Source organism: Heterocephalus glaber, unplaced genomic scaffold (genome assembly GCF_053883595.1).
Source record: "Heterocephalus glaber isolate CG9 unplaced genomic scaffold, H.glaber_assembly_v1.0 deba00001472, whole genome shotgun sequence".
Classification (NCBI taxonomy): Eukaryota; Metazoa; Chordata; class Mammalia; order Rodentia; family Bathyergidae; genus Heterocephalus; species Heterocephalus glaber.
The window spans coordinates 9,201,758-9,345,936 of NW_028258315.1; the positions used below are offsets into that span (position 1 = coordinate 9,201,758).

General features: G+C 36.5%; 1 protein-coding gene and 1 pseudogene across 1 annotated transcript; one reads left to right on the forward strand and one right to left on the reverse strand.

Annotated features, from left to right (window-relative positions):
• The first annotated feature begins 11,653 nt into the window (after window positions 1–11,653).
• LOC147826179 (uncharacterized) lies at window positions 11,654–98,276 on the forward strand. Its single transcript, XM_087181754.1, has 3 exons — window positions 11,654–12,061; window positions 88,134–88,422; window positions 93,015–98,276. The coding sequence occupies exons 1-3, from the start codon at window positions 12,038–12,040 to the stop codon at window positions 93,026–93,028; spliced, it is 327 nt and encodes a 108-aa protein (XP_087037880.1). The 5' UTR covers window positions 11,654–12,037; the 3' UTR covers window positions 93,029–98,276.
• Window positions 98,277–109,677: 11,401 nt separating this feature from the next.
• Window positions 109,678–109,789, reverse strand: LOC147826180 (U2 spliceosomal RNA; annotated as a pseudogene).
• Between the last annotated feature and the right edge of the window lie 34,390 nt (window positions 109,790–144,179).

Consider the following 144,179-nt stretch of genomic DNA (forward strand, 5'->3'; position numbering starts at 1 on the left):
TAGTTAGCATAGGCTCTGCCTGAGAGGTAGACAAATAACAGTCAAAATGAATGAGAAGAAATGACTTCCTGTCTATAGGGGCCTTCTGTCCTGTAGGTGGAGGAAAATCCTGAATCATGTTTTATGGGAAAATAATGCAAAGAGAGATGATTCTTCTTTCTTGTCAGGAGTCACCTTTGGGTTTCACAATAGGAGGACTGATGGGAAGGGTGTGTACGTCACATCAAGTAGGTAGAGGCTAAAGATGCTGCTAAATATTCTACAAAGTACAGGGTAGCTCCTCGACCTACTACCAGGTCTGGAGCACCAGTAATGGCAACATTGAAAACCCTGTTGCAAAGATGCAAATGATAAAATGAGCACTGATATTAATGACTGAGAGACTTGGGACAGGATGTGGTGCCAAAACAAGTTGGGGTAGTCGGTTCCTAGAAAACTGGGGAGAAAAGGAATACTAGAGTCCTCCCATGTGGTTTCCATAGGTGCAAGGGGATTAAACCTTAAGAAACTGCCAGGATTCATCTTCACTTATTACCTGTGACAAATGGCCAGAAATTATTAAAAAATGTCCTGATGGAATTAAGCTGTATGATAAAAAGGCACCCAGTTGCTCAAATTAAATCTAGCAATTGCCCATGAACCAAATACTACTAAATGGCCATGGTGGCTACTAGATAAGTGTTCATTTAATGAACAAAAGAATAATTGTTTTTTAATTAAATGAATAAACAAATGAGCTATTTCTGGATGTCCACACTTGGAGAGGTTTACTGACTCTTCCCCAGTCACTAAGCCCAGCAGGAGTTGTTTAATGACTTGCTCCTTCAGGATTTCAAGGGGCAGATGCAGGCCTCAGAGCTCTTCAAATGCACAAAATCAGCCAGCTCACCTGTATGATCCTCCCTGTGCAATACACAATTAATGCATAAAGTTTACATCTTGAATATTTCATTATTTGTGATCAGTGGCACGTCCAAAATTATTTGCTAACAAAAAACAATTTGAATTTTGTCTTCTTCGTATATTATTTCCAAAGACTGAGAAGCAAGAAAGATTCAGAAACATAAAATAGGTCAAGTCATATGAAAATTACCAATATTCAAACTTTTGACTTGTAAGAATGACAATGTCATATGGTTCAACCCAAATACAAGAGTTTTAAAATAAATAAAGTTAAACATTTTTAATGCTCTGTGTAAATCATATAGAAGAATTTCTCTATCTGGCTACCATTATAAATCAGTTTACTTCAGTTGATGTACAAGGATATATTCTCCTATTTAGCTTTCAAGAGATATAAGAAATGGCTTTCATAGGGATAAAAGCAATCTGGGGAAGGGACCGAAATTCCAGTCCAAAGAGAAACATATTACCATGGATAAAAACAGATTGTGGGTAGGTAAAACCAAGTCTGAACCAGCCCAAAGATCCAAGAAGGTTTTGTTCTTGTGGTGAGGTGAGAAGATTTGGACATAAATAACAATAACTGCTGGAAGCAGTGGTGTATGCCTATAATCCCAGCCAGAAGTTAATTTTTACTTGGAGAAATCCCCTGAAAAAAATATAAATAGATGCTTGATCCTATTTCATGACAAGTAATTTTGAGTTCTCAGGGTATGGATGGAGACACCCAGTAGGTCACATCACAATGGACAAGAATACACTTTGTAAGGAATGCTTAGAAACTGTAAGTAAAAAGTACGAACATTTCTTAAGACTCTTTTTGTTGAGTTTTAGTGTTAATTCTCATTTCTGCTTCTCCTCTGTTATGATTTGAATCGATGAATGTGCACCAAAAGGCTCAGGCATTCAGACACGGGGCTTTAAGAAGATGATTAGATTTTGGGACCACTAACCTTAACAATAACCTTGTCCACTGACATGTTCACAATTGAATGTGCTGTTAGGAAGTAGGGCCACATTGGAAGAAGTAGGTTCATGAGGTGTACTCTTGTCCTTGGCCTTTCTTCTCTCTTTGGCTCTCTTTTTAGTCCCTCTGCTTCCTGGCTACCATGAGGTGAGCAGCTTTCCTCTGAAGTGGTATTTCTGCCTTGGAGTCAACTGAGCATGGACTGAAGCCTTTGAAACTGTGAGCCCAAATAAATCTTTTCACCTTTAAGTTGTATTTGCCAGGTGTTTTGTCTCAGCAATGGAAAGGTGACTAATACATCTTCCTATTTCCCAGACCATTTATCTTCCTCATTCACCTTATTCCTTTAACCTTGGAATTTCTCAGGACACTGTTCTGGTCATTTACTCTTCTGACAACATCTTTTTCTGGGACCAGCTCATGCCAAAAGCGTGGATTTCAGTTCTCAATATACTGTATACTGATGACTCTTTACTCTTCCAATTAGTTTCTTAAACTCCAACCATGAAAAACCAACCTAACTACATGGACATGTTTCAGATGCCTCTATTAACAACTTAGTATTATTATCCCTAGGTCTCTTACTAACTACCCTTTTTATCATTGGTTAATTATATGGCCATTTTGTCTATACTGGCTCCTAAATTCTTCAAGTTTTTTCTTGTTTTGTACATGACCATGATCTTTTGCAGCTATGTGATGTTGTGTTAGTTAATCAACTTCACTAAAACTTTAAAGAATGTCACCTTTAGTTTTTTGTCTTGATGCTAAGTCTGCACATTGCAGCTAAATCTATGCATTTGTAATACAAATCTCATTGTGATATTTCTCTCCCAAAAAATATTCATTGAACCCCCATTCATATATGAGAAAATTCAGTTATTAAGTATTGCTTTTTTTCATTTACCACCTCATATTTTATAATAATTTCCTATTTACATGTGTTGCCATATGTCTTTCCTCATACTGCTTATTAATAATAGCTTGTCACTGGCTTTCAGTAATAATTTCATGTTTAGTCTTCTGATCAACTCTACCTCATTCTCCAATGAGACATCCTTTCCTCCATGTAGAATCCATGGAAACCCTTGTGTAGGTCAAATTCCTTCTTTTCCTATTCACTTACGGCATTCTGAACTGTAATTAATTTGATGGTATTATATTTTCAAATATGCTGTTTCATCTCATTAAATTTTCTTACTATCAACAAAGGAGATATGTCAAAGGGATTCTGAGTCCAGTCTCAACTCAAATATGGAAAATTTGCTTTCACCTGCTTTAAAAATGATTTAGTAGTATTTCATTTAAGGAAATTTACCTATAGCAACATCAGTAAGAACAACAAAAATCATAGAAAACTATTGTCATCTGATGTTGAAATTATTTGCCAGTAACACTTATAAAGTCATTAATGATATGCACCAAAAACTATACATAGAAACAAAATGTCTGTGTTAAACTGAGAAGATCCTACCCATAATAAGCACTGAACAAATGGAAGACTATGATAACAATCATGTTTCCATGGTAAACAGTCAAGACTCAGTGTTTTTATATTTGGCAAATTTTGGCTAAATGAAATTTGCGTATGTATGTGTGTGTATAAATACCAAAAGTTAATATACTTAACCTTCTGTAAATGTATATATGCACATATATTAATACAGATAGGTACATTTATAATCTGCCTATTAAAAAACCTTCTCTATCTGAAGTTGTAAAAAGCCCAGTTGCTAAATCTTCCTATCCTACCTCCCCTAATTGCATTTAGTTAAGGTATTTAGGGTGCATTTACAAAGCCGTCTTCTGGAAAGCGGTTTGCAAATGTTGTTGCACATGAGAATTCAATGTAATTATCTATTGTCACCCATGTAGACATAGAGGATTATAAAAAGTTCTTTTTAGTCATGAAACCCATGTGGATCTCATACCACATGGGTATCCATCTGCAAATCAACCACAGACAAGGGAGAGGAGATTTATTGATTGTACAACCTGAGCAGCTCTAACTATGCAAGAGTCACCATTAAAAGTGAAGATGACGGCTTGAAGGAAACCTGCGACCGTAGTTCAAACAATCTGAGTAGATTTCATAAAGGGAATCTGAGACTATAGATGGCTAATACATGGCTAAATAAGAGATTGCTCAAACTGGGCAATTTATAAGTTAAATCATAAATATACAAAGTCCAGTTGCTCATGTGTTTAGATACATGATTATCTAAACAAGAGATACCGGACAAGAATTTCTGTGATATCAGAACTCATCATCCTAAAATAGAATTGAGGGAAAAATTAAATGGATTTTTAAAAATCAGTTAACATAATGTATTACTTATTAAATTCTTCCATGGAGCAAATAGAAGACTAATTTCTCTGGAGCCATTCATGCCCCCAAAAGTTATAATTAAAGACACAAATTGAATGATTTTAATAACGATGAACATTCACCTTTTTAGTGCTTAGGTATGGTAATATGATAGTCACAGAAGGACTCCGTCTTCCATTTTCATTTAACTTTCCCTTCTGGGACTTATAAGGGCACGTTTCCTCATTTATTTATTTATGTACATGAAAATATCAGGAACTGAGTGGGTGTTTTTTAAAGACAGAATTAGTCTCAACTACTCCAAAAAGCACTGTGGGACTTTGAGGCTGCAGAAGGGTGTCTGAATTTCCCAGGGTGCACAACTACGAATGTTTACTTCTTTGTATCATCCAGTCTTACAGGGTCCTGCCAGGAACAAGTGTTTGCACACACATTGGCCCACTGCCTCTGTTGTTTTCTTTCTTACAGAACACAATTAGTGATCACCGACGCCTTTGCAGAAAAGCATTCATAAAGGAAAAGTGACATCAAAAATATCCTTAAAGATAGAGGAAAAATGCAGTATTAAAGCTTGCATGAAAAAAGAAACCTCTACAAGCCAGTTGGTTTGAATATTTGTGGTTTTGTGTCATTTAGGAAAATCCTATTATGGTTTTAGCCACAGACACATCCCTGGTGTGCAAGACAGAGGCAGTTCATAAAACATGCAGCATTTTCTGCCAGAAAATAGGGCAACCTATTGCTTTCTGTACATGGCTGTTACACCCCGGTTCCCATCAATAGAACATAATCTCATTGCAACCGGCAATACTTGGGATCAGTGAGATACCAGTTTTCTAGCTATGTGTCGGCTGCTCTTACCAAAAAGACAAAAGTGTTTTGTGCTTTGGCAGTGACTGGTGTCTTCAGAATATGTCTATGAAGCAAGGTATCAAAACAAAGAACTATAGTAGTTAAAAGCGGTACTCAAAAAAGCCCATCTCCTTTTTCCCACTTTCTCCTCAATCTCTTTCTCTTTCTTGCATGAACTGTCCATTCTACAAATGCCATTACAAAATGATTTGAGTCACAGTGTCAGCTATGTAATTAATCCCCCCATCACCGGATGCCAAATTAGATGCCTGTTTCCAAAATGCCTTCTCACTGCTAGAGAAGGGGGATGCATGGGTATTTGACACTTGATCACTACAGTTCCCCCGAAGAGAAGGCCAGATGCCAAATTCCAAAGGCCTGTGTGCAGCCCATGCTAGGTTGGCCACACACCCAATCTGGCCAGTCTTTAGCCGTGTAAAATAAAATAAATTTTGCAGTGCTGTTATCACAATGATTAAAATATAATAAGCTAATGAGATTACAATAGCTGATTGTGAACAAGACCAATTGTGTTAATTGGAAGCTCCTGAATAGCAATTTTAGCTGCTGCTGAGTTTTGAAATATAATCAGTTTTACTAATTTTATCCGATTTCTTAATGAAGCTTGCCCTGAGCAATTGTTCTATGTGTTCTTTAGCAAACAGTGTGTGTCATAACTGCTGACATTAATCTTGATTACTTTAGTTAAAATAAATAGTTATACTTGGGTGGCTTTCAGAAAATACATCATAGGAGATGTAATGCTGGAAAGCAAAGAGGTTTTGGTTTTTAATCTTTATTTGGCTACATTTTATTTGCTACTTTGAACCATGAAGAATCTCTTTCGGTGTTACCAGATATCTCCCAGGGTCTTTATAATTAAACAGAGTTACTATTTGTTGTTTTGTTATCTTCTTCCATCAGTGAGGAATAAAGGTAAGATTTACACTGAAGAGAAGGTAGCGAATATCAAAAGTATCCTGTACACAGGATCAAGAGTCAAAAAATAAAAATAAAAGTTGTTGAAGTTCTCAGACAAAGTTCCTACCTGCAAGCCTCTGTGTTATAAACCAACAACATCAAATCCAACCACCAACATTCATGACCGAGATGGCAAGAGAGCGAGCACTTAAGTTATTTGTTTTCACAGTAGATTAATATACATTGGATGGCTCCTCCAAGCTTTTTAAATGTGCTGGAAGGCTGCCATCCCATACAGGCAGTTATAAAAGACTGGAAATGCCAAAGGAAACTAAAGTTTGAAGAAACCAAAAATGCCATTTACATTAGCTAAAGAAACATCTTTCATGCTGTTGATTTTTTAAATTTGCAATCTTTCAACATCTGCAATTAGGTCTGTATATTTAGATTATTTAGTGTTTCTGAGAAAAGATTAAATGGGTTTTTACAGCAAGAATGGAGGGGATAAGATAAAAGCTCCTGAAATTTCATAAAATATGTAAAATGAGATAATATATATTAAAAAATCAAGAAAACATTTCTAAAATCTTGTAGTTCCACAAGCAAAGATGTTTTATACCCCACTCATTCTCACGTACACCTAACATCTTTTTTATTGAGTTCTAACATTGCATGCTAATAGATGCAGAACTGGTACAAATCTTAAGTGTGCAAAGCAATGTACTTCTAAGTACGTGTACAACCATTACTCCCAAGATTAAGATCAAGAGCTAGAGCATTTCTAGTACCCTAGCTCGCATTTTACAATTATGTGATGTATGTTGGTGTTTATTTTCATCTACATATCTATGTTTATGAATTAGTGAATGACTCCATTTCTTGTTTCCTTTGCTAGATTTGATATTGAAAGCTTATAAGTCATGTGCATTAGGGGTTTCCAAGCTTTCATTTTCCTACTCTCTGGAAAAGCACATACGTTTTTTATAATGTTTCTGGAAATTTTGATAAGGAGGCTCCTTGAAAAGCACCCGGTCATATTTCATATTCATATAGGTAATTTTTTCATGTTCAAATGATCTCAGATTTGACTAGTTTTGCTACAGTCAGACTCCCCCCACCCCCCCCCGAAATTCATGTGTTGGAAACTTAGTTCCCCAGTGCCACAGAGCTGGAAGGTGAGCCCTTGTGGTAGCTGTTTAGATCATGAGTTTTCTGCTCTTCTGAATGGATTGATCCAGTTATAAAGGGGCTTAAAAAGGGAGTTTGAACCTTTTTGTCCTTCTGTGCCTTCTGCCATGTGAGAACACAGGATTTCTCCCCTCCACATGAACTAGTGTTCAAAGCACTATTTATAGGGGAGTTTTAAAAATTATCATTCTTAAGGAAATCACCAAGAAATGGAATATAGTAAAATTTCACATAAATACTGGGCAGAAATTCAAACCTAATTCCCCATTCCTTTGAAATAGTCTTGTCTATCTTCCCATACCTTCCACCTCCACAGCCCCTAGGAATGCGCTGTCCTTGTACTCTAGGGACAACCCCGTCAGCTCTCTACTGCCCCACAGGGCTCAGCTGTCAGAGTAAGAATGGGTTAAGAACTCCAACCAGTCCTTCCTTCCTTTACCAATTTGCATGTTTTAAGATCATTGAGTCTGTATTTAGATTGATTCAAAAATAAGGCTATATAGGTAAATGATCTGAATCTTGTTCTCCAAAGAATGTATCAAATCGCAAATATAATTTTGAATTTGTTTTCCTTCCCACAAAAGCCCAGATGGAGTGTAATGAAAACTCACAAATTTCTTTAGCAGTTTTCAAGTACAAATAATACATTATTGCATGTTTGATTTCTTTTGGTGGGAAAACGGCATTACTAGCTCATTCCAATGAGACGGTATCATGTTTCACATGCCAAAATCCATTTTGAAACTCAGCTATCAGTTTAGTAGTCTGGGAGGAAACATATTCCAAGGCCTCTGTGTGAAAAGAATGGCACCAAAAGTAAAAAGTTCTAGGTTTAAACCCACCCCTAAATTGTGTGATTCAAGGCAAGTCATCAAACTCTGAGACTCAAATTTCTCAATGAGAAAGCAAGATTTATATCATCTATTGTTTGGTTTAATATGAATAATATAGAATTCTTGTCAAAACAATGTTGTAACTAGCATGAGAATTTCCCTAAGAAACATTTATAGAATATCCACTTGTATATATTAGGTTTTACCTATCTCATTTTTAGAAAATGTCCACTTTCTGGCAGGTGCTGGCATAATCTATGCTCAATGACTCAGAATTGTGGATCAGCTGCCATGCAGAGAAGCAGGCTACACCTAAGCTTCCCCTCCACCGAGGAGGAAGAAGGGTGCGTGTGGGCAACGTTTTAGTGATGATTGGAAGGGAGGCTGATACCTAGGTACCGTAAGTCAGAGGACATCTAAAGAAGCTGACCTCACAAAAATACAGGATAGAACCGTGGTTATTAGGAGCTGGGAAATACAGGGAGGGAGAGAGAAGGAGGAGAGAAAGGTGATGGGTTACAGAAATGGAACCTGATGGCAGGAATAGCTCCTAATGTTCTGCAGCTCAATAGGCTAACTATAGAGGTTTCTGAATGTTCCTAAACAAAGGAGCAGTACATGTTAGAAGTACTAGATAGATATGCCATTTCCCCAATTTGATCACTATACAATGTATACAGGTATTGAAACATAACATTGGGCCCCATAAATATGTACAACTATTGTGTGTTGATTAAAAATTTAAAATATATTGGAAAGGAAGAAGAAAGACAGACAAAACAAAGACCAAAAAAGCAGTTAGAATGAAACTTACTCTTGTTTTGAGCTTTGTGTGATGTTTTCCAAATGCTTTCAGTTTTTTGTTTTTTGTTTTTTGTTTTTTTTTTGCATTTTACCAAATTCTCATTGTTTAAAAAACAAGTAATTCAGAGAAGTAGAGAGTAACATGATATAATTCTCTGACTTCTTCTGTCTACCGAGACCCTAAGCGCCCATTCTTAAGAGTTTGATGTGTAGTCTTTTTTAATGAAACACACACATACACACACATGCAAACACAGAAAAAGAAAGTTTAATTTTCATGTGACTTATCACACTCAACATTTTGTGACTCGACCACTTGTACTTAATATAAACATTCTTCAATATCATTGTAATTAGAACTTTATCACTTGAAATATATTTTCATAATACTCTATCAAATCTATAAACCAAGGTTTGTTAAACCACTGCATTAATGATGATCACCTGCTTATCAAATATGCTCTGTGGCCCATTCCCTTCCTATAATGTGCAAGTATCTGCAGGAGGGTACAGATTCCCAAGTAAGGTGGACTTAGCTGGATAAACTATTGTTCTTTTACATATCCTGAAAAATTCCCAAATTATTCTTTGAAAAACTATTGAGCTTATTTGCATTCTTCTTCAGAACTGTATATACTACAATGTAACTTAAATATATTGCAGTCTACATGAAAATAAAAATGAGCCAGTTGGGTCTCAGAGCCCTGACACATTGGAATTATTTATGAAGGTTATATAAATATACAGTTTATTTAATTCCTAAACATTTTGTGTTACTATTGAACATTAAGTGATATTATTATTAATATTAGAATTTTTAAAAAATGATTTGGTATTATACATTTATAATATATATAGCCACATTGGTGAAATTTCTTAATCATTCTCAATAATATATTTTTCTTTCTCTTTCTCTTTGATTGCTCATTGGCAAAGCTCTCTAGTACAAAATAATAATACAAAGCATTAATAAAATAAAAGATATAAATATTACTTCATCCCATTAATAAATATTAAGAAAACAGCAAGATTTTAATATTTTCTATTAAGCTTTTAATATATTGAATAACTTTAATAAAAATCTCTTAATATGAATTACTTTTTAGTCCTTGACTCAATAACTTTTCTTTACAGTATTTAATGATTCTAAGCACCACTGGCTAATGTGTGTTTATGCTTTAGTAATGAGTTTTGTTCCCACATGTGTAAATTATATGAAACTAGAGTTATTTTTTGGTGCTATTTGATACCTAGTTTTTGTGTTAAGAATGTGGTAGCCTTACAGCATAAACTGAAGAGCTTTTCATACTTTTCCAAGTTCTCAAATAGTTTACATAGGAATTCTCTTCTTTGAAAGCTTGGTAGATCCTTGTGTCAAAATGATAAATGAATTTAAACTCTAATCAAATTATAATTTCTGCTAGAAGAAAAGAAAAATCATAATTTAAAAAGCTCCTCTTCCTATCTCTTTTTCTTGCTCACATACCATACACATTTATTCATTGCATATGAGGTGCTGCACATTATTTAAGATATGTTATACAAACTGGAACAAGACAAAATCCCCATCACCAATAAATTAAATAGAAGAAGACATGCAAATTAAAAAACACAAAAAATAATAACAGTTATGATGATATTCAAAGTCTATAAATTCTGGGAGTTGTTCATCAAAGAGGAGGCAGAGACATTAGGACCCAAAGGGAAGAGGACTCTTGGAAAAAGATCCCCACTTTCGTGGAACATGCAGGATGTGTTTCAGAGAATGGAAACACTGTGTGCAGTAAAAAGGTGGTACAATACATTTAATTACTGTAGGATTTCTTCTGAGTTTAGGGAAAAAAATCATTAGCAAACATCGTGTATCTTTCTCTCCGGTTCGGAGCAGTGAAAGAGAACAGTTTTATGATATTGGTTTCTGTTCTGAGAACATGCTGAGTTGCTTGGCTGGGCAATGCACATCTTTCAAACTTTGCTAATTCTTCAGTTCCAAATATTTAAAGTATCTGTAACCTAGTTGCTGCTCTTGTTTTGGTAAATTATGTAATAAGCATCGCTCACTTGCCAATACCAAGCAGCTTCATAGTCTCTTAACGTGTGTAATTCTATCAATCTAATGTGAAAGCTAGACTTTCATTTATAATACTATGTGAAAAACACTAGAGTCTATTATAATTCTTTCTCAAATATGTTTCCTCTGTAAATTGGAAGAGGAAAATGAAAATTCAATTTTCTTTTAATTAAGGAAAAAACTTAACATTATAGAAAAAAGACATTTTCTGTTACTCACCAAGGAAATCAATGCTTTGAAAAACATCAAAACCCTTATTGATTAATTAAAATTATTATTGTTATTACAGGTAAGCATGTGTTGTTCCATTGCATTTTTTGAGATCTCTTCACATATGTATCATTTTGATGATAGCTGTGTATAAACTATTTTTATTTATATATGGTAAAATGTTCTAGTTGTGAGCTACAAAATATCACATAAAGTGTGTTTCTACAGTTAGATACAAAGTTTGTATTTCTTATTGATCACAATAGAGGAGTTGCTATATTTACCTGTTGGTACTTTTCATGTTTTATAGAAAGGCGTGCATTTCTGGGTTCAGCCTACCAAAATATGCTCTGACTATGTGCATGCATACATACACATTAGGTTTGAATGTATAGCTATATTTGTATTTATATACAAATGCCAAAATAATTTTCCAAATGAGTGCAACTACATTTTGATAACTGGAGATTGATACTGTACTTAGAACAAAGAATCTAAATTTGGTTCAAGGTTGAGTTCCTTTAGTAGATGAGAGCAAGCCAAAAAGTGACGCACTATTACTGTGGTCTGCGGCAGCCATGCATGACAGAGAGGGGCAATGCCCCAAGGAGGGAGAGCTTCACACCATGCACTGAGACATCTGGACCCGCGTTATGGTTTAGATCTAGTGTCCTGTAAAAGGTTCGTGTATTCAGAGGTGGGCTTTTGGAAGGTAATCGGATCATGCCAGTGCTTTTATTCATCTGGAGTTCAGAACTAAATGTACTATGAGGAGGTGGGACCTGGTTGGAAGAGGCAGGTCGCTGGGGGCAGAATGTCTCCCTTCCCATCCCTCCTGGTTCCTGGCTACTACGATGAAGTATCTGTTCCTCCACCGTGCCCTCTTGCCATCCTGTTTCTGCCGAGGAGCTGGCCAACCATAGATTGAAACCTCAACTTATCAAGGAAAGAAAAAATAGATGCTGAAGTTGCTAAGAACAAAGGTAAGAATAAATCTTCTTTCCCAGAAATTATGACTAAGAAAAAAAGAAATATATGCTATTTTTGCTATGGCACCTCCAACTCCCAAAGTTATGGTCACTGTGTATGAGAAATGCTTAGGTAAGATAGGAAAGGCATTAAATTATAGGATTTGGTGCTATCCATAATTTCAGGCATCCATTGGTAATCTTGGAACATATTATTTGTGGATAAAGAGGTGCTACTGTAGATACTGAGAAAAGGCTAGCTGAGTACATTTCTCTAACGCGCCTCTTCAACATCACTTTATCTAAACTTTCTCATTCAAAATCCAAGAAAAATAATTATTTTTACAATAGTAAGGAAGCTTATGCATCACTGGACTTAGCTCTGCTTCAGATCTCAAGTCAACATCTTACTAGTCTAATAATTGCAGGTAAGCTACTCATTGGAAACAGAAAAATAATGTGAGTCTGGGATAAAACTATTAATACAAAGGATATGATATAGTGTGCTGCATATAATGAGCATTCAGTAAATGTTAGGTATTATTTATTTTAAACATCAAAAACAACCTTTCTCTCTGCATGGTATTGTTTCTTTTTAAAGATTAAAATATCTCTTATTTTCTCCCTTGTTATTGCCAAATGGAGAGAATGTAAATATATGAGATTGCTGGGGAGACTTGGCAGTCTTTTCATATTTACTTGGCCTGTTAAATGCAAATCCAATTTGAGTACATCTCATGAAGAATATGATTTGTTACCTGAATAAGTCTGTGCCAATGGATCAGATCTACTTAAAGTGTTTCTCTTACAGCTGTGTGTATGACTGGTGATTTACTCAATGTACTTTGCTTGGGATCCTATTTTTATCTGTTAGTTTGCTTGGCATTTATGTTGTGACTGTGGTGGTTAAAGTTTTTCTTATTATATGTGTACCTGTGTGGATCATATTGTGACCCTTGGATCTATACACCCCTGTGTACCAAACCCAAGAATTCATTGAGGTGTTAGACTGTAGATAGCCTAAGAAAAGACAACAAAATAAGATAACATAAATATAATCTATAATTCAGTGATAAAGAACTACAAAAGGGACAATAAGTATATGCATTAAAATACTTCAAATTAGAGAAGGCGAATTGGCTCTATATTGGTGATATACAGAAAGAAAATGGATTTATAGTACGGCATAAAAGCAGTAAGCTGAATTCCCTGGTAGACTGACTTATTGAAATATTTTTGTGAATGAAACTGATGTAAGAAAAATTACACAGTAAGTAAGTAGCAGAGTTAAGATTTAAATCCAGTTCACTGAAAAGTCCCTGAATATATTCATGTCACATGATTCCATTTTATAAAAATGATAGAATGTCTTTACCACTTGAAAATCTTGGAAAAAATGGAACAAACACATCTTTCATAAAGCTTATCTTTGCAAGATAAGTGAATGTGGAAAATTTTGTTTATATTAATTATAGTGACAGATGTTGATATTAAAATATGTCAAATTTATTTAAACCATCCTAGTAACAGTATAGCAGCCTACTTTGAACACTTCATTGTCAAAAATCTAATGTATTTTATGTACAGTCCTTTCTGACAAAAAGGGAAATCACTCAGTATTCCCTGTTCAAGAACCTTAAATTGCTCATTACTTACTGAAAAATGAATAATGAATATTGATTTAATAATCTAGTCATTGGACAACTTTACAATCATCCATTCAGTCAATAAATATTCACCAAGTGCTACATATTAATATAATTAAAGAGCAAATTAGAGATTTTTTTTTAAAGTAAAAAATCCATGACTTCCAGGAAATTACTTTTCTAACTACCTCTTTCCTTCAGGGATCACCAAGTCCTAGGGAACAATGGTTTGGGTGTTTATCCATAGCTTCTAATATGGTGCTGCTTGCAGAATGCACCTTCAGTATTTTTAATAAACAAATTAAATAGATTTTATATAAGTATAAAATCTTGTCACTAGGAAGAACCTAAAAGTCCTAGTGCTAGTATATGCTCTGCTATAAAATATCTTTGGGAATTACAATGAAAGATTTCTCTTCTCTTGCAGAGTCAGAATATACTTTAGTATATCAAAAATTCTTGTAATTTCTACCATCAAGAACTTCCTAGCATTCATGAACTATTTACCACAGAACTATTCAGAAGGAGGATACCATTTGATAGCACCTTTTAATTCATTGGTATATATTTTAATAAATGTTGATATTAACATTTTGTACTTAATTCTAAAACGAATACTTCCTGCTTAATAGTCAAAAATTTAAAAATAACATCTTAGGGAATTTTGTAGTATACTTGAAATTTGTGTAAGAATGGAAAAATGTAATTTGATGACTTTATGGTGGAAAAGTGGACTGGAGACCATTCTTTCAGTTCCTGGTACTGATACTGTACTTGACAGAAGAGCTGGGAGGAGGTAGTCAGGACATGATCTCACAGCTCCCAATGTTTTTCAGTTGTTCTTTGTTTCCACTGCTTGATTAGCTACTTTTTGAATTCCCTTTTATGTATGAAAGAGTCCGTCTTCTCTTTATGGAACCATGTTATGTGGTATTTCAACACCTCCCCAATGTAACCTTTAACTTAGGATGGATCAAGTGTTTGTAAAGTGAAGGAGATTTAATATGTCTCAGATTACAAACACAGGACTATAGTGTGACACAGTCCAGTATATAGAAACTTTATGTCATATTTAGGAATGGAGAGCAAAGCTTTTATAAAATCTATTATCAATTATCTACAATTTCCTCAAAGCAGATATCTGAGCTAGGCTTGCCAAAGTATTTTTCTAGCCAAATGTTTATCAATATACACTGCACTGTTCAAAGATGGCGTCCCTAAATAGCCCATTTCCTTCTCGCATTCCATTTGGTACACCAGATGTTTTGGCTTTTATTTGTTGAAGAGTGTGTGGAGTTCCCATATGTCCTTTTAAAAAATTGTGGCTTTTAAAAATAAAGCTTTCTTTCTAAATGGAAGCGAGCCATAGGTAAAGTCTGACATGTGTTATTACCCAGAATGTCTGCTGCTGTGGATACATTTCTAGGATTTATTTGTAAAACACTTAATTGAAGACACTGTTCTTGATTTTCCCATTAATTTTAAAGGAAGGGTGGGTTACAATATTTCCTTAATTTTGCAGAGAAAAAAATGGAGTTCCTGTGGAAATTACAAAACTTGACTTTTGTCAATCAAGTAGTCAGGGACAAAGCTAAGTTTAGAATCCCAACACTCTTTTGTCTTCTAATACATCCATTTTGATCCACTGTGAGCAGTAGAGGTCCCAATTCACTTTACTTCTAATTTCCTATTTTCAAACCCCATTGCATCTGAATTTACAGTGACCTTAACCATGCTTACTTCACTGAATGAAATAATCTCTTTTCTTTCAACTAAATAACTTTTTTGTAAAAGGAATTTTTTTGTGTTTTGTTTCTTTTAATGGGTCTTCTCTTCAAACTTGCATTTTATTTCTCTAGGAGTAAGAAGGATCTCAGGAAATGAGGTTCACTCTAGCTCCTTATACAGTAGTTGTGTTGATCAGCTTTTCAGTTGCTGGACAAAACGCCTGATGTACAGATTTTAAGAAAAGAAAGATTTATTTTGGCTCACAAATTCAGTAGTTTTGGTATGTGCTTGGCTGGCTCCAAGGCAAACATGGAAGAACCGCGTGGAGGAGGAAAGCTGATCAACTTTTGGCATGTGGGAAGCATCAAGCAGTTGGACAGTTTGACAGGAAGGGGCCAGGTATCAGATATGGTGCCCAGAGTGATGCACCATGATCTGCTTCCTCCAAGTGGTTGTCACTCCTCATAACCCATTCAGCTATGAACTTGTCAATGGAATAAGCCATTGACCAGGATAGTGTCCTCACAATCCAGTCTCTTCCCCAGAGGTCTCTTAATCCAGGCATGCTGACGTTCAAGATGAGCTGTGTGACACAGTAATTCCTTGAAGAATATGTTCCAAGGCCAAGACTCCCAGGGGATGCCTAAAATAATGCATGTATGTAGCGGAAAGATATCTTTCCGCTACATACATACCTATTATGAAGTTTAATTTAGAAATCAGACACAATAAGAGACTAAGAACAATAACAAGAATATAGAATAAATATAAGAATAATAAAATTACTATTATCACTAATGTTGCATTTTGAACCACTTATTATTAAGTGAAATAAAAGCTTCTTTACACAATCATTCAGATACCCTGACAGTCAGTTTGATAACTGATACTGCTAGTAAGTGAAAAATGTTAAGGTAGCATTTATAGCATGAATACACTGACAAAGGGATTATTTTTGTTCCCAACAGATTGGAATGGAAGAGTACAAGATGTCAGCACACTACTAAAAATGTTGCTCAATTTCAAACATTTGAATCATTTACTTCTGGAACTTGCCTTTGAATATTTTTGGTATATAATAATTGACAGCAGATAACTGAAAACTACATAAAATGAAACTATAGATGAGAGGGGCAACTATAATTTCCTCACCAGGAAAAACATGGAAGAACAAAAAAATAACCATTTCTAATCATGAAAACCTTGATAAGAAGCACTCCAATTTTAAGTCCAGGAGTAAAACCTGTGCACACATAGGAATGATGGTACCTAGTGTGAAAGTTTTATGAGTTCGTGTTGTCTGCTTTAAACACTAAAAACAGTTTTCCAGACTTTGTATCATTGTGGACTGAGTTCCTACTATGCATATGTGCAATTCCCTTTAAAATTTTTAGTTAATAAGACCTCCAATCTCACATGGTTCCATTAAAGGACTCGATATCACTGCCACTGGTACCAAAAAAACTTAACAAATTTAAAGAAAAGAACTTTGCATTTCATGTAAACTTCCATGGTATTTCATTTCTTTCTTATCTAAGATTTTTGTCTTAAATTAGAGTTATTAACTTACACATCTCCTCTTCTGACACTAATTTCCTTGGAATCAAATGTAAGTATTATCATCTCTTGACATTCATTAAGTATCTAACACTATGTTTTTTATGTAGTTACAGTTTGTTATTTAATTGTTTAAAAAGGATGGCCACTGATACCACCTGATCATTTTGTTAAAGTTAATACTGAATATACTAACTAAGACAATTAAACAAGGAAATTAAACACAAGAAGATAGAAGCAAAACTATCATCATTATTTTTCGGATAATTTTATCTACTCAGAACACCCAATAGAGGCACCCAAAATAACTGAAAAAAATAAAATCAAAACAGAAACTTGAGACCATACTTTTAAGAGAACTAAATCAGACACACGTTTAAATATCATATTGTTTCTCTTGTGTAAGAAACTGAAAGTGCAAATAAGGATCAAAATGGATGATCAATATTGGAAAACAGGAAGAAAATGTTCAAATGGGAAGGGGAAAAAGGGAGGGAGAAGGGTGAAGGGAAGGAAAGGAAAAGAAAAGAAAGAAGAGAAGGAAAAAATGGAAACAAAGCTTTTGTAAATAAGGAGGGGAAGAGGGGTTGAAACAAGGGGAGGGAATGGGGAAAACATTTCAGTACAATTAATGAAAGGTTAACTTAAAAAATCAATAGCCTTCCTATAAAAAATCACTGTGGAGGAGAAGTTCATAATAGCAGCAAAACATAAAATCCCTTGAGAAAAATTTAACAAAAATTTACAACGTCTATGTGAAGAAATTTTATCATTCACTTTAAAACATTTAAAAATTTTGAATAAGTAGAACTATTTCCTTTAAGAAAATAAAACTAGCCTATAACATAAATAATACTCCCTAACATAACATAAATGTAATTTAAAAGTCATTGTTTATTTGTGGTAGTGGGGATTGAACCAGGGCCTTTGCACTGAGCTATATCCCCAGCCCTTTTTAATTTTTTTTTTTTATTGTGAGGCAAGGTTTCACTGAGTCCCTAAATTGCTCAGTCTGAGCTGGAACCTGTGATCTTACTGCCTCAGCCTTCCTAAGTGCTGGAGTTACAGGCATGCACCACCATGTCAGGCTTGCATTTTAATCCTGTAGTGTTGGGTGAGAGGCTCCCAAGGTCCCTACATGAGAAACTTAGAAGGAGACCATGCCTCCGTTACATGACTCTCGGCAACAGGAAAGGAGACTTACCCACTTGGAGAATTCCCTGTCCTTTTCTTGCTATTGGAAACCCAGCAGTTGTCTTCAGAGACACATTCACTCACTCTGGCAGTGCTGACTAGAGAGTCAGCTCCTTCATCTACTTCCGGGGAACATACAGGCTCTGCAGGGGATGCAGAGGAACACACTCTTAGGGGTGCCTGGCTGAGTGATGCTAATAAAAATGTATGTTCTCCTAGCTTTTATAACTCAAGGACTTTCATTGAAATAACCAACCAACCAACCACTTCTTATTAATGAGAAAAATAACTACCCCTTCTTGGACTTAGAATAAATGTCCACTTCTGTGACATGTACATTCTTCTGCTACTCAGGATTTGTGCATCAGTGTAAATGTATGGAGAAGGTGAGCGGATTATATGAACATGGGATGTGTGTGTATTATAATACGGTGTTGTAATCATATCTGTGCTACTAACTCACTAATTTTTGTTATCATAACTCCTTCCACTGATTTCAAACTCAGAGAGAAAAAGAGGCATTTCCCTGCCTTTAAATTTTCCCTGTGACATTCTTCAACTATAATTATGTCATGTTACACTCTGCCATATCACTTTGTGCTGTATGATACCAATCGGGGACTTGGCTGAGGAGTTGAATTATTTCCCTTGTTCAATTAGTTTGAAATTTCTAATCCAAGATTAGTTAATTAATCTTTTCAGACTTTCATTCTAATCACAAGTCTACTGTAGAAATCAAGATATCATATAATCATGAGCAGGCCTCTAATACAGTTAATTCCTTATCCATAAATGGATCTTCAGCAAGCCCAAGTTTTTCAGTGTTTTTTTTTGTTTAGTTTTGCCATTCTAAATTAATTATAATCGATAGTATTTCAATTACTAAATTCATTTTGTTTTGAAACAAAAAAGTTGCCTTCACTCTTAGGTTGATTTTTAATTCATCCTTTAATATTTTTATTATCACTGGCTTTTGAAAGAATTTCAGCTCATAATGACAAAGATGAGCTACACTATGAAACATGCTGAAAAATAGTACAAGGACTTTGAATGTGCCTAAGTAATTCAAACAATATTATGTATTAATTTGAATCTATTTTAATCATCTTTTCATCAAAAGTAACTTTTTTACTATACTTTTGCATGTTAATAACAACTTTAAGTTTCCGTAAATAATTAGTTGTAGGATTTCTAATTACCTTGAATTTCATTTAGCCTTTGAAATGTATCCTTAAATATTAGTTTGTTCTATTTGACCCCCATATGGTTGAAACTTCTTCCGTAAATATTCCTTTGAATTAAACTGAACAAAATAGGAACACATTTCTCCCACTGAGTCATTATTTTTAAAGCCTTGCATTGGGTGCATCTTGCTTCCTCTCTGGTGAAGTCAAAGTGTTACAGTTAACAAAGTGTTGCAGTTACCAATAGTCCAGGTTATTGTGTATAACAAGGAAAGAACTGCCAAGCATGCACCTCCTAGTGAATAGTAGTAGTTGCATTTTTTTTTTGCTTAAATTCTTTTATTGGTACATTTTAGGTATACAATACGTTTACATTTATCATTGGGTACTTGTACCAGTACATGATGTATCTTGGTTCTTATTTTTTCCTCATTACCTGTGAGCCCTTCACCCCTCCACCCTTCCCTGTTTACACACTTCATTTCCTTTTTTTTTTCTCATAATTTTTCCTTTCCATTCTTCCCTTTCCCCATCTCCTCCCACCACCCTTACCCCTTTGGACCTTTTCCTATTTCAAAGTATCAATTATTAGTTACTAATCCTTTTAATCCTTTTTTACACTCTCAGTTTCTCACACTAGAGAAACTATTAGGTATTTACACATGTGTGCCTTATTTATGTCACTTAAGAGTGTGGCCTCAATATGCATCCATTTAGCTATAAATGACTCTAGTTTCTCATTCTTCATGGCTGAGTAGTACTCCATTTTATTAAAAAAAAACACATCTTCTTTATCCAGTTTCCAGTTGATGGGCTGTTGGGCTGTTTCCAATCTTTAGCTATTACAAACTGTGCTGCTATAGACATGGGTACACATATATCTCTGTGGTATGATTCTTTTAATTCTTTTGGGAAAATACCCAGCAGGGGAATAGCTGGGTCAAATGGGACCTCCAGCCCTAGTTCTTTGAGGTTTCTCCATACTGACTTCTACAGTGGTTACACAAGTCTGCACTCCCCCCAACAATGGAGAAGGGTTCCTTCTCTCAACAACCACACCAGCATTTGTTGTTGGCTGATTTCTTGATAGCAGCCATTCTTTCTGGGGTGAGGTGGAATCTCAGTGTTGTTTTCATCTGCATCTCTCGAATGACCAGTGATGTTGAGCATTTTTTCATATGTTTATTTGCAGCTTTTACTTCTTTGTCTGAGAAATGTCTGTTCATTTCAGATGCCCATTTTTGAACTGGGTCTTTGAATTTGGGGGGGTCTGATTTTTTTTCAGTTCTTTATAGATTCGAGATAGTAGCCCTTTGTTTGAGTTACAGCTGCTAAAAATTTTTTCCACATTGTAGATTGTCTGTTAGCTCTGTTGATGGTTTCTCTTGCAGTGCAGAAGTTTTTTAATAAGATGAAATCCCAGTTGTTGATTCTTTCTGCTAGTTCCCGTGCTACTGAGGTTTTGTTCATAAAGTCTTTTCCTATGCCAATATCTTCAGGAGTTCTACCTAACTTATCTTCCAGAAAGTTTAGTGTTTCTGTCTTAATTTAGATCTTTAATCCACTTCTATCTTAGTTTAGTGCATGGTGATAGATATGGGTCTAGTTTTAATCTCTGACAGGTTGAAATCCAGTTTTTCCAACACCATTTATTAAATAGGCTATCTTGCCTCCAATGAGGGTGGTTGGCTCCTTTGTCAAAGATGAGTTGGCTAAGTGTGTCTGGAGTTGTTTCTGCATCTTCTAATCTAGTCCACTGATCCTTGGGTCTGTTTCTTTGCCAGTACCATGCTGTCTTTATCACAGTAGCTCTGTAGTATAGCTTCAAGTTGGGTATTGTGATACCCCCAGCCATGTCTCTGTTGCCCAGAATTGCTTTTGCTATTCTAGGTCTCTTCTGGTTCCAAATGAATTTTTGGATTGTTTTCTCTAGCTCTGTGAAGTATATTTTTGGAATTTCAATCGCCATTGCATTAAATCTATATAGCAGTTTTGGAAGTATGGCCATTTTCACTATATTGAGTCTTGCTATCCAGGAACAAGGGATGTCTTTCCATTTTCTTATATCCTCCTCAATCTCCTTTTTCAGGGTGCTGTAGTTCTCAATGTAGAGGTCTTTTGCTTCCTTTGTTAGACTGATTCCTAGATATTTCATGTTTTTGGATGCTTTTGTAAAAGGAATTGTTTCCCTAATTTCTCTCTCAGTGAGTCTGCTATTTGTGTACAAGAAGGCTATTGTTTTTTGAGTGTTGACCTTATATCCAGCTACTCTACTGAATCTGTCAATTAAGTCTAGAAGTCTTTTGGTAGAGTTTTTTGGGTCTTCTATGTAAATTATCATATCATCAGTGAATAATGACAGTTTAACTTCTTCCTTTCCTATCTTTATTCCTTTTATTTCTTTCTCTTTTCTAATTGCTGTGGCTAATGTTCCAGAACTATATTGAACAGGAGTGGTGATAGTGGGCATCCTTGTCTTATTCCTGATTTTAGCGTGAAAGTTTTCAGTTTTTGACCATTTAGTGTGATGTTGGCTGTTGGTTTCTCATAGATAGCCTTAATCAGGTTGAGATAAAGACCTTCTATTCCAATTTTCTGTAGGATTTTTATCATGAATGGGTGTTGGGTTTTGTCGAATGCCATTTCTGCATCAATTGAGATGATCATATGGTTTTTGTCCTTGACTCTGTTAATATAGTGTATTATATTTATTGATTTACGAATGTTGAACCATCCTTGCATCCCTGGGATAAATCCAACTTGGTCAGGGTGTATGATCTTCTTGATGACCCTCTTTATTCTGTTTGGCAGTATCTTGTTGACGATTTTTGCATCTATGTTCATTAAGGAGATTGGCCTGTAGTTCTCTTTTGGGGTTGGGTCTTTCCCTGGTTTTGGAATCAAAGTCACACTTGCTTCCAGGAATGAGTTTGGAAGCCTTGCTTCCCTTTCAGTTTCCTTGATGACTTTAAAGAGTAATGGCATTAGTTCTTCTTTAAATGTTTTGTAGAATTCAGCAGTGAAGCCATCAGGACCTGGGCTTTTCTTTGTTGGTAAATATTTTATTACATTTTCAATTTCACTCATTGTAATTGGAGTGTTTAGAATTTCTATATCTTCTTCATTTAACTTTGGCAATTCGTATGTATCTAGGAATCTGTCCATTTCTTCTGTGTTTTCCATTTTATTAGAGTACAGATTCTTGAAGTAGGTATTGATGATACTCTGGATTTCTGCTGGTTCTTTTGTGACTTCCCCTTTTTCATTCTTAATTGCATGGATTTGAGTCTTTTCTTTCCTTTTTTTGATAAGGCTGGCTAAAGGTTTATCAATTTTATTTATTCCTACAAAAACCAACTCTTTGATTCATTAATTTTTTGTATCGTTCTCTTAGTCTCCATTGCATTGATTTCTGCTCTGATCTTTATAATTTCCTCTCTTGTGTGGGCTTTGCGTTTGTTATTCTCTTCTTTTTCTAGGAGTCTGAGGTTCTGCCTTAGGTTATTTATCTGAGTTCTCTCTGTTTTCCTAATATGGGCATTCACTGCTATAAATTTCCTGCATAGAATTGCTTTCATTGTGTCCCATAGATTCCTGTATGTTTTACTTGCATTATCATTTACTTGTAGAAACTGTCTAATTTCTTCTTTAATTTCCTCTGTGACCCATTGGTTGTTCAGGAGGGTGTTATTCAATTTCCAGGTGTTTGTGGGAGTTTTGCAGTTTCTCATGTGATTGATCTCCAATTTTATTGCACTATGGTCTGATAATATACAGGGGGTAATTTCAATTCAGTAGTTGCATTTATTGAAGATCACAGGACAGTAGCAAGAAAAGGCAGAAGAACGAGGAACCCAGGAAGAGGAACTCTCAAAGACCTTCCACAAAACTCTGGCTCCCAGCTTATTAAAAGGTCAGACACCTCTAATTTCAGGTGTCTCTCACTGTGGTCAAACATCTCTGACTCAGGTGCCTACCATTTTGTCTTTCACTGGCGTTGGAACTAATGATCTGTGACCTCAGGAATCAGGACTTCTAACCTTAAACATATTTCACCAGGGTGGTGCCAAGCCCACAGATGAATGAAGGGAATGGAGCGGCTCATTCAGCTCCTGTAACTGTATCAAAAGTATGATTCACATCTATGTTGTGTGGACATCTGTGTCCATCAAGTTCTAATTCAACACACAGAGGATTTTCCTTTATTGAGTTCTCCTTTTGAGCATCTATTGTTGTGGCAAAGCAGAACAGCTCAGTGATACATCCAAGTGTTACAGCTCTGTGTTATAGCTACAGCAATTTAAAGACTCAAGAATCTAAAATTTACTCAAAGAGATTAAAAAAACAAAAGCTTTTATTAGCCGGCTGGCTCAGCGGAGTTTGCCCAATCCAAATTCTGAGCCCTGAGTTGTAGTGACTCTGTTTATGTACACTTGGGGAAAGGAAGTTGAGAGGAATCTTTTAGGGCGGAGACATAGCTAGAAGCAGGAAATTTAGGTAAAAACATCAGATACTAACATTTACATTATTTGAAAAAAAACACTTCTGATACATTGAGTAGGTAAATCCTGTAGCACAAACATCATAGAACATTTTGATACATTGGATGGGAACACCATACAGCCCAAATGGTTACACTTCTGGGACAGAGCATCTTATGGGAAAAAAAATGGGGACAGGGCAAAGGTCTGTCTAATTGTGGATTATTGCTTCATCGCTATGAGTGAGCACCTTGCTTTTATTATTATAATCCTTTCAATAGCCCTCTGACTCTACACGTGTTTTCCCATTTTATCCATGAATAAACTGAGATTCCAATAAGTGTATATATTCCCTCAACATCTCCTGGATGACACCCAATAGAGGCAGAATTTGAATCTAAATCTTTCTTGCGCTAATATCTGTGATTGTTCTTCCTAATGCACTAATCTCCAAGAATTGAAATCCCAGCTGGAGCCCATTTCTACCAGCATGTTGTTTAGGGTCCTATCTTTTGGTCTTATTTTGAGAATGGATTAATACTCAGGTTTCTTGTAGGCCCACACCTCTGAATACTCCAAACCAAATCTACCCTGTCAATCCTAACCATATAAGACCAGACCTAATGTGGTTTATCAACAGCAAAATAAAATTTTAAAGTCCCTTTGTGTCTATGTAGTGACAGTCAGATGAGCTGCACTCTGACTCCCAACCCCCCTGCATTTCACAGTTTCCAATACCTGGTCCAAATGGTGGGGCTGAAGTTTCTTCAAGGTTGCTGCCAATTAGAATTTTAGGTCATCCCAAGCTTCACACTTGGGCAAGTTCACAGACACCTTCTAGCCAGTACTCTGGCATACTGTATATTAACAAGATATCGATACAGTGCAAACACTGTTGTGGGATTCATCATTTGGTAAATCCTCCACCGTCTGCAGTTTTACAGAGCCATTTAATTAGCAATTTTACAACCTCCTCTCTTCTCATTAAATTAATTAATAATTAAGTTCAAATATAGGCATCTTTAATGTCATAATTATATTTCAGTTTTATGGTCACTGGAGTTTAGCTCATTAGGGGAGGCACTCATAAACCACATCCCTGTTTAGTGGCTGAAGCACATGGATGTCACCAGGCTGATTTCGGTTGATATTTTAATTTCTCTGTTTCTGGAAGAGCACTACTGTGTTGTAGAGAGAAATTCTAGCCTTTGTCCTCTGTGAACATAAAATAACTATCATAGCAGCAACATCAATGAATTTAATACAACACATGCATCATGTGTTTCTCAGTCCTATTGGTTTTCTATAGTCTCCCTGGAATATTTTTGTAACATTAGTCCTCAGTATGCTTTCTGATTGGGTCAAGCCCTCCCACCTTCACATTTGACATTAGGCACAAAGTAACCATGTCAAGGAATGGTGACTGATGTCATCTCATTGACTTTATGATTTACTAAGGCACTAATGGCATTTCACACAATATGGTAGGCTGTCCATTACTTTAGATGGAGTGGATTTATTTCAGTCATTATCACTGATTAAACCAGCTTAGTTGAAGAGGCAAAACAAAATTTGCCTTTGAAATTGTTCTTATTTAATTTTGTTCGGCTTCACGTAACCCAGGACAGTGCTAATTATTCCTTGATGGAGCTCATATTTCTAATGTAATTCATATGCAAATCCTAATTTAATTCATATGGGAATGTTTGTATTTCTTGTCTCATTTAAGGCAAGAACACAAACACAGAATTAGAACTGTTTGGAAATGAAAACTTTATGCTGCCTTTTTCAACCTGGCTTTGATTTGCTATGCTTTGTTGTTCCTGTAGCAGAACTTAACCACTTTTGAAGGTTAAGATGCCTGTGAGGCTGCAGTTTAGGTGATAAAAACTATCTTAACACTTTCAAAGAATTTGCAGATATTTTGAAGGTGCAAATTGGGTTCCAAATGCTAACAAAAGTTTTACCATTTAAACCTTTACTCAAGTTTACTCTAAAAAATGTTGTTAGGAATCTTAAGAATCCTAAAATCACAATCTTACTAAACTATATGATAGAAAAATATCATAATTATTTGACTATTGTTTATATCAGGTTGTCATGAAGATAAAATAAAGATAAAGCAGATCTCAAATTGATAATCTTTTTAAAAACTGCCAGTGGATTTTTATGAGTATGAGGAGTCTACAGTATTGTAAGTGACACCTTTGGAGATTCATGATCTAAGCCACGCTGTAGTTCAAAAAAAAAAAAAAAGAGAGAGCTGAGTGTGGTAGGTGAAAATCTGTAATCCCAGCACTGAGGAGGCTGAGTCTGGAGAACGGTGAGTTTGAGCCAACTGGACTACATAGCAAAATCCTGTCTCAAAAACAATTAAATTAAATTTTAAAATGCAGTAGATTGAACTCATCATTCAAGTAAAAATTATCAGCTTGCTGCAAGATCAAGATCTGATAGAGATACTAACATATTCCACGTACAGTCCAGAGTAACTACTGTACCAGAAGACCGTAAGGCAAAGAGATGTCAGGGGAAGCCACTTTTTAAGGAACCGAGTGAGAAAATGAAAGCAGCAAAGGAGTGGAAATGGCAGTGTGATTGACAGGATGGCTGGTGAGGCATGGACAGTCACTTTGTCCTCCCGGAACATTCTAAGCTCAGAGACCTACAAAGGCCCTTTGCACTTCGCAGGTCTGATCTGGCTTTTGCTCTGTGCAGCATGTGTGCACATTCCTGGCCTCTCCTCTCGGTATGTCTGAAAGATTCTCTTGTTCCCAAGCAGTATTTCTATATTGTGTTTCAGCCAGAATTTCCAGACTAAAGGATAGCTAACTAATATATCTGAGTACCAACAGGAAAAGAAATCTCAGATAAAGGAGTCAAGATGGCCAGGAAAAAGTGAAGTGGCTTCTTTCTTGTTACTCATCCACAAGATACCGCTTTGCAAGGTTTTTCACATGAGCCCAAGGAAGCCGTGATGTTTTGCTCTAAAAGGATTATAAACTGTAGAAGGCCATAGGCAATTAATGACTTGCTTCCATTTTGTTATCTGATCATATTTGCACTGCAGTCAAAAAAGGACTTTTGAAGTCATAGCATCCTCACACAGACTGACTTTGTAATATCTAGGTCATAATTATACTTGCATTAAATATGCGCATACACATACACACACATCATGCCAACATTAGAGCTGTCCGAAACTATTTTCAATAATTGATTTGCCGTTTAATTGAACAGCATGACTGACTAACATAGCTCATTACTTTACTCATTAGTTAATTATCGAAGAAAGTAGGACAAGTCAATAAAATGGAAGGCTGTAAATTCCAATACTAATTAGCACCATTTCCTTAGAGACATATTTAAGGGCAGATTGGCTACCTGAATGTCCTAGGACCTTGTAGATGAAGGAGAAGGGTAGAGGCCCATAAATCTAGATGGAAGCCAAGATACTAGACAGTAACCAGACATACAGACTTGCACTTAGCTGCTGATGACGCCACTATCTTCACTGAAACACGTAAGTGGATAGGAAATGGCTTTTAGGAGAAAAGAAGAGCCCTCATTAAATATCCTTTGAAATGACTTACAAAGCAAACTTGGATTGCTTTTTCTTTTAAAAGAATGTTTCCTCCTGTGGTGTGCACATCCAGTTTATGGACATTATCATAGTAAATGACATTTATATGTAGATGTCTTATAAGTTAATTCTCCCTTCAGTACAAGCTTATCAGAGGGAGAAGTCCTTTTCCAAGACAGCAAATACTTCTTTTTGACTCATAAGAAAAAGGTAGCCCTTTCTGCTTATTCAATCCACATTAACCTCACGTGAACAAGAGCTGTTACTGGGTATCCATCATCCAATAAGATATATGAACATGTCACACACAAGCACACGCACAAACACACACACACACATAAGTCTATGTAGATTGTTATCTAACTTTATCTAAAGACTGCTTCTTTCTTATGACAAAAAAAAAAAAACTGGACTCAACATTGCCTGTATAAAATTCCTTGAAAAAGTCTTCCATCTATTAAGAACTCCATATTCTCTCATTCACATGGTAGTGACAATAACACTTACACTGCAAGCTGTTAAGACGCTGGGAAGAAATAATATACAGTTTGTTCTTGCATAGTGTTTGCCACAGGGCCTAACGTGATTCTTCATAGCTTGTCCTGGATAAGACTCCTAGCTAGCCTACCTCTACCAGGCTACCACGTGGTGGCCCAGAAACAGAGATCTATGTGGCCACAACACAAAAGCATTCTGAACCAAGGGCTTCTGTCCATGGACATATTTTTCTACATGCCCACAATTTCTGGGCTAGGTGAGCATATTGCGAAAGTGTGCTGATGATATCCTATGACCTGTGCCCAAGGCGAGCTCACTTAGTGAGGAAGGGTTATCCACTGCCTGGCTACAGTGGATGACATCTTTGGCAGAGCACTCCTGGTAAGGGATGGTCAATTAATCTTACATTAACCTTGATCACTTTGACTTTCAGTCTTTCAAAGGTTGCTCAGGTTTTTTTTGGCATGTGCTATGCTTATATAGGAAGTAATGGAGCACATATTTGTACTTTGATTTTATGCTTAAAAGAAGCTATAAAGGAAGAATTTTCAGCATTCGTACAGTCTGTGAAATTCCCAAGTAGGGTCAAATAAATGCACTCAGAGTAGACATAACTATTAACTTTTCTTTAGAAGAAATAATTAAATTTGCAATATTTATATGTATGCATGTTGTCAATTAAAGATAGAACTATGACTGAATTTTACCTGTCCCAATTTTTATTTTTCTTTTCACAATCATACATATTCATAGAATATTATATCTATAAGGACATATAACATTGTCAAATCAACTGTCTTGGTTCAGAAAAGGAAATGAAACTGGGTGATGAAATGCCAATTTCCTTATTTCTAAAAACTGTTAAAGCTGCTTTTTAGGAAATGGGCTGTCTTAGTCACCGTTCCATCTTTAGGAAAATATACCTGATACCTACACCTTTAAGGAGGTGAGGTATGTTTTTTGGCTCACAGTTTGAGGCTTCAGTCCATGGTAGGGTGGTTCAAGGTAGAAACATTGTGGGAGAAGTGGATGGTGGATGAAAACAGCTCAATCATGGTGTCCAGAAGACAGAGAGGAGGGGAAGGACCAGAGAGGAAGGGACCAGGATCCACATGTTATCCCCAAGGAACCCCTCCGCCCTCATGACCCAGTTCCTCCCACCTCCAAATAGAGCTAGGAACAGGTCTCATCAATGAGGTTAGTATCCTCACAACCCAATCATCTCTCCAGGAATCTCTTAATCCAGGCAAGTTGACAATCAAGATTAACCACCAGACAGGTGTAGAACCCTAAAACTTGACTTAAAATGACTTTGAAAGCCTGGCAGAACCAGTAGTCTTCAACCAGTGAGTAGAACCTGAGGAACACAACAAGACCTCTTGGACAGGCTCAAAATGAAGGTCATGGTCAATAACTGCAGGAGGGACCAAAGTTATTCACATGTTCCATATGGACTTGTTTGATGAGTACAAACTAGTCCACCAAGACTTCTCATTAAAACCATTCCATGCCCTATTTCCCCCTAACTTGGGCAGCTTAAATTCTCTCACGTTGATACTAGCAGGGAAACAAATGTAAGTTTGCTTGCTGTCTCCTTTTCACTTGGCCTTCAGGAAAGCACTTTCCTTTTGCAACAACCAGTACCATAGGATTTGCTTCCTTGTGCATGGGGCAGTGAGCCCTTGATTAGTGACAGAAATGCAAACTTTAAGAGGTTTTTCAACCTGTGCAGACCCTGTGACTAGATGTTCCAGAGTTTGGTTTAGATTCTGGATCTGTTTACCTTATCTTCCCATGCATTTGTCCTAGGCCACATCCTCTTTCCCTAGGAATTCACCTTCATCTCAGTCTTCTTTCTTATTTGCTAGATCCTATGTTATTTGTGATCCCCAAGGAGCCACCCCTCCCACTTCCTCTAACTATGCCCACCTCCAAGTAGATCATTCAAACCTCTACAGGAAGCCTGGATCCAGTTATTCATAGCAATGCTGGATCCAAAAGTGAGAAGGAGAAAAGTTTTCATCATTTAAATAAAAAGCTACATGTTCCTAGGATTCACTACATGTATTTCCAACAGCTTACTTCCAGGTAAATATCAGCGTTCATCAATGAGGCTTCCTAGTTTGTGCAAGAACAGATAATGGGTGAGAACAGCTGAAGAAAACCTCCTAAGATTTATCTCTTAAGATTTATCTATTTATTAAGATTTAAGATTTATCTCTTAAGATTTATTTATAAAGCTATATGTGCTATTCTTTGAACTACCTTTACACCGGGTTTCCAACTCTATATTCAATCCAGGTACCCATCACTTCCAGTGTTCTTATCAGGTTACATTTCTCATGGCCACAAAAAGCTCCAGGTACTCACTTCCCTGAGCCAGTGTTCATCCCAGGTGCTCTATAGGAAATTCACTTGCCTTCCAGCCCCATTGCTCTAAATCCTCTTCAGCCAGATATGAAACATTTGGAACACCACACCCATGAGGAAACCATCATGGCTCTCCAGGACTCAGCAGTTAATCAACTCTTTGATTACATAAATCACTTTTAGTCGATTGATTCTTTGAGCTCATAAAGCACTTGGTTATTATTGAAATCTACATCCCAGAGCATTTTACTTGCCCTTCTCCCCTGTCCAGATCTTGGTGTTTCTACAAGTATCCTCTTCTTGTTTACCTAAATGTTTAACACAGAATCTGATGCACAACTTAATTCATGACAAGCATTATTTGAATGAATGAATGAATGAATAAAAAAGTGAAAAGATATTGAATGGATATTTTGAAAGTTTTGTTTATTAAAAACACTATTCAAAATTTTAAGACCACTGTAAGACTCTATAAAGTAAGCATAAATTTTAACATATTTAGAGAAAAATTTTTCAAGTTTTTTCCTTTATATTTGGAAACATAATTCTTTTGTATGCACCTGAAAATATTTTTGTTTATAATTTTCTATGATTTATTATTAAGAACAAATTAAAGAAACATTACTTTAAATAAATCTTGTAATAAACCTCAAGTTAAATGCAAAGGAAAAATCACATCTTATTTTTCCTTGACATATGATAGCTACGCTTGGCATTATTCTCAAGCCACAAGCAATGATTTTTTTTTAAACATGTTTTATAAGTATAGTATTAAGCCAAGCTTCTCTAAAGATTATGCAGGGAGTTTTTATCAGCACTTTTGAGAATCAAGCCTCAGGTGCTAATAAATGAAGGTTGAGATTTAAGGGGAAAATGTGGTGGGACAGTTTCATGAAAGGCTCCTGGTTAAAACAGAAAAAAACACCTCTAATGATTTTAGTGAAGGGGTTTTTAAATACTTATACACTCTTGTAAGAACATTTGAAAAATTATGTACATTCCAGAAGAAAATGATTAAATGACCTATACCAAATAAAACCAACCCAATAGATACTAATGAGCGAGTTGCAGTTCTACTACTAAATACTCCGTTTAGGATATGAATAAATGCAAGCACAGGGAATCTGGGTGTTTTAACAAGCGGCACCAGTTGAAGAAGCAACATATTCCAAAACTTAAATTCTTGCCTGATATAAATTGCTCTGCAAAGTCTTCCCAGAATTCCTAAGAGGAAAAGGAAACCAGTGAGGAAATACTCCAGAAACAGTCCCTGGCCTAGTATGTTTTGATTTACGATTTTTTGACCTTACAAAGGTGCTGCAGTAGATGCACTAAATAGAAACTATTCTGCAAATTTTGGATTTGGATCTTTTCCCAAATGAGTTATATGCAGCGCAGTCTTCTCTCTTAATGCTGGGCAGCAGCAGCAAGCGCAGCTCCCAGCCAGCCCCACGGTCACAGGGGAAGGGACCAACACTCTACAGCATACCCCGTGCGAAGAGAGGCTGTTGCATACTTTGGAAGGAGGGGTTAAATGCATTTTCAGTTGTGATATTTTCCATTTGCTATGGTTTTATTAGGAGGTAACCCCATCATAAATCAGGGAATATCTATGTATTCATTGGAGATCTTACATGGAAGGACTTATGGGATGGCACATCACACAAGAAACTTGAAACACAATGGATTACTATAATTACATGAATGTTGACTTAAATCTAAAATTAAAATTGAATGCTACTCTACTTTAAAATTTTTTTAAGGTCGATAATGCAACTATTTTTAAAGTGAAAATCAGATTAGGCAACTCATGTCATGAAACAATTATTTGCATGTTTATTTCCATTGGAGTAACTAAATGCATGCATTTAGCAGTTAAGTTATTGATTTAATAGAACAAATGAATTATCACAAGTATTTTTACAGAGTGACGTTTAAATACATATAATAAAGAAAGTCCATTCTGAGCACAGATATTTGTATAAATTTGGACCCATGAATTTTAACCTTAAGAAAATGTTTTATTTCCATAATAGCTGCTCTTATTGCAATTCTAATTCTTATTATTTTCCCTTATTCTTATAGAATATATGGAAGCCTACTCAATGAGCATAACAATTGCATTTGAAGTGTATTTTCAGAGCTTTATATGAAATAAAAAACTCTTATTAAATCTTAACCCCTGTTACCTTCCATGTTTCTCCCTATTCTTTGTCATCTGAAATAACTTCTTTCATTTTTTGGAGAAAAATTAAACAAGCATGGGTTGAGAGAGAGAAATAAGATAGGTGTATAAAGAAAATAGATACTAGCTTTGTTCTCCCACATATCATAATTCATATATTCTCCCACATATTCATAATACATCTTCACTTCGCAAAAGTGAAGATGTAGGCATGAAAACATTTATTCTGATTTTTTCCTTACTTTCACTGTGGGAAAACAAGGTAATGTGCAATTTCTTATTTTATGTATCTGAAGTGTACAATGCAATGGCATTAATTACATTCACATTGTCAAGATACCTTCATCACCGTCTATTTCTGAAACCATTTCACCATTTTTGTTTTTCTAAAACAAAAACTCTTTACCCAATACTCTGCCATTCTTCCCTTCTCCTAGCTCCTGGGAGACTTGAATCTATTTTTAGTATTTATGAATTTTCTTAGGGTGTAGCTCAACTGTAGAGCATTTTCCTAGCATACATGAGGCACTAGATTTGATTTGCAATAACTGCAAAAAAAAGTTTGCTCATTCTGGATTTTTCATGAATTATACAACATATATATGTTCTTTTGTGTCCTGCATATTTTCAAGGTTTGCTTATGTTATAGCATGGGTCAGAATTTCATTCCTTTTAAAGCCTGGATAATTTTCCATTGTATATGTCTAACACAATTTCTTGATTTATTCATCTGTTGATGGAGACCGGAATTGTTGTTACCTTTTTTCAAGTGAATAATTCTCCAATGAAGGTTGGAATCAAGCATCTCTTTGAATTTCAATGTTTTATTATGTAAGTATATTAATTAATTATATAACTAATTATATTAGTAATTATATTTATATTATAATATTAATATATGTTATTTTAAGTGGAGTTTCTGAGTTATATGATCATTGCATGTTTAGCTTTTGATGAGACCATTAAATGGTTTTCCATAGTGACTGTACTTTTTTACATGCTTACTAGCAATGACAGAGAGTTCTTATTTCCCTGCATCCTTCCTAAAATTTTTTATCTCCCCATTTTTAAAAATTCAAACTCAGATAGTACATGGATGTAGTATGAACTGTGTTATATTATGGTGTTTGGTTTTGATTTTCATTTACCTAATAACTATGATTGAAGATCTTTTTTGTACTTACTATATATTTGGTACTTTCTATATCTTTTCTATATCTTTGGAGAAATGTTTACTCAAGTCCTTTGTTAGTTTTAAAAATTGGGTTCTTCCTGTTTTCATGAAGAGCTGTAAAAGCCCTTTTAGTTTCTGGATATTTAACTCTTGCCATTTCTAAGAGTTTAATATGTGCAAATATTTTCTCCCATTTTCAGGTTGTCTATTCACTTTCTGATTTTACAGCAAAACAACATCAATTTGTTCAACTCATTAAATTCTCTTAATTTGAAAAATCATGCTTTATGTTATTACTTTACTTTTAATGAATCTCTCATTTCCATTCATTTGAGCAGGTAAATATTAATTGTGTCTGTATCAGGAAGTGAGAATACAAGGATTAAAACAGGACATAGTCCTGACCTCAAGGAGATTAAAATTTTAGAACGTCATAAATTTATAAGCAACTTGTTTAACATGAGGAATAATCAGTAACATAGATTCTGTATTGCAGCTAATATTTGCAGAAATGGACCTAAATCTGTAATTACCAAATATGGAAGCAGAGTCACAGAAAGAGCACGGGAGGGAAGTTGAAATAAATAAATACATCTCTGCCATGCAATCACTCTTTAAACATGGTCAAGTTCACCAAAACCTGAGGCACTCTACTTTCCTCAGCTGTGAAATTGGGGTGCTTATTTCTATTCTTATCTTGCATCAAATGAGATGAAAGGTGTGAACACATTTTGGGATTTTAAGGGTGCTATGCAAATGTAAGTCCTATTATTACTGTGTTCTTGTGCACCAATTACTCGGCATCATAATCGTTGGTAATAATCATTAAGAGGCATCATTAGAAATATGGGCATGTCTGTAAGATTATGTGCAGCCTTTGTGTTTGTGTACATAGTGCATCTGTATACATGGGTACATTAGTAAGTGCATTTATTTTTTTCTCAATCAAATTACGCATTTGTCTTCCAGTAAATGCTATTAAATTGCTGACTTTCTGTATCCATAGCCTTTTTCACCAGTGCAGGACTCGGGTATTTCTGTCATAGTTGGTGTAAAAGATGCAGGTTGGAACTGTTCTGGTTTGGTTTGAGTGGTTCTCATTTCGAAACTGGGCCCTCAGGCCTCAGCAGCCTTTAATCAGCTGTAACTGGAGTGAGGCTGTCAGCCCTTGCTTGTACCCTGTCAGCTTTAGTACCATTCAGAACATCCCTGATAAATGTGCAGTACAAATTTAACAGTCGACCTGTGAGAAAGAAAGACCAAAGATCTCTCAAGTGTTGGAAGAAACTTTCTTTAGCCATGTCATGAAAAATCCATGGGCTACAAATTCCAGTAGTGATAAAATAGAAATTGGTGAAATAGGAATAGACACACTGGGAAACATAGTTAATTTGGCATATCCGCCGGATTTTGATCATATACAAGCCCATAGGAAAAAAGAAAGAGAAAGGAAAATAAGGCATACATGGGAAAGTCAGAGACAAGATGGAATGTCAGAACACGATTTCTCTGATTTTCTCCTTGAGTTGCAAGAAGCTGTCTTCTTCTAATAGAAAGTGTGTGGTCTAAGTGAAGAGAATCCCTACGATAACTTGGAAATACACAGTTGTCCTTGAATTGCACATTTATTACTTACTCTCTATGTGAAATCAAGAGAAGCTCTTGGAGTGTTAAAGCCTCTCATCTGTAAAGTAAGGATGAGTGATTTTGATGTCACAGAGTTCTTGAGAAGATAAAAGCAATAATATCAAACTTTATAAACTGTAAACATCCTACAATATCTGGCAAAGTTAATGCTAAGTAATTTGCTGCTATCCTGAAAGGTAACCATAAACTGACTAAAAGGAAACTTTCATTTCCCTAAGAACACTAATACTAAAGATGGGCTTATGATGAGCTGCCTAAATAAAGTGTTCCATCTGCACTTATATTCTCTTACAATAGGCGTAGTCAAGTTCAATTAGCTTGATTCTTGTATCACAGTTATGTTCATTCTTTACTCAGTGACCTGTTGGAATGAGAGGAAGGGATATTTTAAAACTGTTTGCATGTTTATTTGTTTTGTGACACTGAAGATGAAATCTGGGACTTCTAACTGAGTTACATCCCCAGCACTTTTTATTTTTTTATTTTGACACAATCTTGCTAACCTACCCAGATGGAACTTGAACTTGCAATTCTCCTGCCTCAGCCTCCCGAGTAGCTAGAATATCAGGTATCTGCCACCATGCCTGGCGACATTTTTAAACATTTAAAGAAGATTTCCCAGAATGTATAACATGAAATATTATTCGTGTGAAAAAAATTTTCATAATAAAATAAATAAGTTTAATAAATGTGACACATTATCTCCCCAGGGGAAATTTACAATACATTTTAGAACATCAAGTGCTCCAAGGAATTCAAGGAAACCTGTTTAACATTTTAGAGTTACTCTCCAGCTTGAATTGTACATCCTAAAATCTCTGGAAATAGGGTGAGAATGTGTAATTTTAAGCTAGAAGTGGTCAAGTGAAGTAGATTTCCATTCCAATCTTGATTTTTCACTTATTAGCTCTGTGACTTTAGCAAGTTTCTAAAATGCTCTGTTTCTGATTCCTCATATTTAAATACAGGTAACAACAGTAATTTCAAAGCTCATCTATTAATAAGATAATAAATGCAAGTAATATAACCAGCAAAAGTGCTTAATATATGTAAAATATCATTATTATTGTTGCAAATCCCACATTTCATTTACCAGAGTTGTTTTGTCTAGTAATGAACACCTTTCTCTCCTTCTCTCTCTCTGTCCCTCATGCATCCAAAAGTCTATTGAATCATCTACTAAGTGTGAATAGGATTCTTCTTAAAATCCTACATATTCAGGGCTGGGGATTTAGCTCAGTGGCACCACGCCTGCCTCACAAGCACAAGGTCCTGAGTTCAATCCCTGGTACCGCAAAAAAAAAAAAAAAAATCCTACATATTCATATAAAATCTTTAGAGTCATAATCATATTAATTTTGAAATGAAATACTGAGGATGAATGAAAAGATCATAAGGAAGAAACAAGATATAATGGGTAGCCAATTAAAACTAGACATCCTGAATCGGGTGACCTGGTCATGAATCACCATTTCCATTTGCTGTGTGATCCAAGCAAGAGACTAACATACTAAATCCATTTCAGTGAAAGCAATTGTATGACAAGTAAATGGTCAAAGCATTCATTTAACATGTAATAGATTTTGACTTTGAATAATTTCTTTGTGCTGTGCAAGACACTGAAGATAGAGTGATTAAAAGAGAAAATGCATGCATGAAGGAGAGGTCAAGATGGACCAGTAAGCAAACAATTACACCAGACTCATATTAACACATATGGCACTTACAGGGTAATACAAATTATGGGAATTACCCTGAAGATCAGATGATCAAATCTCTTGGCAGAATCAGAAACAATTCCAGAGACATGATGTTGTTTAACCTTAATATTCAAAGATAAACATGGCCTCCTTGGACATTCAAGACAGTGTGAAGAGTATTCAAAGAGACAAGATCTGCAATACTGTAGAAAAAGATACAAAAGCCAAAGAAATTATGTTAAAGAATTGGATATTAATGTGTAGATCAGGAATGGAATATATGTTTCTCTTCCTTAGAGAAACAATTTGTAATGATATCAAGGGAAACTGTCTATCTATCTATCAATCATTTACCTATCTACTAATTTTATGGTTTTCTGTTCCATACCTCTTGAGGTCAGTATTTCCCTTATTCTGTTATAGAAGGGAGCATGCCTGTATTAAAATTACCATATTTATTTTTTACAGAGTCAGTTGTGGTTTTTTTTGTTTTTTGTTTTTTGGTTTTTTTGATTCTCAAATTCAGGTTTGAGAATTTAAAAAAACAGAATTTTTGGCCACCATAATTAAAAGAGGAAATAAGAAGAATAGTATTGGAGGCTGATCAGACCTCCAATCACCTGAGCAAGGGTACGGCAGCAGGATAACAAAAGGCAAGACAAGATCTTTAATGCATAAATGGGGGGCCCAGGATGGTCAGAGCTCTTATCAGGCTAAGACACTATCTCCTGGAGCTTGGCACTATTTATTGAACAGCTTCTTGCAGGGATAAAGGGCGGTGCAGGGGTCAAGGGAGTGGAGAGCACTGACTTGAGCAGGGTCCTAGTAACAAGGGAACAAGACATTCTAGCAAGAATAGCTCATTGATTAATGGGAAATTTGTTTTTTCCCAAGATTAATTTCTGCATCTATAAAAGCTTTGTGTACAAGTCATGTTGCCCTTAGCTGCACGAGTGTCTTGCCATCCAAGTTGTCGCAGCATCACAGGTCATTGAGACCTCTGCTGTAACCAGTAGCGTGGGGAGTTGTTTCTTCCCCACACACCAAGTGCTGGCTCTTCAGACAAGACATTGTGGGCTAATGGGCAGACTCAGACTTTTAATATGAGAAGACAATTTATAAATTTCCAGCTTGCTCAGGGTGGTCTCCATCAAATAGTACTTCTCATTCCTTTCACCAATGACTGGAGTAAAGAACATGGTCAATTTGGAGGATATTGGGGTTTCAGATAAAAAATTTCCCAAATTTAGGAGAGTATGTGAAAAGCTTGGGAGACCTCAGAATACAGAAATAACAAATCATCAATTCTAGGGCCAACACTTAAGGAATCTTGAAAGTCAACCCTATGTGAGTACACTTATATTGTTATATCAGTTCATTTTCCATTACTGTAACAAAATACTTGAAGCTGAGTATGCATATAGAATAGCAATTTAGCTCATAGTTTTGGATATTGAAATCCCAAGATGGTGGCCCATGAGTTCAGCCTCTGGTGAGGGCCCTCTTGGTTATATCATTCACATCATGGTGGAAGCACAAGTGAGATCACATAGTAACACAAAGGGTCAGGAAGACAGAGGAGGGACCAGTTTTGCTTTTATAATAACCTCTCGAGTTAAAGAGAACTAAGTAGGGTTCCATGAGAACTACAACTATATTATTTTCTTCAAAGCACACCCCCAATAACCTAAATACCTCCCAGTAGGCTCCATGTTTTAAAGGGCCCACCACCTGTCAATATCATCACATTGAATACCAATCTTCCCACACACAAGCCCTTGGGGAAAACCATATCCAAACCACGGTCATCACATTTGGGAGGAGGCCAGATCATTATCCATAATGATTTACATATATCTTATTGACCCTTTCTCATGATCTAGTGTTCTGAGATCCTCTGGAACTTTCTCATGCAGATTCCTTACTTAATGTTCCTGACGTCTCAGCTTCCCTACCACTTCCACCATTTCTCCATTTCCCACTAAAAGAAAAATCAAAGAAGGCAGCTCTTTTAGAAGGTTAGGTAAGCAGAAAGCTCTAGCACCAAAATTTGGGCTTGGCTAAAAAGGGATGGAACACCATCAGTACTTACCAGAATGATAAGCTGGCATGACACAGGGACACAACTTTCCACTCAGGCAGCCCAACACCTGTGCTTATCTAGCAATTCAGTGAATTCAGGAAGAGGAAGGTTAATGTATGTGTCTTTATCAGCAAATGTTGTTCTGCGGGCTTTTAATGTGCAGTTAGGATCCAAGGATTACATGTAAGTAATCTGTAGGACACTAAGGTAAGGGAGTCCAGTGAATGGTGCACCTCTGCTTTCCATGTCTTTGTGATGATTTCACAGGAAGGCAGGAGAGGAGGAAATCTTCCTCTTATTTTAGACTTGAGAACATTGAAGTTGCTTCAACTCTTGCCAAAGTTATAGAGATAGGCATAGAAAACAAGGAACTCAATCTCACAAGCTCACAACAAATTTCCTAAACCACAGTACAGTATAGTTTTTAAAAAATCATTTGCTTCTGGCAGTACTGAAATGGTGGAAGGATAATTTTTATAACCATCACATTAAACATTTAAATTTCAGTATTTTTCCAGCTGTGAAAACATCCTCAATATAATATTTGTTTCTTTCATTTACATGCCAACCTTATAAAATAGACTTTTGTTTCTTTGTTTCTTGCTTTTAAGAAAACATTTTCACTAGCATGTCCATGTTTATTATAGTTTTAAATGCCAAATTTTTGAAAGATGTTTTGCAAATATAACATCTAAGTCTCTAAAAGACATTGTTATGGCAAGGAACATTGTTGCCTTGGTACCAAAAGAAAAGGGAATTATAATTGTTTTCCTACACATATTAAAAATTTCAACTTCTTCTTGTAAGTGATGGATTAGGAATCTTGAAAACATAGGCATTGTTTTACTCAAAGATAATTGTTCGCAGATAATATATTTATGAAATTTTAACTTTGGCTGAGACATAATCCATCAGTAGCTGAATGATGTATTAATGGTATAAAATCAGTGTTGACTGATTTTATAAATAAAAATACAATTTTTATTTCTAAGGTTAACAAAAACACCCTCCATATACTACTTCCCTGTATCATCTTATTATTTTTAAATTAGAATATACCCATTCAGATGACAGTTTCTGGTGATTTTTATATAGAATATTTAATTTAGAAGGCCTCTCTCTATAGCTATGCCATAACCACTGTGGAAGAAAAATTCCGTTGGCCTTGTACTTACAATTTGGCACTTGGCTCAGTGAGAATTACTGACACTGACATACAGGGGCATCACAACTCATAACCACAGTAGTCTCGATGATCCACACGAGAAATCGCCTCCAGGACAAACCTGGATGTGAGGTGATGGATAATATTACTTTTCTTTTAAGTAACTTTTTATTGAAATAAACATATATGCGAGAGGTACATAAATCTCAAGTGCGCAGATCAGTGACAGTAAAGTAAATAAGTGCACAGTCCTGGATTTTGTCATTATCTGTAAGTCCCAATCATTCCTTTTTTCTTTGCTCTGCTTCATTATCAGGTGTTTTGTTCACCATTTCATGGTGAAGCCCGCACCTGGGTTCCACAGGGGTAGGAGAAGTTAGGTGAAGGAACGGAGGATGTGCCCCTTCCTCTTTGCTTCTCGCTCTGTTAGTGTGGACTCAGCAGTGGGCTCTTAGGTTGGCAACAGGGATTGGTGTCTGCTCTCACCTTTTCCATCTTACAGGAATTGGTCTTGTGTACCCTTACAGATGTCAACAGCTCTCAGGCTGTGACCTTCAAATGCTTGAGTTTTAGATTGCTGAGGTTACCTCCTCCTCTGATTATCCAGAATTTACCAAGTCAATCTTTCCTTTTTTTCCTTCAGCCAACCTTAGAGAAAGCTGCAGATACTTCTGTCAGTTTTTGCATGGCAGGGCCAATCTTATCTTTTCAGTTCTCTAATATTTGATTAATTATTCTTTATTGTAAATTAATCTTTGTCTATGAAAATAATTCCACTGAAACTTCCAAGACTATGTAACCTTGAATCTCTCCACAATGTTCACAAACAAACCTTTACCGGTCAGCAGGAAAAGCTAATAAAACAACCTTCCCTTCAACTTCTCTAAAAGATGCAGAATACAAAATATATTTAGTTATTGTAACTTTAAAAAATAGACCCTAATTTTAATTACAACTCCGAGATTCTACTGTAACCCTGTATGAGAGCCTGGGAAGTTAGGAGGGGGTTGGACTGGAGACACCGGAAGACTTCATGAAAGAAACAAGCTAGACAAAATGGCTTCAGATTCTTCTATATTCCCGCTCTCAAAAAAAAAGTCCATCTTGAGTATAAAATACTGAGAAAGTTGCTAAGTGAACTGTTTACAGGCATGGTACTTTAAAAAGCACACAGGGTATGAAGTGGCAGGAAGAAAGGCATTGCTTTTAAAGAAAAGAGGATAAAAAAGAGTGCAAATTGACTAGTGAAGATGAAAAAAGTGACAAATGTAGAAATCTGTAAGTCATAAAAAACAAGACAATCCCACCTCTCCCCATACCATGTCATCTTGAATGACGGCCACCAACGAAATGTCACCTTACTATACTGAACAGTGGGAGCTGTGCATATGGCTAGGCTCCTCATGAAATACAGAGACAACATTATTACAAGATTATAAGAAAAGGAAAACACGATCGAAGTATGCCAGCTGATAAAACTTACTGGGAAAAACCCCTGCAAAAATAAAAACAAGCACAAAAGACAACCACTTAGCAGAAGAAATCTTATCACAAGATTCCAAACTACATTAGCTACTCTCAAACAAATATGTGAAAATATGAAAAGACGTAAATTTTTTTAAAAGGAAAAAAATGAGAAAAGAGAATTTTACTCAATAAATGGGACAAATGCTAAAATCATGTCAAAAGTTATATAGTTCCCAAGAAAAATTACATAGAAATAAAAATTTAGTAAGAACCATAAAGAAAGAAGAAAAACAACTGGGTGAATGCAAATGAGATTATGAAAGCAGAAAAAAAAAAAAAGAGAAAAATCAGTTGAACTAGAAACCAGGCAAAGAATATATAGTAAATGTGTAACTGGGATCCCTAAAGAATAGCAGCAATGCAAAGGAACAAAAATTGTTATGTAGAATAATGATGCAAAATCATGTGATGAATAATGTAATGTATATAAAAAATCTTCTAAAACTTAAGTATTTATTGCTTGAAAGCATCTTCTAAGAATATGGTGAAGTTGAACCAGATGACTCAATAACTCAGGGAATGCTCTATTCTGAAAATGTTCTTGCTGAGTTCCTTGGATCTAGGCTTCAACTACCCAAGAGATGACTGAGAAATTTGTGGCATATCTATTTCTGGGAGCTTTCTCTAAAGGTTTACCTACAAAAATATGTATAAACTAAGCTACTTACTCCAGTATTGCTTACAAATGTAATATATTGGTAACTCTATAAATTTTCATAAGTTTAAACTTGGTTGAACTATAATACAATATATACACAAAATGGATTACCATGCCACCATGAAAGTTTTGGATTAAAAGAAGAGGAAGGCTGGAGAAGAAAAAGTAGCAGAAGAATAAGAAGCAGCTTCAAGGAGGGAGGAGGAAGAAGAGGAAGAGGAGGGAAATAAGGAGAAGGAGGAGAAAAGAGGAGAAGGAAGAAGAGGAAGAGAGGGAGAGGAGGGGAGAGGAGAAGCCAACAAACCAGGAGGATGGGGTTAAAAGGAAAGAAGAGAACAATTAAGATTGAATCTATCTCAAGATGTAGATCAGAATAGAGTGGAAGAAATGGCTGGAAGTTGGGATAGATAAATGTCCTGCTATATTTTTCTATAATTTTTGCTACACTTCTATATAGTTTTGAGCTATTTTTTCATTTTACATTTTCAAACACTAAATAAACAAGAATGGGGAAATTCAATATAGAATATAAATATAAGCAAATGAGTGCATTTTCAATGAGTGAGATAATCACACCAAAGAAGAGAGATTTTAACATTCTAATTAGATTTTGAACACAGTAGTTTGATTATGTATTCTAAATAAAGCAACAGTTAATACAAATTGATCTTTAGTTAGTCAGGGTTTTAATAAACATAGGGTTAATAATTATGAAATTTCCTTCAATGTATTCTTAGATTAAACAATTGAGTAAATATGATTAGAGTTGGAGGTATGTGTTAGTCAGCTTTTGGTCACTGTGGCAAAATTCCTGAGATAAACACCTTAAAGGATGAATGTTTGATTTTTGCTCGTGGTTTCCTTTTTTGATCATGTGGCCCCCGTAGCTTTGCATCTGTGGCAATGCAGAACATCATAGTAGAGGGTGGAATAGAACAATGCTATTCACCTGGGAAATAGAGAGAGAAAGACTCCAGGGTCTCAATGTCCCCTTCAAGGTTTTGTAACCAATAATTTAATTTCCTCCCACAAGCCCTTTCCTCCTAGGGGCTCCCAACCTCCCAGTGGTGCTTCAGCATGAGGACCCAACCTTTAGCATATAGGTCTTAGGGAAATATTGAAGGTCCAAACCATAGCAAGGTATCACTATGAACTCATGAATTTTCATCTCCCAATAGATAAATGGTTAGATCACTTTGGCAAATAGATATCACTGCAAAAAAAAAAGTTAACAAAATCATCTTCGGGGGATTTTTGTTGTTGTTGTTGTTGTTGTTGTGCATATTATTTTTTTTTTGTCTTGTTTCTGCTCAGCCTCTTAAACCTCTTTCCCTACGCAATTACAGATTAAGGACAGTTGCCCTTCTTCCCACGTGTTTTCTTTCCGGAACACCAGTGGTCTGAGGTCTTAATCACCTTGGCAGCTCCATGTTCTCAACAGTCTCCTCGGCCTGATTTCTCACCCTCTCCCTGGACCCCGCGCTGCCCAGTGGGATGTATACTGGAGTTACACATGTCACGCACAGCCTTTCTGAAGGCACTTCCCCCTTTTTCCGGTATCGTGTACCTTTAAGCCCTCCTTGCTTGGCAGCTCTCTAGTACCTTTTAAGAGATAAGTTTTATATGGCATCTACTTTCTGTAGCTTTCCTTGATTAAAGCTTTTGTCTGTTACAAACTTTTTCACTATAGTCTGTAGTGGAATCTTGAAGATAATACTTATTTCACCACCGAGTTGAGATTTAGTTATTACACTACTAGTGTGTGATAGTGATTAAGTTATATGTGTGTGCCCCTGGACTAGATCTCTCTGGGTCTGCATTCTAGGTTCGTCACTTACTATGGCCTCAGGCAAATGTTTTTATCTAAAGATTTTATTTGTACAGTGGGGATATTAAGATGGCTGTCCCATAGGATTGTTGTGATGTGTACCTACAATCATGCATGCAATAACAAATACAAACTACTTCTGTCGCTTTTAAATATAAGCAGTAAATTGTACCTGAGATTCTTGCAGTTGCTATTGTTCCACTTCTGCCCCACATTGACCCCAATTCAGATAAGTGTTCACTTGAGCTTCTAGGATTTTTGAGATGGATGGATCCATGACTGCACAAAAACATGTATAGTCTTAAAATATCCATTTGTGAAAAATTCATGTGGTTTTACTTTGAACTGAATGTTATTGGACTTTTCAAAAGTACTCATTGAATAACTGAGTTTAAAGTCATGTTTTTATGTGGCATATATTTCAAGCATTTTATAGAAATGTGGGATACATGTGGCATATTATCTTCTCAGAGAAGCTCACTAGGAGGCTGCTTATTAAAGGTCACTCATCAAACACACTGAAGGAGGAACTTTGAGGGAAAGATAGCAAAAAGAAATTTACTAGAGGACTCTGTCCCAAGTACAATTTTGATCCTCTTGTCTCAGCCTCCCTCAGTGTTGCTATTACAGATGTGCACAACTACACCCAGCTGTTTTTATTAAATTAAGAAAACAAGAAAGGGTTAAAATAGAGTTTGAAATGGCATTTAAGGAGTAGCTAAAGTGTCTAAGGCAATCACTACATTATTTCTTTTTTCTTACAGTTTATCTTGAGTGATGGAATTTACAGAAAATTGAAAGAATGTAAAATATTAAAGAATTCATTAAAAGCACAAAATTCTAACCTGGCATCTATCTTCTATGGAAAGATAGTCATTATGTAAAATGAAGGATATTTTTACTGTATCTAAGGAAAACTCAAATTCTACTGAAGGCCTTGCAAATTGTTTCCTAGGAATTTTCTAGAAAAATAACCCCTCAGAAAGAAAATTCTATTTTTATAAAGATTATTAGGATATTAGACTCAGCAAGTTGAAAATAAACTTGATGCATAACCATAGGATACTATGCAAACAACAGCATATTAGTTTTGGAATATTAAATAAAATCTGAAACATTAACTAAAATCTGTGTGACTACATGTAAAATGCTAATTTAAATTCTGAAGAGAAATTAAATATAATAAGATATCTAGTCCATAACCAGAACATATAAAATTGTGTTTAATTTGCTATGGAGTGAGAGCTTCTATCTATTTATTTAAATATTAAAATCTAACCACTAAAACAAGTCCAAGACTTGTTTAAATGAAGCTAAATAAATTATTAGGCTAAAAAGCACCTGAAGAGTCAACTATTCAGGAACTAAAATTAGGTGTAAAATTTTTAAATTTTCAATTCAATTTCTTTATTGTCCTATCTGAAGATTTTACTTGCTACAGAACTGGAAAATTATGCACTAAACTTGAATACTATCACAAAGAAAGGAAATGATATACTACGGTATTTCTATAGGTTGTTCATATTTAATACCTTTCTTATTTCAACAGTGGCACTGTTTATACAGCCCCTTGTTCTATTAGGAATGTGGCACACCAGGTCCCCTTGAGCATAGTGAAGCACTGCTCACTTTACACAAGGTCGGCTGAGCTTCTTTTTGCATCAGCCATCTGAAAAGAGGGCTACATTCAAAGCACCCAATTGTCTTCCTCTCATTCCAGAGAAAAATCCAGCTCATCAATCGAAATAGAAAGGTCTTGGTGAGTTGTGGCAGGTAAAATAAGCCAAAGATCTGAAATCATTATGCATGATTTAAAGTCTTTAAAATAATTTACCTAATGCAAATTTGTTTAGCATTGTTTACTAATAAGAAATTGAGGTAATTTAAAAGCAGAATTCCATACCTGACAAATTACTTGACTCCTAGCTATAAATAAATAAAACAAGTGTTCAGAATTGTACAGAATGAAAGCTTCCATAAGGACTGACAAATGTTTTAATAACACGTGAATTTTTATGCCATTGGTGATATAAGTGGAAATCAAAAAGTATATTAAATATGAACAACGTATAGAAATATCATAGTTTATCATTTCAATTTTTTTCATTTCTGCATATCCAAACGAACATATGAAATTTGAGATTGAAAACATCTCATTCATTATTCAAACCTTATTTAAAACAACTGCACAAACCAAGAAAGAGGAATTTTTACCTCTTTCGTACAGTGATAGAAAAAGGATAACTGGAACCATTTATCTTGTAAGTTGCTTTGCAGGAACAATGGCACTCGAAGACCAGAGCTGAGTTAAGAAGCAGCATCAACTTTTAAGGAACTCTCTGCCAGCAAAATGAGCCATTTGATAATCTATTTTCCCCTTTATTCTGAAAATGCATTCTTTTTCTGGATAGCTTCTTAACCGCAGAATTATTCAGATTTCAGACTATTTTTCCAACCAGAATTGAAAGAGAAAACGAAGATCTTTGAGTAGTTTCACATATTGAGAAAATTGGGAAGAATCTGAGATTCTAATCACAGAATGCTAACATCACAGTTGGGATTAGTTGCCTCACTAATTACCTGAAAGAGAGGCTTGAAGACAGTGCAGAAGATGATAGTCAACCTGAAATTTTTGAAAGATTAGAAGGAAGCTACAGAGGATAAAGGAGATGAGAGAGAAGAATGTAAAGGAGAATTATAGCAAAAACAGAAAACAAAAACAACAGCTGGAGCTGGGCAATGTAGAAGAGACATCATTTACAGTTCCCAGTCACGGTCATCCCCATTACCAGCCAGGCCTCTGCTTCCATTGAAATCATTGTCGTGTCAAAAGCATGCTCCACAGTGTGCTCAGGGAGGCTGGGTAAGCAGGTGGGGAGCTACAGAAATCAAAATCCTTCAAGTCCAAGGCCATGCCTTCTACCACAGGCAGAAGGACTCTGTCCAGAGAAGACAATGGTTGACATTCACAATGGCCTTGAACCACAGAACACTTAAAATTGTGATGGTTTTATTTTGATCAGAGAAAATGAGTTATTGGATAGTTTACAAATGATTTCATCACAAATACTTAAATAACGATTTTTCATGAAAAGAAATCCAGGAAAATTTCTTATTGAAAGTGGATTGACATTTACACTAAAAGGCATAATAGATAATGTGAAATAGGAAGAAAAGGGGCAAAAGGGAAGGGGAAGTGGGAAGGGTAGGGGAAAGGAAAGAAGGGAATGGAATTAATATGAGAAAATGGAAAAATGGAAACAAAGTCTTTGTAAATAGGGAGGGATGGAGGGGTTGAAGGGAGGTCAGGGCAAGGGTGAAAAATAAGAACCAAGAGAGATCATGTAAAGGTGCAAATTTCCAATGATGAATGTCATTATATTGTATACCTAAAATGTACCACTGATTAGAATGAATAATTGATAATGCAAAATAGGAAGAAAAGGTCCAAAGGGGTAGGGGTAGTGGGAGGGGCAGGGGAAAGGAAAGAAGGGAAAGGAAAAAATGCTGAGAAATGGAAAAAATGGAAATAAAGTCTTTGTAAATAGGGAAGGGTGGAGGGGGTGAAGGGAGGGCTAGGAATGGGGAATAAATAAGAAGCAAGATGCATTATGTAAAGGTACAATTCCCAATGAGAAATGTAATTGTGTTATTTACCTAAAATGTACCAATAAAAGAATTTAAGTAATAAAAAAAAGAAATAATTAAGAACTATGTAAATTAAAAAAAAAAGAAAGTGGATTGAGTCCTCACTCGAAACAGAATCTGTATTTCTTGAATCTTTGAAACCTCTTGCTCGTAGCAGCATTTTGCACATGGAAAAGGCAGAGAGCAGGGCATGAAAAGGGAATAAAAACAAAAACTTCTGGAGTTGGTGAGTTTTCAGTTAGCAACAGAAGCTACTATTTCATGTAGTTGGCAAACTTCCTTCAGCTATGACTAATTTGACATTTGTCTAAATTGTTAGAAGATTAGAAATTCTCTCCCAAAGTGGAATTTTGCTATCATCATTTGAGACATCTCAGTTTTAATTTTGGGACGACTCAGCCATAATTTTATGATTAGGGAAAAAACCATGATAGTAAATAAGAGTGATTATATCTCACAAGTAAGATTGATATAGATAAAATTCAATATATACTTTCTAAAATCTCCAGAGAGCTCTTCAAATTATTGCTATGCTTTTATATTACTTTGAAAGGGAGCTGGAAACCACTTTTTGGCTTTTATGTTATTTGGACTCACATCTTGCATAGTTGTTATAAACTTTTTTTAACAGGGGTAAATACCAACAAATAAATCTGGAAAAAAAAATTACCTCATACTTCCCATAATTAAAAACCTTGGAAGCAGACAAAACTTATATGTAAAAAAGAAATTAATGATTTCTCCTCATAATGCTATTTTATCAAAAGTTTTGCCAGTAGATTTATGATTGTTAGGGGGTTCATATCTACCTACACTTCCTACTTTTTAAAAAACACATTTCAATTTTGAACTTGCATCTTGTCAAAGTACTCTAACTTGTACTATAACTTACCCAAATACTTCATTTTTCAAACACTGTATTTATTGGAGGATTTTTGACACTGACATTTTAAACAATTTTTTTTTACTGGTAGAAATTCAGTCTTTTACTTGCCTTTGTATCATAGCTAACATTCAGAAAGACATCATTTTAAATATAAGCATAAAAAGTTTTTCACTTATATCCTGTCAGTAAGGTAGAATATGTTTCCCAGTGCACTTTACACATCCACTATCTAAATTCCAGATCAGAATTTAGGTGATACATACTTTTCTCCTTGGTACCATTCCAAGTGGTTCCTATTTCCTTGTGTTTTTTCAAAGCCCAAGCTGCTATGAGAAGTATAACTTCGGTGCAATTTCCATAAACCAATTAGCCATGGGTGTTTATTTGTTCACGAGAGGAGCAGACGTGTAGAAGCAGAGGGGAGAGAGACCCATGCAAAGAGAGATGGAGGCCAGGTTAACAGGCGGGACGATTTGTAGCATAGAATGATCCGTTCTCACCCCTAATGAGCAGAATCAGGCAGTTTTAATTCATGTTTTGTGGGCTTTTTTGCTTTTTTTGTTTTGTCTCTTCAACCACAAAAGGGAGCACAGGACCCTGTTAGGGGAGGGTGTGATTAGTCCTATGTGGTCAAAAGGAACAATAGCGACATGTTAGTTGATCAGAAAGATGTCTTCACACTGTTTCTCATAGCCAGTCCCTGGAGACATCTTTCTTTCTCTCTGTCTCTCTCTGTCTGACTCTCTCTCTTTTTTTAATTACCAAGCATGACATTCATGGTTATTTCTTCTTTCCACCCACTTGACTACAAAGGGGCGCTCGTGGGCCCCTTGTTGGTCAGGCCTGGGGGAGGAAGTGACAGAAGGCTGGCCTTATTTACCTTCTCGGCTTCCCGTGTAATCTGGTTAATCATGTGGCTAATGGGAGGACACCACGGATCCCCACACACTGCGCTCCACAATGAGCACTCATTCATATTTAATACAATAGAGTGTTTAAGTCATTCCACGCTTTGTGGAGAAGATTGGCTTTCTTTGTGCGCCTTCTCCTGAGAAGCCTTTGCCCCCTCCTCCTCTTTCAGAAGGCATATGTTCTGGCTCCTGCCTGCTGCAGCTGGCCACGGAAAGAGCAGGCTTCTTTCTCTTCCTTTCTTGTTTTTGCAGCCAATGAATTGATTACCGTGGTTTGTAGTGGGGGCTGCAGTGGTCCCCCCTGGCCTGTGGAAGCAGAGATTAGCCTTTTGCCATTCTAATATTTCACAACAAGACATCCTAAGAGGAAGCAGGGTTCGTGTTCCTTGAGTTAGCCATTGTGAGGGCAACAATCTGTTGAGGACAAAGGCAAAACAAACAAATAAATAAATAAATAAATAGAAGTAGGTGACGGGTTGACCTCACTCGCTTAATATCATCTGTGTATGAGGCTCTCTAAGCTGGGCTCTTGAGTAAAGGAATAAAAGGAGAGTTGGGTGGCGGGAAATCATCTCCCTCATACAGAATTTTAAAAACACCAATTGAAAAGAGAATCTCATCAAAACACTACCACTTGGTCCTTGGATTGGATTTTAGAGGGAAAAAATGAGGTCTCATTAGTCCTAACGGGGTAGATAATGGATACACAGGTTCTGTCACACTCCACTGGATAAACTGACATTTTTGAGAATAATAGAAATTAATGACTCTTGATTTCTGAAGTATGGATTGCAATGTAACTGTAACAAAGTAATTCTTTTAATTTTTTAAAAATTTGTTTTCCAATTAAAAACAACTGAAATACTCTGGCATCCTCTACTTTCACCCTGTTTCCGAAGGACAGCTATTATCTGGGGTGAGAAGTTGGGTCAGAACAATAAGGCATTGCCGTGTTCATATAGTAGGATAATTTTACTTTTACTTGGATAATAAAGATGGACTGTCAAATGAAAAATATGAATGCTAGCATCTTAGCTCTCAAATATTGTGAAATTACCAGTCTTAGTGTTCTAAAACCTTTCCCAAGCTGTGATGTATCTCAAATCCTTTGGCGACAGTAACCTCTTATACAGCAGAATGTTTAAGAGTAGGCTCCTGATGAAGTGTGTTTCTGTTTAGAACAACAAACAAATAGAAATGTCTGAGCTAATGAGCTTACATTTGCAGCTGCCGTGGTTTAGATTTAACCAAACAATGTATTCTGCTTAAGCGATGACATATAAAGTTATAACCACATACATATAAATAAGCTCCATTCTTAGATTAATGAAAGATGGAGAATTGTGGACTACTAGACTATATAATCAAAGGAGACGATGACATTTATTTTTTAAAACAGTAATATTTTCCTGGTCTAGGACCATGTTGATATGATGGAGCCCAAAGCAAATGATTAGGCTGGCTCCCCAGTCCCATCGCTTGCAGCCTGATGTTGTAGCACACCTCTTCCTGCCCTGGTAGCAAGGAAAGACAGCAGAAGCCATCCATGTAACTTTATATGTGCCTCAGCAATGGGCACTTAGCTCCTGCTGTATTAATTCATTTTAACTTCCTGGTGTTAGGGAAAAGTTGCTTAAAACATTAGAGAATCCACTTATGCTGGTTGTCAAAGGGATAATGTTTACAAACTAACAACAATTTAACAGTTGCTTCAGCTGAACCTACAAACCGCACAGGGTAATTGCTTGTATTTTCTCCTACTTATAGAAGTCCTGTTGCCTCTTCCAGTCAGCAGATGATGTCCAGTACGAAACCACTGCTTTTAATACTTAATCTTCATATGCAAAGCCAGACTAAGTAGCAAAAAAGAAAACTTCACATTTATTCTATACTTCCCTATAAGTTTTATTTAAGTAGTTGAAAGAAAATAAGTATCTAAAAAGCAAATGAGCGAATTTAAAATGACTTGTGCTCCAAATGTAATTAAAGATTTAAAAGAGCTTGAAGTCAAGACTCACCAAAAAGATGTTCCTATTTATGTCAAAAGAGGAAGAATATGGAAAAAGGAAGGCAATTAACAAAAAAGTCTTAAATCTTTTAAATTAAGTTTACTCCAGAATAAGGCACCCAAATGAACCCAAACCTTAATTAAAGTTTAGCCTTCCAAGCGTCTCCGGCCCCCCACGGCCTGCTGCCTCCCAGCTGAGAGGCTGCAGCCCCTTCCCATCCACTTCATTAGAGCCTTAACAATCCATTATCCATTTCCTAATCCTCCTCTGCTCCGAGGAGTCCGGTTATTAGAGTACTTGAAGGGTCGCTGTCATTGTGATGGAGGTGTGAATTGATCACTAAGATGACAACCAGTGACAAGAGCTGTTTATTAGATTGCTACTTTGCCTCTTAATTACAACTGATTAGGCTGCCTGTTGGAGGTGGAAGACAGAAGAATGAACTGCTTTTGTTCTGGTTATCTACTACATTACTTTCCTGCTTTGATTTCCTTTTCACTGTGATTTGTTTGTGTGGGGGTTTTTCTGGCCTTTATCATGAGTCCTAGACATTTCACTAATATCACGATAAATAAAGATATTTATTTTCCAAAATGAAAATCTTTGTTAAAGTTAAGTTCAAGAAAATCTATCTTTTGCTATTAAAGTTTTCACATCCTTCCAATTTACTTATTAATTTCAATTTTTATTTTTCTCAGCCTCAGTTCAGAGGGTAGGTAAGGTCTGGGAAACAGCAATTATATATTGTCTGTATTTTCATAGTTTTCTACTTAAAAAAAGGGGAAGTTTTAGCTCTCATATCTCTTTATTCTCTCAGACATATGCTAAAGATTAATAGCTGTCGATAAAATAATGAGAATTTATTATTTCAGTTATTCCTAAATTTAGCACGGGACGTATAAGTTGCTAACCTAGTCCTAAATTTCAATTTCTACTGGGAAGATTTAAAATTACTGAAAGTCTTTGTTTACAAGACAAAGTCCATCCTAATTCAATTAATTTTTTCTCTCTACTGACTGAATTCACTTTTTAAACTGTTGCTGGAACTGTAATTTTGGTAAGCCTCATATTCACGAGGTCTTTAAAGAAACTTTTTTCAGCATTCGACAACGTGAAACTTGAGTTGGTAATGGCTGGTTAGAGTAGTTATCTGATACAAAACAGAGTGGCTTTATACAGATTCTGGCTTAATAGTTAAAAGTCACTTTCTTGTTGAGAATAAAATGTCTGGATTTGTACTGAGTGAATACTAACAACTGAATTTGTTTTTAAAATTTTTATTAGTACATGTTTGCAGTACATCAGGATTAGTCATTTGAAGAAACTGGTACATGTACAAAAATCATCTCAACTTTTTTTCCCTTCTCCACACCTTCCTTTACTTTGCCAACATCAGATTCATTTACTTCTCTTATAAGATGTTATAGAGTTGATTAACATATGTACAGATTAATCAGACTAATTGGCCAAAACACATAAAAAACACATAGGACATTTATAGTAAATCAAGGTACAGTTTTAGACACATGGTCTGTGCTGGATTACAATGACTTTTTTTTTTCTCTCTGGTTTTTCCTATTATCTATCTTTTATTTTACAGTTTATTTATATATTGAGTTTTTATATGACAGAAACCATGGCACAGTTAGGCTTGTATGTCTGGTTTACTTCATTTCACAGTATGGTCTCAAGGTGCATCTTCTTTCCTACAAAAGCCTCAAGTTTATCCTTTTTATGGCAGAATAGTATTCCACTGTGTATACATACATTTTCTTTATCCTTTCATCTGTCGATGGACATATAGGCTATCTATTTGTTAAATTTAATATTTGAAATGTCTTTTAAAGCATAGTTGGCACATCCCTGGAAACAAACACTTTAGAGGACACTTTTTCATTTTAGAACCAAGCCATAGTGCTTAAGAGTTGAGATTTCCCCTCCCTTTATGCTCAACTCATGTTTGAAGATCAAATAAAAGGAGTAAAAATAAAGGCTGATGTCCTAAAAGAAGATGGAGAAAGCTACCTTCCTGACCAAGATAAGGAGGGAATTCGGCCCTGCTATCTGGGACACCCATGCGCTCTTATGATGGTAGAATATTCTTTGATTATACAACAATTACTTTGCACAAACCAAAATGATGAGCAGGAGTTGGTATGTCCAAATAACTAAAAATTAAGATTAAGATAATTTATGGTTAACTCCAATGATTTTCTATCTATCATCTATCGACAGAGTCTCACTATGTGGCTCACACTCATTTCAAAATCCTAGGCTCAAGCAGTCCTCCTGCCTCAGCCTCCCAAAGCATTGGAACTGCGATCACACACCACCACACCTAGCTCACAACAAATTGTATGGAATTACAAAGTACTAACTCTAGAACAGGCATTGTAATCAGGCTAATCCTTCAGAAGAAAATGAGACTAAAAATTAATATATACACACATACACACACACACATATATATATGTGTATATATTTTCAGTGACTGTGATCTTCAAATTGTTTTCTTTTTCTTCATTATTGTTATTGCATTCATTATCACAACATTTGAAAGTTACTGGAAAACAAAAAACCAGGTAGCAGCTTACCATTTATAATCAAAAGATTATTGGATCATAAAATTCTTGCACAATTTAGTATAATTCATAAATCTGTTCTTAAAATGTTATAGTTCCACTTAATATAATTTAACTAGTAATTATTCCGACAGTATAGAGGTACCATTAAAGTGGATTCTCATATCATAGTGTCTCACTTAAATTCAGGCATGAGCACTTACTAACTTAGGAAATAAAGTTTTGAACTGTAAAATAGAAATACTAGCAGCAACTTCCTCATGTTGCTGGTGTAAAAGTTAAAAGAACTCATATACGTGAGACACTAAATGAGAGGCAAGCTCAGAGGCACACACTCCTCATCTCACTTCTCAGGAGGCTGAGGCAGGAGGCTGCTGAGTTTGAGGCTAGCCTGGCAAGTCAGTAGACCACATCTCAAAACACAAGCAAACAAAAATACATTAAATAAGGGTCGAAAAACCCTTGAGCTAGCATCTTACTCAGTGTTGAAGAACTGAGATAGGCTCTCACACCACCATTCAACATGGTACTGGAGGTTTTATTCAAGGCAGCTAGAGAAGAAAAAAGAATGGCATCTATATCAGGAAGGAAGATTGGTCTGGTAAAACTATATTTACTTCACTTGTAATCTATATAAAAGGTTATAAGGAATCCATTTGAATATTGCTAGTACTAATAAATACGTTTGGTAATATTGCAGAAAATAATGTCAGTATCTGAAAATCAGATTCAATTTTTTTTGTACAATGGGAATGGATGATTAAGTTAAGAAGACAATTCTGTTCACAATACCCTCAAAAGAGTAAAACACTGAGTATGCAACTTAAGTGGAGAAGCACAAGACTTTTATGCCCAAACCAGCAAAGAGCAGTTGAGCGAAGCTAAAGAAAAGCTAAAGAGAAATAGAAAAACATCTGTGTGTGGGGACTGAAAGACTTCCTACCATCGGTAGTTGTTTATTTTGCAAAACAATTTAAAAAGCTGATATTAAAATTTATATGGAAACGCAAAGGACTCAGAGTAGTCAAAACAAATCTTGGAAAAGGAATGACAAAGTTGGAGAAGTTACACTTCCCATTTTCAAATCTTACTACAACAGTACCATAATACAATGTAATATTAGTATAAGGAAAAAAATACATATGGAATAGAAATGAGAGTTCAGAAATAAATCTTTACATTTATGTTCAACTGATTTTCAACATGGTTCCAAGACCATCCACAGGGGATAAATAGTACTAAGACAACTGAATATTCATATGCAAAGAAATATACTTTTTACTTTATTTCATACTATACTGAAGAATTATGTCAAAATAAATCGTAAATTTAAGATTAAACCATACAATTTCTAGAAGAAAATAGAAAATATTCATAATCTTAGGAGCAATGTTGTTACATATGACATGAAGATATGAGCAATAAAAACTTTACTTAGACTTCATTAAAATTCAAAATTTTTATGCTATAAGGGTCAAAAGTTAGGAAATTAAAATACAATGTGTAACTTGGGAGAGAATATTTGCCATGTATTTATGCAGTGAAGGAATTATACTCAAAACATACAAAAAATTCTTTGAACTAACAAGAAGACAGATAATCCAATTTTTAAAATGAAAAAAACTATTTGATAGACATTTATCCAAGGAAGATATACAAAAGGCCAGTCAATAAGCATTTGGAAAAATGCTAAGCATCATTAGTTATAGGAGAAATGCTAAATTAAAACTACAATGAGATATCACTTCACACTCACTAAGATGGCTATAATCAAAGAAGACAGTAAGAGATGTGGGAAAAGATCTAGAGAAACTTGCACATTCATACATGGCTGATAAAAATGGGCAATGGTGGAATTACTTTAGGAAATAATTTGACAATTTCCAAAAACACAATAATAGATGTATCATAGGATGCCATTCTGCTCTTAGCTATTAACCCAAGTATGATGAAAAACCTATACTTGTATCTCTTCAGAGCCTTGCACAGGAAGGTTCTATGCATCTGTGTCTATAATTACATCCAGAGTCTTATTGACTTTATCCTTCAACAACTGTCTTTAGACTGAAATCCTAAGGATTTGATCTTCTTTTTCATGTATCAACCTGTTTCTCCCAGATTCCCTCCATCAGGATGGCATACAAATCACTAGTTGACCCTCACATTCCAAATTCCACTCCTCCCTCTTTGTCTGATGTCAAGGCCTTTATGCCCCATGTAAATTACAGGAGCAGCAATTTGAACTGTCCTCCTGTCAGCACAATTAACAGATTACAGCTGCTCAAAGTGCAAACACTGAGCTTCTACTGTAGGGTCATACAGAACACATATGTAACTCCACTTTTGCCTTATTAAACTCCTTACCAATCAGATTACAAATTCCCCTTCAAGGCCTTTGAAATCTGCCAAGCTCTTTTGAATCTATTTTCTCTGATACGCCAGCACCAACCACAGCTCAGGTGGCCAGATAGCCAGTAGATGTTGATTTTTATTTCAAAGACTTGTTGGACCAAGTCTACATTCTCCGTTGTACATGTCACCAACAGGGGGGTGTATAACAGTGAAATTCGAAGATAATCCCAAAGCCTCCTGTTAATCAAGGATTGCAGTCTACCTGCCCACCAAGCCAGTATGGCTAATTTGCATATTATCCCTTATTAACTCCTGTCTACCCTCTGGTGTGCTGAAGGTGCTAATGAGCAGTGAAATGAGGTAGTCATTGGAAGTACAAGGCATTGAGAAACATGATAATTAATCTCTAAATAATGGAGATCGGAAAGGAGTTTAAATTATCATACCTTATTTTTATTGCTCCTGCCTTAATTTCCATTGAAGGCAACAAAGATTACCAATTGCATTCAACACATATTCGTTCAGTGATGAGTAATTAACACAGAGAAATAAAAGATATTGCAATCTTTTCCCCAAATGGCTAGTCAAGCTAGAAAGAATATGACACAAAAACTAATGTTTGTAATCTGAGATATAATATGGACATTTCTCAGCTCCTTACTGTTCCAATTTCTTTGCTAGAGTTTAACAAAGTGAGTTTTATGAGCATATCTCTTTTACAAGTGTTTGTAATCTGAGAGTCAATACAAACAGGTACCCAGCAATGGAGCTAGTGTAGAGGATTTCATTCACAACTTTTGCTTACAGTACAGTATTGCCAGTTTTAATAGCAGAGACTGGAAAATATCAGCAACAGTAATTGTGCCTTCAATATATTGGACAAATTTCGGGCATCTAAAAATGATAATCAGTAGTTTTCGCTAGTGTCTGCTAAGATACATAGAATTACCAAGCCCAGATATAAGCCCCTAAGTGTTGAGCAAGTTGTACAATGTATTTCTACTACAGTGAATGTACATAGTACAATTATTCTGGACATCATATGGAAGAGACTAAATGTAGAAGTCATAGCGCAATGCCAACAGTAATATCTTGGAAAGAAAGACTATGAGTTTATGTGCAAGCATTTACTGCTTGAATATACAGTTGTCCCTCAGTGTCCGTGGGAGGTTGGTTCCAGTATTTCCTCAGATTCCGAAATGTGAGGATGCTCAAATCCTTTCTAAAACATAGTGTGTATTTGCGTAGAAACTACACCCCCCTCATTTTTTAGATAATCTCTAGATTTATTATATCTAACACAGTGGAAATGCTAGGCAAATAGTTGTTATACTACATTGTTTTGGGAATGATGACAAGAAAAATAATCAACACATGTTCACTACACACAAAATTTTTGTTCCAAATATTTTTGAAACTGGGTTGGTAGAATCCTGAGATGCAGATCCTACAGATACAGAGGACTGACTGTGTTAAAAAGCCAAGATAATTGACAATGACTCTACCAAAACAGGAACATGGTGTTCATAGAAAAACAAGTAAATGGTTGTTACATGTGGATGCTTTTAAAGCTATCTTAAGACATTTTATACTATGGTAATGTTTGAACTTTAATCATTTATTAATGCATACAGCATTGGTTTAAATCAATTATTCCCTTAAATGTGCCCCCCAAAATCCTAATATTAAAAAATGTGCAACGCCAGCAGAAAAATTGAGAATTTGTGGCAAGAGACATGTATTAAAGATATATACATGAATAACTATATTAAACCATATTTTTAAATATAATAATAAATGTGCCCATTCTAAAGCTCATTTAGAAGAACCCTCTATTGACCTGGGACTTGAATTTAAGAATCAATTAGTATAGTGTCTATTTTGGTGCCCTGGATTTACAATGGTGCTTTTTTGGAATTACTGCAATGGAGTAATCTGTTGTATCTGCACCAAATCAGATCTTTACCTACATCATGAGTTTTAATGCAGCTTCAACAAGTCTATGGAGTTCATTGCCAAATTTCTGTCATTATCCAGTGCTATTTGCTATTAACGATGGAAATCCCACTGGTCTCCTACTTTGCATATTCAGGGGCATTTACCCTGCAGATTTCTGCCTCCAGGAGAATTCTTCTTTAGAATTGCTGTGGTAACACTTCTTCATTCCCGTCAGATAGCACTAACTGGGATAGCTATGTCCCTTCATTAGCATAAACTACATTAAAACCAAGAGAAAACCACTGTTACATCTCTTCCCATGAGCACATTTGAAGCAGTCTACTCCAAGACTGTTAACTTCGTACTTGATTCATGAAACATGTGTTGATTATCTCTTCCACATGACTGAGATGGTGTAATGATCAGACAAGGCTCAGAGTCCAGTACAGGGAGACTGCTGTGCTGTGCTACAGTGTGTCCAACTTCTCAGTGTTCAGATTTGAAGGACCATGAATTTCTACTTGGCTATGTGTAATTCATTCATCGTATACCTTCCTTAGCCAACCTTTCCTTACCCTATCCAAAGCTCCTTTGGTGCCAAGCAATCTAGTGTCTGCAATCGCAGTGATTCTCTGTTCTTCCCCCCAGGACTATACCAACACATTAGTGCCCACAGAGCTGAGATCCATTTGTCATACCATGGACTGAAGAAGAGCTGCCTCTCACATGTCAGATCAGATGCATATTACATACACTTCCACACTTTCACCAAGAAGAAAACTGTTCCTGTACTGAGTAGCTCAAAAAATTCCAGAGTAGGCTAAGTTCAGAATATTTATTGTACTCTTTTATTGTTTCTGCACTCAGTTTGGGCAGTTTCATATTTTTTTTCTGGGTTTCATGCAAATAATGGCATAATCATTATCCTGTAAACAATTCCTTCATATAGTATACCAGAAAAGTAAAGCTTACCTTTCCTGGAATTTAATAATTCCTGTTTAAATAACTTTTCCATATGTCCACACTCACAGAACTTTTATCTTTCTCTTTCTCTCTCTCTCTCTCTCTCTCTATATGTGTGTGTGTGTGTGTGTGTGTGTGTAATATATATGTCAAGTAAAACTTTCTGAGTAGATGCAAGCAAAGAAATAAACATTCTTTGTAAGAATCCTGCATCCAGAATGAATATCAAACCTCCCAGGTGCCCGTTTCAGTGGTACTTGTCCACTAAGTTCTAAATCTTTAGTCATGTTCCTCACTCTCTGCAGTTGCCTAATGCATCTCTTTAGCTGGGCAGAGTAGAGCTGAGATGCATATTCTGCTCTGGGAATGAATGATTCATAGTGGAGACTAAGGATTACCTCCTAGGTCTCTATGCACCTATGGTGTCATCTACTGTGAACACTGTGAACTTGAATTTGTAGAACACATAAAAGTTAGATTGTATTTGGCTCTATGAGCATATTCGTCAGATCTTTCTTTGTTTACCTGGCTTGTTGTCATCTTTTATCTGAGTGTTTATCTGAGTTGGAAATGGAAAGCTCCATTTCTCTACAGATACAAGGACTGGAGTCCTTCGTGCCCTTTGGACACCACAGAGAACTCCAGAGGACATTAAAATGTGAAAGACCAATCTTGATCACTTTATTTTGATACATGCAACAGGCATTGTGGGCCAGGGATTTAGCTCAGAGTTTCCGCTGTCTGCCTCACAAGCACAAGATCTCAAGTTGGATTCCCAGTACCAAAAGAAAGGCATTGTGGAGAGGAACAAAAAACACAGGTCTACATTTAGAAAACAGAGCATAGACAAAGAAGAAGGAGTAGCAAAAGATTTCTGCAAATGGATTCTCTCGCAGTTCTAGAAGGAAATGCTTTAGGCTGGCCATGCTCATGTAAGTTGAGATGGTTCTACAGCTCTGCTCCTGAGTGCCCGGGTCCACAGAAGATGGTGAACAACGCCTGCCCCTTGATGATTGCCTTTTGAAGCATCTTGCAAATTGAACCTGGAATCAGGATTTCTCTCTTAAAGGACAGCAGTGTTGATGTGTAAAGCTTAGAAAGTTCTGGTGAGATTGATGGTCCCTCTCAGAATTCTGACATTTGGATTAAAGCAGTACAGAAATGAATCTTGTATTTGACATTTAAAAGGGAGGCTTTTCTACTGACTGTAGTTTCCTAAATCATGCCAAAAGGAACTGCCATGAAAAAATGGCTTGAGAAATCACTTTCCATTCATTTCTGTGTTTTCCTACATTATGGCCAATGAATTGAGACTCAGAGTCATTACATACTTGGTGTAACAGCAACGTACAAACTAGCAAAGCAATTCGCTCATACTAACGATCATTCCCTTTATACAGATGTAATAGCAAACTTTGATTTGCCAACCACATCCACTGGGGTCTTTAAGAAAGCATAACATTTGAAGTGGCTTTCTTCCTTGTCACTGAATATCTGTGCTTCTTTGGCTCTTTTTGGGAAACGAGGAAAGCAGTAGATAGGTATGGGCTGCTGATACTTTAATGCTTAAGAAAGAGAGAATTTCAGTAGTCAAATGGAAGATTCCATGTCAATTAAGTCTTCAGAGTATTTCTTCTGAAATGCAGCATCTTAACAGCTTGATTTTGGTATTTACACAAGTTCACGATTAGTTAATAAAGTCCAATATGTTTATTAAACCTACAAAGAAGATTCTTTTTTGAAATTTTAGAATAGAAAATTTTAGATTTGTCTACAACTAGACAGTTGAATGTGCAGAATGTGCTTTTCAAATATCACGCATTTGAGTCTCCAAATATATTGTACAGAGAATATCTTTAAAGTGCAATCATTGATCTTGACAATGATTATCCAAGAAGATTCTTGCTGTGCTTATGCATGATTTACTTTGTATCTCTTCTTCTTTAAAGATATGGCTAAAATTAAGTCATTGGCATATAATGATGATATTCTTTACTAATATAATAATATTCTTTATACAGGACTATAAAATATATATTCTCTCTATATATATATGTTCTTAAAGAATCTAATATATATTCTTAAAGAATATATATAATATATTATATATAAAGAATCTTATATATATATATATATATCATATATGTTCTTAAAAAATCTAAATTAAATTATTACATTTTCCAAAACTAAAAAAAATTTATTTAAGGCATACTTAATATTACAACTATGTTTGAAAAGACTGATTATATGTTTAACATACCTTTTAAAGCAACAAGATTAAAATGAATAGGTAAAATGTACTCAGTGGCTTTCTTTTTCACCTGAGTTTTATGAATTTATATTTTTTTGCCATCTCCTTCACATATGCAGCAGCTACCCATTCCAGGCCATTTTCCCTGTGTCTTCACATTATACATAAAAGATCCCCAACAGAGCTGATATGGGCTGATTCTTAGGGATGAATCAGCAGTGGGGTATTTGGGAATAATGGCTAACAGAGAGGAATTCCACCTAAAAGAAAGAGAAACAACAAAATTCCAGAACTGTGGCACCATAAGGCACATCTTGGAAATTGAGAGTCGATCTTTGTCCCTGAAGGGGAAGAATGGAAGACAGTCCAGCACTTGATGCTGAGTATGCAGCCAAGATCCCGCTCATAAAGATCCGGTACATTGAGTGAGGTAAGGTTTTAGAGATGAAAAGGACATGAAAGAAACGAAAGGAACGGAAAAGGAAGGGGGGGGGGGAAAGGAAAGGAAGAGAGAAAGGAAAAGAAAGTTTCTACGTAGGAATATTAAAAGGAAAAGAAAAAATGGTTTCAGACCGAACGCCTGACAGTGTGGAGAACCGGTGGAAGAAAACGTAGATTGAATTGAGGAGGAACAACTGGAGAACTGCTGCATAAAACGGTGCCATGGTCAGGAGAAAGAGAGAACAGATCAGGGAGGTATCTCCACATGGTGACTCTACGGAAATTCCTCACAGATTTACCTGGAACCTTAGCGAAGAAGCCAGTGCCTACCAGATTTCTTCCTTGGACCCCTTCCTTGATGGACATTGATGTCTTTATGAGATGGCAGAAAATGAATTCTTGGTGGAGCCTGAGATGGAAGTTGAAGTAAGTTCGGCGTCTCCGTGTAGAAGCGAGATGTCTGAGGGAGACATCCTGGAAGGTCCTCTGGTGGGTGTGGGGCCCAGAAGAAAGATTTAGAGGCTTAGAATTGAGATTTTAAGTTAGAGAAAATTTTCATGGAAAATGTGCAGGTAAAAAGATAAGAAAGCTGAGTTCAGAACTCTAAAATACATACTTTTAAGGTATATTTTACAGTAAGGAACCCCCATATATGAATTGCTAGAAATAAAGGAACAACCAGAAAAAAATGAAAGTATATTCCAGAACTCTGTCTCTAGCTGGTCCCAAAGAGTAGTTCTGTATATTAAAGACATATTAAATAGATGCATATATAAAGTAAGTAAATAAAATAAAAAGAGAAATAGTGAATAGAATAGTAAATAGAGAAACTAAAATATTTTAAATAAACACGTCACATGAAAAGTAAGCAAAATTCACTTTGTATGCAAAACAAAGCACTTTGCAAATCATGATTGATTTCTGGCTACACAGTTTCTGTCTGCACATTCTACTGAGTTTTAGCTGTCATCCATCTAGTAAAGCCTTTGCCTATATTTCATTAAGGGCAACTTTAATATGCAAACTTGTGTTTGATTCCCCCATAATAACAGAGATGCAGCCATTCAATTATGCTTCTCCTCTCGACTGGAAAAATCTTTGGGGAATTTTTTTGAAATTTTGGAAAAGAAAGTACCAAAGCAACATTCACTTTTTTTTTTTTTAATACTAACATTCTGCTTATCTCAAATTATCATTTTCCCCCTTGCTCTCTGCTCTTGTCATTTAATTATTCAAGAGACACTATGTTCCAAAGAAAATCAAGATACCAAGATATCATGGTTACAAGTCTTCATTATACACTTCAGGAGAAGAGAGGAAAGGTTTCAACCATCAAACTGTTGTTTTCTGGAGAACTTGAGTGAGGATTTCACTTCATTTTTTTACAATCAACTTCAATAGCACTGACAACCACAACTTCAGTGAGACCAATAAATGCAAGTATAGTGAACTTCCTTATGAAAATCAGTCCCAAATTAATACCAGCTACCAGTTAACTTGAGTAAATATTGAAATAAGAAATATAAAAAGGAAGTAGCTTTTAGTCTAGTTTTTTTTGGTACTGGGGATCAAACACAGGTCCTTGAACTTGCGAGGCAGGCAGCGGAACCACTGAGCTAAATCCCCGGCCCAGCTTTTAGTCTTTTTAAACTAGGACAAACACTGGAATTAAAATATTAAGTGATAAGAAACTGTGGTACACTTAGATATAATGTAGAGATAGTAACTCTATTTGTCCTTGGAGTTCCATGAATCTAAGTAATTTATATTTAATGAATAATTTAACTATCAAAGCTGGGATATTTTGTTTATTTTCTGGTTTTTAAATAATGGACAAAAGTATAACTGTACCTTAATATATCCCCCTCATAGGCCAAAGGTATTTGTTTTGTTGACCCAAGGCAATAGCAAGGAATTTATTCACTGGTTAAAGTTCCCCGGCATCATTAATTTTCATTTTGACAGCCACCAACACATACTATTCTGGTTTGAATACTATCTACTTCCTGGAAAACTTTATTATCTCCCTTTGATAAGCTGCTAAATTTAAGAAATATGCCAACTATACCCAGCATTTCTGTATGGTAAAGAAGAAAGAATGCCCATACATTTCAGAAATACATTTTAGAAAGTTCTAATATATTTACACAGAGACCACTAGCTAAAGAAAGAAGGAGTGAAAATTGGACAGCTCTCTACAGCTCTCTGTGAAATAGGACCCAAAAGTCTGGGTTGATCTTTGGTAGAAGAGTGATCTCAGCAAATACCTTATCTGCTAAGAAAATACTGTAATTTCCTACATGTTCTCCTTTGCATGCAGCAAAAGAGGACTATTAAAAAGACATGGAAAAAATAAAGTAGTCATAACCACTTTCTTAAAAGATCTGCTGTTGTGCCTGGGATTTAGCTCAGTGGTTCCACCGCCTGGCCAGCAAGCGCAAGGACCCGAGTTCGATCCCCGGTACCAAAAAAAAAGAAAAGAAAAGAACTACAAGAGGGCACCATTTGTTGAAGAGCCTCTCATTTCTCCAGGGTATGTTATCGGCCCCATTGTCAAAAATCAAATGGCTGAAGGTTTCTGGGATTGTTTCTGCAGCCTCTGTCCTTTTCCACTGATTAACAAGTCTGGCTTTGTGCTGGTGCCATGCTAAACTGCAGAAAATTCTTAATCTTAAAATGCCTATCTGTAACTCACTTGTGCCATATTCCTCGCTATTCATTGGGGCACAGATTATGTTTTATTCATTGGTATGTGCTCAACTATGCCTCCAGTATGATGAACCACATAGTCATAGATTAAATAAACTGAAAAGCAATATATCCATTTTTTTAAGTGAAATAACAAATGCCTGTCAGGGGCTTTCTACTATCCTGCACATCAGGTTATGTTTTAACCAATACGTTTGAAAAAACTCTTTACTAGTACTGTAGTTTTCAATGAATAGCTTCCAATGCTGGTAAGTAAATTAACTATATCATAGACACACAGTTTTGTTCGGCTAAGATTTTTATCAAGTCTTCCTCAATGAATGAAGCAATACAATAATTTATATTTCAGCTTATCTTTGACCAATACCAAACAATTTACTGACCTGTTATTTTAAGTGGCATTGGTATAGTGGCATTAGATGAAAGAATGGAAACTTGATGTTCTAAGTTAATCTTAATGCATAACATCCTACCTTCAAATGTTTAGGTAGCTGGAGTCATTAAGAAAAATTTTTTTTTATTCCTTAAGTTTATTGGTACATATTAGGTATACAATATGATGACATTCATCATTGGGAATTTGTACATGATATATCTTGGTTCTTATTTTTTTTCCCATTCCCCTGCCCTCCCTTCAACCCTTCCACCCCTCCCTATTTATAAAGACTTTGTTTCCATTTTTTCCTTTTCACATACTTTTTTCCTTTCCCTTCTTTCCTTTCCCCTACCCTCCCACTTCCCCTTTGGACCTTTTCTTCCTATTTCACCTTATCTATTATACATTTTGATTCTCATTTACACTTTCAGTTTCCCACACCAGAGAAACTGTTCGGTATTTACACATGTGTGTCCTATTTATTTCACTTAAGAGTATGACCTCAATGTGCATCCATTTAGCTAACAGTTTCTCATTTTTTATGGCTGAGTAGTATTCCATTTTATTTAAAAAAAAAAAAAAGCGCATCTTCTTTATCCAGTCACCAGTTGTTGGGCATTTGGGCTATTCCCAAGATTTAGCTATTACAAACAGTGCCTCTATAAACATAGGTTCACATATACATATATCACTGTGGCAGGATTCTTTTAATTCTTTTGGGAAGATATGCAGCAGGGGAAGAACTGGGTCAACTGGGACCTCTAATCCTAATTTTTTGAGGAATCTCCACGCTGATTTCCATGGTGGTTGCACCAGTCTACACTCCCACCAACAGTGAAGAAGGATTCCTTTTCCCTACAGCCTGCCAGCATTTGTTGTTGGTTGATTTCTTGATAGCAGCCATTCTTTCTGGAGTGAGGTGGAATCTCAGTGTTGTTTTCATTTGCATCTCTCGAATGACTGGTGATGTTGAACATTTTTTCATATGTTTATTTGCTTTTTCTACTTTTTTATCTGAGAAATGTCTGTTCATTTCAGATACCCAATTTTGGATTGGGTCTTTAAATTTGGGAAGTTTGATTTTTTTTAAGTTCTTTATATATTCTAGATAGTATACCCTTGTCCAAGGAACAGCTGTTAAAGTTTTTCCCACCTTGTGGGTTGTTCTCTCTGTTGGTGGTTTCTCTTGCTGTGCAGGAAGCTTTTTAATAAGATGATATCCCAGTTGTTGATTCATTGTGCTAGTTCACATGCAACTGAGGTTTTGTTCATGAAGTCTTTTCCTATGCCAATGTCTTCAAGAGTTCTACCTAACTTCTCATCCAGCCGGTTTAGTGATTCTGTTTTAATGTTTAGATCTTTAACCCATTTCCATTTTATTTTAGTGCATAGTGAGAGATATAGATCTAATTTTAATTTTTGGCAAGTTGAAACCCAATTTTTCCAGCACTATTTATTAAAGAAGCCGTCTTTCCTCCAGTGAGGGTATTTGGCTCCTTTGTCAAAGTTGAATTTGTCTGTAGTTACTTCTGCAGCTTCTAATCTGTTCCACCTGATCCTTGAGGCTCTTTTTTTCTTTTTTTTTGCTTGTATCCTGCTGTTTTTATCATAGTACCTTTGTAGCATAGTTTCAAGTTTCACATTGTCTTTGTTGCCTAGAATGGCTTTTGCTATTCTAGGTCTCTTCTTGTTCCAAATGAATTTTTGGGTTGTTTTCTCAAGTTCTATGAAATATGCTGTTGGAATTTGAATTGGGATTGCATCTATATAGCGATTTTGGAAGTATGGCCATTTTCACTATATTGGTTCTTTCTACCCAGGAGCAAGGGATGTTTTTCCATTTTCTGAGATCCTTTTTGATCTCTTTTTTCAGAGTGCTGTTGTTTTCAGAGTAGAGATCTTTTATTCCTTTCATTAGATTGATTCCTAGGTATTTCATTTCTTTTGGATGCTATTGTGAAAGGAATTATTTCCCCTATTTCTGTCTCAGTGAATCTGTTGTTCATGTAGAGAAAAGCTATTGATTTTTGTGTGTTGATCTTGTATCCAGCTACTCTACTGAATTTGATTATTAAGTCTAGAAGACTTTTGGTGGATTTCTTGAGGTCTTCTACATAGAATATTATGCCATCTTCAAATAATGACAATTTAACTTCTTCATTTTCTATCTTTATTTCTTTCATTCCTTTCTCTTGTCTAATTGTTGTGGCTAATGTTTCCAGAACCATAAAATTATTTAAAAATGAGTTCTCATTGTCTTCATTTTTGCAGGGTATATATATTTTTATTTATTTATGAAACTCAAATTACATTATATATTATATTATATATTATAAATAATATTCGATGCATATATTATATATTACAATATATCATAATATATTATATTATATTGCCTATTTTAAATTTATTTAATCTACCATTTTTACCTATAAAAATTCTGAAGGAAAATATTGCAGGTTCATATCAAAATATATGCTGGCTTTTTCACAACAGGCTTACCATGAGAGCACAGGTGGAATGAAAACCACCACTAAAGCAAAGTCAACATAGAAAAGGAAAAGACTCACATCAGCATCCAATATCATTGCCATTGAACGTGTGGATTCAGGCAAGTCCTGTACCAGCCGTATGATCTACAAATGTGGTGGCCTTGAAAAAAGAACCTTTGAAAAATTTGAGAAGGAGGCTGCTGAGATGGGGAAGGGCTCCTTCAAGCATAAACTGAAAGCCTGAATGTGCGCACGGTATCAACATGAGCATCTCCCTTTGGAAATTGGAGACCAGCAAGTATTATGTGACCATCACTGATGCCCCAGGACACAGAGACTTTATTAAAACCATGATTACAGGCACATCTCAGACTGACTGTGCTGTCCTGATTGCCCTGCTGGTGTTGGGGAATTCAAAGCTGGCATCGCCAAGAACTGGCTGACCCATGAGTGTGCCCTTCTGGCTTACAAGTTGAGTGTGAAACAACTCATTGTTGGTGTCAACAAAATGGATTCCACTGAGCCCCCCTACAGCCAGAAGAGATATGAGGAAATTGTTAAGGAAGTCATCACCTACATTAAGAAGCTTGTCCACAACACTGACACAGTAGCTTTTGTGCCAATTTCTGGTTGGAATGGTGACAACATGCTGGAGCCCAGTGCTAACGTGCCTTGGTTTGAAGGATCGAAGGTCACTCGTAAAGATGGCAATGCCAGTGGAACCACACTGCTTGAAGCTTTGGATTGCATCCTGCCACCCACTCACCCAACTGACAAGCCTTTGTGGCTGCCCCTCCAAGATGTCTGCAAAACTGGTGGTATCGGTACCAACCTTGTGGACCAGTGGAGACTGGTGTTCTCAAACCTGGCATGGTGGTCACCTTTGCACCAGTCAATGTCACAACTGAAGTAAAGTCTTTTGAAATGCACCATGAATCTTTGAGTGGAGATCTTCCTGGGGACAATGTGGGCTTCAACATCAAGAATATGTCTGTCAAAGATGTTTGTCTTGGCTATGATGCTGCTGACAGCAAAAATGACCCACCAATGGAAGCAGCTGGTTTCACTGCTCAGGGATTATTCTAAGCCATCCAGGCCAGGTGATTGCTGGCCACACCCCTGTACTGGATTGCCACACAGCTCACATCGCTTGCAAGTTTGCTGAGCTGAAGGAAATGATTGATTGTTAGTCTGGTAAGAAGCTGGAAGATGGTCCCAAATTTTTGAAATCTGGAATCGTTGACATGGTTCTAGGCAAGCTCATGTGTATTGAAGGCTTCTGTGACTATCCTCCTCTGGGTCATTTTGCTGTTCATGATTTGAGACAGGCAGTTGCTATGGATGCTGTGGACATGGATTTGAGACAAGCAATTGCGTTGGACAAGAAGGCTGCTGGAGCTGCCAAGGATACCAAGTCTGCACAGAGGCTCAGAAGGCCAAAAGAATATTATCCCTAACACCTGTCACTTCAGACTTAACTAGTGGCAGTGGTGGAAGACCAGTCTCTGAACTATTTCTCAGAAATGGGCATTTAAGTTTAGTAGAGAAAGACTGGTTAATGATCAGAATGCATCATAAAACCTTCAGAAGGAAAAGAAAATGTTGTGTGTACCATTTTGTGTGTGTGTGTGTGTGTGTGGCAGTTTTATTAGTTTTTAAAGTCAATGCTTTCTAATGAAAATAACTTGAAAAAATATGTTATATTTTCCAATGTTATATATAACTCAGGGATCTTTGATTATGAAGCCAGCTGAAACTTCATGGGTAGGGCCATGGAGTAAAGAGAAGAAGCTAAGCCAGGATGAGACTGTAGAAACCGGCCAACCTCTAGGACCTACCACCCAGGAGCAAGCATTCCATTCAGCATATTATATCCAGCATGATATGCAAAAGAGTGAGAGAAGCGTACAATGACTACAGAAATGGATATTGCCTCCTATAATCATTCAGACCACAGCTAGTTCAATTCTACAGAATAGCCCTGCACCACTTTTAGCCAGGTTAAACACCAAAGGATGTCCAATACCATGTTTCAGTATGATTGCAAATGAGTATATGCTTGGAAATGTCAAGCATCCAGATGGACAACAATGGCTTTGCTCTGGTTGATGAATGTGCTGGAGAGCAGGGTCATCACTGATGAGTATTGTGGGAAAGGTGATATACAACTTCCAGGGGATTCAAACAGAAAGATCAGGTTCCTAACAAAGTTGGCTAAAATTCATAATAAAAATTCATATCTTTAAGGAATGAGTAAGAACCAGGAAAATTTCTCTAATTCTCTCTGTCCTTTAGATTGGGCAGAGGTCACTGTACATACACCAGATATTTATGGGAATTATAGCATGGTTTATATTCAAATTATGTTTAATAAACAACATGGCATTGTTATGAGCCAAGTGGAGTGAATACTGACTGTAGGTAGGAAAACAGTTCTGTGAGGAATTTGCTAGACCAACTGTTAACTCTCCAGTTGCTGGGTCATGGCGGAGCTCTAGAGCTCCGGTCCACAAACTGGGCTGCATACTGTATTTTGGGGTTTGCTTGTTTATTTTTTGAAGACTGATACTGGATCCCATTCATAGAGATTCTAATTGCTGCCCTGGGCACAGGAGTTTTGAAATCTCCCCAGATGATTCTAATATCCAGCTATGCTTGAAAATCACTATCCTAACATTCAGAAGACCAAGAATCAAAGAGTACCCCCTCCTCACACACATTCATTTGTGTATGAAACCTTGACTTAGTCACTAGCTTGAAAATAGAATGGTTGAATTTCAACTGTTTGGAAATTTCCAGGAAAATGGATTGTTACTGTGATTACATTTGCTTTCATTATGAGAACCTTCTCATCATTTTCCATGTTCCAAGTTTTATTCATGTCAAATATTTGTCAACTGCTTTTGTTTTTTACTGAAGTAATATACATTACTTTGTGGTCTTTATTTCCAAAAATAATGCAAAGATATTTGATTGTGGTAAAATATTGCTAATATTTATAAATCATTTTTCTTTCTTTCTTAAAGAGGTTCATCAATAGGAAAGCTTTCAACCCAGTTCTCCTCTTTAGAAAGAAATTATGCATACAAATTTCTTTTTTACAGGCCTTCTTTGCAACTGAAAATCAGAATTAAAATGTGTTTTATACTAGAGCACGTTGTGCTTCAAACTTTGTCTTGGCTAGATACAGAAATTAAAGGTATAGGCTAATTTTGAGTTGACACGAAAATTCTTTTATATGTGCATACAAATACATGCTTTTGAAACATCTTGCCAAGGGCTTTTTTGTCTTCTAGTTGTTATATAAAAACATGGTCATCCCAAAGGGGTGAAAAAAACCCAACTGTGTTCCACCTTAATCAGATTCACAATCGTGTCCTAATGTAATTCATCCTAATCCATTTCAGAGGAAGACAACCATTTATGATTCTCTGAGATGTGTGGGAATAAATGTAGCTATCCTGAAACCTCCTGAGTCTTCTATATACTATATTTAACAGTTCATAAAAAAGCTAATTACATTTCTGAAAAGAAGCCTTTATGGATGCAATGTATAGCTTAATGGAAACTCTTACCTTGTTACTCCACAGTCATATCATCCTATTTGTTTGCGCTATACAGACTATATTTTGGATTGCAGTAACATTTTTTAGAATGAAGCGTGTACACATTAATGTATTAGCTTGATAACTCATGTCAGAGTTTGAGAGTTTTATTGTTAGTTTTTTCATTGGAAAAATAGGTCAACATTTATCGTAATAATAAATTATACTGTAATAAGATAGAAAATGGTTGGTTCCAGATTCTTCTTCAATGTCTTAGAAGATAAATACATTAACTGGCACAATAAAAGAAGAATAAAAAAAAATTTTTTTAAGACTCACCATAGTTTTGTCTCAGACTACCATGAAAGTATTACAGTGAAGGTTTCCAAAGGTAATGAATCTACAAGTTTAGTTTACAATGAAATCCTTTTTCATGGATTTTTATTTTTTATTACAAGCATGTTTTTACAAAAGCAATGTTTTCTGTAAACAGAGCTGGTAATAGATGACACACTATTGAAGCAAGCCAGAATTGTAAATAATCAAAGGATTTCTATTTAGTTTTCTGCAGCAATCATGAAATCATAGTGATCTAACATCTCATCACTTATTTATTTTTTAGTGATGCATTTGTTTTCCTTTATCTCTGGTGCATTTTGATGGTCTTGTGTTACTAGAATAACTCCCCTTTGGTCTCTTGTACCGTAGGAGCTCAACCTTTTCGTTTAGTTAATGATGTGTTCTCAGCAACCAAGTAACATTCCTTATGAGTGTTTTAAGGATGATATAATTGTTCACTGTGGTCAGGGATAGTGTGATCTTTGAGGACACCTGTATATCAGTTCTTCCTTCAAAACTATGCCAAATCATGAGTTAATTTATGGACAAACATTATTATATTTGAACTAAAGCAAAGTAATATTTAAATGCAAATAGCAAAACTTCTCTATGCTATGCATGGAGATATCTTTGCCTATTTAACTACTTAAAGTGTACCCACACCTCTGGTCAACATTAAAGCTTAAATAAAAGACCCTAACTCCCTAAACACTTGGTAAATGAGCATCCTCTACCCGCCCCCCCAACACCCACAAAGAAATGCCTTAATCCTTCTAGTATTCTTCTCCATCTTCTTCCTTCCTCTCCAGAGTCCCCAGTGACTTCTTGGGAGATAATTATTCCTGTAGCTCAGGGACCTAAAATAATCACCAGAGTTGGCATGAAAGGATGCTGGAATGCAAACTGAAGTGCCAAGCAACAGAGATTCAGTACAGATAGTATGAAAAGGGAGTGCATCATAGTAATTACTCAGTTGGCCTGATTTCCATCAGCTTACAGGATGCAGCAAAGAGGCCAAAGCATAAACACCACCTCTTATTACTCAGAATGACTCATTAACATTTGGTGTTCAGGACCCAGTGGAAGTCTCTGCCCAAAGATCCGTGCTAACAAAGCTCCCAGAAAAGAAAAACAAAGCTCATAGACCTTTCAGCTCTTTCTCAGTACGTAATCAACCTCTCCCTGGGTCTGTGTTTAAAGATGGAGGTTACTATGAGAAATTATGTTTAGAGATGCTTGATCATTACCTGTCATGCAAAGTTGCAAAGTGCTGTCAGAACATGCAGCCAGCTCAGTTGATTAGAGTCTGTGGTGACTGACAGTGAGGCTGAATGGGAAACTGCCATCATAGTCTATAACCCAAATCCCTACCAGCCACCAATCAGAGAGGACAAATGCAATACCACAGAATCATCAACATAACTGGAAATACTGTTCTAGGTGAGAGCTATCACTTCAAATATGTCCCATGTATCATTGATATGCTTTGGTAAAGTGGAAAAGAGCTAATGATAAATTCTTTGGAAAATTTATACAGTTTTCCTGGGACTGTCCCTATTTGCCTTGAACAGTCCCAGCACATACATTTTCCTAGGGTAATTATTAATTTCGCTCTGAAACTAAACCACTTGGATAATAATTATATACAGAGTCCCCTCTTGCCCCATCTAGAGGGCGCATGTTCCATGATGCTCCAGTGGAGGTTGGAAGCCACAGACAGCATTGAAACCTATGCACACTATCCTTTTTCCTATACGTAAATGCCCATAGTGAAATTTAATTTATAAATGAAGCATAATAAGAGATTGACAACAGTAACTACTAATAAAACAGAACAATTAGGACAATCACCTGTAATAAAGGTTACGTTACATGTTTCCTCTCTTTTTCTCTCTCAAAATATCTTATGTATTGCCTGTACTCACCCTACTTGAGTGACTGAAGTTGGATAAAGGGAACCCCTGGACTCATCCTTACTTTAGTCTATTTGACCTGACTCAAAAGTGTCAGAAAGCAGAATTATTTTCAGGGTTCTTGATTCTCCCAGTGGGTCATATCATGCCACATAAAGTGTCTGTATTAATTGCTTTATTTAAACACAGGATTTGACATGTGCTATTGAACAATGTCCATACACAGTAATGAATGCGCTTAATTGTATAAAGGATCATTACTAAGAAAATCATGTAACTATTTAAATCTTCACTTTCCCCCTATAGTATAGGCATTTGCCATATTCTATATAAAGTTCCTGGAAAAGAATTCTTTGATGTGAAATTCAGGGTATTAAAAAAATCCTAAACCTTAAGTACTACAAAGTGTTTCGCTTGCTGTGACCCCTAACATTCACAAGGTTGAATGGAGATGACCAAAGTGAACAGATGAATTGTCCTGCCTCCCAGTTGGCAAATAATGAAGACCACTGAGTACTAAACACATCACTTATCTCTAGTGTAGGACACTCATGGCCTATAATAATTATTCTGAAATATTAGAAGCTTAAGTTCAGAAACTGAGTTGAAGTATTAATGTTATGAGTTAAAATAATTACTTCTAATTTTCTTTTCAGTATTTCTTGTGACAGGCATACTCACGCATTTTGCTTGAGCTGGTTTTCTTAGACATGGAATTTAATGACAAACTTATTCATGGTTGCCAAATGTGACCATGATATGCCATTTTCTCCCTTATTATCAATGGTGGCAGCACAGTGAATTGTCAAACAGTCTGCAGTGATTGTTTAACTGTATAAAGTGCTCATTTCAAGTTAAGTTAGGAACACATTTTTCAGGAAGCTTTAGGGGATTGAAACTGAAGCTCTACGTAATTGTTATAATCGACACTGCTGCTCCTAACAGCAGCCAATACACCATCAGAAGCCATCCTGCAAACATTTTTCTTTCCTTTCTAACAACTCAGTTTGGAAATCACAAACCTAGATTACTCTAACAACTGCCTTGGATCTAGCTCCACTGGTTTAATTATTCCTCACACAACCAAATGCATTCGTATGCTGACTTCTCTGGATTAAAGTTGTTTATTATTAATTGATATTAGCCTGATACGGAGCCATAAACCATACAATTTAATTGTGGTTGTATTTTGAAATCCACAATAGTGTTGCTAACCTGTTACCACCCTTTCCTTTCACTTAAGGCATAAAATCACCAGGGAACAACTGAAGCAGTTTGGTTTGATTTGACTTAGTACCTTAGAACCTAACCCATAAGGGAAGTGACTGAGACACAAACATTTTCTAGAATTAATTTGATTTTGAAACTTGCAGGAAGCTGTCACAGTGATTGCAAAACTGTGTTCTGTAAAAACAATATGTGTAAACTTTGATACAACTGGGCCAATTAGGTGAATTGTAAAATATGTTCAGGAATAGAAAATGTGTTAACAGTGACAATAAAATACTGGGCATGCTTATTTTCTAATACTTACCATAGTGATTGCCAGGAGTCCTGTGAAATGAACATAGAAGCTCCAAGAGTAGTGATTCATTTCAGTTGCTATATATGGATGTGGGTTAAAGCAGTTTTGCTTTATACCTTTAAGGACAAGAAAGATTGAAAACTGTCTCCAAAACACTTCTGATATACATTTGGTCAATGAAGTAAATTGTACACTCCATCAGGCATGGAAAAATTAGGCAAATTAAGAAATAACATTAACTGAAATATTCAGGTAAAGACATTGACCTCCTGATGCATAAACATAAAAGCTAAACTGAATGTTTTCAAATAATTTTATTACTTGATTATAGATCCAAAAATACATCATTTTTTATCATGCAGCCCTGAAACTTGGATTTTTTTAACACAGATGTTCCTTGATTTATGATGACTTTATGTCCTGATAAATTCATCATAAGCTGAAATATAGTATGAAAAAAATGACCTTGATCCATTTAACTTGCAGAGCATCCTATCTTCACAACAGCACACACTGTAGAATGTCAGTTGTTTCCCCTGCTGGTCACGTGGTTGACTGAGAAATGTGACTTTCACCCACTATCCAGCATGTGGAGAGAGGATTGGATGGAGGTACACTTTCCACTCAATGTGTATTGCTTTTGCATTGTTGTAAAGTCAGAAAACCTTAAGACTAACTCTTGTGAGTTGGGGACCATCTGTACTAACTCATTTTCTTTATGCATAATCCTCATTCTATCATATAACTCATGTTATACAGACCTAGATCACTTTTCTCAATCCAACAAGATACCTATTCATATCTTTCTTTCATTACATATATGACAGATGTATTCATCGAATGTTTCTCTAGCATGTGAATATATGCTATATACTAATATATACTATATGCTAGCCTCTTTCCAAGGGCCACTGCATAAGTTGCAGAAAACTGCTATGAGGGAGGAAAAAGTTCTCGAAAATAAACTTAGTGAGGCCAGGAAGGTGAATGACTTAACCAAATATTAACAATGACCTTAATAAGGATTTTGATCATTGGGAGAACAAACAAGTATTTCACCTAGCCTAGTGAAACAGGGGACATGGGAGGGGTTGGTTAGAGAGAAAGACTTGATACAGTTAGCCAAGGAAAGTAAGTGGAACAGAGAGACCCTTGAGACAGCTCCCCAATTAATTGTTCTTCTTAGATTTGGGACTCCCTCATCCCAGCACTTCCTACATTCCAGCAACAACTTAAGAAACCGTAAGGAACTGAGTCAAAAGCTAGGCTTCCAGGCTAGATCTTGTCTTGGTGAAGGTACGTATATCAGTGCACAGTGCTGATGTTGTTTATGACTGTAGTAACCAACAATACTTAAAAGTTAGAACACTTCACACAGAAACCCACAATTTTGACTTCTCTTAAAAATCTGGACATTCCAGGAATAGTAGATTTGGCTTTCCGAGCAGCAGTTAACCCCTTTGACTCAACTGGATCTCCTCAGGAAGTCACAGTGCCTATCAGTCTTCACTAATCCTCACTCTGAATCCATACATCAACTGATACTCATGTTTCACCTCACCAGCTTCTCTCATGTGTCTTGGCTTAATATCACTCCAGGTTTTAAGTAAATGAAACATCCATGTGCTTCATTGTCTTTTGAGTGTTTGGTGAAGCTGATTCTTTTCCACTGGAAGGTGTATGTGTGCAGTTATAACCCTTAGATATTTAATTCACATAACTAACATACAGAAAGTATCCTGGATTTTTTTAAGTATTTCTGTTTTTCTTGCCTACGTATTTATATGTAATTTTGTTGTTGTTCTCAATTAAACTGCACATAATGAACTTAAACAAGACACACATTCACATATACAAAATGTCATTTTTAAAGGAAAGGGATATACATGAACTATAAAGAAAATAAGATTTTTGAAAAAGAATTAAATACTCAAACTTTACATATTTACACTTTGCCAATGATCCTTTAAGCCTGTCTAGGCAAGCAAGTTCATTGAGGCATTATTACTTTTTTTAGCAGATAGCAGAAATTCTCACACTTGGATGCTAAAATGAACACTATGAAGAGCATCACAAAATGAACAATTTGGTAAAAAGCATCTGGACAACACCTGGGGGTACACACATGTACAGCTGAGAGAATAATAATACAGCTGTCATAATGAACTCATTCACCATGGTGTACACTCTTTCAGTGTCTTTTGGGGCATCCCTAAACTGAGTATCAAACATTTGAAATTAAATAAAGGATTGTCATGTGAGAGAAGAGAGGTATTTCAAGTTCGTATGTTTTCATTGTTTATTAAAAGAGAAATAAGCAAATGCAAACCAAAGAAAAAAGACAGTTGGTACTGGCTAGGATCTCTGAATTCCTGACAAAATACTGGTCACGCTTCAATTACCATGGAAGACATTTGACTCAATTCAGAGACGAAGCATTTTAAGTCACCTGGACACAGTGAATAGGCAGCAAAAACAAAAGCAAAACAAAAACACAGTGAGCTGGGTGGACTGTCCTTCCAGCAGATCCTGGTTCATAGGAGGGTGGATTCATCCATAGTTCACTGATCGGGCACAGTCAGGACAAGTGAGGAAGAGAAGACACTGTATCTGTAGTCCTTGGACTAGATACAGCTGATTGGCACCCAACACCCAATTCTACCTTCTTTCTGTGCATTATATTACAGAGATATAAAGCTAAAATCTGCATTTCTGAGACTCTTACAATTGGAGTTCTAGATGGGAATTAGATGTATCTAATCAGATGTGCATTCAGAAGATCTATGTATGTCACGGTGTGTTTACTGTTGCCATTTCAGAATACCTAAGGCTGGTATAAAGAAAAGTGATTTATTTCTCATGGTTCTAGAGACTGGGAAGTCTAATATCAAGGGTGAGTACCTTCTTGGCAGAAGGAGTAAAGAGAGAAAAATGACTCCTCAGGTCTCTCTTCCTCACCCTAAAGGTCACTCGTGCCATCGTGGGAACTTCATCCTCCAGACTTCATCCTGAATCTCACTGACCCCCAAAAGCCCCAACCCTACCTGCCATCAACATCCAAATTTGGGGATTAAGTTTCCAATACATAAAATTTGGGGGATACATTCAAATCATACCAAACTGAAAAGTAAAGATGCAAAGTAGGGAATCTTCTTGATGTTTTCTGATACAAAGAAAGGCCAGAGGGTATGACTAGAGGCATTTGCAAAGCTCAGCCTCAGCACCTCAGTTATTACCCCTTATCAGCACGGCACCTGTTTGCTCTTTGATAGTTAGCTTGAGCTGCTTTTCTATTTTCTGCTTTCCCATCCCCTCTGATGATTTCTCTAAGTCTTTTTTATTTAGAATATCTAGAGTAATCTCTATTTTCTGCCATGAACTTGGACTAATCCAGTTATATTCCAGAATCTGAAAATAACAGATAGAACTCATTGGTTTGGATAGTAGCCAAGGGAGGAGTTGGGCTGACTTTCATCATTGTCCAGGAAGATCCATGGATGAGCAGTATAAACGAAGACATCCAAACTCACACCTAAGCGTACGGAAAAAGATGACAAAATTAGGTAACACAATTGGGTGATCTTATCCCAGGAGATAACTTCCTCCCAGTCATCTATAAAGGGGCGGCAATTAATATTTTTTAAAATTATTTAAATTATAACTATTGGCAGAACATTTCTGCCCAAAATCTCTATTCAAGTATAACTCTGAATTACTCTTAATTTAATAATTCATTACTTTTGAAAACTTACCAAATAGTCTTTGAGCAAAGGATGTAGGTTGATAACCTTTCAAGTTGAGATTGAAAGGGGCAAGAGAAAGATCTGGATAGGCAATCCAACCCCCACACTTTGCCAATAGCTAGCTAAATATATCTGGACAAAATCATTAAAAATTATATGGTGTCCAACATTCCTGACACAAGAGGAAGATAGATTATGTCATTCTTAAAGAGAAAATAACAGTTGAAGTAAAATATATGCTCTAAATTTCTTTTTAAATGGAAAAATATCAATGGTAATACTGTACACATTCCTGGCAATGATGCTGAGAAACTTATGTTGTATTTGGCAGTATAAATTTGTTCAGATTTTCTGGAAATAATTTATAGTATGTGTCAGGATCCTTACAAATGCATAATTTGAACAAGTGATGCTGTAGTTTGGAATTTATGCTAAGAAAAAATTTTTTAAAACATGGGAACACCGTATGACAAAAGTGTCCATCACATTATTTTTAGCGCTAGAAAGTAGTACAGCTTAAGTATTAAAAGTGGAATATATAACTAAAGTTAAAGGAGTATTATTCAGATAATAAAATCACATTTAAGAGACTATATATATTACATATATATATCTTCACACACATATACATGTATTCTGAAATACTACATAAGGTAAATGTGAAAATATAAATATATACAATATTACAAAATATACAAAATTAAATATATACAATAACTATGTAAAAGTCCTAAAATTTTTTTTCTAGGAAAAAAGTGCTCCATAATGTTATCTTCCCATTGAGTTTAGGGATCGCAATTCCAAAGCAACACCTCGAACATTAACTGTGGCCTGCAAGGAGGACAGTAGTGGCTCAAATGATGCCTGGCCTTCTGGACTTGTGACCTTTATCACTTAATAAGGAAATGCTGGTGGGGCTCTTCTTTGTGACTACAGATGGCCGGTAGATTCCCTGACCTTCTGCAGTCTATCATGGCCACCTCCTGTGCTTTCTCTTCCATTCTGAAACTGCCACACACTTTCAGCTTAGTCATCTGCTATAGTCAGATCTTGGATGTTCCCCAAAGGCTCTTGTTTTAATGGCTTGGTCATCACCGTGGTGGTTCTTCTGGAGGTAGTGAAACCTTTAAGAGTTATAACCTAATAAGAAGTATTTCGGTCACTGAAGGTGGGCCTCAAAGGATATTGTGAGACTCAGGGCCCCTCCTTGTGCTCTTTTGCTCCCTGGACACAAAATGAGTGGCTTTTCTCCACCATGCACTCCTGCTATGATGTGCTGGCTCACAACAGGCCCAAAACAATGGTGCCAACTGATCGTGGACTGGAACTTCCAAAACTGTAAGCCCAAATAAATCTGTTTGCTAAATTCATTAACTCAGACAACTGCTGTAGTTATTGAAAGTTAAGGCAACACCTTATTTACTATAGCTCAGGGTAATCTTTAAGCCTCTGTGCAGTCATTTCTTTGCGACTTAAAGAGAGGCTCGAACATCCTTGCCAACATGTTAAATCCTATGTCACTTAAAGGCATGAAATATTAATAATCATGGTGGCTCTTTATCCAGCCTTGTATGGTGGACCTCCTGTGTCAGTACCTTCACTTATTCTCATGCATATCATTTCTGTCCCTCCAAGTTTCTATTACTGAGGAGCTGTCTTTAATTTGGTTGTTATTCATGTCTTCCTACTCAGAAACAGTACTGTCCCACTCAAGACTTTCTGAAAACTGATTCTACTTATTGTCCTGGAAATAATAAGGGGAGAAGAAGCAAATTTTGTGGAGCATTTGCTTTTTACCCTTCTGGCAAAAAAACAAAAAACAAAAAAACAAAGTTCTATCCTCTCTTATTAACTGGAATGTACTATTCATTTCTTTCATCTCACATAACCTGTTGACTTGGGGGAATACAAGATTCTCAAGTACACTAACTAAATGTGTTTTTTGTCTTAGGTCTCAAGACCCCTATATTTTCCTCTTAGACCTGACTTTAATATGGAAAACCTCCCGGAGATATAAATTGAGTATCCTTGTCAACTCTACCTTCGTAATGATCTAATCTTAGGCCTGACTTCATTATAGTCTTTCATCTAAGGGTAAAGGATGAAGGTATCTTTAATCCTGCCATGCCATCTGATTTTCCTAGAGTACTCTGAAGGACTAGTTGGATCAATCTATCATTATCTTTCATCAATATTTTATAACAAATAGTAAAACTCCACCAAGTCCATAACTCTTGCAATGATCATTTGTCACCATATTATTTAAGTGCCAGCACTTCTCTTTTAAGTCTATTTTATAGTATTCCACAACAGGTGAGACTTAATAAAGTTACTGGTGGGATCAACTACCTCACTTTTCAGGACGATAAGGCATTGGTTCCCATCCTGTCAGTATATGGTCTACCTACAAAGTGCCGACACAAGGATCTACTTCTAGGGCATTAGCTGTCTTACTGGTTTTCCTCAGTGGCAGACACCAAAGTAGGATTGCAGTCCCTGTAGTTTATTGGAGGTAGCTGAAAGCAGCACTGTGATTGTATTTGATAGGGTTCTGCAGAGGAACAGAATCAATAGAAAATGTATGTGTCATTGTGCAAGGGGATTAATTTGGTGAGCTTACGGGATCAGAGACAGAAGAGTCCACAATGGCCTTCAGTGCGCTGGACAGCTGGAAGACCCAGGAGCTCCTCAGTCCAAGAAGATGGGAATTGCAGAAGGAGAGGGATCCAGAAAATAGCTGCAGTACAAGGTCATGGGCCTGGAAGCTCCCCTAGAGAGCTGCAGTGCAAGTCTGTGCTACAAAGCTGAAAAAACTGGAGAACAATGTCTAAGAGCAATGGCAGCAGAGAACACACCCACTCATGGAAACTGGAGCTCTCCAAGAATGGGCAAATTCCTTCTTTCCCTTTTTTATTCCATCCAAAATACAAGCCTATTGGTAATGCCATCCACAACCAGTGCGCACCTTCTCTCTTCAGTCTGCTAGACTACATGCCACTCATCTACACAGACATCCAGAACTGTGACTCACTGAAATGCTCATCATTTCCTAATCCAGTCAAGTTAACATATCATGATTAGCAGTCACAGTAATGCAGTAAAGGAGAGAGGAAGGGGTTACCACTATGGAGATCTAAGCTCAGTCCCACAAACAGATCAGCATTTCTTGGGTTCATCCAATGGAAGCACAAGGAAACCTGAAAAAGCACAAGGAAGCTGGCATGCTTATCTATCATCTCTCATCTCTGATTTGTTGAGAGCCACTCCTGGGAGATTTACTGCCTGACACTCCTGGCTGCTTCCATAGCCAGAGAATGCTCTAGGGCAGAAGAATGCAGAAAATCATTGACCTAGAATAAGACTAGCCGAAAGTTCCTTTGGAGGTGAACTAAAGGGATTTGTATAGAGTTGTAATAATGTCTGCTAAAACTACGATACTTCTTCAATGAAGAAAAATAAACCCGCTCAGACTACTCATTTATGAGCAGTCTGGGATACAAAACAATATTTGACAACATAAAATTTGCTTAGCTGAGGTACTAAAGACAGGATGTAATCCTAGGAAACCCTGTACAGTCATGCTTTGGGAAACAAATTATATTACATGGTGTCTGAATTGAAGCTCTGAATCTCTCTCAGGATGTGAGAATGGACTCTTGCCTACAGACTATCAGATCTTTGAGAAATGAATGAACTGAAAAAAAGAAGAGTGGATAAGCGCTTATGCCAACACAGAATGAGTGAAAATAGAGACACTGAAGTATTTCAATATATTGTTTAAACTCCCACACTCTCTTTCATATGCACATCTCTATCAAATGCATGTGCATTTGTGCATGTGAACAGGTCAAGTATATTAAGATATTCATATATATGGTGTATACCAACATTATAATCTTATTTAGCTATGTGCAATTTTGTACTTTTACAAAAATTTCTTTTCTATGTTTATTAGACCCCAAAACCAAAGCCAAGATGTGATGATCTCTACTTTCTGTCCTCTAGATTTATGACTTATGGTAGATGGATGGATGAATAGACAGATAGATAGAATATAGGTTTTCTAGTGACATATCACTGAAATATAAAAAGACCTTATGGCAGTTCAGAAGACTCTGATCCTCAGCATATGTGTATTTTAGAGGATCACATGTCTTTAGAGAGATTTCTTTGAAGCTGAATCTTAAGCATCATTTACAATTTGGACATGCAGAGATGAGGACTTGGGAGCAAATGCAAACTAGAAAGTCTATGTGGAAGAACTAGGTTAAGCAATGAGTTCCAAGAATATGCCAACTAGAATAATATTAACAGCAAGCTTTAAATTTCAGGATTTGTCATCCTAGGAATTATTGTACAGAACTGTAGCTGAAACATGTTCCATGATCAAATGCCTACCTCTGGTGTTTCTTTGCATCTAAGACGAGATAAAAGATAATGTGTATAATCTTACATAATTACAGTAAAAGGTTAGAGCTGGTGAAATGGCCACAAGGGGTATTAAAATAACAAACTACTAAGTGATGTTTCTCGGCTGCTTCTTCCTGGTGCACCTTGTTAGCTAATGGGGTAAACGTTGTCCATTGCTGGTTGTTATTTCCTTGTTGGCTGATTTCCCTTTTGACCTTTTGGGGTTCGGGCTGTTTCCAGACCTCGTTTGCACCCCTATTCTCCTCTCTCCCGGGCTTAGCACTCAGTGTTTCCACAGCAGATTAATGACAGCTAATAATATCTGATATATCTGGACATTGCCACATAATGAGTTGCAGTCCCACTGGGTCCCAGAAGTGTCACCACTAACAAATTTGCCAGACCTGCACATAATTAGCATGTAAAGGGAGTGATCGTGCAGTAAATCTGTAGGGGAAGATGGATGGCCCAGGAGAGAAAATAGAAAGGGGGAAAAAAATCCCCCCTTATCATGCCTTACTAAATATATGTTGCTTGCAAGAATATTTTCTTGATAACAAACTGTGGACAGGTTACCTTACCAGTAACATTATTCCTTCCATGGCTGATAGGCAGAATTTCATTATGTCACTGCTAATGTTTCAATATTTCTGCAAAATGTCACCATATGTAAATTAGGAGAGGTTAGGGTTTCCCTTGCAGTTTTCTTTAAAGATGCACGACCCTCTTTTCACAGTGGCCTGGCACTCACTTCTCCACTTGAATTTAGTGAAGAAACCCACAGCAACTTTGGCCTGTCCTTGCCACAGCTAAATGAAATAGCTTCCACAATCACAGACATTGTCCTGAAAACTACAAATGAGACTCATAATGAGAGGTGAATATTCAAAGAAAGAAGAGATCCAGAAATCACAGTGTGCCTAGTATAATTACCAATAGGAAGGCATATTTCTCACATGACACTGAGCATTTAAACCTACACGGTAATTTTAGGATTTGTCTCACACAATCAGAACAAAAATGGAAATGTTTCTGATTACATTCAGTCAGGCATGAGAGCTTTGCCCTTGATCCTTCAATCCCAGCACACAAGTCTGCACTGGAGGAAAGCGTGCTACATGAAAGGGAAGCAAAACCTACAGTGATGAAAACAAGTTTCTTACCAAGGGAGACACTGCTCAAATTTGGGTCAACTCCTTTCCTGCAAGAATGTTGTTATGAGCTGGAGGGCCAAGGGGGTGCTATGAAGTTTTAACAACTAAGCCAAAGAAGAACTTCCATGCACTGGGCCTGGGTAAAACATCCCCATGGAGGGGTGTCTTCCTCTTTCATCTCTGACATGGGCTGGGTGGTCACTATCAGTGCCCTAATTTACAAGGCACAGTAGCCAAAGTGGTGAGAGCCATTGGTCAAAGCCTCATTCTGGGAAGGGAGTCCCAGGTGCTCGGGACAATGTAGTAGGCGGCCAGATTAGCAATCTGATAATTACCCTACAACATGATCAGTAAGGACCCTGGAGGCAGAAACTCTTCTCTACCTCTCAATCCAGTCTGCTCAGGCCTCTGCCTCTCAGTGTCACTGAGCTCCGACCTTGTTGGCCTCCAAAGAATTTTTAGGCCCCTTCAACCTTGATGCCTTTTATCATCAATAGGCAATTCCATTTGCACACTTGACTTCAATTTTCCTTATACCTGCTATCCCCAAGTAATACATCCAATTCAGATCCTCTTCCTGAACCCAAGGTCCATTTCACCAATGGTCCACTGGACATTTACTCCTCCATGGCCCACAGGTTCTCAGTCTTAATATGTCTAAAATCAAATTTCTGGGTTGTCCCATACAGCTTCAACCCCAAATCTATCCTCCCATATTGGAAAATGTGAAGACATCAGAACTCACCCAATGTCCAAGCCATTCTAGAAACTGTCCTACCCTAACCTCCTCTTCAGTCAGTGATGTAATTTTCATAAATGCAAATTTTACTTCTCTCCTGCATTGCGGAACACATGCTTGTTCTCCAGACCCAAGACTCAACTTTTGCCTACTTCTTCTGTCACCAGTCTGAACTTACAGATAAAAAATGCAACCATTTTTTGTTGTTTGCTATATGCCCTTCAATGGCTCCTCATTGCCAAAATAATCAAGCCCAAATTCCCAAACGTTTTTAAATAGCAGACACAATACTCCTTTGTGTGGCTTCTGTCTTCCTACCTGGATTTATCCTCTTATCATTAATAATTTTGTTTTATTGTTAGATATGCACAATCTCAAACCCTACCTCAGTTCTATTGCATCTGAATCTACATTGTAAGATCCCTAGGTGATTTGAATCCACAGTTAAAGTCTGATAAGAATTGCTCTTGAACACAATTCTCAAACTTGTCTACTCATTGGAGTCACTTGGAAAGTTTTTAAAAATTATGATGCATAGATCCTTTTCACAGATTATAATTTAAAGATTTCCTAGATACAGTACCAAATATATTATTCTTAAGCAAAAGAAAATAATTGATAAGTTATACTTCATTAAAATGTAAAATTTTAGCTCTTTGTAAGACACTATTAAGAGAATGCAGTCAGATTGGGAAAAAAATCTGTAGATTATATATCTGCCACAGAATTTGAATCTAGGCTACATTAAGAAGGCTTGAAACTTAAAGAAAGAAGAAGGCAAGGGAATTCTTAAAAATGGGCAAAACAAAATTGAGCAGATGTTTCACTGGAGCCAATAACCACGTAAGAGAACCACCAATATCATTAATCATTCGAGAAATGCAAATTCAAACCATGGCTTGAACAGTACTGTTATGGTATTATTATGCCACTATTAGAATAGTTGAAAATAAGAAAGACAGGCTTTGCCAATTATTGACATGGATGCAGAAAAACTGAAACTCTCATCTCTTACTGGTGGGAATGTCAAACGATATTACTGTAGTGGTTTAGCAGTTTCTTAAAACATTAAGCATATAACTAAAAAGAGACTCCATCACTGCATTTCTAAATATTTCCTAAAGGAAAGGAACCACATACAAAGACCTTATATGAATGGTCGTACTAGCATTATTTTTATTAGCTAAACCCTGGAAAATGTCAGATGAAAGAATAAATAGGTTATGGTATATAGAGACTATTATGCTATGCAAAAATTGACTATTAGTACACAGATCTCAAAATAATTATTCTCAATGAAATAAACCAAACAAAGAAGAATATACCACGTGAAATCACTTATGTAAAACTATAGCAAATGAAAATGTCTTGTGCAATGGGGGAAGGGGGCTGTGAAGGGAGCACTCAGGGAAGGGTGCAATGAAAATATAGAGTGAAAAGCACATTCATTGATTGTGAGGCTAGTTGCCCATTGTACGCATAGGTCACATGTATTATACTGTACACTTGAAATATGTGAAATTATTTTATGTCAATCATTTGTCCATAAGGCGGCTAACAAAGATCTCAATTTTTTTTAAACTAGACCAATCAACTCAGCTTTTTCCCACTGGACTGTATCTCCTTCAACATCCACCATATCCTCCAACATTTCTTTCTAGGAAACTCTCATGCCTAAAAAGAATAAATTAGCAGTGACTTTCTAAGTAAGGCCTTCTTTGGTGCTTCATTAGTTGCTTGGATGGTTCTGTTCTTTATGTTTTCCCCTATTTATAACAGTTATGCCACTTCAGGACCATGTTTGTGCCTCTGTCCCCAATAGTACTGGATGAGCTTTGCACGGAAAGGACTTGGCATGATCGATGTGAGAGTTAATATTTTTCAGGTGCTTAAAAATTGTCTTTACAGAAAACATGTTGATTGCTCAGTGATGTGTTCAAATAAATATGCTGTTTAAAATAATTCAAAAGACAAAAGACTTCTGGAGAACATACAGATTAAAGATGGTTTATTTTCTTAAAGTGTCAAGCCAATAGATATATGAACAATTTAGTAAATGAATCAACTGTAAGGTAAAAGCACCCTTCTGTGTCTCTAAATTCATGATAATAGACAAATGTTCATGATATCCTTTCTGGTGTGAAACAGAAGCATGGATAGGAATGCAATGAACTATATAAATTCTCAGATCTTGAAATTATTTGTAAATTGATACCTATTTTATATTGTGATTTTTAAAATAATATACACTATTTATTGAATGCTTGTTTTGTCAAATGTTGTAATAACAACTTCATATTTTCCAGCTCACTTTTTCCGCACACAATCCTACCAGGAGGTTTCTACCATTACTCTTGTTTCTTATGAGGCACATGTTCAATTGCAGATTAAATATGAGTCAGTTCATTTGAGCTTAATCTTTTTCCAGTATTCCCCGTCCAGCCAGATATCCCAGTTAGAAACTGAGAGTTGAACTTGACATCCCATCTCCACATCCCGCACACCAAGTTAACCCATGGTAGATGCCTCTCGCTCTTACTTCCTACATCCAATATCTCTCCAAAGCACCCATTGTTCCTCATGCTGCCACATCCCTCATCCTGTTCCAAGTGCCACTGCGTGTCACCTGGGTAGCCCATCCCTAAGTGTCACCACCGTCCAGTCAGTTTTCACAGTAGTCATTTTCCTCTCAGTCTCAAACGTGGCAGACAATGGCCCATGTCTAACAAGTGATGAAATGTTGGGACTTGGTCCAGCAGCTTGCACCAAGGTCATTATCTTCACAGTGCTCCTGAGTGTGGCCTCAACAGTGCCACATTTCATAGGTGAGACTGAGGCCAAAAATGAAAACATAAAAGTGATCAGTGCCACTTCTCTTCACTTATGCTATGACATATACCTGAGATCATGAAATTATAAAGGACAAAAGATTTATCTTGGCTCTTGGTTTTAGTTCCTGTCCATGCTCAGGAGGACCCGCTACAATCAGCCCTCTAGTGAGTGTGTCCGATGGCAATGGCTGGGAATACACGACAGAGCAACACCTCTCCCCTCATGCCTACAACGTGAAACAGAAGAAAGAGAGGAGGAGAACCGCACCCGAGTACCCCTCAAAGGGCACGCGCTCTGTGACCTAAAGTCCTCCCAGCATCTCCCTTCAGTGCCTCGCCGGGGCCCAAGCCTTCGCCTCACACGGGGGCCCTTGGAGGACATTCAGGATCCAAACCAGAGGCAGATGATGAGTAAGTGTTCCTCATGCGAGGGTACTTGTGGTTACTATTTATTGAACGGACAGAATACACTCTACCTTATTTGAATTAACTCAGTAATCTTCTCAACAGCCAAGTCATCCAAGACGGGTCTAAATCTTATTTTATAGGTCAGGCCATGGTAGCTGATTTGCTAAAAGACTTGTAGCTACTGAATAAAGGAAATGAAACAGGACCCAGTAATGCCACTCACTCTAGAGTCTGCGTCCTACACCGCGGTGCCAGCAGTTCTCGCCTCTCTCCACTCACCACTCGTTTACTAACGGATATTTATAGTCTCTCCTTTGCCGTCGTAAAAAGAAATTTACAGATAACAAAAATGTACTCTAAGAATTAGTATAAAACTTTAAATTTAATGCAAAAAAATAAAAGGAAATATTCTATCATAAAATCTTGTGTCGTTTGTTATATAAATGTTCAGGCACGGTAATTCGTAACAAAGAAGTCCGAGGTTTGCAGATGAAAAACTTGAAGGTAACAGCTTTCCCTGTGGATCGCTAGTGGCTGAATGACGTTTCACAGCAGTTGGTTGGTAATAGGTTGTTTTCTACAATGGCAAACAAATCTTGGTAATTCTCCAATGAAACACCATGACCTCTTTTCGTAATGTGTTTGGCAACTGTATTCCTAGAAAATTCAATGTACATTAAAATGCAGGAAAAGCAACAATAGCAATAACAACAACTTTTTGTTCATGTTACCCAAGTTAAGATCTAGGCTCAGATAAACAGATTTTCATGCATAGAAGACAAACAGAAGTCCTTCTGGGGGCAAGACTAAGCCACACAATGCAGTGATAACTGAATCTTCTGCCCTCTGCCCACTGAACCAGCCACTCAATCCTTGTGACCAAAAACAATTCTCCTCACAAATAGCCCACATGTCCCCAGGAGCAGTGCCATCTCAAAGTGACTCTCATGTAAGCTTACAGAGCATTTGTCCCCTTGATAAACGTGAACCAAATTTCTTACTTCGAATTCAGAATTGCAGGCTCATTGATCATACAAATACAGCATTGTATCACTTAAAACAATGGACATCTGTGGTACAAATGGAGCTCAGGAGAGATTTAAGTTTAAGTAGGAACTGATAAACACAAAGAAAACTTGCCTCTTCTTTATTCAGTGGCCACCATTGTATTTGGGGTCTAAGAAGCTTTTCTGGAAAAAGAGTTGATAAGATCTAATCATAGACAGAAATATACAATGAATAAATATGGATGGGTTACCAGGAACTTTTTTGTTTTATGTTGCCAATTAAATATAATTTTTGAACAAATATATAACTTTGAAAGTTTTGTTATTTGAGGATGCTCTGCCATGCTTCAGTGGACCAATATTCTTTGGTTCAATCCATAGAAAATTTCATTTAGCAAAATCATTTTTGAGGTCTCTTCATGTTTCTAGCGTGAAAAGACACACATTCATTGCTCTGAGCAGTAATGTCCACTGTTTCTGCTTCCCATTTATGAACACATGTAAGCTTACATATTTTACGTGTACATAACTAAAGGCCTTTCTAAATAATTATGCTGTCAGTGTACAGGGAGGAATGTCAAGGACTAGTAAGAGTCAAGAACTTTATAGGATTAGTTCATTTAATTCCTATGTAGGTTAATATGAGTAAATTCACCCTGAACATAAAGAAATGGATACGCAGAAAAAGTAGGTATTTTCTCTGAAGGCCATTAGCCAGGAGGGAGCAGGCAAACCACAGTTCCACCCCAGTTACGGCTGACTTTAGATCTATGCACTTTCTTTTTGTAATATATTTTTGTTTTTAAATGGCATATAGTAATTGTACATATTTATGGGCTAGAGTGTGAGATTTCAATACATGCATACGAAGTACAGTATCACCTGTGGTAATTGGTATATTTGTCATATCAAGCATCTTTGTTTCTTTGAGTTGGGAACATTAAAATTTCTCTCCACTAGTTATTTTGAAATATTCAATGAATTTTTGTCCACCATAGTTATCCTATGGTGCTATAGAATATTAGAAATTATTCCTCCTATATAACAGCTTCCCTCTGCCCATTAAACATCCTTCTTCCCACTAACACATACCCTTAGCTAGCTTTGATAACCACCATTGTAGTGTCTACTTCTGTAAGATCATATTTTTAGCTTCCACATATATAAGAGAAGATGCTGTATTTGTCTTTCTCTGTCTAACTTACTTCATTTCACATAATGTATTCCAGTTATACCCATATTGCTACCAATGACTGAATTTCATCTTCTTAATGGCTGACTAATACTCCATTGTGCTATTTATATACCATTTATCAGTTGATCAACTACTAGTTCAATTCCACATCTTGGCTTTTGTGAACAGTGCTGCAACACGCACATTCAGATATCTGTTCAACACTGATTTTAATTTCTTTGGCTATACACTAATAGTGGGATTGCTGGGTCGCATTATAGCTCTATTTCTCCTTTTTGAAGTTCTTCCATAGTGTTTTCCATGTTGGTTATGCATTCCCGACACTGGTATCTGAGAGTTCTTTTTCCACATCCTTGACAGCGTGTATTATTTTTATCCTTTTCATAATCATCTTTCTAACTGAGATGATATGCTCTCTCATTGTAGTTTTGATTTATGGTTTCTTGATGAGGAGTGATATTGAGCATGTTTTCATATGCTTGTTATCTGTTTATATATCCTCTTTCGAGAATCGTTTATTCCAGACATTTGCCCTTTATGTTACACACTTTTGTTGTTGCTGTCATTGTTGTTGAGTCATTTGAGATGAACACTTTACAGATTTTTTCTCTATTTATCAAGTTGCCTCCTCACTATATTGGCTACTTCCGTTGCTTCACAGAGGCTTTCTAGTTTGATGTAATCCCATTTGTCAATGTTTGCTTTGACTGTTTGGGGGTCAGAATCCACAGACTGTGCCCTTTCTACTCAATTGTTTTTGCAAATCAATTCAAAAATGATCAGTTGAACTTGGTATATTAAATTCTCTCATCAAAAGTTAATTAAAAGTAATAGAACCCTTACAATGCACCTCAACTGTCATAAAAATAAATATGCTTTGACCATGTCAACTAACTACCTCCAACTGCTTGCTAGACACCTCTGAAGAATCAGGATGCTGGATGGAAAGTAGTTTTCAAAACAATATTCCAGAACTCAGAAAAGAATCTTAGATGAATGATCTTATCTTTGGAACCAAAAAATGTGATCTATCTGATCTACTTTTTAGAACTTTGGAAAACCTATGGTTACAAAGACTTTACAAATACCAAAGAAAACCCACTTAATAGAAATGAGGCAGATGTTAGGATTCCAAATTATATGTACCTAAGTAGAAAAAAATACATGTGCATAGAAAAGAGAAGGGGGCAAAGAAAACCTACAGGGCTAGGGCTTATATTTCAACAGCAACAAGGAAAGTATGCTTTTTGAACATCTACTCTGTTTTCTTTTCTTCACCCTTTTAACACTTAAACTGACTTACATCTCAGATCAATGCTCAGAAGCGGGTGTTGTTTTGTTCATTTTGCTGATCAGGAACACAGACTTAAAGAGGCTAGAAATGTGTCCAGTGTTACACAAGGTAACACCATTAGGGCACAAATCCAATTCTGCTATCCTGAAGTCTATGCTCAAAATGAGTTGTGGGTAATTGTCTCTTTCTTCAAAACTATCCAATATTTAGAGGGAGTTGTATTTCTAATAAAAAATGACTGATTATTTTATAGCAAAGAAACCCTCTGCACCCCACAACTGACTGATGATAGTCAATTACTTCAGTTCTCTAGGAAATGTGAAAGAGATGAGTAGATCCTTATTCAGTGAATGTGTTACATGGAGAAATTTGAGACTCATTAATTCTTGATAAAAAAGTACAATTGAAATAGAAGTTTATAGGTTAGCTAAGAAGAAAACCAAATTTGTTTTTCAAACACTGATTGATAAGTGCAGGGTGCTTAGGCCAGTGTCTGGCTTATCATAAGTACTCATAAGTGTGAGCTGCAACTGCTATTATAAATACCTAATAGGAGCTCAGTCTGCAGTCTTTGTTTTGGAAGATGATTTTCCTGTAGTAGAACAGTTGTTGTCTATTTTCTCCAATTTGAAGAAATGCTCTGTGTCCTAAATAAAACAATGATCCTTTAACAAATCCTAAACAGTCACACATTGGGCTCGAGAGACAAACTCATGAGGAAATCATACGTCAAAAGTTTAATTTGCATGCTACAGACAAAATGACTGGCCCATTGACAGGAGATTTCACAGAATTCTGGCAAGTAGCAAATTCTTTGCAAAGAATTTCAGGATAGCCAGGCCATCACATGACCCTTAAAATATAAATACACACAAAGTGGGTCTTTCTTCTGGTAAAAGTCACACATAAGAAATAGACATACGATAATATGCTTGGAATGTGACCTTACTGTAAAAATGCCTCTTTTTTATCTCCAGTTTGTAACTTTTGGAAACATAAGGCATCATCTCCCAACAGGAAACCACTGGGGATGATGAGAAGCACAAAATATGTTCAAACAAATTACGCTTGTTTAATGCTCTGACTCTTCCCTTTCTAGGTTTCTCCTCTTGAACTACATGTTCGTTGTTTATGACTGCTGCACAGGAGAAAAACAAGGCCTCGTGTGCACCAGAGAGATCCATCATGTGATTACCTGGAGGAAATTAAAGTGATACACAATGTAATAAGGCAAATGGAATGTTGAGTAATTATGCAGGAAATCTGATTGGCCGAAGGACAGGGCAGTAATTCCTCAGACATTCCATTCTCAGAGATCTTGTGCTACCCACAGAGATGTGAAAAAATCCCCTTGCCTATTGAACCCCATGGGAAGTCAGTGCAAATCAGTGTACTTCCTCTTGTTCTTGTTCTGCATAAAGGAACCTGAAGGGCACAAAACATGTGTCACAAAAGCACCATGGAGGGCATCATTATTACCACTAATAAGAATAACTTCGAGCTTTGCATCCATAAACAAATCATGAGAAACATATACATTTTTTTCTCTGCTTTTTAAATCAATAGCAAGTATCAGGGCATTTTCCTGGGATTAATTACTAGCTGAGGTTTTTGCCACTTCGATCTGAAAAAAGTTCAGCACTCATTACTCCCTTCAAACTCCTCCGCTCAGCACCATCACATAGACTGACTGTTCCATGGATATCACTCTTCCTCAGACTCATAGGAGGTGAGACAAAGACAGGAGTCTTCAAGAAATTAGGAAACAAAACAAAAAATTAAACAAAAGAGGCAAGAATGTCCTTTCTTGGAGTAGAATTTGTGAAGTGGTTTTTTTTTAAGAAACTCCCATTGCTTTTGAGTAGCTACAATTCTAGCACTTTTGAAGAGTAGATTTCCAGCTACCAAATAGCCTGGGAATCCTTTGCTTTAGGAGTTGGTTGGTTTATCCCAGAAGACAGAAAGCAAACAGCATCATGTGGGTCCTCCCCAAATGTACAGCCACTCCCAGGTACCAACCCTCACCTGGAGTGGACGAATGTGTGTGTGATTTTACTCACCAAAATACAAGTGTGATGAAAGAATAGTGGTAACTGCAGGTATTAGCTAAATGTGAATTTTAATGAGAACATTCAATAGTCAAGTACAGGGCTGCGCATACCTGTGTGTATTCTCACAGTGGCAGACATGTGTATGGGAATAGGTACTCATAAAAATGTGCATGTGGTGGAGCAACAGTGATACTTTCATGTGAAAGACAAATATAACTTTTAATAACGATATTCAATAGTGGCTATATACCACATTAGACATGAGAAGTAAATTAAAAGCTGTTGTTATGATTATTGTGTGTGTTATTTTACTTCTGGTTAGATATATCTGCAAGCAAAATCACTGAGATGACTTTAGTAACTATGTGCATTCATTAAAAATTAGTGAATTTGTATTTATATTATTTTCTGTTACACTAATAGGATGAATAATTGTATGGTTGGGAATATTTAATGATAAGATGAGGAGGAGAGATATAAAAACTATAATCTGTGACTCCTCATCTCCAATCCCAGTAACCTTTCTCTGATGAGGCTTTTTCCTTTCAGACTAAAGTGTTCAGACACAAGTTCGTACAGGAGGCCAAACACTGATGAAAATGGGGTTTTTTTAAAAAAAGGTGAAATGATAGACTGATTATTTTTCATATTTACCAGAAATGACAATTTTGAAAAGAGTCCACTGGTTACTTTCTCCATTGTTCAGGGTAAAACTGCTCAAGACAAGAAAATTAAAAATTTTCTCATTACCTCAAGGATAAGGTGGCAAAGAAGAAAGCATATTTTCATTTCTCTTTGTGGTACTGAAAATTGAAAAAATTGAACCCAGGAACGCATTACCACTGAGCTATATCCTCAGTTGACTGATTGATTTATGTAATTTTGAGACAGAGCCTCACTAAATTGTCCAGGTGGGCCTGAACCTTATGATCCTCCTGGCTCAGCTTCCCTAAGCACTGTGATTACCAGTGTGTATCACCATGCCTAACTAGAAAGTCCGTTTTCTATGACAGCAAGGGACCTAGCCCATATACCAATTTTCTACCTGTAAAATCTTTCTTGATTTTAGTTATTTGCTCTAAAATTCATGAATAATTAAAATAAATTAAAAAGTAGCTAATAGTAACGGTTCGGATTTGTGTACAATTTTGGTTTTCAAACATTCCACTTGTAATCTCAAACATTCTCATCCCCATTTTTCTGGTGAGATAGCTAAAGCTAGGAACAATCAACCCCCACCCCCCAAATCTAATATAGTGAAAGATGAAGGACTAGGTATAGAGTACAGATCAGCCGAGACCTTTCCTGAATCTCCTTGGTATGTCAAGTTCCCTCCTTTTATCACCTTTGGGAAGACAGCAGCACAGGACCCAGCCTGGCACAAATTCTCCTCAAAACCTAAGTTCCATGATGGAAGCAGAAAATATGGGAAAAGCTTACAAAAGTTTAAGCAAGGAAAAAACCGTTCAACATTCTGTTCTGTTTCCAAAGAAAATTGGAAACAGATGATTGGGAGGATTATGCAAAAAACAAACAAACAAACCAAAAAACTTGTAATGGAGCTACAAATTGAAAAAACTTAATAATTGCTCTTAAACAACTATGGCTAAGGGAACCTGAATAAGTTCTTCCTCTTCTCCCTTTATTTCCTTCTTTTATTCATCAAACAATCTCTATTCATCTGGCCGCTAGGACAGAGAGATTCATATATTATTCCATGATTTCCTCCCTTTCAATTCCTCTTCTTCTCAGTTGGCTGCCATATATCTTAGTCTATTTAGGCTGCTATAACAAAATACCATAGATGGAGTAGCTTATAAGGAACAGAAATTGATTGCTTACTGTTCTAGAAGGGGGAACATCCAGGATCAAGGTCCCTCTAAATTTGGTATCTGGTGAGGGCTTATTTCCTGGATCCTAGATGGTTCCCGTTTGCTGTACCTTTATCTGATGGGAAAGGTAGGGAAGTGAACTGAATTCTCTTTTATAAGGGAACTCAACTGGTTCATGAGGTCTCCATCTTTATGATTTAGTTACCTCTCAGTGATCCCAGTGTCTAATACCATTACAGTAGGAAGTAGGTATCAACCCAAAAATTGGGGATGTAAGGTAGCACAAACAGTCCAACTATAGCACCATCATATGATTCTCTTTTTGGAGACCCACTGGCATCTCCAAGACTGATCCCTCAGTATCTCTCATCTGAACAGATACAGCAGCCTTCCTGATTCCTCGAGTCACCAGTCACCTTCTGAAAATATGGGTCAACTATACCTACACCTTGTTGGTTCCCCGTCACCTAGGACAGTGAGATACAGGCTTGTGAGGGCCTCAGAATCAACAAGAGAGCTTGATAACACAGACCACTTGGCCTGACCCTCAGAGTTTCTGATTTAATAGTCTGAGAGGACACCTAAAAACTTGCATATCTAGCACTTTTCTAAGTGACACCAATGAAACTGGGCCAGAGACCACACCTGGAGAACCATTCAGCAGGAAAAATGTACCCTCATCACTACTCATATTTTACATTTCAAGCTTTACTCATCACCAAGTCAATTCATAATCAAAATAAACGAGGCTGCTAGGATACTTTCCATTTGTGTGATAGGTTATGCAACTTAATACCACAATTCCTCCTGCTTAGCTAGGTCCAAGGTCAAACACCGGCATCTCAGCCCTGCCTCTAGACCCAGGAGCAGTGTGATTTTGAGTAGCTTACTCAACATTTTGCATCTGGGCTTTCTCCACCGTACAAAACAGTAAAAAGTACGTAAAAAGAAAAGGAGCATTTAGCATCCCATAAGCATTCAATTAATGTTAGTTACTGCTATTATTTATATTTGAGTTCTCTTTTGGATGCTAAGCCTTAGGCCATTCTCTTTCTGCTATTTTAATTTTAATGCTTACTATAAGTCTGTAATGTAATTATACTGGCTAGAGTTTGATAGGGAGATGCTTATAGAAATTGAACCTGTATCTGATTTACCTGACTCTAAAGATGTGTCTTTCTCCTTAATCACATTGACCCTCTCATGTCATTGATCATGTCATTGATCACGTCTTCATTTCTCCTAATCCTAGATCAGCTTAATTAAGTGGAACATCTCAAATTGGGCTTTCCCAGAATAGTCTTCGCTGCTCTTCCACTATGGTCCTGCCTTCTTTCTGCCTTTGTCTCCTCTCCAGCTACAAAAGTATCAAAGAAGCTTTCTGACTGCCACAATTTTTGGAAGCCTTTTGCCACTCACAGTGACTAAATCAGCGATCTGCTTACTACCAATTGTTAAATGGTCAATAAATTTGAAAGCTAAATACTCACAAAAAGAAATGAAAATCGAGCTTTGGATGGAATGTTCATTCACCATTTTGATTCTGATAACCAGAAATGAAATTTACATTGTAATGAAAAAATGGTTGAATTGTGCTAAACAATTTAACTTAAACACATTTAGTGGAATTCAGTCAATTCTATTCCTGCCATTGTGGCAGTGATAGTTTAAATCCCACCTTCTCGATTTAAGTGGGTGAATAGCTGAAGTGAAATAAAAATGAGATTAATCCCAGCAACAGTAATGTCTATGTCTATTCTTGACCTCTAAGATTAATGTTTATGTAAAAGTAAGATTTATTGCCCATAATTTTTTGGATCTGTTGCGAGTATCTCTTAGACTGCTTGCTATCACAGGGATTACCTCTGTCCTCTGTCCTACTTCGCATGAAGAACTTCTGAACTAACAATTTCTATTGCTTTTTTAAGTAGCAGTAGACGTATAATTATTTCATGTTTGCTGCTTTAAGATATATTACTTTATCACCAAACTGATTTCTTTTAATTTTGAAATTATTTTCTCTAAAGAATCCTTTAAGAGTTCACTTCTCTGGTAAAACCTTGAGTTTGTTGTCATTTTCATTTGCTTTTTAAAAATCCATCTACGATTTTCTCTTTTGAGTTTTTGAGGAAAGCTAAATATATTACTAGGGGATTTATTTCTGGTTCTTAAGATGTACAATATAAATGCAATTAGGATTTGACTTTCAAGTTTTTACTCACTTCTCAATGATTCAATTCTGCATTGACATTTCCTATGCCCTTAGTAGGAAGGAGCTCATAGGACGAAGTCAATGAAGAACACATAGAACTTTTCCATCCTCAAAAGAATAATATATAGTATCTTATATCCCAATTAGTTGGAACAAATATGCTACAATTTGTAATTATTATAGTATTACCATTATTTTTAATGAATCCATTCTTGAATTAAGGTTCTCTTTGGTTTATTCACAGTATTGTAAAGACTGTTATAAAAAATGAGCAAGGCTTTCAGCCATTTATAATAAAAGCTGAATGACTAAACAGATCTACATTTTTTTATTTGCATTAATGAGTTCATCCGCAAATATATATGCAATAATATATAAAATTAAGTTATAAATGTAGGGATATGCTCCAAGTCACCATGAAAATCTGCATGCAAATGCATAATAATCACAAATCTACAATATTACAATATTAAAAAATACCCACAATTAAATTATCATGTGGAAATAATCATAATGTTATTGGAAACTCAATTATTGTGGCAACCCTTGTCAGGGAATTAGCAGAGTATGGCAAAGGCAAGTCAGACCTGAATTCATCAAATATATATTATCACAATATTACATGTTCACTTCGATTCTATGCAAAGACAAACATCCTCTCTCACTAGTATCTGCTCAATGCATTTGTATTATTCATGAACAACTCTGTGATCTATTATACATACAAAACTGATTGTACGCTTCTTGCCACAGGCAATGAGGCAGGGACACAGAATTAATTTTATTATATACACATGCTTGATAATTGTGAAGGATTCAGTCAAATACCAAACTCTGCTCCTGTGCTCCATTATTCTATTTTCAAATAAATAAATAAATAAATAAATAGGTCTAAGGTCAGCAGCAATTTCTCTTTGTGACAGTGAACTCTATCTTTTAGAAGAGAAAGTTCTTGGGTATTAATGAGTCCTGAATTGTAAGAATAGTTCATGCACTGCTCTTTACCAAAGCAAATAAGTAAGTTTCTTTTCTTGATAACTTAGGAACATTAGTCCAAGAAGCATCACTATTAGGAGTATTTGGGGATTTCTGGGTACAATTGCCCTGTGTCTGGCCAGATCCCCTACAGAGATGACTGGACACAATTTTCTGATACCCTGGGGTAAGCACGATTTAAGGGTGACACCACCTTGCAATATTAGGGCTGGATGGTTTCATCACTGGTGCTAATTATAAACATTTCTGTTTCCTTTCCTAAATTATAAATTACTTGAAGGCATATATGAGTTCTGTGTCTCATCTTTCTGTCCCCGGTGCCTTACAGAATATTTTGTACATAGAAGAAAATAAATTCTTAGTTCATAAATTTAAGATATTAGTCCTGCACCGCTGTCTATCATAGTCATATTTTTCAGATTATTCTCTACAAGCCCTGTCCAGCAGAAATGTAAGCAAGCTACACATGCAATTCTCAATTTTCTGGTGCTCTAGCTCAAAAGATGAAGTAGGTAAAATTAATTTTAATAATATTTTATTTAACCCAATCTATCTGAATGATTATACTTTCAACATATTCAATAGGAAAAATTATGAATGAGATAATTTAGTGTCAATTTAGCCTCTAAACTTTGATATGCATTCTTAATTAGAGCTGGCCGCATTTAATTGCTCAGTGTCCTCATGCGGCTAGTGACTACCACGTGGGACTGTGCAGGCCCTTCCACTGGTAAAGGCGCCGAAGCTAGTTGGTTAAAGCCAGCTAATCAGAGGAGCTCATTAGCATGCACTTTTACTTGTCAATTGATTTTCTAGATGTCATTGTTATGGTTTAGATATAAAATGACCCCCCCAAATTTCATGTGTTTGGAGAATGATCGGATCTTGGGGATGGCTATACTCATCAGTCCCTGAATGTGCTCTTAGGAGATGGGGTGTTGTTGGAAGCAGTTCACTTGGGGCACAGCCTGGGAGGGTGTATTCTGGTCCCTGACTCCTCCCTTCTCTCTCTGATTCCTGACTACCAGGATGAACACTGTTCTCCACCAGGCCTTTCCAGATCTGGTGGGCAGGCAGATCTGGACTGAACCTGTGGAAATTGTGAGCCTAAATAACCCTCTCATCCTTTAGGTTTTGGGGGTTCAATATTTTGTACCAGCAATGCAAAAGTGGCTTATACAGCCATGTTGGTAAAGCCTCAGATTCAGAGTATTTTTCCTTTTTTTAAAGCAAATACTACAGAGAAATTTTTAAAAGTTAGGAAGAGACACAGTTTTATTTTTTCATAGGAGCTCCTAGAAGTTGCAGAAGAAGATGCCAATCTTATAGTATTCCCTATGTACATTAATTAGCAGAAACTGTCTATGGGAAAAAATGTAACATAAGAGAAACTAAACAAAATTGGAGTCAGACAGTCTATGTCTAAAACACATCTCTGTCTATTGGGTCATCTACTGCATATTTCTAACCCAGAGGTTCTAATCTATAAAAGGAGGCAATGTTATCTACCACTTTGTCATGCTCTAAGAACTAAATGAAACACACTGTGCTTAGTACAATGCCTGGTTCATATTAGGCACTCAATAAATATTAGTTATTATTATTTTTAATCATTGTTTTTATAATTAATGAAAGAACCCTAAAATTTTACCTAATTGTTTTAATGCAGGTCTTTTAAAAATCGAGAATTTGAAAACCAGTCCTTCTGGATCTGGAAAGATGAATCCTGGGAAATTGATAATTTTTGGATTTCCATTTCATTAGTATATGTGTGCAGCACATAATGATTATTTTTATTGTGGATAATTGATACATGGCCAAAACATATTATTTCTTTTTTCTTTTCTTTTCTTTTTTTTCGGTACCAGGGATCGAACTTGGGTCCTTGCACTTGCGCATCAGGTTGCGAAAGCACTGCGCTAAATCCCCAGCCCTGTATTATTTCTTTTTATGCCCACTTCTCTTCTCTTTCTTCCCCTTCCCTCCATGTCGTGGTCCCTTTCCCACTTACGAAAGATCTATCTCCCTATTACCTATTATGCTCTTTCTGCATACTTTGTTCTTTATATAAGATAAACCTTGCAATATTCAAGCTTGTGTGTCTGATTTATGTCACTTAACATTATGGTTTCAAGATCCATCCATTTTCCTACAAATGCCTCAATTCTATCTTTCTTTATGGCAGAGTAGTACTCCATAGCACATTAATACCACATTTTCTTTATCCATACATCTATTGATAGACGTATAGGTGGCTTCCAAGATTTAACTATTATAAATTTTGCTGCTGTTTTATGCTGTCTTTAACTCTTGGGAAAATATCTAGAAGGAGAATAGCTGAGTAGAATGGATTTCTAATTTTTGTTTTTTGAGAACTTTCCACACTGATTTCCTTGGAGATGGTATAAGTTAGTATTCCCATCAACAATGTAAAAGTGTTCCCTTTTTCCCCCACAACCTCACCTGCATTTGCTACTATTTGATTTCTTAATACATTTTATATAAATATTCCCAAACCTTGATATATAGACACTCACACTCACTTAAAATGTTTTCTGATGATGTTTTTCTTTCTCTGCATACAAGCCGGACAATATCTTTTGTTGTTAATGTTGCTGTTCTAGGGATTGAACTCAGGGCCTTTATACTGAGCTATATAGGCAGTCTTTTCATTTTTTATTTTGAGGCAAGTTCTCACTAAGCTGCCCAAATGGGACTCAAACTTCTGATCTTTCTGCCTCTGACTCCCAGAGTGCTGGGATTAAAGGCATGCACAGCTAAGCCTGGCACGTCTTTGTAAAGGGATCTGTTTCAGGACCTGCATTAGTCATAACTATCATCTGATTGAAGCTAATGTCTTCCTTTGACGTGCTTTGGTAATCCAGAGAAGGTTTGCACAAAAATTTAGAAAATTTCCATTTAAAATGCATATGCCCTGTTTCCTTTTAGCTACTGTATAATCTGAGCATTTTGTCTGTTCAGTATAGAAGCAGAGTTACACCCCAATATTCTGATGTAGCAACAAGGAGTATGCTTTCTGTCTCTCCACCTAGTGCCACACCTAGAGAACAGACAGGGATTGACAGAATTAAGAAATCTTGCTCTCAAAAGGAGATGACTGTGAGGATTTCTTGGAAAGGTTACTAGAGAATTTCAAATGTCAAAAAACTTATGCAAAAATCTCTTTAAAATACTGTTTGTTCAAATCAGACACCTTTATAATTTTTTTCATTTTCTTCTGAGTAAAACCTTCAGAGAGTCAGGGCAACCCTCTGCCTTACGCATTTGACTTCATATTACCCTAAAAAACATGCATTTGACAAATAAATGTTCAGGAGTGTGGCTCGGGGAGTGCATAGTGGAATGTTAAAATCTGTTTGATGTCCAAATTTCACCTGTGCAGAGTCAAAGCTGTTTTTCCCTGAGCTTCTTACATAGGCATGTGTTTCACCAGTTCCATTACGGTTTGTCATTGAGCATTTAGAGCCAACTGCTCATCATCTCTGCTCATATAACACATCTTGTTCCAGCAAGCAGCAACGCGATGGTGCCAAAGATGGGCCCCAGAGGAGGCCCTAGCCGTTCTTCCCCAGGATTGATTAGCTCCGCAGCTTTCTGACATGTACTTTGCTGCCTTTTTAAGTTTCCACAAATTTCAAATGGCAAGATCCTGTAAATTTATTATTTTCAGTTTTTCTTACCTTTTGTTTTTATCGATCAGTGGGATTTAGTAGCTTCCACAGTTTTCCAGTTGATTATTTCAAATTATTCCTTCTCTCTATCTCTCTCTAACCCTTCATGTTCTATGAGCCCCCAGATACTAAGATGTCCATGGAATGGACACTTCTCAGACTGCCTGGCACAGGTTCCTGTCAGATAGGGGCCACGGCCAATGGTGTCTTTATACCTGTTGATGACATCTCTAAACACGGGGCCTAGATTGAGGCTACATTTCAATAATGGGCCACCAATCGCAGAGGAAAGTTGGTGGGCTTGTTTGGACATTTCCTGGTTTTATTACAAGAAATCATTCTTTGATGCTTGCTTTCTCTCTTCCCTTTTGTTTCAGTCCTTCTCAATAATCTCTCTCATACACTGTGTGGGCTGAGTAGGCCTTTTCCAAAATGCTTGGGACCAGAAGTGTTTTGAATTTGGGATATTTTTTTCAGATTTTGGAATATTTGCATATTAATAAGATCTTGTGAAAGGGACTCAAGTCCATCATAAAGCTCCATAGATGTTTTATATATATATATATATATATATATATATATATATATATAGTAGGTTACTTTATACAGGGTTTTTAATAATTTTGTGCATAAAAAGATTTCATGATGTGGAGTTTCCACTTATAGTGTCATGTTGATAATTAAAAGTTTCAGATTTGGAAGCATTTTTGAGTTCATATTTTTTGATTAAGGGTATTTTCACATATACGAAACAATTTATATATATAGTCTTATACGTATCTCATGTATATATAATATACATATAATTTTAAAAAGGCTAACAGTCTTTTACCATATAACTAGTGGTAATAACCATTTCTTAATACATTTGTATTGTTGTGGGATTTTCACTTCTGTACTTTAAGTCTAATCCAACAATTTTCAGAAGAAATCAATTGTGCCTCACAAATATGATATACCTGTGTAATGATGAAATTTTCTCATAGCTATACTATAAAATGTTTTTAAAAGACAGAGGTGAAATTCATTTTTATGTAACCAAATATATCTAAAATATTTAAATTATTGCAAGATCTAACCAACAAGAAAAACGATTGATATATTTTACACTAAATTTTGCTTAAGTCTTTGTAATGCTGTGTGTGCTTTCCACGTCCAGCACACCTCAAGTTCAGCAGTCACATTCGAGTGCTCATTAGCATGTCTAGCTGGCCCGTGGCTACCACATCAGACAGACGGGACTTGCCAAACTTGGCTTTTCGTAGTCTGAACTGCAGCATGTGGCTACCAAGAAATGAAACAAAAGCTTTCCTTGCACAAAGCTGGGTGTGGAATGTTGACTGACATTTCAACAGAGAAAATGTCCTCATATTTAAGCATCAAAACTATTACTTTTCTAATACTGAGCAACCCTTGGGTTACTTTGGGCCATTTCTCATGATTTGCATTGAGTGTTCTTCAAGACACAACATTAATCCAGTAATAATTAAAATGATATACTGTGCTATTAACATTCTCAAATCTTTAAACCAAAGTGATCTATGCCTGCAGCCCTGCCCAGGCTGGCTAATTAAACAGCACACAGTTGTAAATGGCTATTGTAAGCAGTTCACTGTTTTAAAATCGAGCTCTGGGAAGTGCAGTTTACAGTGACAGGGGCATTGCCAGGACTGATCAGCTTTAAATAGAAGCCAATGCTGCACAAATAACAAGTTTGATTTGAGGGACTGGTATGTGTCTCCATTGTCAGTATGGGCTTTGGCCACAAATGAGTCTCCTGTTGAATGACAGGCCACAGGCCATGGAAGCCAGCCAGGCTGGGTGCTGAGGCTCCAGGAAGGATGGGACCCTCCCCATGCTCTTTCTCATGTGAGTCAGGTTCCTGAGGGACACAGCCAACCATCCCCAGGAGGAACGCAGCCTCCACTCCACCCAGCAGCCCTAATCTTCTGTGATCCATTCCTGAGCCAAAGGATCTGGGTGTGTAAATAGAAGAACTTCGTCCCTCCCTCCCTCCCTGACTGCTTCCCTCCCTCCCTCTCTCTTGCTCCTTCTCTCTCTCCCTCTCATTAGAACTGAATTATTTGCTTCTTGCTCTTATTTTCCAAGTCAGCAAAGATGGAGTGGCAATCTCTTTTGTACATTGAACTTCCGTTCAAGATCTCCCATTAAAGACCCGTGATAAACTTTACGGGCCTTCCATAAACCCTGGGAATGAACTGAGTGATGGCTGACATTTTTGTTTCACCTTCTCCATGTTCCCATCTAATTATTATGTAATGACTTTTATGTTATCAAACATCACTGTCCCGAAATCAGGGATGTGTAAGTGGTCTGGCTGCAGTCACCATGCCTAGCACCTCACTATTGATCAGTGGAGGAATGAATGAGCTAGACAGCACCGTTTCTGAGGTATATGCATCATTGCCACATCATCATAAAGTTGAACAATACTAAATTTTTAGCCAACGTAAGTGAGGAACCATCTGCACAGAAAAATATAAGGAAACTATTAGGTTATACATGCTAAGTTGTCGAGCATTAGGAATGTTCAACCTTCATCCAGGTTCCTGAGGGCAGAGGCTAGGAAGGAAATGGAACTCAGAAAAAAATATTGTTATTTAAGAAAAACAATCAAATTTGTGGCAAAAGGATGATAATGTTAAGGATGAAATCTGAGTATTTTCTCAAGATAATAATCCCTGTAGATTTCTAAGTGCCCCAAAATTCTATTTTATCAAAACTAGGGGGTTTGCTTTTCAATGCATATAACTTGCATTTACCTAAAGTCTCTATTTAATCTGAACAGTGTAATAGAGTAGCACATACAACTCTCAGGGAGTGTGACTCAGCAGACAATGTACTGCACCCTGTGTGTGTTCAGACAGCCTTCCAGTGCTTCAACTTGCCCTAGGGAAGGATGAGCTGATCACCAAACAGATGCCCTGCAGTCATTAGATGAGCAATGCAGACTCAAACTCCAGACACATTTTATAAGTTCATTCTAAATGGTCTCTTTTGATCAGACTGCCCGAATTGTAATAGTTCAAATCATCAAAGTGGTCAGGGTGGCCATGTTTAAATCCTGAAAGATACAGTCAAATCTAGAAACAGCACTGACTGGGAGGTTTCCCCCTAGAACAGGAGGCTTTCCTTGCTGGTTATCTTGTGCAGTTCAGCAAAGAGAAATCACGAGGTTCCTCTCGGAGTTCCATTAGTTGGCTAATGATTGAGGTTGCTGGGTAAAATATGGGTTATGATGGTAGTAAAAGCTGAAGATGATCTCATTTATCTGTGGAAATCTGAAAAAATAGGCCTCATAGATCAGAGTAGAGCTGTGGTTGCTAAGGGCCATGGGGAAGGAGAAATTGGTGCGGTGTTGGTCAAAGCCCACTAAACTTGAGATAGAAATAAAGTCAAGAGATCTACTGAACAAAAAGCATGACCAATATAGTTAATAATAATAATACACTGCATACTAGAAAAATGCTAAGAAAGTAGGTATTAAATGCACTCACCACAAAAAGTGTTAAGGGTGTGAGGTCATGGGCAAAATCAATTAGCTCAATTTAGTCAATCCTTGTGTACTTGTATCACAACAGTATGTTATACATCATATATGTGTATGAATAATTTTAGTTCTCAATTAAAAAGTAAAAATTCAAGTAAAGGAGCAGATGAATAAGAATTCAAAGAAACAACACTTAAAGAGAAGAACTGAGTGATTCATTTCCTATTAGAATCTTCTCTAAGTACTCTCTTTATGAAGTTAAATCATTTTACTCAGTATCTCAGGACATGTAAATATTATATGTCATTTAATAGTATTAAAAATATGTACATAAAATGGGGTTAAAACAATGTGCAACTATATCTATGACAAGCACATAGCTTCTACTTTTTTGATATTAGGGAAATTATTGTCATATAAATGATTTAGTGATTGAATGAAAGCAAACACTTTTTGGCATAAATATATATGAGAAATCCAAAACAAAGCAGAATGTGTGTATCACAGGGATGTGGTTTGTTTTGATACTCCATGGTTGGAGCAATATTTAATAAGTCTGTAGGTAAAACAGTCATATTGTAAGTGTTGCTTCCCCTAATTTAGAAGTAATAGCTTTTATTTGAACAGAATCTAGACTGTTATTTATCTTCTTTGTGAAGTTAGTTTGTATACAGGGCATAAATAAAATTGGCACTCATATCATTAAGTATTGTTTATAGAAATGCTGAACTGCAATTTCTTTGGATATCTAGTGAAATAAAATTATATATATAGTTATGTGCACAATCATAAAAAAGGAGATTTTATTTATCAATCATCTGATTGCCTTCCTGTTGATGTTGTTTGATTTCTATATATCAAAATTTATTCCATTTCTACTCTCTTTTAAATATTGGTGAGCATACATACCACTTTCAGATTGTGCTGACCTTACTCAATCTAAATTCTTAAAGACATTATTAGTTCCTCCTATATGAACATTTGAACCTCTAAACATTAACTAAACCCACGTGGACATATATTTCAAGCCATGGCCAAATGTAGTCATATATTTTATTTAAATAAAAGTTCAAAATAATCACAATATCCCATAGCCCTTACCATCAATCTCAATAAAAACAGATCAATGGAAATCAATATAGCAGATTAGCAAACATAAATATTAAAACTTTATTTGTAGATGTTGGCTGTAAATATAACATCTACCATAAAGAGAAGGAATATTAAAGGTAACTTTATTTTGTAATAAGTACACTTATTCCTGGGAGAAAGGTAAACAAAGTGCTGTGAATACACTATTTTATCAAAACCAACACAATGAAACTACTTTCCAAGGGTTTCATGCATCTAAGTTTATGTTGAAGAGAAAAATGTCCTTTTGGGTAATTGACTAAAATTGAATGATCATATATCCAAGTGGAATCAAAACACCTTATCAATGCAACAGAAAATTTAGTTAGCTAGATATTAGATAGATGTAAGAGAAAAAAATCTAAATGTGAAGTGAACTGATGGAATGTTTTGGAAAAATGTAGATCAGAACATTATTATGATTGAGTTAATACATAGGCTGGGCTACATCAAATGCATGGGCATGTTGCCATATAAACAGAAGCCCTGTCATGATTTCAAGAACCTGTTACAGTGAAATCCCATTACTCTTCTGCCAACGTTTCATCCCTTTTATCTTCATGTGGCAAATTCACAATATTGCTAAGAAAATGAGTCATATCTTTACATGCTGCATATGCATGAAAGAATTTAGAGAAAATGAGTCGCTTAATAGGTAAATGGGAGAATTGTGTTAAACTTGACATTGAGTAATTTTTTCCAACAGAAGTATTTGTCTGACTTCTGTGATTCTTCCTCAGCAGTGTGCATAGAAAATATTAAATATTTTTAGCTCAACAAATGAACAAAACACAGGGCAGACAAACTGACTTTCCAGATCCAAGATGGTGGCTTGCTTGATATTTTAGTCTTAGAGACCTGATAGGAAGACCTCTTCCCACCTCTGGGTCTTGGTGACTTTGTCCCCCAGTCCTCTACAGTAACTCAGTTTCTGCCTCTCTTGTGAGTCTTCCCTATATACTACCCATAAAGAGCAGACCCATGAGGTTTCCCTTTTCTGTGTACTTTCCTTAATTTTTTTCTCCTCTTTACTAATCTATTTTAGTTCTTCGAATCTGAACGAAATGCTGTGTTGGTGTCAAGCATGAGATTCTATGAGATTCTCCAACCCTTTTAAATGATACAGGCAAGGCAGAGAGAATTAGAAAATAATTAAACAGCTAGTGCTCCCTTGCAGGTATGTGTATGGCATGCTTTGGTTTGATTTGGTTACAAGCAAGTAATCAATCAGTTTCTACTTCAAAAATAATAAGTAAAGTCTTTGGGTCCTTATCCAGCCCAGGCCGGTGCAAGGAGGGCCACACTTCCCTCCCCCAGCCTTATACTCTTAGTCTCCCCCATCCCACTAGGCTTGGTGTCTGACTCTCCAGCACCAACCTGCAAGGAGAGAGGGAAAAGGGTGGGAAAATGGGATCCAAGTAGCAAGTCCTCGTGAGATGAGGGCTGCTAGCAGATGTGTTGATGCTCCTTGAATCTGGCAGATATTTCAAAAGGTTCTTTAAAGGGTCACTTTGAGATTCTGTTCCTCTAATGCTGTTCTGGATTTCTCTTTGGCAATGGCCTTAGGTTATGTGTAGGCCATGCAGTATCTTCCCCAGCCTGCAGAACACACTGGACCTTCATCTCTTCTCAGCCTTGGATCCTGTCTCCTCCTCATCAACTTCACGGTTGAACTTGAAGCACCGGACACAACGAGGACACCCCATGGTGTCCCCAAAACTCTAGATTAGAGGCCTCTTCTGTATACAAGCCCCATAGAATCTCACACTCAACATCATCATAGTATTTTAATTGATTGTTCTCTGTTCCGTTAAGATGGTCTTTCCAACAGAACCTAAGGTAATGCCAGGCCAGCTTTGCCACACACCCACATGGCAAGAGTCACAGGACCCCAAATCCAATCCAAAAATTATTTTCAATCTCTTTTATGACAGGACTAGATTACCAGAAAAATGAGCAAAACTGGTTTTCCCCACAATTTTTACTTTGGTTTGTGCAGCTTATTGACTGAAATCACTCCTAAAATTGTTCCCTTGTAACATGTTATTATTATTTAAAAGTCATGATAAATGATAAAAGATGAGGGAGTTTTTAGAAGTGACAACACTTTTTTTAGCTTCTGTTTGACAAACAGAACTATGGCTATTATATATGATATTTTGTGCCATTGTTTAATTTTTCTATTAAAAAAATCACAACATGTTATATCTTTAAACCATTAGAAACATAATATTTCATGCCAAAAATCTAAAAAATAATAAGAACTAACATTGGTAAAATGAAGATACTACCCTTTGGAGCCTATCTTAGCCTAATAGCTTTTCTCATTTCTTTAGGATAAGGTCCCATCCCTATGGCCAAAAATGTGACTTTTTTCCCTTGCAAATACTTTTTAACAAAAAAAATACATTTCCTACACTTGATCTTAGCCAAAAGGCCGAGAAGCAATAGAACAGTACATTTCCTAAAACATAACTGAATAAGAAGATGACATTCTAACTGCTTCCTCACAACTTGGAAAAATATGAGCATTGTTTTGTTAATGATTTATATTGCACGAGACGCTCAATATCACCAGGTGTAGCTGTGTGCTCTCTAGAGCTGTGTGTGTGTATGTGTGTGTGCACGCATGTGCATGTGCGTGTACTAGCACTAGGAATGCATATCTATTTGCTATATCAAAATATGTATTGGCAACTTGTGCCCATTTTACAATGGAGAACACAATCAAACTACATTTGCCCTTTGCCATCCCTTAGTAATCAGTTCCAGGGCCCCTCAACGTCAAAATCCATGGGTGTTCAAGCTTCCCATGGAATGGTAGGTATTTTCATATAACCTATGCTCATCCTTCTATATATTTTTAAATCATCTCCAGATTACTTACAATACCCAACTCTATGTAAATGCTTTGTAAATAGTTGTATACAGCATTTTATAGTATAACAATGTGGTTGTTTAAAGGTTAATAGCAAGAAAAATACCTGTACCTATTCAACACAGACTCAGTTTTTGTTTTTGAGTATTTTCAATCCACAGTTGGTTGAATCCACAGATGCAGAATCCACAATTCCAAAGAGCTGTCTACTGAGACAACAGAAATATAGCAAAACTAGGTGGGCAAATGCCTTCCTGACTTCAGACCTAGCCAATGCCAGATAAAAAATATAAAATGGGAAAAACTAAAAAGACAAGGCCAGGATCAAAAGTAAACATCTTTGTGTAAGAGGGTAGAAAAATGAAATGGTAGAGGATACTGAAAATTAGTGCGACCTAGGGGTTCGTCCCTGAGGGAAAAAGGAGACTAAATGTGCCCCAAGTACAACTGCAAGAAAATAGCTCCTTAGCATGATTTGAAACATGAAAACTAGAAAGAAAGTCATCACTAGCCTCTTCCTGCAGTTATGAATTTTAGGAAATCATAGGCCAAAGGCATGAGTGCAGTTTTTCTACCAGGATCTAAGTCAAGCTGCCCTCTTTCTCATTAACTGGATGCGTGAAATTCTTTAAGCCACTTCGAGTCAGGAAATCTGGTTCTATGACTTGAGCGGGTTCCCGATTAAAACCACAGATATAAATAGAAAGTTGGTGGACAGGAAGTTAGTACAAAAGGGGCTAAAAAGGATCGGGTATTTCCATGCAACATTAGCACATGAAGCATAATTCTAAGGTATGTGACTAACCTACGAAAGTGATAAAAGGAAGACAAAATTATTACAATAAAAATTCACAGCAATAAAATTTAGTGATAAATTAATTGTATGGATGAGTCTAAGAAGGCTTTTGATACATACATTAGATGTTCAAAAAGAAAACATGAACTTTATTTACTTAAAACTTATGAAACAAAAACGCATAATTGAATCAAGAACAGGAAAATGTAGTACTGTTACAGTTTAAAATACAGAAAAGTAAATTTTTAATAAAAAAATAATAGTAAGAGCTAACATTAAGAGCATGCTTTACACCAGAGATTGTCCTAAAACTTTTGTATGTGTTAGTTTATTACTACTACCCAATGAGATATATATTATTATCTTAAATTAAAAGTGATAAAACTGAATTTCCACAGTGAAGTATATTGCTCAAATTCATACTACCAATAGTGGAAGAATAGTCTGGCTCTAAAATTCACAGGATATTGAATTTTTAAAAAAACTTTCAATAAAATAGATGGGATAGATTCCGGTCTATACACAAGAAAAGTGACATTCATTGAATTGAAAATAATGCTAAGGACTTTAACAAGAACACAAAATAGACCTCAGAGGACAAAATTAAGAAAAAATAAGTGATGAAGAAACAGATCAGTTGAGAGATTCCAACATTTGTCATGTAAGAGAACTAGAAGAGAATGTGCCGAAGGGTATAGATGCTGTATTTTTATTCTATTTTTAAATTTTTATTAGTACTTGATTGAAGTACATAATGATTACATTCCTCGTGGGGACTTGGTCCATGTACATAATACATCTTATTTATTCTTACGGTCCCTTTCTATCCTCCTTCATCCCTCTAGACTCAGTATTGTTAAAAGTACCTGTTGATTTTTTGCAGTGTTTAAGAAATACATAAGGTCTTCAAAGCAAAAGTTAATTTTAAGCACTTATTGGAAAACAAATAAATGAATCCCCATTTAGATACATAGTAGCAAAGCAGCAGAGCCTAGGGGAAAGAAAAGGAAAGAAAAGGTTCCTTGTTCCAAGGAACCAAGGAGCCCTAGCATGAGAGGGTGAAGAGAATCACCACTACTCTTCTTATCAGCAACCACAGAAGCTATGAGGTAAACAGTATCACCAAAACTTTAAAACAAACAAAACACATTCAAGTTGGCTATTTTAAAATACATAGATTGAAAACTTTGGTATCTCGTGATGTCTGCTTAGTGGTCACACACTCCAGGCAGGGCCTCAGGACCTAAAGACTGTGAACTTTCAGGGCCATTCCACCCAAACCATAAACAGAAAGTGGGGATCCCGGAGAGTCACAGCCCCAGGGCCCAGGGGTCCCTACTCTCCAGGGGATTTGTCCCGCAAGCCCTTAGCCCGTGCCTTGGCCATCTTCTTCCTGTTTCATTTTCTTGTTTGGGGAGATGGAAATCTAACCTCATGTCGTTTACAGCTAAAATTCTCTTCATCCCACATCAGTCGCTTCCATTCAATTTATGTTTATATCTGCATTACAGATTGGGCTAATTTTCTTCTTGTTCTGTGGGGGTTTTCTGTCTTTTTAAGCATTTTTTAAATGTTGGCTACCTTAATAAATGTCGGCTTTCTTTGGGTTATGCTACTTTTTTTCCTCTATGGATGCTAATTGTCTCTTTCATAATTTTTAGCACCATTATACTATGGAGAAATATGACCTAATTTTAGAAATTTTTTAAAAATTTTATTTTTATTTTCTTGTGGTGCGAGCACAGTGTTATATCTACCCTCTTAACAAAACGTGAGCTATATAGTATTGTTGATTGTAGGTACAGTGTTGCACAGCAGATCTCTAGAGCTCATTCATCTAGCGTGACTGAAAACATTACCATTGATTATTAATTCCACATGCATCCCAGACCCTGACAGTCATTATTCCAGCTCTCTTTGAATCTATAAATCTGACTGTCTTAGATACCTCATTTGGGTGAAATCATGCAGTATTTGCCTTTCTGCAACCAATTCATCTGCCAGTGGACAGGTAGGGTGTTTCCACATTTTGGCTATTCTGTGCAGGGCTGCACTGATCATGGGAGTGTTAATAACTATTTAGAATCCTGATTTTGATCTGTCTAATTTAAAACGTGTTATTTTTAACTTGACTAATTAACTATAACTCTGGGAACCTTCAGAATTAAGTACCGACATCACAGAGTATGACAAACTCTTATTATTACTATTTTTATATTCACCTTAAGATATATGTTTATTATTTAAAATTTTTGTAGTACCTAAGAAAATCTGAAGTATCACGTCTAGTGACTTTAAAGTTTCAAGTGTAGGAGAAGCCTACAAGTTTATAAACAATACTGAAATGCTTAAGACAATATGTTTCTCTGTATCTGTAAGCCTGGTTGCCTTATAAGCCTTATTAGGTATAGAAGAGTTGATAAAGTATTCAGAAGTTTTGTTCATTCAGGTATAATGCTACTCTCTTGGATATTTGAATGGCTAAAATACTAAGTATGCTAAATTTATGAATGAATTGTTATTTTAGGCATTTTAACAAATTGTTTATTAATGAAAATTTTTTAGGAATTTAATATGTTCTAACTGAATTAATAGAATTTTAGAGGAATTTAATCTGTTCCAACTGAATTAATGGAAATTCAATACAAAACCAAGTAGAAGAAAATATTACTTGTGCAAGAAAAACAATTTAAAATAAAATAAACAGGTATATAAATTGAGCTTGACGGCTAAAAAAACAGGTTTTGTAAGTTGAGTTTAATCAATTGAACATTAGTTGAAAAGGAAAGCCATTGCAAATTATCTATCGTAGAAACATATATTCGTATATCATAAACATAAAAACAAACTCCCACGCTCTTCTTCCTTTTATCTCTTAAAAACATTCAGTTCTAAAGCCATGAGATACAACTAAGCAACACAGGCACCCACACCTGGTGTGAGGTGTGCAGGGACATGGCACCTGAATCTAACCAGTGAGGAGTGAGTGCCTTGGGGACTGCCCAGGAGTGGGAAGACTCAGCCAGCATGGAAAGTCAGGCACCGAGCACAGTAGGAAAGGTGTCCATGGTAGGGAAGGCTGGCTGGAGACCCTGCCCAGTGGGCTGAGGAAGGCGTCTCCCTGGCAGAGCAGCAGTGATACCTGTGGGAGGTTGTTTGCACTCAGTGGATTCAATCCTGTGAAGAATCCTATGAGTTCTCATGCAAGCTGTGTCTCTCACTATTAGAGAAGAGTTTAAATATGGAAACAAGAAGGAAAAGTGAACTTCAGGACTTGGACGGAATGAGAGTTATGCTCATGGCTTTATAGATAAATAGATGTAAATATTTCCCTATCAGTCGCCTTTTTATTAGGGAAACAGAAGTACCAGTAGTGATATGAATAACAGAATTTAATATAGATATCACATCAGCATGGGTTCTTGTAAACTTTTTATGGCTTTCATTTTTGCCTCTGAGGGGAAACCAGAAGTCAATCGCATCAGCAGTCAGGAAAGAAATGTAGCTATGAAGAGGGGGTACAGGGAAAAGCCATGAAGTTGAACCCATATTGCTGTCTCACTGCATCCAGCATTGATAAGATGATATGCAGAGGAAGCTGATGCTTTTCATCGCAAGGCTAACCTAACCATGCACCGGGCAGAGTTCCAGCAGGAGAAGCGGGGGCCCTGATACTAGCATGTCAGCCAGATGAGAAAGCAGATTGGAGATAGTTCCTGAGCTGCAGCAGAGTCAGTGAAACCAGGCTGATCCTCTCGCCGTAAACCTCGTTCACTTCTGCCCTCCAGATCTCACTTAGCTTCCTCTGGAGGCCAGTCCTACCTCAGAAAGGAGCACAAGGAAAGTTCAACCTTAGCTAATGTGGAACAGTACAAAGCTGCTACAGTCACAAAAAGAAAAGCAATCACTTTCTATGGAGAAGCTCGGCAGACACCACGTTAATCAAGGGATCATCTGTATAAGAAGCAAGGATAACTCAGGATCTCTCCTGTAATCTTCCTGTCGAAGATTTCTAACCTGAACCTATAAATAAGGAAATATCAGACAAATCCACTCTAGGAGGCATTCTTCAGAACAATTGTTTTATAACATTGAAACAGTATAAAAGATATAAAAGTCAAAGAAGAGACAGAAACCATTCCAAATTGAAAGAGAATTACAATATATGACAACACAATCCAACTCATGATTCTGAACTAGATTGTTGTTGCTGTTGTTATAAACGACACATTTTTACCAGTTGGAAAAACTTGAGTAGGGTCCGAGGTTTACAATGCTAATGTTGGTAATATATCTGCTAATTTTTTGAACTTGATGATAGTATTGTGAGCATAAAATGTATGTTTTACAAAATAAATATTAAAGAGTTAAAGCATCAGGTTAGCAGCATGTTTTCACATGGTTCAGAAAAAAATATTGTTGGTATTCCACATTTGCAAATGTTCTTAAATTTGATTATTTACACATTTTATAAATGATAAACACGATGAAAGCAAACACTATTATCAACATCAAATGTTTCTTGCATGTTTGACCATAGAAACACTTATATGTATTATTAATTTTTCACTTACTAAATATTTACATAAAGACACAAAAAAGTAATTTCCCAATATCATAGAGCTAGTAATTATAGAAACAAACTTGAATTTAACTTTTCATCAGTGCTCAACCTTTTGACTACTTTGAAATACTGGTGGTTTTGTATAAAATGTCAGTATTTTTGTATAAAATGACTGCAAGAAATTGCCATAATCATATCCTCAATAAAGAAGGTATTTTAATGAGGGAATAAAAGGGAGCATACCTCCTAAAAAATCCAGAGGATTTCTCTCTTTTATAGTGTTTTGGGGATACTAAACAATGCAATGAGAAGAAAACAGAAGGCATAAAAGTTGGAAGAGGGAAATAAAACTGTTACCTGAGAGTAGTATACTGTGCTGCACAAATCCAAGAGAACACACATGCAGACAATTAGAACTAATTGGAAGGTTAAGCAAGTGGCTGAAAACAACCTAAAAATAAAAGCATTTCTAACCATTTTCATGAATTACTATAAATCATACTTTCAAAAATTATAGCTCACTCTCAGCAGGGAAACTAAACCAAAAGAACTGAAACATACACTTAAATAAACATAATAAAATATATACAAAGTCTCCAAGGATAAAGCTATAGAGTATTATTTAATGAATTTATAAATGGAGAAATATACTATAGTAGTGGATGATAAGATTGAAAATCAGAAAAAGATATCATAATTTCCAAATTACTCCCCAAATTAAGCCAAAGACAATAAAATACCAAGAAAACTCTCATGGAATTTTATAAGCTGCTATTTAAAATATGCTGTCAACAAGAGACTAGACTAGCCAAAAGAAATCAGAATATCAATGAAAAACAAATGGAGAAATTTATGATGACATGTAAGACATACTTTGAAGATTTAGTGTTTAAATACTATAATATCAGCTTAATTATTAAATAAATAACCCACTAGAACAAAATAGAAATGCATAAATATATGTATTTATTGATACATATTTGACACATGTTTATACTATAGAATATATATACTGTAAAAACATGCATTCATCTATATACACATACATTATATACATATATCTGTGCCCATATGTATATCAATATGCACATATCATACATATTTACATTACTACTTATGCAGCATATATATATGTAGTGAGCATAGTGTACTTATTATACATATGTGTCTGTTTCTGTGTGTGCATGTGCATGTGCATGTGTGTCTTGCACTGTGTAATGATGTCTCAGTCAGCTAGGAAGCGTATATAAAATACTATGGTGGTTTCAAAAGATTTTAATGGAGCTGAAAACATCCTGTTGCCTACGTGTTTGTGTTGTAAGCTCAATATATTTACACTAGTCAAGAAGTCAAAAACTTTAAATTTGTAAAGTAACAAATTACAGTAAGTCAGTTAATTGGTTGTGGAAGCAAGAAAAAGCTTATTAATTTAGTGTACCAAGTTCAACGTGTTTGTAAAGTCTTTAGAATCACACAGTAATAATCTCAGCCTTCACATACACTCTCACTCACTGTCTCACTGTAAGCCACCTCCGGTCCCGCAAGCTCCATTCATGGTAAATTCCCTGAACAGATGCCCCATTTTAAAACAATCTTTTGTACTGTATTTTTACTGTACCTTTTCTATGTTTAGATATGTTTAGCTACACAAACACTTATCATTATGTGACAGTTGCCTATAGTTGTGATCAGTACAGTAATATGCTGCTCAGGTCTAGCCAAGAGCAATGAGCTGTATCACAGAGCCTAAGGGTATAGGAGGCTCTCCTGTCCACGTTCACAAAGTACACTGTATGGTACTCAATTTGATTTCCCCAAGTGAAGCTTGACGATGTATCTCCCATGTCAGAAGTATAATTATGAGCCAATAGGAGAATAATGGCGGAAGTACTTAAAAGTTAAGAGAAAACTTTTTAGCCTCTAGGGAAAAACTTCAAAATAGATTTCTGACCTCATACTATGCACAAAAATGTGGATTTATGACTTTATGCAAAAGTGAAGTTTTATATTTCTAGAAGGAAATACAAAAGAACAATTTAATAAACTGAGTTAATGATCAATTTTTGAAAGTCTCAAAAGCATACCCTTGAAGAAAACTGAGAATTTTCCATTAAAGTTAAAAACTTTTGCATGTCAAAATATCACATATATGTGTGCATGTGTGTGCACACATCTGTACTTAAAAATAGGGCAAAATAATAACAAATGAACCTGAATAAAATGAGCAGAGGTGTCCTTTGTATTACTCTTATTTTTTAAAAAAAGGTCCTTGTGCTTAAGGTCATTTCTGAAAAACTTTATTTTAAAAGCCAACATGAAGAAGCTAAAAAGAGTAGCTACAGATTGGGAAAGAAAACAATCTAGGGAATCAATAAAGGATTACTATCTAAAGTGCATAAAGAAATCTAATAAATCATCATAAGAAAGTAACGATCCCACATAAAAATGAGCAAAGCATCTGAATAGGCAATTCGTAGGACAGGAAAAGGGAATGGTTATTAAGCCTATGGAAAAAAATCAACTTCACTAATCATAATGTAGTTGCGAGTTAAAAAAATGAGAAAGCTTGTGTTTTTATCTCCATGATAGAAGTTACATGGTTGAAAGGAGAAAGCCTAAAGGGTTGGGAAAATGTTGGTCTCATTGCTACTGGTGAAGGAGAAGAAGTGGCACGACCCCACTGAGGGACAGTTTGTCATATCTGTGTGCAGGAGGAAGCAAGTCATGGACAGCAAGATGTCCCAGACACTGGACAACAAGGAGAACACTTTCTTCAGAAATGAAACGCTGACTCTAGGTTGGCTCTCTGGGGCCAGCTTTGGACACTGCCTGCTGTCTGCACCCTTCCTCAGTACCTGCTCCTGCCAGGACAGATGTGCTGCGCACCTGGCTCAGTCACTGGCTTTTATTCTTCAGACAGATCCCCATCAGATTACACCATGGAAGCCAATGAGTCAGCAAGGCAGCCAACTGTTTCCAAATATACAAACCTTTGTTTGCCAGGGTGGAGTTTTACACCGACTATTTCAACATATGTGGTGGTGGAATATCAGAACCACTCCCTCAGCGACATTTGGCTAGAGCGGTGAGAGGTGGGACTTTAATGTGGAAGCTTGATTAAAATAATAAATTTCATCATTCCTATTCTGTTTTGTTATTTTAAGTCCAAGTGAAAAGCAGCACAGGGTATTGTTTCTTTGGAAGTAGCTTTCATGACTCAAAACATCAAATGCTCTCTGACACCTTGACGTTTCCCCTTTGTGACAGTTTCTCACTCTGTCACAGACCAGGTATTTACAGAGTTCTTGCAACAGCCCTCAGTCACACTGTCCCAGGTTTCAACAGTTTGCTGTTGAATATTGCAGTCCTCCTACAGGTCCGTTTAATTTCCACGAATGTCTGAGCTGGCTTTCAGGAATGCCTTTCAGGGGCTGGCATTACAATGAACTCATATGAAGTGTTATGTCATTATTTTCTGTGCATTTGAGTCAATCGTTTCTTTCAATCAGAAACTTTATTGAGTACCAACATGGTGACCTATCGTGACCCAAGTGCCGGATGGCTAATATTTATTGAACTTTTATTATGTGCCAGGCATTGTTCTGACAGTTTTATGTGAATTATCTCATGTATTCTTTCCAAGAACTCTGAGCTAAATGTTATTATCCCATTTTACAGGTGAGGTAACAGTGGCGAAGGTCACTCAGCTAAAGTAATAGATCCAAAATGGAAATCAGGACCATCCAGCTTTAGACAATATATTATTACATGATTCTGCCTCTTCCAAAAAGCAATGTCATCAATATTGGAAAGAAAAATAGGCCTTGTAGATTTTTATTGGCATGTAAAATCATGCATGTTTATGGGGCACAGTGTGGTAATTCTGTACATATACACACCATGTAATGATCAGACCAGGGTAAATAGCATTTCTATCTCCTTAAACACTGATCATGTATTTATGTTGAGCACTTGAATTTCTCCCTTCTGGTTCTTTACAAAAACATAATAAACTGTTTTGAACTGCAGCCATCCTACTATGCTATAGAATATTAGAACTCTTCCTCCTATGTAACTATTTTGGATCATAGTAGATTTTTAGCTTAGCACTATAATACTGTGCCAAGATTTATGTAAGTATACCATTTTCATTGTTATACTTTCATTTTTATGTACTTTAGCAAAATTGCTGAGCCTTTTGTTGTTCTTTAATTTCTTGGATCAATGTGGGAAAAAAGTAGCATCAGAGATTAACACTTAAATGTCAGATTTAGGGATCTTGACAATAACTAGGTCATAGAAGTTTCAAAATGTGGGGCAAGTAGAGTCAAGAAACCTGAAGGAAGAGAACTGGGCAGAGAACCAGAAAGGTAGACATTCACGTGACAGGAACAGGTGGGTGGAACTCCATGGAGAGTGGGTTTCTGACTTATAAAATACTGTTTCAATGACTATGCCCCTTTTCATTCATTTCTTGCTTTTCCTGTTCTTTTTAATATTTTTAGCTGGAGTCTTGTTTCTGCTCGCAGTTCTTGTAGAGGGTCATCTGCCTCATATGTATGACCTCATCTTACCCTCAAAGCTCTAAGTGGTAAGACGTAGGGGTGAGGTTCATTTTTCAGAGAAGCACACTGGGCTTCAGAGGTGTTAGGAAATTTATTCAGGACCTCAACCCTAGGCAGAGGCCAGGCTGAGTGTAACCCTGTAACTGTACCTTGCACTCTCTCTAGAAAGCCCTTCTCATCCATCTGTTTTTCAAGAAAAACAACAGCACAGAATCTAAACAATTAAACATTGCATGTCTCCCTTCTTACCTCTGGACCTTTTTCTGTCCTTCTGCTCTCAGATTCTGTCTTTCACCCATTGTCTCCAAGGTTGAGCTTCAAACAATTTGCCCAACAAGGCAATCCCACAGTGTCCCTATCAGTCCACAACTATGATCATCCCCTGTACACAGAGCTGCGTAGAATCTCATGTCCACCACCACCTTGGCACTTATTAAGAGGTATTTCAACTTGAGGCCACGGATCATGACAATAATAATTTATTTTTAATTATTGTTTTATCCACAGTTCAGAGTTTCTAGCCTATTGAAGTTGCTCACTAAATATGGGAATGAAAGGATTCCTAAGTTTCAATTTGAAGATGACAGTCACACTATCATCGTGCTTGACCTTCAGCTTGTCACCATGGGCATATGGGCATCTGTCATCCCTCTGGACCCTACTCCTGGCGGTGGTCCACAGAGGGGGACAGTTCACAGCAGACCACACTTCGGAGTCTTAGGCAAGCCCAGCCCTCCATGCCTGAGTAAAGTTGTATTGTTGAGAGAAAGAAAACCAAAACAGACGCTTTCAGTATTTGTAAATTAAAACAATCCTCTTCATTCTGCAAAGTGAAATGTTGTGCGATGTATTATTGATACTTTGCAATTCTTATGTTTCAAAAAATTACTTCATGCAGAGAAGGATTTAAATTATTACTGTGATATCTCTGTACTTTTTCAATAAAAACTGGTAACTTTAATATTTAAATAAAGTAACTGAAATACATAATAAATAAAATGAAATGTGGAGAAAGTATATTGTTAATGCCTAATAAAGGATATTGTGAATAAAAATAATGAATATTATTTTTTAAAAAGGAAGAAATAATGTTGACCAAGGGCTTAACACAATAGTATAGACAAACAAATAATAGTTTCTTCTTCAGTTTAATGAAATGAACACACTTTTAAACTGAAAATTAATTACAGTATAATGTTTATTTGGATGTTAATTCAAACAAAAAATAACCTAAAATGACTGATAAAAAATAGTCATTTATGAAGTATGAGAATTAAATATTAAAATGGAGTGCTTTGTAGTAAATATTGTATATGTTGCTCTTATTTTGTAAAGCATATTTCATAAATATAGTTGAAAGAACACCCATCCTATCCACTCAAAAAGAGGAGTTTGTTTGAAAGGTTGTCCCAGAATATTAAGACTTTACAAGTTTAGGTTCAGACACATAATTGTTTTGTAGCTTCTCATCGCACTTTTTCCTTCATTGTCTAACACGTGTGTTTGCAAGTGTGTGCACATAAATAAACATGTGTGTGTGCTGATGTAGGTGCAAGAGCATGCAATTATTTTACTGAGTCTGTGCTGAGGATTTCAGACCAGGACAGGTACAGACCAAAAGTCTGTTGGGAAAGGTCGGAGAGTGCTTATTTGAAATTCAGCTATGCATTCATCAGTGCCCATTATAAATGAAACCTCTCCGAAACTCATATTCTCCATATATAAAATAGGAAAAGATGAAGTTTAATAATAGCGTTTATGTAGCACTTTATGTAATGTGTCTCATATCACAGAGACACAACAAATGATAGCTATGAATATTATCATTTTATTATTCAGTTGTATTTGGCTAATTGCTTGTTAAGGCTTGGAAGGGAAAGACTTGTATGTTAGGGATTCTAGGAAATGTCTCAGTACCCCTCCCTTCCTAAGATCTATGACCATCTGCATCACTTATATCAGTCACGACAACCACAGTTATCTACTGAAATCTGTAATAATGCTTTGCTTTTGCACATTGCTTTCCAGTGTTTGAGACCATTTGCTCTTACAGCACCTCTATGGCATTGGTGTTACCATGTTCTTATTGCCTATGAGGAGGTCAAAGCATGCAAGGTTGAGGAGTTAACTTCTGACCATTTGAGCAAAGCCAGAGCAGGAATCAAACACAGGTTTCTTACTATGAAGTGTTATCCTTCCTGCCTTTCTGTAAGCCAACAATGGACCAGGCACTATGTTGAGAAGGCACAATTAATTATCTAAAGAAGAGTGTATAAGCACAGATGAGAGAAGCGACTCATTATTCTGAGACAAGAGAAGTAAATCAGGCCAAGCAGGCTATGGATTCACACTGTCAGATTCCAATGAATAAGGGATGCTTTCAAACTCCATCCTGCTTAAAAGGGTTTGTGAGTTAGAATATATTTTTTAAAAATTAAAAGCAACATACACGAGACAGGTAAGTGATAACAACTGTAGCTATTCAGACAAAGGAAATACATTCTTTGGGCAAAGGGACATGTTTTATTCATTTCTAAGGTCCCAATGCATAGTAAAAGCTCAATAAATGTTCTCAAAATTGAAGTAGATTTCTTTGATTGAAGGTGTTCCATAGAAATGAAGGAGGTGAAGACATAGTCAAGTCTACACAAAGTCTTTTGGCCCATGGTGGCAATAAGATTGTGATAATGCATATCACCGTCTTGAAGTGAGTAAACTCAAAATATCATTGAGTATTAAGGATATAAAGCACAATGCACAATAAGTTATGATTAACCACTTCATAAGGCAGGATTTGGAGGAAAAGCAGAGATATAGAAATTAATTTACTGTTCCAGGAAGAAAAATCCTTTCAAATATCAGTGTAAAATATGGCTGAATTCCTTATTGGTTAAATACTTGTATGATTGAAAGAATGGGTGCAAGTCCATCATTGGTTCCCACACTGTGTCCTTGTTTGAACACAGCTGTACTGTTTGACATGCTGATTAATGTATGGTATTTTTCTCTTCACCTGTTACTCACCTCTTGATGCCACTACTAAGTAGATACATAATGGTGTGTTCAGCAATACAATACAACTTTGTTCTGGGTTTCTGGTATGCATGCTTTGAAAGTATTTTGAGGTAAGAGTTGTTACATTTAACAAAACGCTCTTGAATGGATTGAAAGTGATATCATGTGTGTAATTTGTCTGTTTGGTGGATAAAGAAATCTAGGTGACACACAATAGTGTCATGGTTGACTGGACATGCAGCCTTCAGTTTATTGGGCTTCAGGGGCTGGGTCTGGGACTGTGGACAGGAAATTCCAAGAGGTAGAGATAGCTCCACCAGCAGCTAACCCTGGCATCCAGGATAGGCATCAACTCTCGCATTCAGCCCTCCTGGGCACTGCTCCTTTCTGTGCAATGAATGCTTTTGGTGTCAGAGGAAGACTATGTTGCAGTGGCCAAAAGGATATGCTGTAAACAAGATTTCTAGGTCTATCTGTGAGGCTAACTCGATGCGAAGTCTCAGCGCTTTTCTGGGCTCTGTTCCTCATCTTCAAGATCAGTGTTTGGCATCAAGGATAACTAAGTCTGTATGTCATCTTCACAGCTGGTGGAAGAAGCAAGCCTACCACTTCCCAAAAAACTTGAAAACAAAAGCTGCTTCTAAGTGTTCACTCCTTCTTCCAAACTTTGTAATATGAAATCAATCTCAGTTTTCCTGAAAATCAAGATGCTTTGTAGTTTCCAAAGGTCTAAAGGCTTAGCAAATTATTAAGGAAAAGTTAATTTCATTAACTAGAATTGTGTGTGACTTTACTTATGAAAGTGCCACAAAGATGCTGCATTCATAGTCACATTGCTAAGAAACTGGCTGCATGGCTGTAAGGTGGCTGCGTGGATTCTAGAGTTTGAAATGGAAAGTTTTTGCAATTGTGCCTTCCGGTAGAAGTGAATTATGCCACTCTCCTAACTGTTGTGTGCAATGAACCACGACTGGGAGGTCGGACACATAAATGTAAACACCTTGCTGCGGAGTGGAGAAAGTGAGGATGGCACAGAAAATTCCAACCAAGGGAACACTTGCAACCTAGGATGACCCAGCCACTGAGGATCAGAGGGAACCCCCTCTAACACCAAGATCATAGGAAAGGGCATCCCACCCCGCCGTGCGTTGGCTGTGGCTAATAGATTTCCCATTAATGATTAAGTAGGAGGAATCCATGAAGTGCCTGGCCTCGGTGATTTTTCAAATCCTAGAAAGCAGCATTTGCCAGGTGACTTGAAGGTCTGTTAATGATCACTGAAGGTAAACCTGCTTGCTGACAGGTCCCTACTTTTTCTTGAGAACTTATTTAGTTCTTCTGGGATAACTGTAGAACGCTTTTGACAAAAATATTAAAATTCTATTTAGATGTACAATGTTTTAATGCAAATTTTAACCATAAAACCAAACGCTCCATTCAGTTAAATTAATAGAACTACAAAAAGATGTAATGATAGCAATTAAGTCTTGAAAATGCAAATTTTATAGTCAAGGACAATTACCTCATTTATAGTATATTGGAATGGTGCCAGATGAAGGTAATTTAGATCCCCCCAGCTCAGTTACATCATGATGGATATCTCCATTTCATTAGTACAACAAAGATGGGCAAGAAGTTAGACAATGCATAAAAAAAAGAACTAAAGAGTATTTGACCTTTTTAGTATAACTGGAACCAGAATTCATTCACTAATTTATCAAGTAGTTAATGAGTACTAATTATTTAAAATATTAGTGATATATTTTTCCTGCCTTAGAGGTAAAAAAAAGTCATTATTTTTAGCATCCACAAAACACCAGTTTGTAGAGAGCTGATTTCTTCAAAATCAGGCCGGGTTTTTGGTGCGTTATGCACTATGCAAATGACCTAATTCCATGTTGATTGGAAAGATACTAAGGCTCCTTGCAAAGGAACAAGGGGTTTTTTTTTCAGTAATTATCTTCTCTCCTTTTTAGAGCATGCTTAAAGAATTTTTGATTTGTTCAAATCATACATTTGCAGAAATTGTGCTACCTAAATAGTTATTTTTGACACTTTAATATTTTACTATATACCATTTAATGGTCCGCATTATCCCTGTGGCTGCATTTCATTTGCATAACATCTAGAATTTTACTCTTTCCCCAAAGAGTAAAATGATTAATTTTGCAAAAAAAAATTTAAAACACGCAGAGAAATTTAATAATACAAGTGTCAGATTTTCAGGCACCCGTTTCCATATTTTCTTAATTTACGTGTTTTTTCTGCTGATATTCATTTAAAAAGAAAAAAGAAAAAAAACCCACGTTGCCCATCATCATCTCTACTTTCACCCTCTAGAGGTCACTAGATCACACGCCTGCAGATAAAAGCAGTCAACTCTAAGCCCTACTTGGTGCTGTTAAAACATTTTCCCCTTGAGTCGTTCCTCTAAAGAGGAAATTACTGCTGTCTGAGACAGTCTATTACTGTGAAGATTTTCTTCTATTACTGTGGCTGATTTCTTGCTATATTATTCCTGGACAGACAGAAAGCAGGAGTCTGACTCATCAAGTTCAAGCACCCCCAAGTTCTTTGTGCAAATTATTTAGTGTCCCTGTGCCCCAGTTTCCTCATCTGTAATATGGGAACAATAACAACTACTCTGTAGCATGGTTGTGGGGGTTAAAAATATTCCTTATAATATGTATAAAGAAGTTAGAACAGAGACTACCTATAGCTAACGCTCAATGATTGTCAGTTATTACTTTTATCTGTTTTCGGAGCATAATCCCAAGTAAAGAACGTTTATTCCTACCCCTGTGATTTCTTTCATAATACTGATGATTCAGATGGGCAAGGCTTTATTAGAGGTGTCTGAGAGAGAAATGCAACTCCCTACCAAGAATAGATGTCGGCTCCAAGTATTTTCAAAGAAGCCAAGGCCACTGATGTAATAGATATCAGGAGAGAAAGCCAATCCCTTCAAATTCAGTGACGTAACTTTTCAGCTTTCTTTCCTTGGTCGCTTTTAGGCAAGTGACCAAAACTTCTAAAGTTTATTGAAATGAAAATTTATATACTAAAACAATAAATATGCAAGCTAGTATAGAAAGATTGTTGCTTATTTTTTTCTTGTTTCTTTAAATGCCGGCAATAGTCTGGATCTGGAATGCCCTGGAGAACCCCGAGTGTTGAAGGTGTGGTGCTGAGTGGACAGTACTACTGGAAGGTGTTGGAGCCTTTAAAAGGTGGGGCCTACAGGAAGGAAGTGACATCATTGGGAGCTGGCCTGGAAGAGGATATTTGCACGCTTCCTTTCAGCTCCATGCTTCTCAGCCACCATGAGGAAAGCAGCTTCGTAACACCCCACACCCTTTGTTACGATGTCTGACTTGTCACAAACCCCAAAGCAATGGGACTGATGGATCAAGGATTGAACACTCTTAGACTCTAAGCCAAAATAAACCTTTCTTCCTTTTAAGTTGGTCCTCCTGGGTATTTTCTTACAGCAATGGAAAACAGATTAGCACAATGCTGTGGAAGTAAGAGTCATTGGGGTCCTTTTTCCACCCAGCACAAACTTGGTAGCTAGAAAGGCCAACGATGCTTTTAAAGCTCAACATTTGTTTCCAGTAAGGGTGGCCAAGTCTTTTTAGGTTCGTTTCCTTGGTTCTACAGCATGAGAGTTCCCCAAACATCCACCTTGTTAATGATGGTGGTAGTAATAGTCTATCTACTTTCTCCTCCTGATATTTATATAAATTTATTGAGATAAATGTACCAAATATTCATTTCTGGTGATTCAAAAGAATTGTTTGTGTAGTATTCTAAAGCATGTATTCTGATGGCGAAATTCCAAAACATGCCTCATCCAAAGAGCACAGTAAAAACCCTATAAATTTTTGGAGATATTCTATTCAATAAGTATTTTAAGATGGTTTTCACTGATCACTACTACAGCAATAGGAATTTATCTGTGCCAGGAAAGCTAATAGACCTAACTTTACGCTGGAAGCCCATTCAGGCGAAAATCAACAGCCAACCCTCTGCCTGGCTTATATTTCTGAAAGTACTAGATTTTCAAGTGCCTTTCTAGCATTTCAGATATATTTGTGTTGAGGTACAGAACTGGTTCCATCATTATTAATGAGATAATAGCTGAACTTAATAATGAGTTAGATAATCAGTGTAGCCCAATAATCAAATCAGCTACATGTGAGGATCTTGTGGCATCTGGTGGTCTGATTTGTGGATGGTTGGACATAGCCCAGTCTCCACAGATCCATTCAGGATGTATAAGCAAGAGGAAAGGACGTTCGTATGTCTACATTCACCTTTGTAATGAGTAAGTCTGCATTAATTAATAATCTTATTCTCCTAGCATTCAGATAGAATTACAAGGTCGAACTTTACCAATCTCATCAAAGAGAGAAATAATTTTACATCTTTATTTAAAATGGCTTCCTCTGCAAAGTCACCAGATTTCCGGCCTTAAAGAAAACAAAGGTATGTCTGCTACACTAGCTGCCGTGTCTCACTTGTATAATTCCCTATGATCATAATAACATATTGATTAGTTTGGATGCCATACAAAACTGAATTGCATTTCTTTATGGAGCACTAAAGGTCACTGTTTGATTACTCAATAGCTTTTCAAATACAAGAAATGCTATTTAAGAGTATGCCTAAATAACTGGGCTGTGCTAGAGAGGGAGTTTGTACTTCAGTGGAGATAGGTAGATGGTCCTTTCACAAACATAGGTGCTAAATTCACACAGAATCTTTTATTTATTTATGTTTAACATTCTGTAGTATTTTATGTACTAGAGCATAAACCATGAATTTAAATTATGAATGCAATATTTACATTCCATGTGATATCTAACTTATGAAACACATATTTCACTTGCTTTTAAGGCATTAATTTGAGTTTGTTACTGGGGCCATCTTAATTATAGTAGCATTTTTTTTCTGTGTTCATAAATGTAAGGCATTTTGTCTTACATTATAGAATATATAAAAATATAAAACCACATAAAGAGAATAATAAGTGCCCATAATTCTAACATTCTGATTAATTTCTATTTTCTCTTTTTACTTATAAAAACAATATAAAATCTTGTCATGTTAACTGCAGTCACTCCAAGCTATAAAAATATGATCATCTTATACAACTTTTAAATAATTTTCTTCCTCTTTAATATTATGCGGGGAGTGTACACTTACAACTATTAAATATGCTTGAAAATTGATTTTATTGGCTGCACAGTATTCTAAATTGTAGATACACCATCATATATTTAACCCGTTAATCTGTGCACATGAAAAGCTACCAAGTTGTCCCGTTCACAGGCCCTGTTGTTTGGTGAGAGCTGAGAATGATACACAGTGACATCAGGTCTGGTACTGTGTCTTCTCCCCACCCTGTCACTACACTCCATCACTCACTTCCTGCTTCATTCCAGGTCTCTCTGATCGCTGGCACCCTTGTCCCAGCTATGCTTTCTCCATCTGCCTTCGCAAGTGTTCACTTCATATGAGTTGATTATTCTCAATTTCATTTGACCAAATAAAAGCACTTAACTGAGTCTATTGCAAAGGCAGGCTAACAGTAGCCTGGCATGATGTTAGAATTCAAAGCATATGTACTGAGCACCTAAATGACTTAATGGTAGGAAGCAGGCCAGAAAAGGCAGACAGCAGTGCAGATGGAGAGCAGAGGGTCTGCACAGTAGATGCTGAACAAATTAAAATGAGGTTATGTAGAAAGGAGAATAAGGAGACAGAAGGAGTAAACAGAGGTAGCAGAACTGGGGTGGAACACACAAGAACAGGGGAAAAGGAAAGCAATGTGGAGATTAATTTTTAGCACAGCTATGTTCTATATCCTGGCCCAAACTGCTAAAACATCAAGAATGACACTCACTTGCCTGTTTAATCACTAATTAGACAAAACAGGGTGCTTTCATATTAACTTGTTGTTATTTTTGCTTTTTGAAGACAGGGTCTCAATATGTAGTCCAGGCCGGCCTCGAATTTGTGGTGATCCTCCTGCCTCAGCCTTCTGAGTGCTGGAATTATAGTCGTGTGCCACTACTAATGGCTGCTTTCATATTAATTGGGATATTAATAACATAATATATAGTCAGCACTCCACATCCATGAATTCAAGCAAAAAATGGCTGAAGGTGTTTTAAAAATTGTACCTGTGCTGCACATACATTTTCCTTGTCATTGTTCCCTAAACAATGAAGTATAAAAACTTTTAACATAATGTTTGCACTGTATAAGGTATTATGTGTAATCTAGAGGTGATTTAAAGCATACAGTAGCATGTGCATGAGCTCTATGGAAATGTGATGCCATTTTACAAGTAGGACTTGAATAACCTTGTCAGGGATTTTGGTATGCATGGACAAGAGACATGGGGACAGAGAGAATGCTTTGCAGGAAGGCAGACTTTTGATTGGCAAGGAAAACCAACTAAGCTGAAGAAGTGCTGGGAGGTGTGATTGGTCCATTTCTGTGGAAATGAGTTCTCCAATGCTGGAGAACACCTTTGTGAAGAGTCTGTGGGGATTTTGTTGTGGAGATTTAAACCTTTGATGTTTGGTGGAGTTCGATAATCTTTTAGCTCACTTCCAGTCTTGTGATACTATAATTTTATGTAGGTATCTAGCCACATCAAGTAGAGAATGCAAATGCAAATTTGCATTTATGTTTCCAAATTGCTTTAATGAAAGTTTGCATTTTTGATTGTTTTATTTTTACACTATCAGAAGTTTTACTTTGGTCTTTTATAAGAAACACCTATGACACCTATAACTCCTGTAATATAGTTGGTGTTTTTTTTAATTGTCACCCATGGCAAGGTATGGCATAGGTTATCTAAAGAAACCTCACTTGCTGTGGGCCAAGATAGATCAGTGAGTTTCCCCCCATCCCACCCCACCTCATCCCACACTGCCTTGCACCACTCATATTCACAATGCATTTAAAATATGGAAAGGACTTTCAGAGGCATCTTTGTAGATGGCCTTTACAGAGGGGTAAATCTAATGGAGCTCAGAGCACCTACAGGAAGTTTATGGTGGAACTGCCTCAGAGGTAAGTCTTAAAAGCATGAGCAAAACTAGCTAAGTGAAAACTGATGAAGGAGTGGTGAATGTTTTATAGGGAGAAAAATGGACATGATAAAAAGAAGCTATATAGAGTATGCAGATTGCTACTAATAGGTTAGCAGAGCTGAAACTTATATCTAAGGTGAGGCATAAGAGAAGAGCCAGTGGTGATCTCCATCAGCGAGAAAAAGAAGTTTATGCTATTCGACGAAACTAGCATTTTATCCCATATGCACCGGATAGCATGAGTAAGGGAGTTTACATTCGTTTTAAGCACCACTGTTTTGTAAGGATCATGAAATATAGATTTTAAAAGACCAAAAATAAAGAAAAAGAGACCTATTAGGAGGCTACTATATAGCTTGCAGAAAGATCTTAAAATCCAAATTAATCACTAGTAATCTATATAGAGAGACCGTGAAAGAATTGAGTTATTTTGAAAGTAAAAGCAGTGATTACCAGTACTATGTGATAACTTTAAGCATTAGGAAGATGTAAGAGCCAGTAATATCTCCAATTTTGTACTTGGGTGACTCTATGAGATCAGCCAGCTGAGATGAGAAGATGAAAGACACATTTTGGGGGGAGGGAGTTGATTTATTCTGTTTTAGACTTACTAACCTTAAACTACTTTGGAGTCATTTAGTTATTCAGGCAGGCTGTCGGATATGAAGATTTACGCCATGGGAGAATGAGTCTGTTTGAAGATGCAGTCGTTTTATCTACGTATAAATAAAAGCCAAAGCTATGAGTTGTTTTTCGTTTGTGTCAGGTGGATGGTGATGGAAAAAGAAGTGGAGTGAGGACAAAGCCAAAAGAAATGCCATGCTTAAAATGGTGAGCAAAAGAGAAGAAACTGGTAAAGGGATGGGAAGAGTGAAGTAGATAAACTAAAACATGTGAAGGGGATAATTATAAGGACCACCAATCAACAGCAGAAAATGAAATTGGCAGCCTAGTGAAGTGAACTAAGAGTGCTTATTTAGTTTGAGAAATCCACGGTCACCTAAAGGAGTTAGGTTTACGTGGAGAAGTAGCCAGAAGAAATGTGGCCATGTTGACTATGGGATGGAAAGCCAGAGATACAGGACATTAATTGTGGAAGAATTCCTCCCAATCTGTCCATGATTGAGAAGTTTAGACAAGAAAAAGAGCACAGGAAGCATAGGTAGAAGAGAATAAAGGAAAACAAGATCAAGGGGAGAGTAGTATTTATATTACCTTTATTTTTTAGAGCGAGAAATATTTCCATCTGTCCCTATATACAAAACAGTAAGATCTAGCAGAGAAGGAAGGTTAAAGGTAATGCAGAGATGTGTGACTGGGAGGACAGTGGCCTTCGAGAGAAGGAGGGTGACCACACTTTTTTCTCCAATTCATTCGGTGTAGTCACTCACTCCACAAAGATTTGCCTATGTGAGCTGGTGTGCGTGCTGATAAACTACTTACTATTTTCCTTTGACAGCTATCTGGTGCTAATCATACTGTTTAATTTTATTACTTACCTAAATTCTTAGCTGTAACTCCTCAGATTTAAATTTCTTTTTTCAAAACATACTTTTATTTAAAGTAAAATATCACAAAAAAACTAAACCTAAGTTCCTTATTTTTTCAGCCTAAATTTTTTTCATCTGCCATATTAAATCCTTAGGCTTTGTTCCTTTTATTTTTCAAAGAAGTAAAGGTACAAAAGCAGGTTACTTCCAAGATCATTTCCAAATAATATCAATAGCTCTCATGCCTTAAACATGCACAGTGGTGAGAATAACAAAGAAGGTTGACCATAAAAACCTATCATAGTTGGTAAGTTCCTTATGATTGTTACTGAAAACATCCATACTATAAAGAGAATGCTGATCCTGAAATGAAGTATTTGAGAATATTCTGCAAAATGAATATACAAATAGAAGTTGTATAAAATTCAAGAATAAAACATTCTATATAAAAATCTGTATGGTGAATAGAATGGATCCTCAATTTCTAAAAACTCTAATCAATGATCCTTACTTTTAGATAAAAATTTTAGCCATAATCTAACGAGATGAGAATCCCACTACCCAACACATATACATCACAATGGACATATTTTATGTTCTTCATTTTGTTACTTAATATTCTGTCTGTGATACAAGCAATGCTAGTTTAATTCATTCCAACTCTTCAGTTGAAAGAATTCATATAATCTAAGATAAAGAACATGATCCAATGTCACCAAAAGAGTTATCTGAACTTGGTAGAACCATCAAATCCATTGTCTTTGTGATTTGTTTATGCATCAGAAGACACCATCTTTTCTAAAATTGGCATTGTAACCAGATTGAGTAGTTAGATAAAAATTCATCTCTCATTTTAATATTCCTTTATTATTTAATAATTCTTTTAATATTTCAAACTGTACAAGTAATATATCAGTTCATTTTCATAGTTGCTTTCAATTTACGAACAACCCCCATCAATTCACATGTATATTAAACCTCATCACAAACCAATCAATATCACCCCCATTTGGTATTTATTAAATCTTTTTAGTGTATGTAATAAGACTTATATAATGATTTTTCTCTCTATAATGATACAGTGCCCTGTTCCCATGTTTTCCTCCTTTGTGTTTGTATATAACTCCCTTTCCTAAGAAAGCTTTTGGCTAGAAGAATCCAGTAGTTGGCAGAATTTCTTTTTAAATATTTGTAAATATTCTAAGTCACATATATAAATTAGATACCCTCACATAATGATGTATGCATTTTTCTTTCATGTACATATGTGAAATTCAGGTTGCCTTAGAAGAAGTGCTGGGTGTCTATAAGAGAAGATTTCAGGCAACATAAGGTCAAACTACCCCACAGACTACACGTAGTTGTTATGTTCTGCTCTCCTTCTAACCACTAAATTTGTACCAAATCTCTTCACCTAAACTGACTCTAAGAATTGATCCTTTTGGTCAGAAAAAAAACCCCATTAGGGTCAAATCTGAATAAAGATATTCTGCAAAGAAACTGAACAGGAAGAAACTGAACAACATATGTAACTATATGGCAAGAGAAATACTTTCAGTTTTTATATTTATAACATAAATGAAGTAATATTCAATTTGGACACACTATTTCCCCTTTAATTATTTGCAAAATATCCTTTATTCAGATACTACGTTTTTCCTGAGCATCTGTACAGTTCAAATATCCTTTTGTTGTGTTACCATATTTAACAAATAATATTTCTAAATAGGTCTTCTCTACTAAACTCCTCAGGAATGGGCTTTATGTTTCATTCATATTTGTCTGTTCATCATCTAACCCAAAAGATTACGTTTAACCACTGCCTCTCCACCTCCTGAGCAGGCCATCTCCCGGGATTCTAGAGCATCTGTAGATCTAGGGTGCATCCACATGCAGTGGCAGGACCAGCCAACATGGAGCCCCACGATCCAAGGTCAGACGAGGCCATGAACGACCAGAAAGAGCCAGAGAGGATCCAGACTTTGACCACGACCTACATTCAAGGAGAAGGAAGAGTTCAATCTAGAGAGAAACCAAATGTTTTTCCATTACGAAGGGAAAGTGTGGAACCAATAATGGTAGCCAAAACAAGAGGGCAAAAATGAGGTCAACGCAACAAGAAACAAAGGCTGAGATGCAGAGGACTGAACACTTATAGTGTTGGCTCCCATGGGAGCTGAAGTGGGAGGTGTTACTTTAAACTGCTCTTATACACCCAGAACCAAGGACAATCACATGTGAGTACTTATACCCACGTGTGCACATATGTACATGGGAAAATGTTGACATAGAAGCTATGATTTCCTACTCTTGATAAGATACATAATACAAACTAACACCATTTATGAGGCAATGATATTTTTTAATCCAAGTCCAGAACATCTCCAGCTTTATTCATGATGATGTTGGTGACAGTAGTGGTGAGCACAATATAGGCCTGACTGCCCAAGATGCCATGGACACCAATATAGAAACCTGGTAGTATTCAACATGGATTTGGATAGGGGTGCCTTTATAGACAACAAAGAAACAATATATAGCTACTTGTTAATGTATGCTTGGAAAGCAGGAAACATCAACAGATACACAAATAAGGAAAATGTCAACACATACATGTACTATATGAGTAGGCAAGGTATTCCTGAAGGCACACATAGACAGGTCATTTACTGGTCTGGGCAAGAGCAGGCCGCCAAGGCAGCGACCTGCTGTCACTTCCTTGTCACCATCAGGAAGCCTGAGCCGAGTCTGGAGCACTTGTGTGATGCTTTGCTGAAGGTTTGATTAAAGTGGTGGGGATCCAGGAACTGTTGGAAACATGGGTGGCAGAGTTCACAGAAGTAGAATGATGGCACATGGAGCTGTGTAGAAAGCGGAGGCGAGAGGTGGAGGAGCAGACAGAAGACCTCACCTGAAAGGAATGAAAGCAGTGGGTAGAGAAGTGGGTTGCTCCAGATGAAGTCTAGATGCCACAAGACATTTTTACTACACAGGAAAAATGGATAAAGTGGTACAGACCGCTGGCTACAGATGCTTACAATTAGCGCAGTCTCTGCTCTCATTGTCCGGCACTCCCTGCTGTTCTAAATAATCCTGGGTTGTTTTAGTTCTCATTCGCATTACAACTGAGGTTCTTACTAAGCCCTCCAGACACTACTCCTAGATCTTGTATCTTCTGAGCCATATGCCAAGTGTGAGAATTTGAAGTTCCCTAACTAGATAATGGGATTACTATATTCTGAAATGGCCCCTTTGGGAAAACCCTGATGCATTTTCTTGTTTCCTGTCAATATGGCTTAATCTATATAGTGAAAAGAAGAGTTGGATCAGGTTTAAATGTGTAAAAATAAAGCCTGTTTGGTTCCATTGAAATAATTGTTACCTGCAGTAGAGAATGCATCAGGCATGTTCTGTTCTGGGTTTTTTGCTTTATTTTTGTGCGGTAGCTGTTGCTTGACAAACCTTGAAAACTTTGATTTTGTGACTTGCTTCTGTCATTTTTTTTTTGTACTGGGGATCGAACTCAGGTCCTTGCACTTGTGAGTTAGGCGGCAGAAGCACTGAGCTAAATCCCTGGCCTATTTCTGTCATTCTTAAATTCTGGACAGATGTAGTTCATAAAATCTTGGGAAACATGTCCACTTACAGAGAAGATTCTGAATTAGGCTTCCCCAACTCCTCTTGTGTGCAAAGCCTTGCTTTTCCATCTTTATGCAGTATTTTTAGTGAGTGGGGAATTATTCACAATTAATGATAGCCAATCACTACAGTGGGGAATATATATTTATAAAATTATGACAAATAGCCACACACCATGTTATCAGAGTGTACAAATTGCACCATAAACAGAAAGTAGTTATGCTTGATTGGAGCAATTAAATGTTTTCTTTCTTCAAAATAAAAAAAATAACTCCAGTGAGAATATTTTAGAAAATGGCTTTTTAATCATCTGTAGAACTGCTAAAATTACTGTCTCATAATAGTTTTAAAGTACGCCATGTTTAGAATTAACTATAATCCCTTTGCAGAGCCATGGGATTCTTCCCCCAGAAACCTGTTTACTTGAAACTTATTTTTAATCACAGACTTAACATCAACTCATTCTCATTCTAAATGAAATGACAATAATGTTTTAAGACCAGAAGAGGAAATGTGTGGCTTCCGTGTAGGAGTAAGAGCTGCCCCACTTGCTTAGTGGATTAAGGAACAGAAAATCCTAAACCAACAGGTCTTGTCACCTTGCAGCTGGACCGTTCTCACCAGATGGGAGCTCAGTTAGGGTGGTGGGAAAGTTGTAAGCAGCTGCTGTAGAGAATCTAGATCATTCCATGGGGCCACTACAGAAAGCCAAGGAAGACCCTGGATTTCATCTGAGAATGATCTGTGTTACCAGGGAATCCTGGAAGGAAAGGGGACAGGAGAGAGAAGATGTTTGAATTGAATTTTTTTTTTTGAAGGGAGCAGAGAGAAGAAAAGAAAGGGAGAGCCAAAACCATAAAGAGGAAAGGGGACATCTGCAGTCCCACAGACACAGGAACAATCTGACTGATTAGGCCAATCTCCACTTTTCTGTTCAGCTCTGCTATTGGGGAAGTCTTAATTCATTTTCAACTGTTCTAACACAATACTTAAGACTGGGTGACTTATAATGAACAGAGATTTATTTTGACTCAGTTTGAGGGGCTGGGAAGCCCAAGAGCAATGTGCCAGCCTCTTCTCTGCTTCTAATGAAGACAAGCAAGTACTTGCCAAAGACCAAAGGAGGCCAAATTCCCACTGCCCACCCCATTCTCATGAGAAGGGGCGTTAAATCCATTCATGAGGGCCTCACTCCCCGATGACCCCAGTCTCTCTTACAGGCCCATCATCTCTGTCACAGTGGCCATCAAATTTTAGTATGAGTTTTGGAGGGGAAAACTAGATCCAGACCATAGCCCTGAAGACTCTTCCTGAATGGAGTCCATGGGTCTGGAGGGACACTGAGGAACAGAGCCCTGTTTAGGCAACAGAAAGTGTGCACAGGAAGTACTTAGTAAGGGAGGAGGAAAGGAACTTTAGGCTGCCAGCTGCATTCTGATCATCCAAGAGCCAGTCCCCAAGGGCTCCCAGCTAAAGACCAGGACTTTGCTAGGGACAGAGACATACAGCCAGCAGTATTTAGCTGAACAGTCAGCACTGTTTTTTTCATAGCATGGACTGATAAGCTCTCATCATATTTGTTTTTGTCAGTTTTACAAATTAAAATTTAAGAAAGCTTTCATAACAATACATTTTTTCTAGTAGGACCCAAGGTCTCCTGATGAAGATGAATGCAGAAACTTACCATGCGAATATAAGTTGCAGAGGCTTTTATATTAGAATTTGGGGCACTATTGACCAATATCATTTAAAGTACTTCATGTTGACAGGTATCTGGAAGGAGACATATCTTTTGAGGATGTACTGAAGGACAGGCACCATGTTTTGCATATACCAACACCTTTAATCATGGCAACCATTGTTTGCATGATAGAAACTAAGGTTAAGAAAAGTAAAATGAGTTGCTTGTGATAAGAAAAATATAATATTAGGTAGTACTTAGATGGAAATCTGTTCCAACTAATTTCATAAGCCAAATGAGTAATAAGAAGCCATTCCCCCTGGCCCAATATATTGCTGAGACTTTTTATTTAGGGGAAAAGTGTTGCCAAAGGTATAAAATGCACCAGCAAAAAGACATGTAACCTAATTTTAAACTTGTCAAATTTACAATTTTTACTCTTTACCATCATCCTAGGTTAAAATTTTAATTTGAGAGTGTGCCTTTCTTCATCTTTCATATATACCTACTGTGTTAATTCAACTTTACAGGCCCTTTTCTTCATATAATATTATATTTTTATTTTTTGTGGTACCATTTTGATGGTTATATGATTCATTAATTAAACTGATACTAAGGGAGAAAAGTATCTTTCCTCTCTTTAAAGATAGGGCTTATCTTTGATTACCTAGACCTAGAGTTTGGTATATATATATATATATATATATATATATATATATATATATATATTTGAGCCACTTCCTGTTTTTTCAATTTTGTACATGCATATCTTTTCAAATGCCCCTTACCTCTAGGTCCCTACCTCCAGGATTACATAGCTTTTAGGTAAATCTATGGTGGTTTCCTCATGAGTGCTGTGGTTTAGATGTTGAATATCCCCCAATGGCCCATGTATTAAAGGTTTGTTCCCCAATTTACGCTGTGGTGGAAGCTTTAAGAGGTGGGGCTTAAGGAGAATAAGTTAGGTCATGGGATGTACCTTTGGGGGAATACCAGGAACCCAGGCCCTTTCATCTCTCTCCCCCTTTCTTTGCTTCCTCTCTGCCATGAGGTAGAAAGGCTACTTCTTCTGCTTGTTCAAACTATGATGGGCTGCTTGGCCACAAGCCCAAAGGGGACAGGGCCAAATGACCATGAACCAAAACCTCCTAAACTGTGAGCCAAAATAAACCTTTCCTCTTTTATAATTTGACTTATCTCACATATTTTGTCACAATGATGGAAAGCTAACAGAATGAGTGTTCCTCATTCATAACCTGTCAAGTATTCTTTATCTTTTCTAAGCAGTATGATTTGAAGAGATGTCCTTATGGTTACATGAACAAAAACTATTTTTCTCACCAAAAATATATTTATATATAATCACCTTAGAAAAGCTAATTTACATTCTGGGATAGAAATTGAGTTTTATGCTCTTAAATTCAGAGTGTTGTCTTCACAGTCTATGAGATGAGGAGTCCAACCAACTACTATAGGCTATAAAAATGAATTTCTTTTGGCTCTCTTGTTAATTCTTTCACTCTCAGCATATTTACAGTGAGTGGGTTTCCCAATTGAGGCTGGGTACCCAATATGTATAAATACCAAGCAATCCACTTAGTCAGATTCATGTACATGACATTTGAAGCAGAACTGGAGAAATTTCCTAAACGTCTACCATCCTAAATAAACACACTTGATCAGATTAAATAAATGCAATTTCTTTATCCAGGTAAGACCTGGGGATTCTAAACCAGGGTAGGTCCTGTTGTTAAGGAGCCAAAAGTTAGACAGAATTTATAAAATAGCAAATGACCAAATAGTGTATGAATCTCAGCTCCATTTCCAAGTTCTCATTTGCATATTTAATTGTTTCCAAGAAGACCTCTTTGCAGCAGAAATAGAAAGACAACGTGCTTGAGCTCACTGATGTGTGGTGTCATCTGAAATCCACACAGGAACTGCATCTACCTGCTGTGCTTAATTTCAGTATACATTTCTATGATTAATTTTGTTTTTCTTCAGTACATCAAACTGCTCGAAGTCATTTGCATTTTTTGCTGTGTATTAAAGAAGACTTATGACTTCTAAGAATGATGCTGTTTTTAAATTTGAGTTCTAAATACTTTCTGCTACAGCAGATTATAGAGCCAAGTTCTTTACCTGAGATTAACATTTTTAAAACAATGGTTGTATTTGCATAGTTATGATTTAGTAATCAGTAGTAAGCTTGGGTATTTCCATATCATATTGTTGCAAATATACTGGAAAATGACATTTGTTTCTCCTCTGACATTTTAGTAATTATTAGATTCACTCCTTGGTCTTGCTATTTAGTAAATTAATAGCAAAGTATATGCATTACATCAAAATCCTTTACATTTTGATTAATAAATTAGTTTCCTCTGTGCTCTATGTATTATTATTAGTTATGTTAGTAATACAGAACAGTGATGCTCATACTGCCAAATTGGTACACGAATATAACATATTTTGATAATTTAAATCCCTTTACCCCACTCCTCCCTTTCTTCCCCTCCTTCTGATCCTCTTCCCCATTCTTAAGAGTCTATCTTTTAGTGTTTCATTATCACTTCTTTATTTTATTCTCTCCTATATATATATATATATTTAAGTTCTCATAAAAAAGCAAACATGATATTTTATTCTATTTTATATATGCTTCTTCTATATATCCACCTGGGAAAACCATCTGTCCTCTATCTCCTGCAAAATTTTATATATCCTGGAGTATTCTTTGTTAACTCTATGTGAGTCATGGATTCTTTGACAATCTAGTGGAGTATATGGACCCACACTCTGAGAATAACATTTTGGAGGTGTAATATAAAATACAACCTCGATGCCCATCAACAGATGAATTGATAAAGAATATGTTACATACACATGCTACATAAAATTTTCCATCACTACAAGTTCTAATTTTAAAATGGAAAAAAGATTCACTCTCAATTTTGCATAGCTTCTAGCATATCAAGGCTTCAGTAAAGCTTGTGATACTTATTATTTTCCCACTAAATATTTTCATGTTTCTATAAAATGAATTACTACATCAGCTATGAGAACCAGTTGAACACAAAATATGTGTTTGTTCCTGAGCAAGGTATTAAGGAAGCCAAATTAAATATAACTCATCCTGCCTGCTGGTTAAGACCTTGCAATCAAGCTGGGTTGACTAAGTGATGACTTACAAAACAACCGGAGAGTAATCATGTTTCAAACACTCAGGTGCTGACAACAGGTGCAAAAGAAGACATCAGAAAAACAAAAAGACTAGGGTGTGGACCCCGGATGCTGAGGAAGTTTGTGTGGAGGGTGGAGCTTGAGCTGGGAAAGGAGGTTCAGTCAGAATTGCAGGAGACAGAGGGGAGACAGCCTTCACTGCTGGATGGACAGGAATGGTCGTCCTCTGTGCTTCCATCTTGGTTTATTTTTTATCACAGCACTTCAAACAACCAGGCATATTTGTATTTCCTTAGTTAAAATATATCTCCAAAGAAAATATAAGACCTGGGATGTTTTTTCCCTACTGATGATATATCCATAGTGCAAAGGAGTAGTGCCTGGTACATAGTAGATGGCTCAAAAACATTTGTTAAAAGAAGAAAGAGCCAGAAGAAATGAAAGTAGGAGGTACGGACAGAAGGGAGGGAGATAGTATGGGCATGGGCTAGCAAAAACAAGCAGTTTGAATGCAGCAAGCATGCTGGGAGAAGGTGAACATACATATGGCTTGGTTAACACACTTACCACATCTACAAATGGGTAAATCTTTACAACCAGGCACTGGGAGCCAATCTCAGTAGATAAACCACAGGCACTGTAGGTAGCAAAGTAATTCACATTAAAGTAACTAACATAAGTCTGAGAACATAGCAGGGATTTAAGAAATGGTAGTGCTTCCTTTTTGATATTTACTTGTTTGATAGGTCAAACCTCACTGTAATTTGAAAAGATGCTTTTTTGTTGGTATTTGTAAGTTTTGGAAAATTTGAAATAAAAATCCTTTTCCTTAGAAAGTCTTCACCATTGCACAGATTCAGAACTGGCTTATGCTGTTACACTGAACATTGGGGTACAAAGTTTCATAAGTTCCCAGAAGTGGCACAGCCAATACTTTATTGAACACTTATTAAGAGCTAAGAACAATTTTTAGCTCTTCTTAGATTCAACTTGCTCAGAGAAATTCAATGTAATCAAATTTTTAGAGTTGTGCAACTCTTTACTATTAATCTAATTCTTTTATTTCACAAGTTGAAAACAAACTCAGAGAGAGAGACAACATTTGTCCAACTAGAACATAGCCTCCCTCATCCCCAGGATGACTTTTTCTGTCACGTGCTCAGCTAATCCTTGGAGTGTGGTTTGAGCAGTGCCACGATTTTAGTTGCCCTTGTAAGTGCTACTGCCTGGTATGTATAAGTGTTAAATATTTTTAAATGGAAGAAAGGAAAGGACAGTAACATGGATGGATGGGTGGGTGGATGGATGGATGGATGGATGCGTGGGTGGATGGATGGGTTACCTTTACCAATTTTTTGGTGTAAGATTATAGACCCTCTCTGTTATAGAATTGATCATCTTTTATCTGTGTTTATAATCACAGGAGTGAGCAACAACTCCAAAATTGTCTTTCCATGTTACTTTATAAAGAGAATTATATATACATATATTTTGCTTTAAGAGGTTAAATTTTAGCATCTATACATATCTATAATGAAACAATTCTTAAGATTTATGATATAAGAATAATAGCAGCTTGCTACAGGAAAAATGTTATAAATGCAGAGTTTAAAAGATCAAATATGCATACCAGCCCTATTTATTTTACCCCTTTCTACCTTTCTGACCATTCTGTCACTACAGAAAAGGGTTAACACTAATGCGTTCATTATGGGTGCTATAGAATTACTTTGAGGCTCACATGAGGTCGTATTTGGGAAAGCACTTAAAGTGAGGCCTGCTATATACACGAAAAGTGACTGTTGCTATGCATAATTTGCCAACATGCCAAATAATGACCTTAGGCTATGTGCAAACATTAACCTTGTATCTTGCAGAATTACATAAATAATTGTCACTCAGTAGACCCCAGGACATGGACCCAATGTTAATTATTTGTATTGTTCTCTAAGAAGGACTTACCATCTCACCCAAATCACCACTCTGGTCTCTTAAGTACATAATAAAAATTACTAATGCTGACAGGAGGACAGAGTTGGGAATTGATTCTAAAACTTGAAAAGTTAAACCAAAAGCAAACTTCCAGCATGTGAGAATAATGAGTTGCAAACCAGGGGTTTCCTTCAAAGTACACATGAGTGTATTTCCTGTGTTACCCCTTCATCATTTGCTGTCCTGGAAATGTGGGGGTTTAGACTTAAAAAGAAACCAATGAGGGGCAGTGTGTGGGGCTTGGGGATTGTCTGTAAATGCCAGTGTCCAACGATTCCCAGAAGCCACGGTAGTTCAGTCCACCTTCCACCTTTCATTGAGATGGAGGGTGACTATAACATAGGGTAAATACGGTTATAACTGAGTCTAGAGAATGCAGTCTCTCCTACTGGGGTGCCTTGTTGGATTAAACCAATTAATAGTGAAACAAGGGTGACAGTGTGTGTATTATGCTTTCTAGATCTTCAAAGAGTTAAGAATCAAGGACCACTGAAAGATTTAAAAGGATGTCCATGAATGGGTAAATCAAACAGATGTACAGTGCCGTTCAAGGGCTCTCTGCTTGTATTCATGGCAGCGATGGGAGCTGGGGGAGATACAACCCCTTAGGTACGCATATACAGGCGCGCATGCGCATGTGTGAGACAGGCCCGGAAAAATTTACAACTGCCAGGGCTCTGCTGAATGAAGGCATTAGAATAGCAGATGTAGAGTGCAGGGCTAGAAAGTGAAAAGCTAAGCAGTGCCTTGGAGCGCCAGGAAATGGGGCCAGCATGGTGAAAACCATCAAGGAGCCTGGGCTGTGAAAGTTTTAATGTACAATAAAGCACTTTGATACCTGCCTTAAAAAAATGGTAACGTTTGCAAGCGTTTCCCGAAAGCCTCACAGAAATACCTCCAGCAGGTCACAAAGGGGAAAAGGTCAGTCCCCATCAGTGGTGTAGGGCGAGGTGCTAAAGGACTCTGGCCAACAGCACAGTGAGTTAGAGACGTTGGTGCTTTGTGGGGCCACAGCTCAGAACGTGAGGGTGGTGCTCTGCCTTGGGGCCATGAATGGCCCAGAAACAACCCCCTCTCTACCTCAATCTTCTTAATGGATAACTCTTTCCTTTTTTTTTTTTTTGTACGGAGGCTCGAACTCAAGACCTTGAGCTTTCGAGGCAGGCGCCCTGCCACTGAATTGGTGCATGCCCGGCCTTAAAGGAGACTTTTTACCCACGAAGATCAGCTATTCCTCAATTTGCAACTGTGGCTCTCACAAGTTGTACAAGCGAGAAAATCAGAATACCCACGCCTGCCCTTTATAAAATGCCTTAGGTGTAGAGAAGACTTCACCTAACACCCCACGCAGATAGCAATGGTGTTTCTTCCTCATTGTATAGGTAGGGCCCCCAGCACAGCGGAGAAAAGAGAGACAGTGCTGCAGGGTCTCACACACCATTCCTTAAGTGGGTTTCTCCTTGGTCACATTTCAAACTGTGCCCTCACTTAAAGGCAGCTTGCTTATAAATTAGCATTGTTGTTCACTTAGGAAATTAGCTAAAGGGATCTAGGGCAATTTATCATTGCTTGGGAGGGGCTTACTGAAACCTGAAATCTTATAAATGGCATGAGCCTTTCAAGGTAGAAAATAACACATAAAAATGCTGCTATAGTCATTTGACCCACATACCCCTGAAAGGAACGGTTATTACATGGGCAATTATCTCAAGTTTTTGATGCATTTTAATAGAACTGATTCCATCAATGGATGATCTTCCCGTATTTTTTTGCTAACATACAAGTTAGAACAGAAAGGTGTGCAAATGAGTTCTTATTTCTCATGAAGGTAACTACTTAAAAAGAAACAAAAGCATTTTCTCAGTATTTCTTAAAATACACGTGTCATTAAAATTCAAGACTATATAACTTTAATGCTCGTCCTGAA

Excerpts from the sequence above, each read along its gene's own strand:
- LOC147826179 (XM_087181754.1), top strand. The coding sequence starts at position 12,038 with ATGCTGAAGTTGCTAAGAACAAAG. Across the intron at positions 12,062-88,133 it reads TGAAGTTGCTAAGAACAAAG|TTCCTGTCCATGCTCAGGAG; the intron begins GTAAGAATAAAT and ends TCTTGGTTTTAG.